This window comes from Ahaetulla prasina, chromosome 2 (assembly GCF_028640845.1).
Source record: "Ahaetulla prasina isolate Xishuangbanna chromosome 2, ASM2864084v1, whole genome shotgun sequence".
Classification (NCBI taxonomy): Eukaryota; Metazoa; Chordata; class Lepidosauria; order Squamata; family Colubridae; genus Ahaetulla; species Ahaetulla prasina.
The window spans coordinates 219,052,589-219,177,871 of NC_080540.1; the positions used below are offsets into that span (position 1 = coordinate 219,052,589).

Below are 125,283 nucleotides of genomic sequence, written 5' to 3' on the forward strand. Positions count from 1 at the left end.
CTAATTTACTCTTTCTCTCTGGTTCAGTCTCCCACCCTCATTTGCTCACATTGTCCTGCCATGCAATTTGCAAAAAAAAACACCCTACATTTCAGTGGACAAAAGAGATGACTTCAAACAACGTGAGGACAATTAGCCAGTGGAACAGCTTGCCTTCAGAAGTTGTGGGTACTTCATCCCTGCGGGTTTTTAAGAACAGACTGGAAAGCCACTTGTCTGAAATGGTATAGGATCTCCTGCTTGAGCAGGGGGCTGGACTAGAAGACCTCCAAGGTCCCTTCCAACTCTATTCTGATTCCATTGGAACACGGCACTTAGGGAAATAGTTTCAACTGGTACTTAAATTATTAAGTAGTTTCTCTAGCTTTTGCTTTGACCAAAGCCTACATAGATTGTGTTAAAATCTCATGTTTGGCATTCTGTATGGGACAGGTGTACATTTGAATTCTGAACAGTTTCAGTTCTGTCCGATTTTGTTGGGAGCAATGGCTGAAATGAAGTAAAACTCAACTATTTGCAAGCATCACATTGGAAAACTGTACTGCTGGCATCCACACATTTTTTTTCTCCTGTATTCTTGCTTGTGGAACTGAAGGAAGAAAATTCCCCATCATCCACTTTAGAATGGAGACCACACATAAACTTGCTTGAGCCAAATTTATCTGAACAGCAACAGGGACAGATTACAGGATTCAATCCACTGAAGGAGATTACAAGCAACCTTTATATACAGGTAGTCCTCGACTTATGACCATAATTGAGCCCAGAAATTATGATCATAAGTCATGATGGTTGTAAAACAAGTCAACAGATAGCCAGGCCTCATTTTACAACCTCTCTTGTCATGGTTCTTAAGCAAATGCCATGGTCATAAAGCCAAGCTTGTGGTCTGTTAACAGTATGGATATTAAGCGAAACTCTTGTTTACTATGGGACATTTTTTTCCAGAAACAGAAAGTAAACTTTGGTTTCTGGGGTGGGAAGGGGAGGTAAGTCACATAGAGTTGCTGGATATGAGATGGGAGGCAAATAAATTTTATAAATAAATAAATAATCATGGTCGTGTGATCGGGAGGCACTGTAGGACAGCTGTAAATGCGGGCCAGTTGCCAAGCACCCAAAATGTGGTCATGTAACTACAAGGAGGGGCAGACTTCAGAACTGGGTAGTAAGTAGCTTTTGGGAGTGGGTCTGTCATAACTTCAATGGTCACTAAGTAACCAGTTATAAATCAAGGACTACCTATAGTTGTATAATAAATGTTGTCTAGCAATGATGTTGAATGTCAATCATAACATGGGTTAGATTTTCTGCTTACACCTCGTAGTGCTTATAAAACAGAATATTAACTGGAAGTCAGCACTAGTTGGCTTTTGCAATTAGTTACTTCCTAGTGCCTGCTTTAAAATGCTAGTACTGATTTAAGGTAATTTGTGAGCCAGAATCTTCAAAAAGCTAAGCGATCTTGATAGTTTGGAAGTTTTGGTTTGGGCACTTCTTCACTTCTATCTAGCTTTTAGTAAGATTTTTCACCAGGTTGGCTTTTGTTTAATGATAGCTCCTGCAGTACTGCTCTTTAAATCAAGGTAAAAAAGAAATAGTAATGGGTATAAGGATACATGCTTGCCCAAATGTAGAAAATAACACGTACAGTCTTGCATTCTCCACTTTTCGAAATCCCAACCAGTCTTTAAATCTTCAGGAAATGTATTAATTTCCTTCTCCCTGTGCTATATTGATTACCATTCTAATCAGCCAGGGACAATGGCCTATCACTTCTCCTCTGAAATTGCTGGTTTTTCTCACTACAGCTGTTCTCCAGTGCAGAGACTGGAAGCGGCTAAAATGACACAAGAGTGAATCCATCACTCCAGAGCGTTCCCATCCCCCTCTTTTTAACTGCTGCCCTCCCACGATACCTGGAAAGTCCCCAATTATAGGTGCAGCGACTGTAACTGCTCATTTTGCAAAGTCAAGAGCGCATTTTCAGTGGACGCCTATCAGCCGACTAACAATACTCATATTCAGAGAAGTGTATCATTAGATATCACTCTATAATACCGTGTCTACTCCTGGAGTCAGATTGGAAAGATCAGACCAGACAGAGGTTGAGAGAGTCTGGGCTGATACAAACTCTCCCGGATTCATCTTCTGTAAAAGCAAAAGAAACAAAAGCTGTTTTTTTCAGGTTGTATCTCAAATCTCTGTTCTCCTTTCAAAACGTAAACATGTCTTTCCTTCTCTCCAGGGGATATGGGATAGTGAAGAGACAACATTGATTTTTTTCCCTCTCTCTCTCACTCTCTCTTTCTGGAGAAAAAAGCTCAGGTAATTTATTGCTTTCATTTTGGGAATCGTGACAATTGGAATTATGTCTGAGTTTCAGGTAGTCTGCACCATGCCTGACCCTCCGTGCAATATGAAGATAGTTTTATTATTGAATTGAGTATCCAACTGATTTCAGTGAAATAGGTTTTCATAGCATGTGCAGTTCTGTTTTGTGGCTTTTTTGTAAAAAAAAAATTTTTTCTAACCACAGATTGCTTTTTAAATTATAGATATATTTTTTTTGCTACCATTTTGAACGGCTCAGCAGTCATTCATATATTCAGGCACCTTATTTCAGTTATTAGTTGTGCCGTTTCCATGAACATTTTGCATATATTATTGAATATAAGAAGTACCGAGTGCCAATTTTATAGTTCACATCCAGCTTCAGGTGATGTGAAGGCTGCATGATTGCCACCCTGATAGAATAATCAAAAGGCCTTATCTGTCTTTTGATCTGCTATACGTAAATACTGCAATCCTGCTGCAATTTATGACATTTCAGTGAGAAAATACAAATTATGGTTAAGCTAATTAAAAAATGGCTTAACTCCAAACATTTTCAAATTGCTTTGTATTCATAAAGAAATTACTTTCTTTCTTTGAAATTTACTCACTATTTGTCCCAAAGAATCATTCAAGAATAAATTTAAAGGTATAACTTTGTGATTGGGATCCAAAAGATCTATTACAGGATTTGCCAACCTGGGCAACTTTAAGATGTGTGGATTTCAACTCCCAGAATTCCTCCAGCTAAAACGGCTGGCTGGGGAATTCGGGGAGTTGAAGTCTATGTGTCTTAAAGTTGCCAAGTTTGGGATACCCTAGTCTATGAGATATGGTAGAGGTTTTACTAGGCTGATGCAATCTGAGCTAAAACAATGCTTGGAATTGCTGGCACAATACTCTCTTGGGTAGACCTGCTAGTGTGGGAGAACCCAACTAGAGTAAAAGTGGTCAAAATTGGCAACGCTATATCTAATCCTGTTCCTGTCAAAAGTGGCGTTCCCCAAGGTATGTTCTAGGACCAACACTCTTCATACTATACATAAATGATCTCTGTGACCTCATCTCAAGTTATTGTGTTCTCTTTGCTGATGATGTCAAACTATTTAATACCACTAATAATACTTCTACCCTTCAAGAAGACCTCGACTTAATTTCCGATTGGTCTAAAACTTGGCAACTCCAAATCTCAACCAGCAAATGTTCAGTCTTACATATTGGAAAAAAGAACCCTAACATCAAGTACAAACTTGATGGACATTACCTAACTGATGACCCCCACCCTGTCAAAGATCTTGGAGTTCTCATATCAAATGTTGGGCACAGAAGAGGGTATACCCCTGGTTGAACTGTGCCCTCCGGGTTTCCGTGCATTCCATCAGCCGAGGGCCCAAGGTAGGGGTGGGGGGGTGGCGGTTGTGATCAAAGAAAGTCTGGAGCCGAGGGAGTCCACTGTTCCTCAGATAGCTGGCTATGAATCCCTCCTTGTGAAGTGGGGCCATCGGAATCAGATGGGGCTGTTGATCACGTACCTGGCTCCTTGCTGCGTGACTACAGCCCTACCTGAGCTAGTAGAGGTGCTTGCTGGCGTGGCGGTTGAGATTCCCAGACTTTTGGTCTTGGGGGATTTCAACTTGCCATCGGCTGGCTTGTCATCAACGGTGGTTCAGGAGTTCCAGGCCTCCATGACGGCCTTGGACCTGATTCAAGTAACTGATGGCCCTACACACATTGGGGGAGGCGCGCTAGACTTGATTTTTATCTCTGGTCAGTGGGTTAATGATCTGGATTTAGGAGATATAGTGAAAGAACCGGTGTCATGGTCAGATCATTTCCTTCTTCGCCTAGACTTTCGGACCGCCGCCCACCACCGCAGGGAGACGGAGCCAATGCGTTGGTTCCGTCCCAGGCGCCTGATGGACCCGGAGAGGTTCCTGATGGAGCTTGGACCGTTCCCTGAGGATCTTACCCACGGCACGACTGAAGAACTGGTTGCGGCTTGGGAACGGGCCGCGGCTGGGGCTTTGGACCGTGTCGTGCCTTTGCGGCCTCTGACCCGGCGTAGATCTCAATTGGCTCCCTGGTTCTCCGAGGAGCTGAGAGAGATGAAACGCCGGAGAAGACGCCTAGAGAGTATCTGGAGGTCCAGCCGTTCCGAGGCTGATCGGACACTAGTGAGGTCTTTTACTAAGACCTACCTAGTGGCAATGAGGGAGGCGAAACGTTCCTACGTTTCCACGCTCATTGCATCGGCAGATAACCGCCCGGCCGCCCTGTTTTGGGTGACCCGTTCCCTCCTTCAACAGGAGGGACGGGATGACCCCCTACGGGGACGAGCTGAGGAGTTTAACGGTTATCTATACGATAAAATCGTTCAGCTTCGTGATAGCTTGGACCAAGATTGCGATGATCCAACCGAGATGGTGGAGACACGTCTTGTCGAGGTTATTTGGGATGAGTTTGATTCTGTGGCTCTCGAGGACATGGACAGGTTGCTGGGGAGGTTGCATGCAACTACATGTTTACTGGACCCGTGTCCTTCCTGGCTAGTGCTGGCTGCTCAGGAAGTGACACGAGGCTGGCTCCAGGGGATTATAAATGCTTCTTTGGTTGAAGGGGTTTTCCCCGCCGCCTTGAAAGAGGCGGTGGTGAGACCTCTCCTGAAGAAGCCTTCCCTGGACCCAGCTATTTTGGGAAACTACCGTCCAGTCTCCAACCTTCGCTTTGTGGTTGTAGACAGTGTGGTTGTGTGGCAGCTCCCCTGGCACCTGGAGGAAGCTGTCTATCTAGACCCGTTCCAGTCCGGCTTCCGACCCGGTTACAGCACGGAGACGGCTTTGGTCGCGTTGGTGGATGACCTCTGGAGGGCCAGGGACAGGGGTTGTTCCTCTGCCTTGGTCCTATTAGATCTCTCAGCGGCTTTTGATACCATCGACCATGGTATCCTGCTGCGCCGGTTGGAGGGATTGGGAGTGGGAGGCACCGTTTATCGGTGGTTCTCCTCCTATCTCTCCGACCGGTCGCAGACGGTGTTGACAGGGGGGCAGAGGCCGTCCGCGAGGCGCCTCACTTGTGGGGTACCTCAGGGGTCAATTCTCTCACCTACCCTGTTCAACATCTATATGAAGCCGCTGGGTAAGGTCATCAGTGGTTTCGGGGTGAGTTATCATCTGTACGCTGATGATACTCAGCTGTACTTTTCCACCCCGGACCACCCCAGCAAAGCGGTCGAAGTGCTGTCCCGGTGCCTGGAAGCTGTACGGGTCTGGATGGGGAGAAACAGACTCAAGCTCAATCCCTCCAAGACGGAGTGGCTGTGGATGCCGGCACCCCGGTACAGTCAGCTGCACCTGCAGCTGACTGTTGGGGGCGAGTTAGTGGCCCCAAAGGAGGTGGTTCGCAACTTGGGCGTCCTCCTGGATGGACGGCTGTCCTTTGATGAACATCTGGCGGCCGTCTCCAGGAGGGTCTTTTACCAAGTTCGCTTGGTTCGCCAGTTGCGTCCCTTCCTTGACCGGGATGCCTTATGCACAGTCACTAACGCTCTGGTTACGTCTCGGTTGGATTACTGCAATGGGGCTGCCCTTGAGGTGCACCCGGAGGCTGCAGTTAGTCCAGAATGCGGCTGCGCAAGTAGTAATGGGAGCCGCGCTTGGCTCCCACGTAACACCACTGCTCCGTAGTCTGCACTGGCTTCCTGTGGTCTTTCGGGTGTGCTTCAAGATTTTGGTTACCACCTTTAAAGCGCTCCATGGCTTAGGACCCGGGTACTTATGAGACCGCCTGCTGTTACCCTATGCCTCCCACCGACCCGTACGCTCTCATAGAGAGGGTCTCCTCAGGGTGCCGTCCGCCAAACAATGTCGGCTGGCGGCCCCCAGGAGTAGGGCCTTCTCTGTGGGAGCATCGACGCTCTGGAATGAACTCCCCCCTGGCCTACGTCAAGTGCCTGATCTTCGGACCTTCCGTCGTGAGCTAAAAACATACTTATTTATTCAAGCGGGACTGGCATAATAGTTTGATTTTAAACTGGGGTTTTATTAATATTTTAAATATTTTAAATTTTAATTTTAATTATCAGCCGTTTTCGTAATTTTGCCACGTTTTAATTCGTTTTTAACTGTACATATCTTGTATTTTATTTCCAGCTGTACACCGCCCTGAGTCCTTCGGGAGAAGGGCGGTATAAAATTTAATAAATAATAATAATAATAAATAATAATAATAATAATAAAATGACCTTAATGCCAAAGCCCACTGCAACTACATAGCAAAAAAGGCCCTAAGAGTTGTAAACCTAATTTTACGCAGCTTCTTTTCTAAAAACTCTACACTGCTAACTAGAGCATACAAAACATTTGCCAGACCTATTCTTGAATACAGCTCATCCGTCTGGAACCCATACCACATCTCTGACATAAATACAATAGAAAGAGTCCAGAAATATTTTACTAGAAGAGTTCTTCACTCCTCCGAAAACAACAAATTACCTTACACCAACAGACTTGAAATCCTGGGATTAGAAAACTTACAACTCTGTCGACTTCGACATGACCTGTGTTTAACACACAAAATCATCTATTGCAATATCCTTCCTATAAAAGACTACTTCAGCTTCAATCGCAATATTACAAGAGCAAAAAATAGATTCAAGCTAAATGTCAACCGCTTCAAACTTGATTGCAGAAAATACGACTTCTGTAACAGAGTTGTTAATGCTTGGAACTCATTACCTGACTCCATAGTCTCTACTCAAAATCCCAAAATCTTCAACCAAAAACTGTCTACTATTGACCTCACCCCATTCCTAAGAGGGCTATAAGGGGCGTGCATAAGAGCACAATAGTGCCTACCGTTCCTGTCCTATTGTTCCCTTCATTATATCAGATTGATATAGTTGATGCATATTTTTTACATATATATATATATTTTCTCCAAGATATGTTGTTTTATCTATGACAATTGTTTGTGTATACTGTTGTGACAAAAAGAAATTAAAAAAAAACATAACCCATTGAGTGAGACATTCTTCATATTATCTTGTTGGAACTAGTTTTTCACTAGTGTCAAATTAAGAATTAAAATGAGGAGCCCACATATGATTACGTACTATCACAGATAATGCTATAAAACACGGCTGTCGAACTTGCCACATGACGTTGCCATCATGTGACGTATCACGATGGTTTTTTTCCTTCACGGAGCTGGGGTGGGCATGGGCTGCCCGTGACGCATCCAGCCCATGAGTTGCCAGTTTGACACCCCTGCAAAGGATAAGCTATACTTCACTGCCCATCATCTTCTGTTTCCAATGCAATGTTTACCATATTGACAGTTAATTTCTATTTCATTATTCACACCAGATCCAACTGGCATCTTGAATTACTGTTTCCCAAGCAAGCAATTCTCCTTCCTGTAACTGTTGGAAATCTCTTCGCCCTGTGCATTAAATTAGCAGTCTGTTCCTCTTTGTATTCATAAGCCTAGGACAGATTTTCTGAATGTTTCTCTAATGCCTTAGCTGACTACACCACTAATTGGACACTGTCTAATGAAGGTTTGGTAAATCACAATGGCTTTTTCTGCATTCTACCTGGTCTTAATCTATGTATCTGTTTGAAAACACCCAACCAAACAGGGAAGAGGCATCAAGCATGGAATTAGACTCGAGTTCTTGCGCAGTTGCAAGAGGTCCAGAATTGACCCCCCATTAAGCTCTACACCAGGGGTAGTCAACCTTTTTATACCTACCGCCCACTTTTGTATCTCTGTTAGTAGTAAAATTTTCTAACTGCCCACCGGTTCCACAGTAATGTGCCGTGTATCGTTGTCTGCGCATGCCTCTCGCACATCGTGGATTGGGTTTGGGGGGGGCGCCGGCTACCAGCTCTGCTTGTCTGTTACAGCTGGGTGGTGCGGGGGGAGATGCGCAAGCTATTCTGGGACGAGGCTCTTTTGTTTGCGGTCGCACTATAGCGCCATTTAGTTTCACTTATGTAATGTGAACTAAACTTATGCGTGGGTGATACAAATAGTATATTTTCAGAAATTTAAATTGTCACGGGGAATTTTATGAAAACCTAATGAAAATGTTTTTAAATAATGCTATGACATTTTTTAAAAAAGTCAATTAAATTAAAAAAAAGGAAAGTGCTTCAATATCGGGCAAAACCCCTACCACCCACGATGAAAGCTGAAACACCCACTAGTGGGCGGTAGGGACCAGGTTGACTACCACTGCTCTACACAACCTACTGGATTCCTAGGCTAAAGCTGACAGTCTGGGGAGATCCGACTGTAAGACGCAAAATATAATACAGATAGTCCTCGACTTATAAAAGTTCATTTAGTGACCGTTCAAAGTTACAGCAACTCTGAAAAAAGTGACTTATGACCATTTTTCACAGTTACGATCTTTACAGCATCCCCATGGTCACATGATCAAAATTCAGATGCTTGGCGACTTGTTCATATTTATGACTGTTGCAGTATTCCCATGATCATGTGATCCCGGTGGCGCAGTGGTTAGAATGCAGTACTGCAGGCTACTTCTGCTGATCACTGGCTGCCAGCAGTTTGGCAGTTTGGGTCTCACCAGCTCAAGGTTGACTCAGCCTTCCATCCTTCCAAGGTTGGTAAAATGAGGACCCAGATTGTTGGGGGCAATATACTGACTCTGTAAACCGCTTAGGGAGGGCTGTAAAGCACTGTGAAGCGGTATATAAATCTAAGTGCTATTTCTATTGGTGTCCTCTTTTACAACCTTCTGAGAAGCAAAGTCAATGGGGAATTCACTTAACAACTGGGTTACTAACTTATCAACCACAATGATTCACTTAACAACTGAGGCAAGAGAGGTTGTAAAACGGGGCAAAACTCACTTAACAACATAAATCTTGGGCTTAATTGTGGTCGTAAGTCAAGGACCAACTGTACATACATCTTTGAGGTGAAAAAAACCAGCAAGTTCATAATAAATAGAGCTTTGAGGGGATTTTCAAAATTCTGGTCTGACTTTCAACACAAGAGCATAACTTGGGGATTGTTTTAAATTTTGGCAAGCACATTGCAATACTAAAAATGTAGACTGCTGGGGTTTTTCCCCCTCTTAGCCTCCCTTCTTTGTAGCCATGCCATTGAATGCTGGGCACAGTCTCCACCATTCTATCTTTTTGCCATTCAATTGACCAATATCTTCCCCTCTTTTCAAAGTTACTGTTTCCATCCTTGTACTAAAAAATATTTTAATTTCTCCTTGGTAATCAGCTTCAATTACTCCTCCCAATTCTTGACTTCCCTTCATTCATTTTCTCTGTCAACCACAGGCATTATCCCCAATACTCTATGGTAGTCCTTGACTTATGACCAAAATCGAGCCCAAAATGTATGTTGCTTAGTGAGACATTTGTTAAATGAATTTTGCCCCATTTTACGACCTTTCTAGCCACAGTGGTTAAGTGAATCACTGCAGTTTTAAGTTAGCACCATGGTTGTTAAATGAATCTGGCTTCCCCATTGACTTTGCTTGTCAGAAGGTTGCAAAAGGTGATCACATGACCCTGGGACACTGCAACCTTCATAAATATGAACCAGTTGCCAATCATCCAAAGTCTGATCACGTGGCCATGGGGATGCTGCAACGGGTTAAGTGTGGAAAATATTCATAAATCCCATTTTTCAGTGCCGTTGTAACTTTGAACAGTCACTAAACTAACTGTTGTAAGTTGAGGACTACCTGTATTATTCCTAGAACCCAGAACCATTTCTATTCTATTCTAATGCGTAGGTAAAGATTTTATCCAGCATTATCAGTTGAGGCTCTAGTAAGTAAGTTTCCCATTGACTGCAATCTTTCCCTATTGAGCCAACGGTGGTGAACCTTTGAGCATTTGATGAAATGCCATGCTGGCCCCTACTGGTCAGTGATTCAAAGTCATGAAAACATTTTACAGAGCTTTCCTCTCTTTCCTTGGAGAGAGTTCCCCTTTGGCTTTTTAATTAGTTTTTTTTCCCCCCAGCAATCCATTACAGCTTTCCATAAATCAGTGGCTTGAGAATAATTAGCCATGTGAAAAGTCCACAACTGAGTTGTTTGAGACTGCTAATTGTATGTTCAGCATCTCCCTTGCACGGTAGGTCTGAATTAGGAACAGGTATCCACATCACTCAGCATGTAACATCTTCTGTTTTCTTAACAGAATAACAGAGTTTGGAGTTTGGGACCTTGGAGGCTTTCTAGCCCAATCCTCTGCTCAAGCAGGAGATCCTATACCATTTCATGGTATAGGATCTCCTGCTTGATTGTCCATTGTTTCAAATGATTGTCCAATCTCTTCTTAAAAACCTCCAGTATTGAAGCACTGATAATTCTGGAGGCAAGCAGTTCCATTGATTACTTATTCTAACTCTTCAGAAAATTTCTCCTTAGTTCTAGGTTGGTGCTCTCCTTGATCAGCTCCATCCATTGCTTCTTGTCCTCCCTTCCGGTTCTCTGGAAAATAGTTTGACTCCCTCTTCTTTGTGGCAGCCCCTGAGATATTGGAACACTGCTATCATGTCACCTCAGTCCATCTTTTCATTAAACTAGACATACCTAGTTCCTGCAACTATTCTTCATGTATTTTAGCCTCCAGTCCTCTAATCATCTTTGTTGCTCTTCTCTGCCCTCTTTCCAGAGTATCAACATCTTTTTTATACCATGTTGACCCTAACTCAAGGGTGAAATCCAGCAGGTACTGACAGGTTCTGGAAATCCGGTAGTGGATATTTTGAGCAGTTTGGAGAACCGGTAGTGGAAATTTTGAGTAGTTTGGAGAACTGACAAATACCACCTCTGGCTGGCCCCAGAGTGGGATGGGAATGGAGATTTGCAGTATCCTTCCCCTATCATGCCTACCAAGCCACACCACGCCCACCAAGCCAACGCCCACAGAACCGGTAGTAAAAAAATTTGCTTTCACCACTGCCCAAACTGGATGCAATATTCCACGTATAGTCTTAACAAAGGATTAGAAAGCAATACTAACATTTCACATGATCTTGATTCTATCCTGAATTTAGCCTAAGATTGTGTTGGTTTTTTGGGCAGCTGCAGCACATTGCTGGCTCATATTTAAATGATGAATCCACTAGGATTCCAAGATCCCTCTCACTATTGAGTCATAATTACTTGAGAATAAACCCACATCATTTACATGCCATACTTGCCCAGCAGATCTCCTCTGCTGATATGTCCCAAAGGGTGTTTTTTGCCAATGGAATTTCACATATATTTTTGAACCATTTCACAATTTTAAAGGTGGTACATGGTAGTTCCCTCTGCCAAATTGTCCAATCTAATGGAGATTTTCTTCTATATGCAAATGCCCACTCAGTTCATGGCCCCCTCAACTGCTGTGCTTCTAAAATATTTAATGATATCCAAAGATCTGCATCTGCATCATTTTGCTATTGTCCAGTGTTGTGCTATTCCTCTGTTCACAAAGGCTTGAAAACATATGCATCCATGCACCCCATATATTTTGGTCATGGTTATTTATTTTTATTTATTTATTATTCAAATTTCTATACCGCCCTATCTCCCGAAGGACTCAGGGCGGTTTACAGCCTTATAAAACATAAAATATAACATAAATACATGTTAAAACAACATTTAAAAAACTTATTCCATTAGGCCAAATTTAAAACTATAATTAAAAATACAAAACCCCATTAAAAATTAATTTTAAAAATTAAACCCTAGGCCAGCCCTGCACAGATAAATAGATGTGTCTTAAGCTCGCGGCGGAAGGTTTGGAGGTTTGGAGGTCAGGAAGTTGACATAATCCTGGGGGGAGCTCGTTCCAGAGGGTGGGAGCCCCCACACAGAAGGTCCTGCCTGGCGGACGGCACCCTAAGGAGTCCCTCCCTGTGAGAGCGTACGGGTCGGTGGGAGGTAGTCAGTGGCAGCAGGCGGTCCTAATAACCCGGCCCTATGCCATGGAGCACTTTGAAGATGGTAACCAAAACCTTAAAGCGCACCCGAAAGGCCACAGGTAGCCAGTGCAGTCTGCGCAGGAGAGGTGTCACATGGGAGCCACGAGGGGCTCCCTCTATTACCCGCGCAGCTGCGTTCTGAACCAACTGAAGCCTCCGGATGCTCTTCAAGGGGAGCCCCATGTAGAGAGCATTGCAGTAATCCAAGCGAGATGTGACGAGTGACCGTGATAGGGCACCCCGGTCTCGAAAGGGGCGCAACTGGCGAACCAGGCGAACCTGGTAAAAAGCTCTCCTGGAGACGGCTGTCAAATGATCTTCAAAAGACAGCCGTCCATCCAGGAGGACGCCCAAGTTGCAGACCCCTTCCATCGGGGCTGATAACTTGCCCCCAACAGTCAGCTGCGACTGCAGCTGACTGTACCGAGGTGCCGGCATCCACAGCCACTCCGTCTTGGAGGGATTGAGTTTGAGCCTGTTTCTCCCCATCCAGACCCGTACGGCTTCCAGGCACCGGGACAGCACTTCGATAGCTTCATTGGGGTGGCCCGGGGTGGAAAAGTACAGCTGAGTATCATCAGCGTACAGATGGTATCTCACCACGAAGCCACTGATGATCTCACCCAGTGGCTTCATATAGATGTTGAACAGAAGGGGCGAGAGAATCGACCCCTGCAGCACCCCACAAGTGAGGTACCTTGGGGGCGACCTCTGCCCCCCTGTCAACACCGTCTGCGACCGGTCGGAGAGATAGGAGGAGAACCACCGATAAACAGTGCCTCCCACTCCCAATCCCTCCAACCGGTGCAGCAGGATACCATGGTCGATGGTATCAAAAGCCGCTGAGAGATCTAATAGGACCAGAGCAGAGGAAAAACCCCTATCCCTGGCCCTCCAGAGATCATCAACCAACGCGACCAAAGCCGTCTCCGTGCTATAACCGGGCCGAAAGCCGGACTGGAACGGGTCCAGATAGACAGATTCATCCAGGTACCGGGGTAATTGACATGCCACCACACTCTCTACAACCTACGCCATAAAGCGAAGGTTGGAGACTGGACGATAATTACCTAAAACAGCCGGATCCAGGGAAGGCTTCTTGAGGAGGGGTCTCACCACCGCCTCTTTCAAGGCGGCGGGGACAACCCCCTCCAACAAGGAAGCATTTATAATCCCCCGGAGCCAGCCTCGTGTCACCTCCTGTGTGGCCAGCACCAACCAGGAGGGGCACGGGTCCAGTAAACATGTGGTGGCATTCAACCTCCCCAGCAACCTGTCCATGTCCTCGGGAGCCACAGGATCAAATCCATCCCAAACAGTCTCGACAAGATGGGTCTCTGACATCTCACCTGGATCCACCCAATTTTGATCCAAGCCATCCCGAAGCTGAGCGATTTTATCGTATAGATAACTGTTAAACTCCTCGGCACGCCCTTGTAACGGGTCATCCCGCACCCCCTGTTGAAGGAGGGAGCGGGTCACCCGAAACAGGGCGGCCGGGCGGTTATCTGCCGACGCAATGAGGGAGGAGATGAAAGAACGTCTCGCTTCCCTCAGTGCCACCAGGTAGGTCCTACTAAAAGACCTAACTAGTGTCTGATCAGCTTCCGAACGGCTGGATCTCCAGACACTCTCTAGGTGTCTTCTCCGGCGTTTCATCTCCCTCAGCTCCTCAGAGAACCAAGGAGCTGGTTGAGACCTACGCCGGGTCAGAGGCCGCAAAGGCACGACACAGTCTAAAGCCCCGGCCGCGGCTCGTTCCCAAGCCGCGACTAGTTCTTCAGCCGTGCCATGGGCAAGATCCTCAGGGAATGGCCCAAGCTCCGTCAGGAACCTCTCCGGGTCCATCAGGCGCCTGGGACGGAACCACCGTATTGGTGGTTATCACTAAGGCAGCTGTTTTTAATTCTGTATATCAGTTAGAAGAGCTTTGCTCCTTCTGAGACAAAAGCTTCCCTTGCAGAGGGATAAATGCTTCTACTTTTTTTGCTGCTCCTTATTTAGTTCATGATAAGCAGAGCAGCCTGTGAACCAAAATATTCTTTCTCCTCCTCAGATGCCAAGGTTCCTTTAAGTGGACTTGCTTTGAAGGCTGCCAAAGGGAGAGGGACTTTCCATCTGCAAAAGTAATTCCCTGTACTGTTATCTGGTTAAATCACAGATGATGCAGCCAGTACTTTTTTCCTAGAAATAAACTTTCCACTTAAACAAAGTTTTTTGGCTTGATGCAACACTTCAAGGTCCCATCATCTCACTCTGCCTGCAATTGGCAAATAGTCCCAAAGGTGCTTTTTCAAGAGGCAACTAGACTTTCTGGTTTTTATTTGAAGACGTTTCACTTCTCATCCAAGAAGCTTCTTCAGCTCTGAAAGTCCAGTTGCCTCTTGAAAATGCACTTTTGGGACAACCACGACCTGGATGAGAGAGAATCTCCATAGACAATTGGCAAATAGGGTTTTTTTCCCAAGTTAACCTCTGTTCCCAGCTGTGGTTAAATAAACTGGGATTTCTCTTTTTCTGCAACTTTGACCAGGGTTTTTCATTCATTTGTTTATTAAATTTCATTAATTCTTTAATTCATTCATTTAATAAATTTCTGCACTGTCCATCTCACCTGCATGATTCTGGGCAGTTTATTTATTTATTTTATTTATTTTATTTATTTTATTTTATTTTTCAAATTTATATACCGCCCTATCTCCCTAAGGACTCAGGGCGGTTCACAGGCAGTTAAAATACATATAAATACAGATTAAAAAACAATTAAAAAACTTATTCTATTGCCCCAAATTTAAAATAGTATAAATAATAAAAAACCCTTAAAACCCATAACTTTAAAATCTAATCCAGTCCCGCGCAGATAAATAAGTGTGTTTTAAGCTCGCGACGAAAGGTTCGGAGGTCCGGAAGTTGGCGAAGTCCTGGAGGGAGTTCGTTCCAGAGGGTGGGAGCCCCCACAGAGAAGGCCCTTCCCCTGGGTGTTGCCAGACGGCACTGCCTAGCTGACGGCACCCTGAGGAGTCCCTCTCTGTGAGAGCGCACGGGTCGGTGAGAGGTATTTGGTAGCAGTAGGCGGTCCCGTAAATAGCCCGGCCCTATGCCATGGAGCGCTTTAAAGATTGTCACCAGCACCTTGAAGCGCACCCGGAAGGCCACAGGTAGCCAGTGCAGTCTGCGCAGGAGAGGTGTAACACGGGAGCCACGAGGGGCTCCCTCTATCACCCGCGGAGCTGCATTCTGAACTAACTGGAGCCTCCGGATGCCCCTCAAGGGGAGCCCCATGTAGAGAGCATTGCAATAATCCAGGCGAGACATCACGAGGGCGTGAGTGACCGTGCATAAGGCATCCCGGTCTAGAAAGGGGCGCAACTGGCGCACCAGGCGAACCTGGTGGAAAGCTCTCCTGGAGACGGCTGTCAAATGATCTTCAAAAGACAGCCGTTCATCCAGGAGAACGCCCAGATTGCGCACCCTCTCCATCTATAAAATCATAGAGTCATATAAAAGATAGGGTTTTAAAAACAGAATTCAAAAAGGAATTACAGTAGACCTCAACTTACGACAATTATAGTCCAAAATTTCTGTTGCTAAATGAAACATTTGTTAAATGAATTTTGCCTCATTTTACGACCTTTCTTGCCACAGTTGTTAAGTGAATCACTGCAGTTGTTAAGTTAGTAACATGCTTCATTGTTAAATGAATCTGACTTCCCCACTGACTTTGCTTGTCAGAAGGTCGCAAAAGGTGATCACAAGACTCCGGGACATTGCAACCATCATAAATATGAGTCAGTTTCCAAGCATCTGAATTTTGATCACATGATCCTGGGTTGCTACAATGGTTGTAAGTTTGAAAAACAGTCATAGCAGTGGTGGGTCGAGCAAATCGAGGGCACACGCATGATCCCGTTGCGAACCGGTAGTAAATGTAAGTAGAAACCACCCCTGTGTCAAAGGTCAATTTTTAGTACCACTGTAACTTTGAACAGTCACTAACTGAACTGTTGTAAGTTGAGGATCCTCTGTATTTACCTTCTGCTACCCACTCCAGGAGGCCAAACAGTTGCATCTAGTTCAAAAGGCTTTCTGAATGTTAATAGTCCCAACCGCATTATTAATGACAGATTAACAGAGTTGGAAGGGACCGTATAGGTCATCTAGTCCTTCTTTAGAACTTCCCAAAGGGCCTATTTACTAGTAATGTTTTTAGAAGTTTTCTTCTTTCTTTCTCTTAATTCCTAACCCTTCAGTAGCTGATTTACCTTGAAATAATAAAATAATAGAAATATTGGCATTCAGCTCAGAGATTTAAAAAAAAAAGTTTTAAAAGAAACATAGTACAATCCTAGGCAGATTTATTCTGAAGTCACTTCCCTTACATTCTTCTAGAATTATTCTTTGGAAGTGCTGTAGAATTGCAGACTTCTTTTCTAATTTAAGGTTTTCTTTGCAGTAAAGTCGAATGCAAGACTGAACTTACTTTGATGATAGGATTCTTTCACCACTAGGTGGTGATAAAAGACTATCTCACCCACCTGAAACCTTTAACAAAGAAGTGTAACAGAGACTATTTCTTTATAGCAGATAATGCACATATAAATACACAGCACAGCATTTGTTCCTTAATTGTTTTTTCTTTTGCGGAAAAGAAAAATTAAAATCATGGTTGAAACCATAGGAAGAATGCCAAGAGCTTTGTAAAATTCTAAATTGAGGCTGGGCATAATAAAATCTTCAACTAGAATCATCCTGTCTAAATGCACTGAATGACTGAGATATGATTGCTGCAAGAAATATTACAATATATTTCTTGAAAGCAACCACAGGCTTTGATTTTATATGGGGTGTTTTTAGTGCCCTGCAGATGAAATGGTTATCTGTTCCTTGCCAAACTTCCAAATGGACTCCCACAGATATTCCTGGAAATGGGATCAGAATTATTTTTAGCCTTGAATAAATTACCCAAAGGCACACGAACACTTCAAGCAATTCGCAGACGTTGCAGAAATGGGACAGGATAGGAAGGAAATCAACAATCCAAACAAATGACAAGCAAAAGGCTAGACTAACTGTTAACAGCTGCTTCGGGTATGGGGTTGTCATGTGACTCAGAGGTCATATCAGTCCAGTGATTAGATGTGCTTAATGACACAATTAGAGCTTCAGCTTTGGGCCCTTGATCTGCTGTCCTTTTTTCTCTCAGTAGACTCTGCATGCAATGTTATACACAAAATGTTTATACAACATGCTTGTTCCAAGACTGATTGCCTAAAACCCTATTGGCTGGATGAACGTCCTCATTAAATCATAATTCATGTCTGCATCCACATACAGAACCCTAACCAAAAAGATGACAACAAAATAATGCTTTGTGCATGATGTCGGAGCCCAATCTGATTGCAGGATCCAATTTGGGTTGGTCACCGGGATCAGAGGTTTTGTCTTGCAAACTTTCGGACTCGTGTTGGAACCCACTTTTAGGGAACTTCTCTCTCACCAGAATGTATCCTGAGACACGTATATTTGCCCAGTCTAATTATACAAAGTGTAGTTGAACTAATTGAGTCATCTGAATGAGAAATAGTTCAAATTTTGATTAAAGAGAACCACCTTACACACATAGTTGTGGTAGCTGGTGATAGGTAAGCTTCTTTTGACAAAGATTCAGTATGTCATCCAAGCCCAGGGTAATAAATAGTAATGTTAAGGTTCTCAGAAAAATGAGCTAGTGGGGAGGAAGTAGATACAAAGTGGACTTACAGTTTCCCACCTTAGACCAATGACTGTCTTAAGTAATCATTAAGTCTTGTAAGGAGGAATTATAGATTTAGTTCAGGGGTGAAATGCTACCGGTTTGCACTAGTTCAGGCGAACTGGTAGCAGCGGGATGGTGATAGTTCGGAGAACCGGTAGCAGCGGCAGCATGAGGCTCTGCCCACCCGCCTGGACATTGTTACTTCCTGGTTTTAATCAATAAGTAACCTGTTTTTTACCCTCTGCACATGCGCAGAAGGCTTTGCGCATGCACAGAGGGTCCAAAATTGTATGTGACGTGTGCATGCGAGCAGGGCACATGCACTTCCAAACCGGTAGGGAAGGTAAGTAGATTTCACCCCTGGTTTTGTTTATATCACAGCAATTTATCAGATTATTTCATTATAGAGAAGTTTTGCTGCTACAATATACAAGCAACTGTTATCTACAGAGTTCTTTTTTCTAGATTATTTATTAATTTAGTTACATTTCAATTTACAGTAGCATTGTATAATTTTAAAAACTTAGATGAAACAGAGATCTAGGGAAAGTTTAGTGAGATCTGGCTCAGTCTAGATCACGGGTCTCCAACCTCGGCAACTTTAAAACTTGTGGATTTCAGCTCACAGAATTTGGAGTTGTCTGGCTGGGGGATTCTGGGAGTTGAAGTCCACAAGTCTTAAAGTTGCCAAGGTTGGACACTCGTGATCTAAATGGTTTGAGAGAGAGAAAGAGAGAGAGAGGGAGGGAGGGAGAGAGGGATAGACAGACAGACAGACAGACTGACTGACTGACTGACTCATGGGGGTAGATTCTGTCTTAGCTGCAACAGTATTTTTTCCATTTCATTAAGAAGAAGCTTTGATCCTCTCTGAATTTTTTTGTACTTCCTCCATTCGATTGGAATCATGGAGCCATCCAGAGCTCAGATTGATAATGCTAACTATCCCTTACCTTATATAGGGTAATTATTCTTTTGTGATGGGCAGTTTGCAGACTCCTGGGAATTAATGAATTTCAGGCTCTGCTGTTTCTTTTATGCTGCATTTATTTTGTACCTTACTGACATTCTCCTAAATGAGCATTGATTAGCTCGTGACCTACTCTTAATAGAGGAAAATGGGGCCAGAGCTTGCCACAGTAATTTCATTACTAATCTTTTTGCATTGGTTATAAGCACTTTGATATTTTTTCTTTTCAAGTTTTTTTTTTTTAAATGTGTCTTGAATTTAATATGGCTAATATGACAAAGCATCTGGCTGTGAAAAACACCATGATTGACTTTCTGTTAAGGGCTGCTGGGACTTTTCTGATATATGGGGATACTGTTTCTAGGAAGGAATATATGTGGGAAACCTTGCTCCTAAATGGAAATCTACATTATTCCAACGAGTTAATAATTGCAATAGCAGATCTTTGGTAAGGAAAGGAACTTGGGGCAGCTTTGTAAAACTATCTTATAAAAAATGGCAGCTACAAATAATTCCAGCTTCCATGTTTTTCAAAACTACAGAAGGACACATTCCTTCCATGGAGTCATTTTATAGTGTCCAAATAGTGTCAGGCTCTGTAATAAGCTAGCTGAAAAACTAAGCACCTTGTTGTGTATGGAGTCATCCAGGTTCATGGTTGTCCCAAAGGTGCTTTTCCAAGAAGCAACTGGGTTTCTTGTTTTTTTCTTTGAAGATGCTTTGCTTCTCATCCAAGAAGCTTCTTCAGCTCTTATCTTTCCATTCCCCAGCATCCAGTCAGAGCTGAAGAAGCTTCTTGGATCAGAAGTGAAATGTCTTCAAAGAAAAAACAAGAAATCCAGTTGCCTCTTGAAAAAGCACTTTTTGGGATAAGCAGCTTGTTGCATTGTAAACTGTGGGAATGCACAGGACTCCAGAACAAATGAATGCTGTAGCTAAGTAAAACTAATGCTAAGAACAACAGCTAGATGGATGGACCACTCAGTGACCTAGGTGGAACTGCATCAGAAGAAGAGCCAGCAACCTTACTGTTCTAACGTGGTGTTTCTCTGCCCTGCTAGATGGGGAATCTGGGAGCTGAAGTCCACACATCTTAAAGTTGTCAAGGTTCAGAAACACTGTTCTAAGGTCCAGGTGTTTTGCCTTGCTTGTCTGAGTGATACCGAGTGACAAAGGATATTAGACTGAGCTGGCAGGGTTCTTGTTATAGTCACATGGAGACTTCACTTTTGCTACAATCACAACACAAGAAACAAAAGCATATACAGTACATGTCGTGTCCCACTCCTCCTCTGATGGCCGGGTCGGGGAAGTCCGTATCAAGTGTGCCTCTGCAGCTTTGCCAAAGTTCTGTCAGAGTTCTCAGGGCAGGCAGGAGACCAGGATGTGACTTCAGCAATCCAAATTAGACTTTGCCTGACTCAAAGAATGCCAGAAAGCAGATCCTTTATATAGGCCATGGGGTGTGGCTCCATGACTCAGCACTTATCCAGGCCTGCCCCTCCCTTCCTTTTGCTGACATTGCCTCTCCATTCTCCGGAAGCCTGGATCTATCCACTGCATCGTTTCGTCCCCAGCTGCCAGCAATTCCAGCTCGTGGCTGGCTTCAGGTGCACATGCTATCGGGGGGAGGTTTGTTTGCTCGGTTTGCCAGGGATGGGGGCTGGAGGCATGCCAGGACATTCTTCTGCACTATCAGTCTCTGGTTGAGATAGCAGGAGATGAGAGGGACCCAGCTGCAGAGAGGGGGGCGAGCGAGGCACAACAGTACAATAGCTCAGGCAGATAGATGCAACACACCGATCATTCTTACCAGATCATTAAAGACAGTCTATTCATTTTTCAGCCTGGAAACATTTCGTCTGAGAGGCAATGCTCAAAGAAAATGCAGGAATTTATGGAATATAAATCAAAATATTCTTTTTTTAAAAAATTGTCTCTTGACTTTGTGACAAAGAACTGTTGCATTATATGCCAATAATAATGATTAAACTCGCATGTCATCCAACTCTCAACACCTCTGGGCTGCTCACAACAATCAAATTACGATCAAATCAAGATAGCATAAGAAGTAAAGATGGCAAGCATCATGAAGTGGGGGATTTCACTGTCCTGAGTGAAGATCCAAGTTGCGGAAGTGAATCCTGTTAATTAATCCCCTGGCTTCATGCAGAGGTTACTTTTATCCCCAAACATCTCAGGGAATTCATGTCACACTGTTCCTACAAGCAGACTAATTACCGTATAGTAATTGCCCTTTCCTGCCTCTGAGATCTAGACTATGTTCTACACAGATCCTATTGAAATGAGCTTCTCTAAAAATTCCATGTTGTTGTTTTATTCCTCTCCTTTGGCTGAATAAAAAGGGGATGGATAAGGAAGCCATCCAAATGAATGTTGGTACCAATTATGATAATCAGACACTACAGTATGCCTTTCCTGTTTAATTAAAAAAGGACTGTAAATTAAGGACTGTAAAAAACAGGCTCTGATTTTTCCCCTCTTTGCAATAGGTAGAAGGATTGAACAAATGATTGATGTCCAAATAATCCAATCAACTTGGATGGAGGTGGGGGGGATCATTGTCAGTCATCTTGTGTCAAAACTTCCACTGTCGTGGATGGCAAATTTCTCTCCGTGCATTGCACAGAATGAAGTGTTGTCTCGTAAAACAAGATGTACAAAATATCAGCCAGTGCAACAAGCTGCAGAATTAAGTTCTGGGGTCCTTTGCTCAAAGACTTACAATGGTCATCTATCAGAGGTGATAATCCTGGATCCTGTACTGAGCAGCAGAACTATATGACTTCTAAGATCCCTTGCAAACTTATGATGCTGTGCTGTAGCCAGTTTTCTGCTCTTGTTCTCTTCATTGCCTCAATGAAGTTTGTTTTGCAACAAGAAATAAGAAAGCCCAACTACTGTTCCAAGGAGCTGCCCTTTGGTTCAATCAGGAAGAATAGGGCATAGCACCATGGCATCTTGTTGTTAGGAGATAGAAGGTAAATCTTGACAGGCTGTACAGAGCAAGAATCCCCTTTGCTAGGAAACTGGAGCAATAAGGCAGACAAGAATATTTTCACAAATTCCCTCTAGAGCAGAGTTCCCCAACATTTCTGGCTTTGCACACCTGCCTCTCACGCAAATGGAGCACACGGGCATGCACTCACCCGCTGCTTGTGCAATTGTGGATGTGCGCGCACACATGTTCATCGGCCATTTCTGTGGCCTGGTTGCAATCCCCTCATGGCCCACTAGTGGGCCTTTGCCCACAGGTTTGGGACCCCTGCTCTAGAGCTATGTGGGAAGCCCCACGCCGAATTTGCTTTCTTAATTAAAAGAATTACAAACGAAGAATGAGAAATGATTGCATGCATGAAAAAGCTTCCATTGTGCTTCACAGGTAACATTTGATGAAGAATTATCAGAACATCCAGGAAAAGAGACAAGGCTATATATGAAAATGTAGAGAAAAATAGAAGGTCAAATGTAAGCATTTGAACTGATTACTGAGGGATAGTTGTTAGTCTTCCGCAGCAAAAATAGCAAAGTTGTATGATTTGAGCATCAAAAATTGATGGAAGCAAACATTTATTTTTAATCTAGGCACTACAACACACAACAAACAAAAGATTTCTGGTTTCCCTGGACTTTATAGGAGTTTGCATCCTATTTTTTTTTAAACACTGGGGAATTTAAAAATACTTCTTTTTGCTTGAATGATGCTGTTAGTAATTGAGGAACCATAGAGAAGTGCAAATAGAGGCAAGGGAAATCTGTAGCAGCTCTAATTTTTGGACTACTGTATTTTCCAGAGTTATTGTACTTGGGCTACAAATATGGCCACTTTCACATATGACATAAAACAGTGCTCCTCTGACAATTATATGGTGCCTGCCTAAAATAATAAAATGTACTAGTGGATGCACCTTCCCCAAAGGCCTTAATTTGATTGTTTGTGCATTTGTTTTTGTTTCTTTTAATCATAAAACCAAGATACAGGTAGTCCTCAATTTACAATTCATTTAATGTCTGTTCAAAGTTCCAATGGCACTTAAAAAAAGTGACTTAGGACCATTTTCACACTTACAACCATTGCAGCATTCCCTGTGGTCACATGATCAAAATTCAGATGCTTGGCAACAGACTCATATTTATGAGGGTTGCATATCCTGGGATCACGTGATCCCCTTTTGGGATCTTCTGAAAGCAAAGTCAATGGGGAAACCAGATTCAGTTAACAACCATGTAATTAAGTTAACTGCAGTGATTTGCTTAACAACTGTGGCAATTAAAGTCACAAAAAATGGGGCAAAATTCACTTAACAACTATCTCACTTACCGACATTAATTTTGGGCTCAATTGTGGTCATAAGTTGAGGACTACCTGTATTTCAAAGACTGAGTCCGTTGAAGCATTAAGTCTTACCATTCTGATTTCTCTCTCTCTCTCTCTCTCTCTCTCTGTATGTGTGTGTATAGGGCAGTTTTAGATTTTCTGTGTTTAATGCTAGGATATTGATACATCCACACAATCAAAGTGATGTGATAGGAATACTAGCCGAGCTTATCTTTGCTGAGTTGGCCAAAGTAGAGTGATTATTAATTGCATCAGCATAAATGTATTTGTTACCTGTATCTTGCATTTTGTTCAAAAATCAATGCAGCATCATTGAAGCTTCCTCCTTCCAATGTTTTTCACATGAACCTTGTGATGTAAGTTGAACGAAAAGAATATAAATGGCCCTAAATTCCCTAGTGAGCTTCTATGACTGAAATGGGACTTAAACCTGGGTCAACTTATATTGTTGATCGCATGGTTACAATTATGGAACAGGGCTGCAAAATCCAGGCAATCACTAGATGGTACCAAAGTCATAAAGATGAACCCTTTGCTGTCATCTAATGGTTGTCCAAATATTTGCAATCTGGAGCTCATAGTCCTTAGCATAGTCATCATTCTGTTGAATTATACATTCAGTTTTGTGAATATAGACTATATGCTCACGATACACATTTACATGTCTTTGAGAATAGAGGCCAACTCAAAATTGACCTGTGACTTCAGCGTACATTTGATTATTTGCAAGACTACAGTGAATGTTATCCAAAGAATTCAGCCCCTCCATTAAAAGCCTGGTTTTGAATATTGTTGAATTCCACTGTATAATTCTTTCTGCATCAGCATAAAGCAAATTACTTCTATAAGGTTATTTTCTCTATGAAATTAGTGGAGTTAGTAGTATGTAAAATATAGAAGCTTATCCACATTGTTCTCTAACTGTGCATACTGTGTGTGCAAAAAGTATCTTTTTTTCCTTTTCATTAATTCAAAACCCTTCAGGATTAAACTTTTTTGTTTGTTCACTTGTTTTGTTTAGGTGTGAAGCTGACTTGACAAGAAAATACCTTCTGTAATTTATCTCTGTTTACCAGGCAAATCTTAAATGGCACACTGTGCATCTTTTGGGTATTACACTGGCAATGTGACCTAGTAAATATTGGCATGTGAGGCATAGGATTTGGGGAAGCAGCTGCAGATGGGAATTAACTGGCTTTACACCTACATTATTTGTTAGAGAATATATGCAGTGCAAGATACTCAGCATATTTTCCGTAGACAAAAATATCCTATCCTGGTTTTAACCACAATCATTATTATTTTCTAAGCTTATCAACCTGAAATGTGCCTTTTTAAAGACAGTTATACACGAATGCATTCTTTCCTATATGTACTTTTGATTCTTGATACTTTTGACCTTCCTTATAGCATGTACCTTTGTATTTTACTTCACTGATTTACTGAAGGGTGCTTTGCCTTCTCCATTCTGACCTGCAAAATTATTATTCATACCTCTTTCTATTCATGTCATATAATTTGCATTTTGTTTCCTCTAGCTCTGTTCTTTAAAGAGGGCATGGGTAGTTAGGAAGTAATAGGAACATGATTGCAGTTTCGATCCTCTTCTATTTCCCAATTGCAATTAGCATTTAAAAGCCTAACCCCAATTTGTATTTAAAAATGCCATTTTTGTAGTCATGGTAATCTCGCTCATCAGCATTTTCAAGTTTAGTATTTACTGCTTTTAGCTACTATTTAGATGTTCTCCTTTGGTCCTCTTTCCCCCCCCAATCTTTCCCATGAAGAGATGTTTATACAACTCAAAAGTATAATTTAGGTCAGCAGGCTCCAACCTTTCTGGCGGGGGTGGGGAGAAAGGGATGGTTCTGTGTGAGCAGCAGGCACATGCTCCCCCACCCCTTGGAGTGTGCATGTGTGTGCATGCGCACCCGTCTACTATCCACCCAAGTGGAGCTGCATGCGTGTTTGCCCACAGTTTTCTGCAGCCTGGTTCTGAACAGGCCACGGTCCAGGGGTTGGGGACCCTCGATTTAGGTAATGTTCATTTAAATCTAAATATAGAAAAAATACGATCAATACTGATTTTCTCCACTCTTACCAACCACATAGTTGGATGTTTTCCACAATGATCTATCCCAGTGGTGGGTTTAATTTTTTTTACCACCGGTTCTGTGGGTGTGGCTTGGTGGGCGTGGCATGGCTTGGTGGGCGTGGCAAAGGAAGGAAACTGTAAAATCTCCATTCCCACCCAATCCAGGGGCAGGTTACTGCAAAATCCCCATTTCTTCCCAATCAGCTGGGACTTGGGAGGCAGAGAATATATGCAGGCGGGGCCATTCAGAATTTTTACTACCGGTTCTCCGAACTACTCAAAATTTCCACTACCGGTTCTCCAGAACTGGTCAGAATCTGCTGAAACCCACCTCTGATCTATCCCTAACCTGATCTTTCAGGTCTTTTAATGTTGTTGTTTTTTTATTGAAAAAGTTTTACAAGATTTTTCCCCCCATACATCCCCCCACCCCCCAACCCTAACCCTTGCCCTCCCTCCTCCCTCCTTCCTCCATCCCCTCCCCCCCGGACTTCCCAGAGCAAATACAGGGTATCGTATCTAACAATCATAAACTAAAATATGCTAGTAACATAAACTCCCATCCTTCTTCTTGAACCTCAACTCCCCTTTTCCATAAAAAAAGAAGAAAAAGGAAAATATTAATACTAATACAATTATCTTCTATTCATTTAAAAGCTATTTAGTATTTTGTTATTTCAATCTCTATTATATATATCTTTCAAAAATAATCTTTCAAAAATGCTGATAATTCTACCTTCTCATCTAAGTTCATTAAGTTTAAAGTCCAGGTCTTTTAATGTTGTGTGCCCATCACACTGTAATTGAATCCATCCACCTTGCTGCTGGTCTTCCTCTTTTTCTTTTTCTTTTCCCTTTCTCAGCTTTAGAACTTTCTCCAGAGAACAAATGTGTCCAAAGAGAGCCTTATCATCTCTGCCTTGAGTAAGAACTCTGGGTTGATTTGCTCAATGATCCGTTTGGTTTATTTTCTTGGCTGTCCACAATATTCTCGAAAGTCTTCCCTAAAACTAAGGTTCAAAAGCGTCAATACATTTTCTATCCTGCTTCTTCAAAGTCCAACTTTCACTTCCATAGAATGTCACAGGGAATACCGTGGCTTGTTTGATTGTAGCTATGGTATATCAGAGCATTTGGATATCTTTCTAAAGATCTTTATGACTGCTCTGTCAATTGCTAGTCTGCAATATATTTTTTAACACTAGTGAGAGCTTTTGGGAGAAAAGAATTGGTGAATAATTATGCTTCAGCAAGACACTTACCCAATTCAAGTGGCTTTCAGTGGTGTGGACTTCAACTTATAGAATCATAGGGCTGGGAGATACCTTGAAGGACTTCTAATCCAACCCTCTGCCCAAGGCAGGAGTCCTTATACCATATCAGACAAATAACTGTCCTATTTTTTTTCTTGAAAACTTCCAGCAATGGACCACTCACAATTCTAGGAGGCAATCTGTTCCATTGATTAATTGTACTTACTATCAGGAAATTTGTTCTTTTTCTAAGTTGGATCTTTCTCTGACCAGCTTCCACCCACTGCTTCTTGTTCTGCTTTCAAGTGCTATGGAGATACTCTCTGCTCTGTGACAGCCCTTCAAGTATTGGATGATGGCTACCATGTCTCCTTTAAGCTTTCATTTCATTAGGCTAAACATACTTAATTCCCTTAGCCATATATCCTATGGCTTATTGCTCTTCTCTGCATTCATGATCACTTTCCCCCAAATTCTTACAACTTCCATTCCTTCAACTGTTTCATTCTTATTGGTAAGAATAAAATCTAGTATAGCTAACCCTCTGGTTCCCTCTTCCATCTTTTGGATGACGACGTTGGTCATCTGGGCATGTGAGGAACCTGTTCGATCTTCCACTCGCTTAAGTTTATGTCAGGGTAAAGTCCCCAATTCGTGCAATAGTGTGTTTCCTATATACCCCACTAACGGATTTACAAACATTCATCCATTTCCTTGGCTTGGTTGGTTGGCCTGCAATACACACATAGAGCAATGTTATTTCCTTCTCTTGTAATATTCACCCAAATACTTTCAAGAATGCTTTCATCCTTGGTATTGTGTGTTTTTGTAGAGGTGTAGTACTTCTTTACTTATAGTGGAACTCTTTTGTTGGGTCTGTTATATCCTTCTAGCAGTATGTTCCAATCATAGGTTTCATCCCACCAAGACTCAATAACAGCAACAATATCATACCTGCCTTCATGCACTAGGATTTCAAGTTGTCCCTGTTTATTCCGCATACTTAAAGTATTAGTGTATAGACATCTGAGCCCTTTATGGCTGACTGTGCATTTGCTTCCTCTGTTGTTTTGAGCGTTCTTCCTTCTCACCAGGACATAGAGAGAAAGGGAGGGAGGGAGGGAGAGAGGGAAGAAGGGAAGGAAGGAGATTTATTATTGATTACTGAATTGATTATTGATTATTGAAATGAGGGATTCTGTGTGTACACAGGACAGCTTCTAATATTTCAGCACTGAAAATAGTTTTGGACTCAATTTAAGGGTTATATATTGTTATTTGTTCTAGTGCAGGGCTTCATGCTCTTTTACAGTCGCAAGAATGGCGGAAAAACACCCAGTGAAGCTTTTTCCCATCAATGCATTACAATACTTAGGAAAAGAGAACATTTTAAAAGTCTGCCATTCAAGAAACTGACAAAGAAAAAAACATGTAAAATCCCAAACAGTCAGGATTTGTTCACCACTACTGTTTTTAAAAGCTGTGTGGCAGGCAAGCCATCTATTAAGTCACCCTGTTACACAGTCTATTCATTTTGTCGTCAAGAATAGTCCTGGCAAAATTTTAGCAAAATTTTAGCAAATAGCATTGGAATAATTCTGAACACACTCAAAACCGTAGAAATGGTGGTAGACTTTAGGAGAAACCCTTCCATACTTCCACCTCTCACAATACTAGACAACACAGTATCAACAGTAGAAACCTTTAAATTTCTAGGTTCTATCATATTGCAAGATCTAAAATGGACAGCTAACATCAAAAACATCATTAAAAAAGGACAACAAAGAATGTTCTTTCTGCACCAACTCAGTAAGCTCAAACTGCCCAAGGAGCTGCTGATTCAGTTCTACAGAGGAATTATTGAGTCTGTCATTTGCACCTCTATAACTGTCTGGTTCGGTTCTGCAACCCAACAAGAAAAACACAGACTTCAGAGGATAATTAGAACTGCAGAAAAAATAATTGCTACCAACCTGCCTTCCATTGAGGACCTGTATACTGCACAAATCAAGAAGAGGGCCATGAAAATATTTACAGACCCCTCGCATCCTGGATATAAACTGTTTCAACTCGTACCCTCAAAACGACGCTATAGAGCACTGCACACTAGAACAACTAGACACAAGAACATTTTTTTCCGAAGGCCATCACTCTGCTAAACAAATAATTCCCTCAACACTGTCAAACTATTTACTGAATCTGCACTACTATTAATCTTCTCATAGTTCCCATCACCAATCTCTTTCCACTTATGACTGTATGACTGTAACTTGTTGCTGGCAATCCTTATGAATTATATTGATATACTGACCAGCAATTGTGTTGTAAATGTTGTACCTTGATGAACCTATCTTTTCTTTTATGTACACTGAGAGCATATGCACCGAGACAAATTCCTTGTGTGTCCAACACACTTGGCCAATAAAAAATTCTATTCTATTCTATTCTATTCTATTCTATTCTATTCTATTCTATTCTATTCTATTCTATTCTGTTCTAAATGGACATACCCAATTCCTGAAACTGTTCTTCAAATATTTTAGCCTCCAGTCCCTTAACCATCTTTGTTGCTCTTCTCTGCACTTTTTCTAAAGTATCAACATCTTTTTTATATCTTAGCGACCAAAACTGGATGCAGTATTCCAAGTCTGGCCTTACCAAGGCATTATAAAGTGGTATCAATACTTCACGTGATCTTGATTCTATTCCTCTGTTAATGCACCCTAGAACTGCGTTGCCAATGTATAGGCAAGGGGAGCAGAAATCTTTGGAAATGGCCTGTAGCACATAACAACCCTCATAAAAAGATTCTTTAATCTTGGCGTGCTTATGTTTAAATTACCAAACAGTTTAGAGTACAGGTAGTCCTTGACTAACAGCAGTTCATTTAGTGACTTTCATAAATACAAAGGCACTGAAAAAAGTGACTTATGACCATTATTCACACTTGTGACCTCTGCAGCATCCCCGTGATCACATGATCAAAATTCAGATGCTTGGTATCTGGTTTGTATTTAGTGTCCTGGACTCATGCGATGCTCTTTGCCAACCAAGCAAATTCAACGGGGGAAACAGATTCACTTAGTAACCATGTTAATAACTTAACCATTGCAATGTTTCACTTAACAACAGAAAAGTCATCAAAGGGGCAAAACTCTCTTAGCAAATGCTTCACTTAGCAAGATGTATTTTGGGGTCAAATTGCGAAATCGTCGGTGCAAGGACCTCCTGCATCCCTTCCTCACAACGACGACAACAACAACCCTGTGAGGGATTTTACTGAGATCCAACTCCCGCAGGAAGCTCCTTCGCGGCTAAGCAAGAGAGGACGGTACACCCTCAAAAGCTCGCGCAAACGCCCCTCTCCACCCCCTCACCCCCCTCCTTCTCCTCAACGGTCAGCAAGTCGGGGTCCCGGGACACGCGCGCGCACGCGGGTTGGGAGAGGGTTTGGCCGGCGCGTGCCGCTTTGCCTCGGGGCTGGGGGGCGGGCGCGAGTGGGCGTGGCTCCCGTGATTGAAGCCGGACGGCGAGAAGAACCGCCGGCAGAGGCTGATGTGTGTGTGTGTCTGCTCATCTTCGCGGGAGCGCGGCTCTGCTTCAGCCGGCGCTCGTCTTCTCACGTGGCCCGGTAAGACGCGGTTGCAGCGATCGGGCGACCGGCGACTCGTCCGTTCTCCTGACCTTCCCCACGTTTGCCCGTGGCTTCTGGGCGGGGGAGGTATAGGGCAGGGTCAGGCGAGGGAGTCCAGCGGGCATTTCTTTCGGCGAGGGAGGGACGGAGGGAGGGAGAGAGTCTCTCGGCAGTGGGAGGGCTGCAGCGTTTGCGGCATCGTCCCCGAGGAGGCTGGAGAAAGTCCGAGGAAGGGAGCCGAAGAGAAAGGCGAGCCCACGCTTCCCCTCCACCTGATCCACCTGCCCGTCGGGGCTCTTGCTTTCTTGAACCCGGGGCATCTTCGGCAGGACCAGGTGATTGCCCGCGTCGCCTTTCTTTCGGGGCGAAGGCGGCCGCCCTTGCTTGCGTGAAGTTTCCACGCGAAGGGTGGGGATGAAGAACTTCCTCCCGCGAAGTTCTCGCCGTGCCCGCAAAATTAGGCTCCGCGATTACGGATCCTGGTAAAAAGGAGGCATGCCGTTTGGGGGGGTGGTCCATGGGTTTTGTTTTGTTTTGTCTTTTTAAAAGCGCGCCAATCTGCATCTACTCGGGAGTAAGAAGTGAGAGCCTAGGGGGATGATTACTTCGTAGAGCAGTGCGGGCCCTGCACCAAGCATAATTACGTAATTTTAATTACTTCTTTTTTTAGTAGTGGATCTGCAGGGTGGCTATGGACTCTGGCTTTTAATCCTAAGAGGGTGAGAGATAATGTGGTTCTTCTTTATGGATGGGTTCCCAGAGCTGAATTGGAAATTTTGGTTGGGAGTTGGAGGTTTTGAGGATTTCAATGACATCGTTTTTTGGGGGAATAGTTCCTTAGAAGCAACTGTAAGGCAGTAGTACAAGGAGTCCTGTTTCTGCACTTCACTGTAATGATTATGTTACCAAAAGTGCACAGGAATAAGAGTTGAAAGAGAACAAACAAACAAACAAAAAAAGAGATAATTAACTTCTTAACTCTAGATGTGTTTAAAGGAATAGTATTTTCTGGAAAAGAGAAGATTTAATTTAATTGCATATTTACCAACAGACCTGTGATGGATAGTTAGAGAAAGATACAAGGAAATGTGGAAGGTGTTTACATTTTCTGCTTTATTTGAAAGCATAACAAATGTCATATTCTAACTGGGTATGTTAATTTGAAGAGTGATTCACTACTTAGATACTTCTAAAGTACCAAAGTCCCAGTTTATTTAGACTTCAGTTAGACCCATCTAACCAAAAACTAAAATAGCCTCTTGTTTTTAGGTGAATATAGAAATGAGGCAGAACATCCATTTTGTTTCCCTGACAATATTTAAAGTTCATTCTCAGGGTCTTAATATAATAATGAATTTATGCTGGTTAATTAATGCACATAAAATCAGCTTCAATAAATTTGACAAACATGCCAAGAAAAGGAATAAGTAGAAAGAAGCTATTATGAAATTATTGCTCTGGAATCATGAAAGGAAAAGAATCCGATTCTTTTACAGGACTTAAAGAAATAGAATCGAAAGGTGTAATGAATTTGCAAATGAAAGATTAGATTTTGAGATAATTCCAAGTTTCCCAGCATGCATAATATTAAGAAATACTTGGAAAATTTATTTTTATTGTAAACTTATTGCATGCTATCTAGCACATTAAAACCCTAAGACATGTGTGTACAGGACAATGCTTTTAGGTGCATCTGATGTCAAACTCCTCTAAACTGATGAAAATATTTATCTTTTTAATCACAGCAACGGGATGAGCTTCATAAATCCTTGGTTCAGAGAAAACATCAAAGTACCATTTAACTGAAGAATAAAGAAAGTATGAAAGAAAAATCTATCGGACTCTGAATTCTTGAGCCACAAACAAACTTACTTCAAAAATGGTTCAGTACAAAAATATTGCTGTTCATTTTCTTGAAGAATGGTGTCCGCAGGAGCCATTGCTTGGCTTTAAGAAACATCAACATATAAGGAAAAAACAGAGACTGATTCGGATAACAGGACTTTTCCTGGGTATTATGGCCATGAGCACACTCTCACTTTCAATCAGTGCCTTTTTCCAGTTGGAACCTTATAGCACAGAGACAATCAGCAGTCTGGACAGTGAAAAGTCCAAGTCAGTGCATCAAAGAACTTTATTGGACTATCAAGAACAGAATCAAAATGATACTCCGGATTCACCTATTTCTTCAAAACTAACAGATGATAACCACACAGAACATTCTCAGGGGGACTACCCAACAGATCTTTTTTCTCTGGAGGAAAGACGACGGGGTGCTGTGATCCTTCATATCATTGGAATGGTTTACATGTTTGTAGCCTTAGCTATTGTCTGTGATGAGTTCTTTGTTCCTTCACTGACAGTCATCACAGAAAAACTGGGAATTTCTGATGATGTTGCTGGGGCAACGTTTATGGCCGCCGGTGGCTCAGCCCCAGAACTCTTCACTTCTTTAATAGGAATCTTTATATCTCACAGCAATGTTGGCATTGGAACCATAGTTGGATCTGCAGTATTCAACATCCTATTTGTGATTGGGATGTGTGCTTTATTTTCTAAACAGATTTTGCACCTTACTTGGTGGCCACTCTTTCGGGATGTATCCTTTTACATCCTAGACTTGATACTGCTAATCATCTTCTTTTTGGATAATTTCATTAGGTGGTGGGAAAGTTTAATATTGCTGACTGCATATATAAGCTATGTGACTTTCATGAAATTCAATGGGCAAGTAGAAGAATGGGTGAAAAATAAACTTAGCAGCAATAAAGTGGATAAAGTATCACCAGAACCTGATGGAAAGGTTAGTTATTGCAAAGAAAAATTATTGTAGTTATTAATGAAATCTTTCTATAGCCACACTTACATACCAAAAACATATCATTGTTATATTGTCCTGATTTTTGAATGCCAGGAGCAGACTATTTTATTGTTTTTATCTAAATAACCTTTCATCTGAGTTCGTGTCTACAAATGTGAATCAATATGTGGTTAACATTCACTAAGTGTTTAATACTGGTGTAAAAAAGATTAAAATCATCTGAATCTCTAAGATAAAGCATGTGTAACTAAGAAATAATAGATAAAGGCACAAGGAACATTCAATGTGTATCAAAAACACATTGAAGTAATAATAGGACAGTTTCTAAAGGAAGCAAAGTATCAGACAAGCCCATATAACATTATCTGAATGCAATTGCTGTTTGCTTCACCTTAGAAAATAATGAGGGTAGGATTTATGTTGAAGAAGAAAAGGCAGTATAATTAGCTATCCTGCTTCCAGATCAATGCATAATGTGCTGTGGATGTGTTATGCTGTTCGGTTTATAGATTATGCCAATCTGATAAGCAGTCTTTACAGTTTGCAGTTCTGTTTTTGATTACTTCTGTGGCACAAAATGTACTACTCACAAATATTGTATGGAGGAAAAAGTTTACTACTCACAAGATGTGGCCTAGTAGTTCCCCTATTATGTCAGAGATACTTGCTGCAAATTTGAGGATTTCATGACAAAAAAATATTTGGCTGTTCTGGGAGTTTTCACATCTAGTTACTTTATGTGTGTGATTCATGCCTCAATTTTTTAACATTGGCTTAATTCAATTATTTGTTAGATAATTTTGGAAGTGCAACTGATTATTGTAACAGAATGGATCTGCCCATTCCACAATTTTATATCTGAGTTTTTGTGTTCCATAGAAAGTCTGCATTCCTTTAGGCTTAACATGACAACTCACGGTCATTTCAAAGGGATTAGAAGTTATTTCTATTGTTATGGCTTAGTTTGATTGCAGATGTGTTTGTGACAAAAGATAGATTTCCCACTGGAGATGATGTAATTTGACATTTCTTCAGGTTTAAGTAATTCAAGATAGATACCTTTTAATCATGTTTAAGAGCAGTTCAGTAACTCCAACCCTAGTTTACTGTTTAATTATTGTGATCAAAGATAGAAAAGATAGGAAACATACATGCCACTTGGAAGAGGGCTTGCTTGGATGAATATTTCTTCAATCAGTTCTTACCCTGGTAAAGGAACTAAATTTGGAATTTTCTACAATGTGGGAAATTCTGATATGGGGAAATTATAATGAATATAGAATGAAGAACTGAGAATTATTCTGGATAAGAGGGTTTGCTATACTAGAACATATAACTCAATCCCACTAAGTAAATCAGGGTTTCAAAAGATGTTTATTGCTAGACGAATACTCTTGCACTGAAACTCTTCAGAATAAACACATAGTTGCAAGGTTGTTAAAATAATGTGGAGAAAGATTTTGATTGATAAGGATTTACATAAGATAAAAATATTTTATATTCATGATTTTTATGTGGTTACTTAGCAAGCCCAAAAATAAACCTTGCACAATGACAGGTTTTCAACTTTATCAAGTACTGAATATTATGGTTTTGAATACCTGGATAATGGAAAATACAGTTTTCCTTATATGAGGTTACATTTACACCATGAGCCTAATCTATGACAGTACTTGGGGTTGATAAAATATTTTACTCTTTGTTAAATTTGTGTTCTGCTTTTCATTCAGGAGATTATTAGTCAAACTGACTACTGATATGGAGACTTGGTAGGAGTGTGAGGATGTCATTCACTCCATTTAAGTAATGCTGAGTAGTACAGGGACTTTTTTTTAGCTTTAGGTGGTGATTTGACTTGTGGTGGCGCAGTGGTTAGAATGCAGTACTGCAGGCTACTTCTGCTGACTGTCGATTGCCAGCAGTTCGGCAGTTCGAATCTCACCAGGCTCAAGGTTGACTCAGCCTTTCATTCTTCTGAGGTTGGTAAAATGAGGACCCAGATTGTTGAAGGCAATATGCTGACTCTGTAAACTGCTTAGAGAGGGCTGTAAAAGCACTGTGAAGTGGTATATAAGTCTGCTATTGCTATTGAGTGATTGAATTCACCAAGATGTATATCGTGATGCTTCATTAGCTTCCTATAATGGCCTACAAAGTTATGCTTTATCATTTATTGTGGTTGATGAAGTAATATTTTGCCTAGAAAGAGCTTTGCAATGGACATCGTTAATTCATTTTTAAATTTATACGTGTGGTGTTGTATTGATTGTTCACAATACAACAATAAACATTATGAAGGAACAACATGTTACATCAGTTCAAACAGCATTGATAAACAATGAATTCTAGTTAAATTATTAACAGAATACAATAAAAATACATACTATCCATATCTGACATAGCATCAAGTTATAAATGTGCAATATTAGGACATAAATGCTTATTTATAGAGGAAAATATTTAAGTTTCTATTAAAATCAACCAATGATTTAATCTACCCTCAGGCCTTGGATCTACCCTTTTTCTAATGTAGGTCTCCTTTCTTGATGACACTCATAATATCCCAAGTAGGATGCTTGGAAAGCCTACTCATAATTCCATGGAGAAATTATTATTTCATGTAGGCAAGGCCCATGCCATAGAGGGCTTTATATGTTAAACACCTCAAATTGAACTCAAAAAGCAAGAGAAAGCCAGTGTAATTAAGCCAAAACAGATGACATGTTCCAAAAGGGAAAAACCAGACAGAAGTTTCTGCATTCTGGGTTTATTATATTTTCCCAGTTTTCTTCAAATGCATTCCCACGTAACTGCATTGCAGTAATCTATTCAGGGGTAAATCACAAAACTCCGGTCAGGTCTACTCCGGATAGAGTGAAGTTGGTAATAGCTAAAAGAAAAGTATCCTTCACCCCTATTTCTAGCCATGTACTCGTGACAGTATGAGATCAAGTAGTACCCTAAAGTTACACCCTTCTTTGAGTGGAAATGCAATCCTTGCCAGTGCAAGGAAAATGCCCCTTGTACTAGAGTTATGACCAACAACCAAACCCACTAGATCCAAGTTTATGGTTCATCAGTACCACAGTCTGTTTCCAAGGAGGAGCTGATTACAGGGACTAATGCACCAGGTGAAAATAGAAAGAAGAAAACAGAAAGCTGTCTAAATCCAGCTTTATTCCTCTTGACAATCATACCCAGAGGTTTCATATAAATATTGAAAAACATAGGAGATGGAACAGAACCCTGCAGTTCCCTAGCAACTCTAATCCCCTGGCACTGGACTCCAGAAGCTGCCATTGAGATAGGAACAGCACCATGATAGTCTCTGATCTCCAACTCTCAAGTGCTCCAGAAAGGCTTAGTGATCAGTAGTATGAAAAGCTGCTGACAGATCCAAGAGTACTGGCAGAGAGACACTTTCCCCGTTACAGTCTTCAGTAGTTCATCCATCAGAACAATCAAAGTTGTTTTCTTGCTCTCTCCTGAAACCAGACTTAAGACGGCTTCAGATAACCAGCAGTGTTTGGAATTGGTCAGCCACCTTGTTTAAGAAACCAGCTTACAGTTGGTTGGAAGAACTGAAGTTGCTTGTTTCAATTGAGAGTGCTCCGCTGTATAGGTTTACTCAAAAATAAGCTCTGTGAGATTTAATGGAATTATTCCCAGAGAAGTGTTTGAGTGCCTTAGGTTCTGGAAAGTAGTTTGGAAATTTGGTCTTAATATATAATGCAGGTGGAATTTGTAAAGCTTGTAACGTGATATTTCTGTCTTCTCAAGCAAGCATTACATCAGAACTTGGACACTGGCTTCTAAAGCAATTATTGAAGTGGTAGTCTTTGCAAGGCAGATAATGTGCCTTGTAATGACATCTGTTACTGACTGCAGATTTTATCCTGTATTGCAAGGACATTATAGTAGTCAAGGACAACTGTAAAGCAATATTGTGATGAAGAATCAAGAAGAATTGATTTTGATTGCTAAGTATTTTTGTATTTTACAGAGTCTTTAATTTTTAAAAAGCAGCAGCAACCCATCATAAAAAATAAAAATACACTTATCTGGCAGTACTTCTAGTTATTTACAGTATGGAGAACTGACTAGAGTTCTTTAAATGCCCTGTAGTCTTTGCAAATCTGGAAAGGTGTTAACCAAACAAAATTGTTGACCCTGTTATTTATCTTTTAAGACTATACAGTAACCTAAGAGAAGGTCAAGAGAGTTCTAAGATACCTAATTAAAGAACCAAAAGGCTAGAGGGTAATCCTAGCAACAAATCTGCAGCCCTAACAAAATGTACACAGTCCCAATTTTTTTAAAAAAAGAAATAAGCTAAAGTTCTGTGCAAAACTACTGGTGCAAGAGGCACTCTAAGAAAAGATCTAAAAACAAAAGTTGAGAAATAATTTAAACATTATTAGTATGCTAGATAGGTTTACATTTAATTTTAACATTTGGTGAAATTTAGGCCTGCATGAAATCATAGCACTTCAGACCTATGTATTACCTAGAATTATATCATTTAGAGTTCATTTTTACAAATCCTCATAAATTTGTATGAGATAAAAGCTTAAATTAATCATGTATTTTTTTTCAACAGCTCTAAAATATTTTGTACTAATCAGTTTTTAAATAACGGAAAAGCTAGTTTCTTACAATAAATGTAAGAATATAATTCTTGTTTATCGTGGGTGTGAAAAAGTTGCCTTCATTTTGTTTACAAAGCTTTGGTAAATAGAGGATATTAGCGTGCTGTATAAACTGACCAGAAGTGTAGTAAGTTGAAGAGTTACAGGTTAAACTCCGTGGCGGGAAAGGAAGCAGCTTTAATATACAGTTTAAAGAAATTCTACAAGGGGTGGAATCAGGATGTTTGGAATGTGGCTGTTGTATAAGACTTGATAAAGATACAAAATGGGAGGCTAGATAGTTACAAAAGGATAATTGTTATTGCATGGGGCACCGATTATTTGCAAAACTGCTTCTCATTCAGTATAATCAAACTATAAAAGTACATGGAGAAAATTGGAAAATTACGTTTCATAGGGACTGAAATAAAAAATTCACAAGGGAAACAGATGGGAGAAAAGGCTATCCATATCACTTTTTCTTTAGCCTTGATAAAGATACTTCTTTGCCAATAATCATCAAAGAAATAGCACAATATAAAGTTCTCCCTTGGAGTTAGCATTAGCATTTCTTATACTGCTCTTTCTCTTTAAATTACATTTAAATTCTCTTTAAATTTCTCTTACATTAAATAACTTTAAATGTAAGTCATCCCCAATAATGTTTTAAATATGTCTCTTCATAGAACCTTTGTTACAAAATTGAGTGTTCCCACGAAATCCGAGAAAACAGTGATAGGTTCAACAGGTTCTATAGGTTTGATTGTTTACAAAAATACACATTTTTGACAAAATTTGCCCAAGCTATCCCCAAAAAGTAATTCTGAAAGATTTTCTCATTATTTCACTTTTTTTTGTTTAGCATCATCTCCTGACTACTTTTGAATAGATAGGTTTTAAAAACCACTTTTAGTTTGCTGCGTTGTTTTCAGAAACATGCATCTGCAAGAATTACAGAATGAAAATATTCTGCTTGCCCACAAAAATGCTTTTAATTATATAAATAATTACATATATACATAAATATCTAAAGCGGTAACTTTGGGAAAGTTTTTAAAGTAAAGGAAATGTAAAACAGAAACAGTTTATTGTATTAGGATATGTGATTTTTTTTCAGCTAGCGACTCTTAATTTTCACCAGAAACATTAAACTTGCTAGATATAATGAAACATTTAAATTTAAATATTGGCGTTTTTATAATAAGTAAGAGTTGACATCGACTTTTATATGAGCAGACTTTTACTTGCATAACAAGACTTGCCCTTGCTCCCCTCCTCCCTTCTCATAATCCTCTCAAGTAGATTTGGTGTGGGGGAATCCAGTCTGCTGGCAGATGCATTTCCATCAGCAGGTAGAGATTATTGAATAAAATTAGTAGTGTTTCATTTTGGTATCTGATGAAATTAAATATTATTATTCGTTGCTCAAAGGAGGGAGGAAATCCAAAATGTAGGTTGACTTTATCAGGACCAACCAAATTATATAAAAGCATATGCACTTCTCAAGTGTTCTAGAATTCTTCCATAGACAAAATGTTACCAGTCCCCTCCCATACGAATATAATAATGTATACATTTCTCTAAGAAAAAATTGGGACTTAGTTCCAGTTACTTGTATAAAGGAATGAACTATAAGTTAAACAAATCAGTTTACCCCGCAGTCCTATGCTGGCCTACCCCTAAGTATTAAGTTCAGTGGAACTGACTTTTAAGGTAAATAATCATAATTCCTCATTTCTAATATTTGACATATTAGATAAATCGTGACATGTTGCTCTCTACTGCAAGTTACTGTTAAAACCCCAGTGAGTATTCCTGAAAATTATTACACTTTTGATGGTCTTTGATCCTAGCATGTTGTTAAAGTCAATGTTACATTGATTCCAGAGCAGTTTAAAATTATCATTCAGGTCTAGATCGATGGCAGTTGCAACTGGAATTGTATTTTTGACCCTTTTATTGAGATCTTCAAAGGATAGCAAATTGAGAAATTTCTCATTTTTCATAAATTAAGATATCTAAAGAGACTTCAATGGCATAGTGTCTGGCCTTAATAGCTCTATAGAAGGCCACCCCTATAGAAAAGAATAGTGGAAGAGAGAGAGAAATTCTCAGATAGATTTTTTTTTTACTAAACAAATATTTTTACAAATATTGAGAATTTTCTTTGGCAATATGCAATTAGGAAAGAAAGCCATATATATGTTTGAAATATACTGTAAATATATTTCTGGGAAAAAATTGAAACTACAGTAATAGATGGTCACAAATTATACTCACAAAATAATATTACAGTAATGCTTATTACTATTGAAATAAATAAAAATAAATGGCATTATGAATAAATATCACATTCACTTTTTTAAACTTGATGGGTTATATTTTGGTATTCCTAAATAAGTCATGAAATATTCTAAAATTTATACATTTGATTTAGCTTTTCAGGTTTCTTTAATCAAGAGCTAGTAGAAGTTATGGCAAAGTTGTACTGAAAACTTCAGACTTCAGTGGTTTTTGTAAAAACTGATTTTAGTAAAGTTTGATGTGGTTCAATGAATCATTTCTTACATTAGCCAAAAATGCCCCGGGATCATTTAGCAAATAGTAGTTCTTGTTGAAAGACCCTGAATTTATAATCTGATATAAGTTTAAAACTAGGGATTGCCCTAAAAATAATATTGATAAGGAAGATCTAGAGACAATTTGTTCCTGATATTTTATGGCTTGGCTGAGTCAAAGAATGACCTAGCAGATCAATTTCATAGTTCTTGAGTTTACATCAAAGGAATTAAGAGCATGAAAATGGAAGTATATGGACCATTAAATGTATCTTACTTCTTCATATTATAAAGCTAATTATTTTCTTTCACTAAGCAAAACCACTCTTTTTATTTTTTAAATCTTAACTATTTAAATTTATGTAAATACTGTAGTTGTATTAAATTTAATTTTAAATTTTATACATTAGGAAATAACTTGAAGGAATGAACTATTGACACTGTGCCAGCCTAAAAGGTTATAAACTTTTTAGAAAGCTTGAATTTTGCTACTTTACATTTACTTAACCTTCCACTGTAATCTCTATAGGTGAAGTCAGTTGTGTTCTCAGCGTTTGTCATATCCAAATCTACTAATAATTCTTGAACGTAATAGTTAAACATCAAGAAAGCATTAAGTTGATGGATACAATTCTAGAAGTATACATGATATTTATATTAAAATAAAATCATGCTGAAAAATTGCAATACATTTTTTTGCATTTTGAATTGTGGAAGAAAAAGGAACATGAAAAGAAAGCAAACTTGCTTGGATTTTAATTTTTGCTGGAAAGCCAATTCAATGTAGTGTAAGAAATGGCCAGTTTTTGAGTGTTGAATGTACATGTGAAATATTTTACCTTCATTTAATCCAATTGTACAGTCAGAAAGGCATATTCTATAGAGTTCACTGAAGCAATGGCTTAAAAGCTATGGATTTAATAATTAATGAAGGCAAGTGAATCAATAGATTCAGCATCTCAGCATCTTAATACTGCTTAGTTTTTGTATTTGGATTACATGGCATTTTCTGGTAAGGCATTAGTTGCAGAAGCACAGAGCAAGGGTATCAGAAGCACTTTGTGCATTTTCTTCAGACCACATTGCAAAAAGTAGCTACTTCATGTTGGATAGAAGAGGCTTTTTTCCCCAGGTATTCTTATAGTCACTCTATATGGTTACAGATATTGCTGCAAGATAAAATAAGGAACAATTTCAACAAAAAAGAAAAAAAGAAAAAAACATGTTTACAAAGGCAAACTTTGTACGTCGACAAATTGGCAGCGAGATTTGTCAAGTTGTAAGACACCAATCAAATAATATTATTTAATATTAAATAAATAATATTGCATGAAATAACATTATCCTTAGGTATCATGGATTATCTTCAACAATTTTTTTTAAATATATTAGAAAAAAAAATAAAATCTCCATCTCAGGTTCATAAGAAAAATACATATTCATTTTTTTATTTTGATGAATATAATCTTGACTCATTGATTTTGTCAAAGTCTTAATGTTCTGTATAACTATTATGGAAAAATGAGTTTTGTTCTTGAAATAGTTACCTGTGAACTGAGGAGAGTGGATGCTTTATATCCACTGGGAACAGGTGCTGTTGAAAAGGAAAGAACAAATGGCAGACATATCTATGGTGGATGCCTTTGAAGATATATTACATCTAGCCAGACAATTTGGGGAGTGGGAGGGAGATTTATTTGGTTAAATTGATCATTTTTTGTAATATCTAAATAGGACTAATTTCTCTTTTTCATTATTATCCAATCTTTTCCCAGCTGACCAATCTTCAATATTTATGGAATTATTTTTCCTCCATGTTTGTTAGTAAATGTTAGAATGATTGATATATAGCACGAGTGTCAAACTGGCGGCGCATGGGCCAAATGTGTCATGAGCAGGCCACGCCCACCCCAGCTCTGCAAAGGGAAAAAAGTCATGAAACGTCACGTGATGACAACGTGATGCCATAAGTTTGACATATATAATTATTGAATGCTATTAGTACAATTGTTTATTCAATAGCTAGATAATGTAGTCATACAATTAATATTTATTTATTTTTTCTAACCCTTGCTTTGTTGGATTGTGGACTCTGGCAGATACATACTATATACGAGAATATCATACATAACATTTATTATGGAGAAGAATATCTAGAACTGGTTTCAGATAGACTTGTCAAGCGTGGGTTAACAGAGTAGAGAAATGGGGCATTGAACAGCTTTTTTGTCTATGTTCAGGATTTGGATTTTGTGGGGAGGGCTGCTCTTTTGTGGAAATCATCCTAAATTCAGAGTTGACTTCCTTTTCAGTTGAATATTGTATAAGGATTAATTATCAGATGTTAAAAGCAACATAGCCAAACCAAAGAAACGTGTTGGATATAACCAGAAGTGGTATTCAGCAGGTTCTGACCAGTTCTGGAGAACCGGTAGCAGAAATTTTGAGTAGTTCGGAGAATCAGTAAATATACCTCTGATTGGCCCCTCCCCCATCTACTCTCTATTCTCTCCGAGTGCCAGCTGATTGGGAAGAAATGGGGATTTTGCAGTAATCTTCTCCTGGAGTGGGGAGGGAATGGAGATTTTACAGTACCCTTCCCCTGCCACGCCAACCAAGCCATGCCCACAGAACCGATAGTAAAAAATTCTGAATCCCACCACTGGATATAACCAATATTAGCTTCATGGAATGAAATAGTAGAAAACCAACATAACATTTTGGCATCGGTTTGGCTCAAAAACCATGTTTTTTCATTTTTTTTGGTGGGTTCCATAGTTCTCTACAAGAGGATATCGGTTACCAATTTTCTGACGATGTAGAAAACTCAGAATTGGTGTAACAAATTGGTACAGAGCAGATAGCCAATCCTGGCAAAAATTTCCAACAAATATATTAACTCTTGTGTTGGAATTTCTACGTAGTTCTTACTTCATATTTTTTTAATTTCTCTGGAAAGAAATTGAACCCTCAGAGACTTAAATAGCACTCAAGATTATGGTCTTTACCTTATCTTTTGATAAACTTTTTCTTTTGTCTATTATCCCTGTAATATATTAAATTCACTTTATATAAAATGCTAATAAAGGTTGATTTTTTCTTTTCTTTTTTGGCTTCATATATGCCAAAACTTACATAATTTTATCTTTTTTGCTTAATACATTATTTTTTTCTACTTTTAAATCTTGGTTTAGAATCAGACTTATTAATTATAGGAAGGACTTGTCTTTTACCAGATTTATCATCTGACTAAAGAGTGAAGAGTTTATTAGTAGGTTGATTACTAGTGAAATCTTAAAAAGGAGTGAATAATATCATGTATAGAAAAAATGTGGATCATTTTATTTTTCTTTCTGTTTCTTATCTTTATAACAATTGAAAGTTCAATTTTAACAATAAGTGTAATTTTATTCAATAATAGTATATTGATGTTTTAAGCATCTGATACCTTAAATTGTGTCTATATCTCATCATTAAGTGAAAAGCAAGAGACTTGGCAACAAACAAAAGCAAAGTTTATGAAAATTGCCTTTTTATGCAATAGAAGTAAATGTTACTAGTTTTTGAAAGCTATGTAGGCACTTAGTATTTAAACATTTGTGCCTTGATTACACTAGATGTGTTTTCAAGCACCACCAGAAAGTAGTATATTGCAAGCTAAATCTAGATACCAGTTTGAATGTATTTATTTGAGAAAACCCAGCTGAATTTTCATACTCCATTCTCCATTCATGTTGGTTTAAGTTGGTTTTTAACTTATCTGGTGTATTTCCAGTAGCAGATATATTTAAAATCATTATTTGTGAAACTGATACATAAAATCTCAGTAATTGTGGAAGATTTTCAAGTAAAAATTATTAATAAAAGAATCTTTTAATGAATGAAAAAAATAATTCAAAGACTAGCAATTACCTTGTTAGTATGATTCAGATAATAAAAATACTAAACAGTGCAACTGATATTAGTAGCCTAATTGTTTTTCATGATTTATTGATGGACATTTCATATAAAAACAATACAGTCTTTAAAAAAAACAATATGTATGGTAGAAATAGAGCAGAAAATAAGCAATAAGTTATGAGCTAATATCATTGTCAAGACATACAGTGATACTTAGAACTCTCTGAGGTAATTATAGATTAAAACCTAATTACATTTGGAATCCAGTGGCTGAACTATGATTTTGTCATAGCTTAAGTAACTGCCATATTAGCAGGCATGGAATGGTTTCATTTGATAGCAGTTCTGCCAGTTTTATTTTATTTAGTGATCACAGAAATGGACATCAACAAAGAAAAGATTGGAAAGTGCAGATTATAATTCCAATTTTATAATGTCATCATTGTGTTCAAATGAAGCAACCATAACAGCAGCAAAAGCCTGACTACTTCCTTGTCATTCAGATTATATAGAAAAAGTCAACTTGTCCTAGTAGAAGCCTTTTCATTATTCCCAGTATTATTAGTTATTAAAAAAATCAATTAAGAAACTATGAAAGGTACAATTTTATTGAAAATACTAGCAATTGCATGCTGCATTTGCTCTGTAAACTGCTTTGAGATTAAAAGAGGATAGATATAAATACTAACTGGAGATAGAACAACAGTGACGAGAACAATGAATGTTATGGAGAAACTTTTAAAAAGTTAAACATATTTATTTGAAGTCAATATGGTCAGAAGCATTAGAGATATTATTTACAGTTTTGTGTAGATTAATGACAAAAATTTTCCACAGCATTCTACATTTTGCTTTTAGTTTCTGTCTCAATCCAAACTGAACCTATCGGAATTCAGCCATTACTATAAAATCACTACAGAAGTAAATTATTAATTAGAACCTATCTGTTTATCACTAAGCAAAAATTGAATTTAAATAACATGGTACAAAGCTATGGTACAAATGCATTTTATTATATTATTCATTTGAGAAATGGAAAACATCGAGTGAATTGTATCTGACAAAATCAGTGGAACATGCCAAAAGATTCTAAAAAAGCGGGGGGGACATAATTTAACAATCTGTTTTTAAGGAAGCTATATTGGCTGATTCCACCACTCTAACCCCCAACCTTTGTAATATCACTCTCCATATACATTATATTATACAAATCATATTATACAAATCATACTCTAAACAAGATAAGATTACAGGAAGTTGCTAAGCGAAGTCATTTTTACAACCTTTTTTTTAACCATGGGTGTTAAGCAATTCACTGCAGTTATTAAGTGAATCATGTAGTCGTTAAGCAAATCCAGCTTCTTCCATTGACTTTGCTTGTCAGAAAGTGGCTGGGAAGATTGCAGTTGATAATTACATGATTCTCATATAAATATATGCCAATTGCCAAGCACCCAAATTTTGACAACGTAACTGTGGGAATAATGCAACAGACATGAGTAAAGAACCAATAGTAACTCACTTTTTTCAGGGCTGTAACCAGTTGCTAAGCAAATGGTTGTAAATTGAAGATTATCAGCACTGTATTACTGTTTTAGTACTCTCCAGTAAATGGTTCTTTTTATTTCAATTATATTTGCAGCTCATAAGATTCTTAAAATTTGTTCAAAGCTATAAAATTTTATGATTGAGTGGAGATTTAAAACCACTTCAGTTGGGTAAAACTTCAATAAACCTATTAAAAGTAACAACCTATTAAAGAGGATAAGGAAGTTATATACTTGTTAACAATGTTAACCTCTTTTTTAGTTTTAAAGAAAGAGATCCCAAAGAGGGTGGCAATTAAAAGTTGATTACTATAAATTGAATAGGGACGCGGTGGCTCAGGGGCTAGGACATTGAGCTTGTCGATCGAAAGGTCGGCAGCTCAGCGGTTCGAATCCCTAGTGCTGCCGTGTAACGGGGTGAGCTCCCGTTACTTGTCCCAGCTTCTGCCAACCTAGCAGTTTCAAAAGCACGTAAAAATGCAAGTAGAAAAAATAGGGATCACCTTTGGTGGGAAGGTAACAGCGTTCCGTGCGCCTTTGGCGTTGAGTCATGCCGGCCACATGACCACGGAGACGTCTTCGGACAGCGTTGGCTCTTCGGCTTTGAAACAGAGATGAGCACCGCCCCCTAGAGTCGGCAACGACTAGCACGTATGTGCGAAGGGAACCTTTACCTTTACCTTATAAATTGAAACAATTAGAACATGAATGACTCAGTAAAAATGTATTAAAATAATGTTTGGAAAACTTGATAGAAGATACCAGCTGAATCAATATTTTAACTAAATACCTGCTTAAATATAATCCAGATGTATCCAGGCAATTCCTACAGATAGTCCTTGACTATCCCAGCCACAGTTGGGACCAGAATTTTAGTTGCTAAGCAAGGCAGTCATAATAAGAGATGACAGGTGACTGCCTCTCTTACCAGCCACAATCCTGGCTATTCCCATTGCCATTGTTAAGCAAATTTTACCAATCATTAGCTGATGAGCCACCTCAATCCAAGTCATCCCTGAGCCTCAGTAAGGTAAAGGTTAAACTGCAACTCCCCCACCTGTTTATCTCCCCCCCCAATATCTATGCAGCTCTGTGGATGTTTGCCAGACCCCAGGAAGCCTCAGATGTTTCAAGTCCACTCATAGTGTCTTCACCACCATGATAGATGGATGGATGGATGGATGGATGGATGGATAGATGTTAGATAGATATGGATGGATGGATGGAGATAGATAGATAGATAGATAGATAGATAGATAGATAGATAGATAGATAGATAGAGGAGGGAGGGATGGAGGGATAGATGGAAGAGAGGGAGGGAGGGGAGAGAGAGAGAAACCATCATGATATATCACTGTTGATCCAATAACACTCTTGAATGTCCTACCACTGAAGAATTCCCAGGCAGTGAAATAGATTGGGAGGCTGCGAAAGTACATGTAGCAGAAATTTCATCAAGAAACTAAATGAAAATTGGTCTGATGGGTCTCTCCCATGGAAATATCTCATATTATTCAGAGGCTTTCAACTATGCTCCATAAATTAAATATTGGTGCTCCTTTTGTAAGGCACTTTGTGGATAAAAATCACTTGCCTCAGTGGATGCCATAGTTGAGGCTAGTTCAAATTAGAGATCCATTGCCCCATCTGGTCTGGATTTGTAGAATCATTTTCAGCATGTGATAATACTTAAAGCTACATATTCAGCCGTGTGCACTTATGACCCAGTCTGTCATGACTGATTTGATCCAGCCAGGGAGATTAATCGGACAGATCCAAAGTGTAATAAATACAACTTTGAGGAAGAGATGGGTGTCAGATACCTTAAAAGTATCTGCATTGTGCCTGTTTTTCGAGAAATCCATAATGGGTCTCTTTCATTTTCAAAACTATAATCCAACTGCTAGTATGTCCTAAAGTTCCCTTTGGGGGAACATCTTCATGAAGGTGGTGCTATACAGTTGTAGGCTAAACCTCTAAACTGCATGCTTTGTAGCTCAATCTCATCAACAAATTAGAGGAAAAAAGACTGAATTTGCACAATATATTTAGGTGAACCATAAAGTAACTGAACATGTTAAGGCACACAAACAGAAAAAAAAACCCCTAACCAAAGTTAAAACAAAGTTGTGCAAATGAAGCCATATGATCTTTAACTGACCTGATTAAACATGCTGTATGAAACCAACCACATGGAATTAAGTATTGCAGATGACACCAAGCTGGCAGGAATAGCCAACACTTCAGAAGATAGGCTCAAGATACAGAAAGATCTTGACAGACTAGAACATTGGGCGCTAGCTAACAAAATGAAATTCAACAGTGAAAAAAGTAAGGTTCTACTTTTAGGCAAAAAAACCCAAAATGCACAGGTACCGTATATGTGGTACTTTGCTCAATAGTAGTAACTGTGAGAGGGATCTTGGAGTGTACTAGTGGACAACCATTTAGATATGAGCCAGCAGTGTGCAGCAGCTGCCAAAAAAGCCAACACAGTTCTGGGCTGCATAAACAGAAGGATAGAATCAAGATAACGCGAAGTGTTAATACCACTTTATAATGCCTTGGTAAGGCCACACTTGGAATATTGCATTCAGTTCTGGTCGCCACGATGTAAAAAAGATGTAAAAAAGAGTGCAGAGAAGAGCAACAAAAATGATTAGGGGACGAGGTTAAAACATATGAAGAACGGTTGCAGGAACTGGGTATGCCTAGTTTAATGAAAAGAAGGATTGGGGAGACATGATAGCAGTGTTCTAATAGCTCAGGGGCTGCCACAAAGAAGAGGGAGTCAAACTATTCTCCAAAGCACCTGAGGGTAGAACAAGAAGCAATGGGTGGAAACTAATCAAGGAGAGAAGCAACTTAGAAGCAACTAAGGAGAAATTTCCTGACAGTTAGAACAATTAATCAGTGGAACGACTTGCCTGCAGAAGTTGTAAATGCTCCAACACTGGAAATTTTTAAGAAAATGTTGGATAACCATTTGTCTGAAATGGTATAGGGTTTCCTGCCTGGGCAGGGGGTTGGACTAGAAGACCTCCATGGTCCCTTCCAACTCTGTTATTATTATTATTATTATTAAGTAGAGTTGGGAAGCTGTTCACATTTGGTGTTATCATTGATGAAAAGAATTGGAAGTAAAACTCTTGGTAAGAGAACATTTGCATTTCCTCTTGACCCAGTCACACAATTTCAAAATTCATGCTAAATGTTGATTAAACGTTAGAAAAAGCATTTTAAAACAAATTTCTAATTGAAAGTTAAAAGCAATTACTTCAGGACCATGGAGAGCTGCTACCAAAAATAAATACAGTATATGGGGCAAAGAACTCTTGGACCTTAAAATATCGTATCATGCCTTTATATAAAAAAAATAATGTTGGATTCATATTGGTTTTCTCATTATGCCAGGCATATTTTAGTCTGTTTTATAGTTATGTTAATTAAACTCTAATGGGAAGAAATCAGTCAAATACTCCTTTTATAAAAATAAAACTAGAGATCAGGTCAGCACAGGAACTGCTCACAGTTGGTCACCTCTGAATTTGCTTAGGGGAAGATATGTTCCAGATGTGCTGCAGATTAAGATAGAGATGTGTGAGATTAGTTTGATCTCATGCCAAATGCCTACTTATCTTTTTCATTTTCAGTGGGAGAAACAATTGATTTAGCTGGCTCTGAAGCCCCTTAACAAGTGTGATTTAAACAACCTAATTAAAATTTTACATATATATGAAATTTACTGATGGCTCCATGCAAAATTTCTCTTCCGCAAAACTTATTTATTTACATAGAGGGATGTGATGGGATAATATTAAAAGATGTATGTGTTTTGTAAGAATGTGCAAATTGTTCAGTTTCTCACACTATCCAGGCGTTTACTGGCTATCTTTCTCCCAGTTTCATGCATGTCTATATTTATATTTAATATCAAAAAACAATTGATATTTCTCAACCTCAGACCCTTAGACCAGCATAAGGAAGGCTATTGTGAGGGATTATAAGGGCTAATTATAGATAGATAAACAAGTAATAACATTAGAAATATTTATGTTCTGTAGCTATTATTTCCATAATTTGGTAAAATTTTGTTCTCTAGTATTTTAGACAGAAATTTTTAGATGTGAAATTTTGAATTGTTCTTCAGTAGTTTGCTCAGATATTTTTTTAAAAATCAATATGTAACATGACTTATTTTAGAGATGTATTCTGTTTGTGTAATAGCCTGACTAAATCCAATGAAAATAAAGAGGGAAAAATAAGTCTCTAAATTTGGCATAATCAAGCTAAACATCATCAATATTGAAAGTGGATGAAACTGCCTGCACACATGCAGTAGAGCACAGGATAATGAATAAAATAACAGTAACATTTTCATTCTTACGAGTCCTAATTTTAGAAGTGGTCTTGAACAAATTATTTTTAAAAAATGAAGAATATATATTTCTTTCCCAGATGGAAATGAAATAATTAAAGCAGCTGTACTTTTTTAATGTGCATGCACAGCCAGTTTATTTTGTTGTGGAAAAAATAGCCCTATATGTAGTTACATACAGAGCAGTTTATGAAATAGTGTGGAAAGCCTGAAAGAAGAGGCACACTGCTTTAATTATTCAAAGACGAGTTGTTTGCACATATTCTTACACATTGGAAAGTCTCTCTTTCATTTATTAGGGATTTACTCATTCCTAATAAATATAGAATATGCTTTATTTTACTCCTGCAAAAGTCTTATCAGTAACATACCAATGCATGTATTTTTGAGTAACAGTTTTATCTGTAGTGAACCAATACATGTACTTTTGTGTAAAAGACTCAGAAATCAGCATGGTCCAATTGTTTTAATATCAAAGAAAAGGGTATAAAGAGACTATTTTTGCTTTCTGTTTGGAAGAACAGTCTAATAGATGAAAGTGCCAGAAATAACTAGATGAGACACTACTGCATTCCCCAGTAGGGGTGAAACATTTTATCTATAATGAAGAACTTGCTGTTCAGACTTTGTGTTGCTTTGTTCTGATTAACAAGCAAACAAACTGTGCATTCCCGTGGTAATGGCAGTGTGAAGGAAAGTTGCCTGTTTGAATGGCTGTCACAAGGAGACATTAATCAGTGCCAAATATTGCATTCAGCAAGTTAGTTTGTAGCCTTTCCAGTATAATTTATAATTGCCTTACACACTGTAAACCGCCGTATAATTGCCTTACACACTGTAAGCCGCCCTGAGTCTCCGGAGAAGGGCGGGATATAAATGTAAATTTTTTTTAAAAAAGTCTTGTTTCTTGATTTGCTTTCAGGCCTTTAATTTTTTTGTCATGCATCTTCATTATTAATTTGTATTGTGTTTATTATTTACTTTCAATGAGATTACTTCCGAGTGAGGATACTTAGAATCTCAACCTTGCGTTTAGTTATAACACTTACCTTGGTTATTTTTTCAAATTAGAGTTGATGCTTGGTGTTGAATTCGTTTTCTGAAGATAAACCCCCTTACTTCTGATTCATGTTGAAACCTAGGTAGTTGAATCTTATCTACCCTGCTTATACTGCTAGCAGATGGTTGTCTATCTCTACTTGATCTTCCTATGAGACCCTTACAGTTCTGGGTAATTATTGTTCCCATGTCAACTTACCCTTACTATTAGGAAGGGGTTATTTTTCTATAACATTCAGTAGGATTTATCTTCTTGAAACTTAAACTCATTATGCCTCATTCTACACTCTGTCATGATAGCAAAAGGTCTTGATTTTTTTCTTCTGTAAGATTCCTTACAGATATTTTAAGGATCTTAATTTGATCTCCTCTCTTCTCCACCTTTTGACTCTTCTGCTCTTGATTTTTTCTTCTATTTTCTCTCTGTCCTCTTATTGCCCTTTTATCCTTCTGCTGTTGACCTTCTCTCCTACTCTATCTTATCTGTGCTTTGATTCTTCTGCTCTTGATCTTCTCTTCTCTGCTCTTATCTCGATCCCTTCTTCTTCTACCTTTGACTCAGTTTTTTCTTTTCAAGAATAATCATTTCTAGTATCTCTAATCTTTCTTCATAGAACAAGAATAAAGAAGTCAAATGAAGCAAGGAGACTTACAGATGGATATGTGCATATATGTCATCTAGTCAGTTTGATCTGATTCATGGAAATTGATTGTTAATTTTAAGTTTATGTTTATCTTATATTTTATCAATTAATTTTTCCCAGAAACAATGAGAAGCAAATAATTCACAAACCCATACTAATGGGCAAAGCGAAAGAGCAAATCCTTAGCTGGATATAGGGCTTGAGATAAACTCAATTTGCTAAAAACATGATGTTTTGAACCATTGAAAACTGGAAAGAAAAGCCTGTGCCAACTCAGAAGTCATGAGTATCTAATATGTCAATATAATGGTAATTTTAAACCCTGATCCACTTTTCTAAACTATGTATTGAAAGAGGGAACAGGAAAAGGATTTTGAGGCTCGTTGGTTCCCATTATGTTGAGGGGAGCTACGTTATCTAACTAGTACACATTTTGCAATTATTTTATTTCTTGTTGATGTGATCACTAAAGCTTATCTTGAATAAGTCCATTAAGCGTGAATATTCCCAGTAAGCATATGTTAGATGGAAGACTCTGCATTTGTCTGCGAGACCATCTTCCTCAAATGTCAGTTTTTGAAGAGGGGAGTAGAACTTCTGGAAGTAAGCTTAGATCTGGGTATGAAATTGTATATTATGACAAATTATCATTGAAAACATTTGTTGCCTAATTTAAATAACACCTATTAAAACCAAGAGTGTAGGGTATTTATTTATTTATTTATTTATTTATTTACATTTATATCCCGCCCTTCTCCGAAGACTCAGGGCGGCTTACAGTGTGTAAGGCAATAGTCTCATTCTATTTGTATATTTACAAAGTCAACTTATTGCCCCCCCAACAATCTGGGTCCTCATTTTACCTACCTTATAAAGGATGGAAGGCTGAGTCAACGTTGGGCCTGGTGGGACTCGAGCCTGCAGTAATTGCAAGCAGCTGTGTTTTAATAACAGGCTATCTTACAGCCTGAGCCACCACGGCTCACCACGGGTAAGAGTGATCTGCAAAATTTTGGAAGTTCAGAATATCTGAACATTTTTTCTATAAAATAGATAACTAAGTTTTCTATTCATTGAAGTATTATTATCAAGAGAATGAAGAAAACTTTGCCCTAGCAAAGTAAGATATAAATTGAATGCTAAAAGTGAAATATTCAGTTGTCAAGAATTCTATAACCTAGTTGCTTTCCTTTTTAATAAATCTGGCTGGAGAAGCCAATATGAACATCTTATTTTTGAATGTTTCCAAATCCAATGCCTTCAGATGCTCCAAGACTACTATTATTTAAGCAACCTTGCAAAACACTGTTAATGCTCCAAACATGGTTTTGGAAAAGATTTTGAAAGTCAAAAATAATCACCCATCATTTGTTAACTTTTTAGAATGCCCGGGATTGAACAGTGGGACTTGAATTTTGGAGTTTTAGTACCTGATTATGGAAACATGTGTTCTTCCACAAAACTGTAGGACCTTTAATAATTTATTTAGTTTACTTTCCTACAATTTTAAAATATATTGAAATCCATAAATTTAACATCCAAAGATGTTTTATCATTTTAATGCTGGACTTTTCTTCTGTTTGTTGTTTGCTTTGTTACTGCTTCATTGTATAGTCTCTTGAGGATTTTTGTGATATCTGTTTTTAAAGTTTATTGTAATGGTTTTGATTTTGAGAATATTTTTTAATGTTTTGCTTCACTAAACCATATAGGTAAGTTTGTTATTTAGGTTATTTTAGATAAATCCTTGTGCTGTATCACTAACCACTGAAAAAGCTGTAATTCTAAGAATGGAAGTGAGAATATATTTTTTGCAAACGTGCACTCAGTTCTTTAAATGAGGTTACAAATAGTTTTCTACAAATAATACTATCTGTATTAGGTGTTGTCTCTCCCCAAATGTGCATGCACACACACACATTATTGTGTGTGCATGTATCTATAAACTGAAGACACTGTAGGGCTAATTAATATTCTCTGGATTGCTTTCTAGGGTTAGATCTTTTTAAAACAATTTTTTGTTAAGTTTCATAGCCCAATGGTTTGCACTCCACAACCCTGTCTTATAATTTTAAAAAATAGAGGTTTCAGAGACAAGAGTATCAATTCTTAAAGCAAACTTGTAGCTCCAATAAATCTGGAATTCAATTAACTTGCAACTTCAGTTCAACTGGTAAACAGGCACATAATCTTTCTGACATACTGTGATTCTTTGCAGTAGACTTGTTACAGGATAATACATTAAGCTCCTGCTTTGTTAATATGAAAGAAAATTTGGCATGATTTGTTGGGACCTTAATGCTCTTAAATGTTTGTCCTATCCTTAGTCCTGATTATCATAGTTATTAATTAGATAATGGTTTCCAGATATTTAATTTATGTTAAAACGGACAGGTATTTAATTTATCCAAAATACACTCTTTTACATTGAACTGCTATTTTACTAAAGTGCTATTTGGTGATATATGTGAGAAATGGAATAATTATTTTTGCATCTGTGTTAAAACACACACGCCTGCATTTGTGCAAGTGCTGCTTTCAAGGGAGATGTGTTTATATTGTATTATTTTAATGACCATTATGTTCGTTACTTACTTGCTCCTTCAGTAGGAATAATAGGTATAGTAAATTATTTACTTCATTGTAATTAAACTCAATTTATTTTATTTTTTAGGGTTTCTTGTTATTACTAAAGATTAGAGGGAGGACATAGACTCCAAAGTCGAACTGTCTTCATCTAAAAACTTGCAGGCTAGATAATATATTTGGGCAAGCTTTTGCAGTAAAGGTTCCCTCTCCTGCCATCTTCTGTTGAATTACGATTTGTTTTGTAATTGCTTTCCCATTCTAAACTGAAGGAAAATCCCCTTTTTCTGTACCTTGTCCTATTTTTTCTCTTTACAGAGAAACAAGTTGTACCCTATAGAAGAGAATATATATTATGTAGCTCAGGGTTGAACTGTGGACTTCTTGGTGATCAAGCTTGGTTGTTTGCTTGCAGACTTTTCATTATCTGACTAGATAACACCATAGTGTTGATGGGGTGTGGCTTTTTCCCTTGGCAGTTCTCGACTTTTGACTTTCGATTATATGTGTGTGATTGCTATAGTGTCTAGATCTGTAATGGCGAACCTATGGCACATGTGCCAGAGGTGGCACGCAGTGTCCTGTCTGTGGGCACACGAGCCATTGCCCCAGCTCAGCTCAGCGCCGCCGCGCATGCGGCAGGGGGTGGCCATGTGCGCATGGATCGGGGGTGGGGAGCATGTGGGGGGCCGCATGCGCAGGAGTGAGGAGCATGCATGAGGGATGCATGCACATTGCATTTGGGGGGTTCGGATGCACTTTGGGCACTCGGTCTGGAAAAAATTAGCCATCACTGGTCTAGATGTTGCGTTACAGTCTTTACTATGAATCCTGAGAGTGGTGATTCCATGAGAAAAAACAGGAGTCATCTATAACATGCAGTGTAAGGAATGTAGCCACTATTTAGGACAGACAGATGGGCATCCATGAACACCAACTAGCAGTCATAAGACACAATGAAAACTCTTTAATCTCACAACTCATGGACAGACTCAACTATATTGTCAGCTGTGAGCACCCTGGACCAAGCTAAAAAAAAAAAAAGCTACAGAATTTCTTGAAACTTGAATCATCTCCAGCAGCCAACACCAGATAAGCAGAGATTAACACCGGACAAACATTCAAGCAGAAATTAATATCATAATCAATTACCAAGGAGGAAGTTAATCCCTCTGGCTAAAACATGAAGAATGGTTGTAGGAATTGGGTGTGTAGTTTAAGGATTAGGAGTGACATGATAGTAGTGTTCCAATATTTGAGGGGCTGCCACAAAGAAAAAGGAGTCACCTATTTTCCAAAACACCAGCGGGCAGGACAAGAAACAATGGATGGAAGCTAATCAAGGAAAGAAGCAACCTGAAATTAAGGAGAAACTTCCTAACAGTGAGAACAATTAACCAGTGGAACAGCTTGCCTTCAGAAGTTGTGGGTGCTCCATTACTGGAGGGTTTTAAGAGGAGACTGGACAGCCACTTGTCTTCGCTTTCTGGCGAAGGTTGTTGAGAGTGTGGTGGCTTGGCAGCTCCCCCGGTACCTGGAGGAAACTGTTTATCTAGACCCGTGCCAGTCCGGCTTCAGGCCTGGGTACAGCACAGAGACGGCTTTGGTCACGTTGGTTGATGATCTCTGGAGGGCATGGGACAGAGGTTGCTCCTCTGTTCTTGTCCTGTTAGATTTGTCAGCGGCGTTCGATACCATCGACCATGGTATCTTGCTGCAGCGGTTTGGGGGTTTGGGAGTGGGAGGCAGCGTTTTACGGTGGTTCTCCTCCTATCTCTCCGACCGTTTGCAGACGGTGTTGACAGGAGGGCAGAGATCAACCGCTAGGCAACTCACTTGTGGGGTGCCGCAGGGGTCGATTCCCTCACCCCTCCTGTTCAACATTTATATGAAGCCGCTGGGAGAGGTCATTCGTGGTTTTGGGGTGAGCTGTCAGCTGTATGCCGACGACACTCAGCTGTACATCTCCACCCCGAACCACCCCAACAAAGCCATCAATGTGATGACTCGGTGTCTTGAAGCCGTTCGGGTCTGGATGGGGACGAACAGGCTCCGACTCAACCCATCCAAGACGGAGTGGCTGTGGATGCCGGCAGCCCGGCACAGTCAGCTTACTCCTTTGCTGACTGTGGGGGGCGAATCGTTGGCCCCCAGGGAATCGGTGCACTATTTAGGCGTTCTCCTGGACGTACGGCTGTCTTTAGAAAATCATTTGACGGCCGTCGCCAGGGGAGCTTTTCTTCAGGTTTGCCTGATTCACCAATTATGCCCTTTCCTGGACCGGGACTCGTTATGCACAGTCACTCATGCCCTCGTCACTTCCCGCCTGGATTACTGCAATGCTCTCTACATGGGGCTCCCCTTGAAAAGCATCCGGAGGTTCCAACTGGTACAGAATGCGGCCACGCGGGGGATTGAGGGAGCTCCTCGTAGCTCCCATGTAACACCTCTCCTGCGTGGGCTGCATTGGTTGCCGGTGGTCTTCCGGGTGCGCTTCAAGGTGTTGGTTATCACCTTTAAAGCGCTCCATGGCATTGTACCGGGATATTTACGGGACCGCCTGCTGCCGCCAGTTCCCTCCCATTGTCCGGTGTGTCCAGTGCGCTCTCACAGGGAGGGCCTCCTTAGGGTGCCGTCAGCCAACCAATGTCGGCTGGCGGCCCCCAGGGGAAGAGCGTTCTCTGTGGGGGGCCCGGCTTTGTGGAATGAGCTGCCGGTGGGACTCTGTCTTCTCCCTGATCTTCGGACCTTTAAACGCGAGCTCAAGACTTTCTTTTTTCACCAAGCGGGGCTGGCCTGATTGATTGATTTTAATAATTAGGGATTTTAGCGGGTTTTTAACAGAGGTTTTATCTTTGTGTTTTTATTCTAATAGTTTTAAGTATACAGCAGTTTAGTAAGTTTTTTAATTTGGTTATGGTATTTTAAATGGTTTTTTGTATTATTGTTGTTTTATTTGCTGTACACCGCCCTGAGTCTTCGGAGAAGGGCGGTATAAAAATGTGAATGAATGACTGAATGAATGAATGAATGAATGAATGAATGAATGAATGAATGAATGATACAGGATCTCCAGCTTGAGCAGGGGGTTGGACTAGAGAACCTCCAAGGTCCCTTCCAACTTTGTTTTTAACAATAGCAATTCTCCTACCACCACCCCAATTGTGCTGCATTGCAGGCCATTACTCTGGCAGAACTTACTTGCATTGATGATGTTACTTGGTTGGGTAATGAAATATCTGCAAGCAAATGAACAAGCTCAGAGCGCACTAAAGACCCCACAAAACTATTCTATACTAAGATGATTACTAGTCCTCATAGAGCTCAGCCTCTTGAAAAATCCTGTGCTCAAGGTAGAACTTTTTACATATAATTGTCAGCAACCATCTCAGCTCCTGAAGAAATGCTCTTATTTGGGAACACTGAAATGAAAGAACATTTGTCCTCTTAAGTATCGCAGATCAGTTGCTGATGAGAAATAAATCTTGCTATTTCAAGCAGAAAATTATCTCTCATCTCCTTTAGAGGTCAGTTGTGTGAACTTCTTGACCTTTTTAATAAAGTAATATAATATTGATGAAACACTTTTCACATATTCATATTATCTGTTATTACAGTATTCCCTTCTATTAAGATCAATATTGCTTTCTTTTCTTTTTCTTTTTACAACTTGTATACCAAACACTTTTCCAATTCATTTGGAAATTCAAAATTTCTTTGTTTTGCATTGTTCTTCTTTGTTTCCAACTCTCTTAGATAGATAAATTGCCACTTTAAAAGCTTAATTTGATGAATTATCATCTGAAGATGAGCTGAAGATCAGCATTATAACAAATGATAAATATTATTTTTCAGAATGAAAAGATACCTGATAGTTAAAAGAGGCTAATACCCAAAGAGGGACAAGATTTGATTTAAATAAGAAACTACCAATGTATTGAATAATGATTACAAACTGTTTACTATGATTTTGGACAAAAGTTTGAAAATAATTTTACAGGATTTTATTCAAGAAGTTCAAAGCAAGTTTTTATTTTTTAAAAAAATTCTGGGATAATAAAAGGAATGTTTTGAATATTTTGGAATACTTGGAGCAACATAATGAAAAACAAGCTGAATTTATATTCTTGGATGTGGAAAAAGGCTTTGAGAATTTGAATTGGTTTTTTTTTGTTTTTATTTAGAGTTCTGGAACACAGAACTCTAAATAAAATTATTTATTGGAGATAATTTTATTAAATGGGTAAGGTTGATTTATGCTTGAGAAAGCACAAATAATTGTTTAATGGAGACTAAGAAAACGTTATGAGGTTAAAAAGGGACAAAACAAGGATATCCACTATCTTTACTTTTGTTAGTTTTGGTTCTTGAGGTATTGAATAGAGACATAAGACAAGATTAGAGAATTATGGCTGTTAAGGTTAAAAACAAACTAATTACAGCATTTGTGGATGATATGATTAGTCAAAGCATTAATGGAAAAATTAAAGAACTTGGTACATTAGCAGATTTCAAGATTTATCAGAGAACAAAGATATTAACAAAAATTATAAAATTAAAGATCAAATAAGTAAAAGAATGAATGTTGCTCAGAAAAAAGACTTTTATATTTAAAAAGTAATAACTGAGATTTGGATGGCATGGATATTTATGGTAAAATAAAGTTAAAATTAATGTGAATTTAAAAATCATTTTATTAGACATGCCGTATTGATCATATGGAATATGAAATAGATACAGTATAAGACCATATTGTGCCCAAAAACACCTCTTTGGATCTCAGCTCAAGAAGTATATTACGAAAGAGAAGTGGCAGATCAGATAAATGGTACTGGGATTTATTAGAAAATTATCAAGGAAATTTAAAAACAAATCAAGGCAATAATTAATAACAGAAGAATATACGTAGCAGTGGTTTTACTATTTACAATTACCTAATAAATGGATACAAAGGCTTATGGTATAGATTAGAGCAAAGTAAGTCATCATTATTTGTATAATGGTGATGAATATATAATTCTAAAATGTACAAACTTTTGTTGATGGAAAAAAAAAGCTAGAACAGAATGTATGGTAAATCCTATTTGGTGACATAAACTGATTGGGTGTCCCAAGGAAATAACTATTGTTTTAAGACTTGACTTTTCATTTTTTGTTTTGATGATAAGACAGGATAGATAATAGAAAGAAGGGAGTTATTTTTAACCATAGAGCAAGTAGTAAATGTATACCTATATTTATAGCTGCTGTACAGAAGATGGGAAGCTTCTTTGTTGTATCTTTTTTCTTTCTTTTCTTTTGCAATTTTAGCTTCTTGATTTCCTTTTGTCTTTTTATTTCTCTTATTGTATATTGGTTCCTGTTGGTTTTTAATCTCTCTTAAAATTTGTAATAAAATTTTGTGTGTGTGTGTGTGTAAATTGTTTCAGTGTACTAGCAAGTAGTCGTAGCTGATTTGAAGAAAGCAGTTTTGTCTAGTTTCTCTTAATCCTTTATGGACCTCAAATATATCAATAATTGTCTAATTATTGCCTCTTTTTGAGGCAATACATTGAATCAGAATATTATTTATTCAATAAAATTGATTCTTCACACCAGATTTAATATGATTTCTATCCCTGTTTTGTCACGGAAACCGTTTGATTCATTTATTTACAAGAGATTCCCCCTCCTTCCTAAAAACAAACAATCTCAGCTCTTTGCTCCCATCTTGTGGTCATTTGGAAGTTTGCAGATCAAATCTGGTAGCCTCATGATCTTGGAAACCTTAAAAAACATGTAGAAAACCTCCTTTTAAAGTTCTGGGCTGCCACGAGGCAAGCCTCATGGGATCATCAGAGGAGCCTTTTAAAAACTTTTTTCCTCTGGCAATCCCAGAGGAGTTTCCTGATCCTCACAGGCTTTTAGAATCATTTGTAACAACCTCTTACAACAACCCATGCCCACCCAATTGCCCCTTCCCCACTTACCTTATTCCTGCTCCTTTCAGGCTGGCAAAGCATCAGCAAAACAGGCAATTTCAGTTGCTAGCAGATTCAGGCAGATGAATATGCCTGTGTAAAATCCATCTGCCTGAATCTGCTAGCAACTGAAACTGCCTGTTTTGCTGGCTGAGGAACTCTGGGAATTGAAGTCCACAAACCTTAAAGTTACTAAGGTTGGAGACCCCTGATCTAAAATATATAAATGAAATAAAGTAAAATAAAATAAAAAAATAAAAAAAATTGTGCAGCTTTCTGAGATTTGGTGTGTTTCTGTAGTGTTTCACTCTAACTACACAAACACACAAAATCTCACAAAGCTGTATTTTGTGACATTTTGTGTGTGTGTGTGAGTCAGTTGTGTTGTGTGTGTGTAAAGTGTGAAAGTTGATTTTTGAGCTTTTTGTGACTGTGTGAGGTTCCTGCTTGTTGCAGGGGCTATTTTGGGTGAAGTGCAGCTGCTTTTACATTGTGTGTGAGTCAGTTGTGTTGTTTTGTGTTGTGTGTGTGTAAAGTGTGAAAGTTGGTTTTTGAGCTTTTTGTGGCTGTGAAGTGTGAAGTGCAGCTGCTTTTACATTGTGTGTGAGTCAGTTGTGTTGTGTTGTGTGTGTGTAAAGTGGGAAAGATGGTTTTTGGTACCTCTTACTGTTTTTTATACTTTGTTTATTATTTTTATTATTTATTATTATTGGCCACGCCCACCCAGTCATCTGACCACCAAGCCACACCCACCAATTAAGCCACGGCCACAGAACCGGTAGCGAAAATTTTTAGATTTCACCCCTGCTATAGACCCCATAGGAATCTGACCACAGCTAATAGAATATTAAGGGACATGTTCTTGCATAGGAACAGGAAGCTCAAATACAAAGCCCAAAGAAGGTATAAAACTCACCCACTCCATTTTGTCAACTGCCCAGAATCACATGTGGTTGGTGGGTCTGCTTCATCAATAAAAGGAACCTTTCTTTCCAATCAGCCTCCAGCCTCCATTTTATTTCCAGTGCCTTTCTCCCGGTTTGGACCTGGACCTGGATATTTCTTCCAACACTATTATATATTTTTCTTCCTTTTCCCTTTTTTATAATTTTCTCTTCTGTCTCCTTTTTGTCTCTTTCACATTTCCCTGTTTTAAAACATGAAATTATAAAAATAATTTATATTAATTACAAACATATAATAAGTATTACAGAAGTGGGAATTGGACATAGATATGGCAGAAAAGTAGAAAATCTGAATTCAAAATATGTTGAGGGGAAAAAACCCGATCAGAAATATTTGGTGGCAGGATTTTCAATATTTTCAACGTTTTCATTTTCACAGAAGATAAACTTTTCATTATTCATCAGTCTTCAGTTCTGAGGCAAAACCAGTAAACTTCCCACCAACTTTAGTTGGCTGAAGAAATGACTCTTTGGCTGCTATTCTGCTGATTTGTATTTTTTTTAAAGTGAATTGTGGCTTTAATAGTTATGCTATTTAATCCTGGCTCCTTAAAGTCTGGAACTCAGGAAACCTAATTTGCTTCATATTCTTTTACATAAGATGCAGATAATGTTTTGAAAGCAAAACAACCAAGGGAGACAACTCTGACGTCCAGATAACCTTGGCCCATAGAAAATGAGATGGGAATAGATATTTTAAATTGGCAAGATCAGGGGAAAAAACTAAAGACCTTGGGCTAATACACTCATTTTCTGCTGCATCAGGCTAGAACAGGACTATCAAACTCGTGGCCCGGATGCATCACGTGGTGGCCATGCCCATTCCCACTTTAGTGAAGGGAGGGAAGTCACAGTACGTCACGTGATGCCGCCATGACGACGCGAGTTTGATACCTCTGGGATAGAAACTGGGTGACTGTGAGTTCTAGTCTTGCCTTAGCCACAAAGCCGGATGACCTTGGGCTAGTCATTTTCCCTCAGCCCTAGGAAGCCTCATAGCCCAGGCTTAGAACTCAGATTCTGACCCTGAGGAAGTTGCTCCAGCTGAGCCTGTGGAATGTCAGCTTTAGGAGACACAAGGCCAGGAATCACCTGAGGCTGATCAAACACAGACGCCACCTGAGCAGCTGGAGAAGTCAAATGAAGATGACATATGGCCTCCTTGTACCCACGTTCAATGATGAATAGACAAGCGCAGAGCCAAGAAGGTCTATTAGGTTCCTCACCAAGCAAGGGTGTATTTATTAGAGGTAACTGGCTACGGCCTTATTTAATAAGTTCTGACCATGCTCTTTTTGTTGGAAACAATGGCTGACCTCTGGCATTTGATGTTTGTGAGAAAAAGCTTGAACCTCCAGACTGATGGACTACCCTGATCTGATTTTTGGGACTCTGGATGTTTTTTCTGCTCATTCCTATTTCAAAGCAAACTCCGTAGGCAAGCCCTTGCTTTCTTTACATTCCTTCAGTATTGTTAAACTTCCTTCAGCCTTGAAGTAAAATGGAAATCTTTAGAGCGGCCGTGTTTGTGTGTGTGATGAACGCCTGAGGCAGGGAAGAAGGAGGCAATGGCAAACTACTTCTGAAAAACTATAAGAAAGAAAATTGTAGGGACTTGCCCAAGCAGTCTTTGAAAAATGGTTTGAGTAAGTGAATGGGGAAAAAAAACCAGAATGTATTTTAATTTCTAGAGACACAATTATAGAAATATAATTACGATATAGACATCTATTGCATTTATATTGCCTCTGTGGATATTATATCAATGATGAAGTACATCACAGCCTTTAACTAGCATTCCTCACAGCATTCATTAGATGAGATGAAGCCATTTTAGTACAATGATATTGTTGTTCATTACCTGTCCAAGTTTTTAATTGACTTCATGAAAAGGAAATCCTATTTTTCCAATTAACGTTGCAAATGAGGTATAGAAACAGATTCTACTGCAGTATAAGTTGGAAAGAAATGTCCAACTTATGGACAAAATGTCTTTTGTCTCTTTCTTTCTGTCATTTAAAACATTTTATTTAGGAGCATTTTTGCCATATTCTATGCTGAGAAATCTTTCCCCCCCTCTTTCTTTAGATTAAACCATGCCTCCAGAGAGGTGGAAGTTCTGCATCTCTGCACAATAGTCTAATGAGGAACAGCATTTTCCAACTTATGATTCACACACTTGATCCACTGGCTGAAGGTATGGCTGAAGGTATTACTTTATTATTACTGATTTTATGTTGTTCACTCACTCTGAAGTTAATGTTTACTAAAACAATCTTCATAAGCACATATTTCTCTATTGTCTATGGGCATACCTCTTAAATATGTCTGTCTGATTATCTCAGTAAAAGTTGTATAAAATGTAAAATCCTATTATGACTGAATATTTCTAAATCCCTGCTTTAAGATAGAAGACTTACTGAGATTATTTCTCTACCTACTCTACCTTACCTTTAATTAAATAAATAACATGGTCATAGTTTGGTGCATATATTTGCATAGATGTGCATGTTCTATTATGATTTTTATTTTCAGCATTTCAATTTGTTTTCTGAAAGTATGCTTGTATTTGCAAGGCCTGAATATCTCTCTTTTAAGACTCTATCAAATGGAGACCCTTCAATTTCATTTTACATAATTCACATTAATACAACATAAAAAGGTGCTAATTTTCCATTCTGCAGTTATCAGTTTGCAAGGAGTTTTTAAAATGGTTGGGGTGTACTTTATAACCATTATACTTATTTCATTATTCTAAAATGAACTTTGACGAAAATTGGCTTTCCCCGTGCTAATATTAGTCTCTCTTGAATCTGAATTTTGGCTTTTAAAAAAATTTAAAGTGAAAATAGGAATGGTTGGATCATATTTACCATCTTTAAAAAACCCTACAAGGTTTATAATTGACACTGGTATGTTCTTTTTTCCTTTTTGAAGCATACTAGTGCATCTGATCTACTGTATTTATAGTACACCACACACAAAGATCAGTATGCATGCATTTTTTAAAAATGGGGCAACCTTGAAGGAAATATTATTTATTTATTTAGCGTATGGCATGTCATGCATGTACTAGCAATATAAAGTAACATTTCAACTAGATTGATTAGTAGAAGCCGATAAAATATAAATGTTAAAAAGATCTATGTTCAAATATCAATGTCTAGGGCCATCTAACCCCTGAAGCACAGCATCATTTATATTAAAAAAAAGAAAAGAAACTGGACTGGTATATGCCCTCAGCTTACAGCCAGTCAGTGTGATCTACAGTTTGATGTGGGATCCTGCAATCACACTTAGGGGATGATACTATGCCCTATTTATACAGACAGTCCCAGCAGACGCCATGTGAGGTGCAAATCCTATTCAGGATTGAAGGAAACATACTTCAGTTCCTATGCTATAACCAGTGATGGGATTCTGCCGGTTCTAGGCGGTTCGGCCGAACCGTTTATTAAATTGCTGGTTCGCCCCGCCCCTTGCCCCTCCCCTCCCCACCATTACTTACCTGTGTCGGGTGGGCAGGGAGGTGCATGGATCCGGGGGCAGCGGCCACAAGCTGCTGCCCACCCGATCCATGCACCTTGCTGCCCACCCGATCCAAGCGCCACATGGCCGCCAACAGAAGCCTGCCTGCATCCAAGCGTCTCTCTAGCCAGCGATTAAAGCGCCTCGCTGGCCACGTGGCCCTTGCTTTGATCCTCCTCCTCTTCTGCACCGATCGCGAGCAGAATTTCCGGGCTCACGTGATCCTTACTCGACTGAGGGGGGTGGGGTAGGTGGGGGGAGGCGTCTCTCCGTGCGCCATGGTAGCCTCAGCCTCCCTCCCTCCCTCCCTGTCACGTGGTTTTTTGCAGCGTTACCGATTTCCGGAAACATGTCACGGGGCGCGGGCCTGGCTCCTCCTGCGTCTTGCCTCTTCGGAACTTTGTTTCGAAACCAAAGCCAACCAAACCAACCGCGTGGGGGGGGGAGTCGCCGGGGGCCTGCAGGGGCAGGGGGCCGGTGAGTGATTTCCCCCCCACCAGGACTGTTGGGGAGGGGAGGGGGGGATTTGGGAATGAGAGGTGGAGGGCGGGGCCTGGAAGTCCGCGGAGAGGGGCCTTTAAACCGGGAGGTGTTTCTATGGGGACGAGGGGTGCTGGCTGTGGGGCTTCTGTGAGGGGGGAAGAAGCCCTTCCCCCGCGTTTGCTTTGCCGGTTATCACTTCAAAGGCGCTCAGCCTCCCTCGTGCGGCTGGTGGCCTGCTAATCCTCCTTCCCCGGTCCGCCTGCATCCAAGCGTCTCTCTAGCCAGCGATTAAAGCGCAGCCAGCGAGGAGCTTGGATCGGGTGGGCAGCGAAGCATGTGTCAATTGCCTCGGCCTGCTGCCCACCCAGAAGGACTGTCCTGCGGCCGCCTCCCACCCACGCAGCGCCAGCCTACCCTACCCCATCTGGAGAGTGATGGAGAGAAAGAGGGGGGCAGAAAATGATGGAGAGAAAGAGAGATGAAGGATAGAAGGGGGAGAAAGATGAAGAAGAGAAAAGGGGGGAGAAAGATAGGGAGAAAGAGAGATTAAGGAGAGAAAGATTGAGAGAAAGAGGGGGGAGAAAGATGAAGGAGAGAAAGAGAGGGAGGGAGAAAGAGATTAAGGAGAGAAAGAGAGAAAGGGGAAGAAAGAGATGGAGAGAAAGAGGGAGGGAGAATGGATTTGTTCTAGTAATTGGTTTAACAAGCATGGCACTGAAAAAGTGACTTATGGCCGTTTTTTCACACTTAAGAACATTGCAGCAAACAGTCATTAGGGCAAAGAAGCTATGTCACATGACCACCTGGACATGCCCACCTGATCACATGAAGCACCGCAGTTGTGACATGAGTGACATGGTTATTAAAAATGCTGCAACAGGCATAAATGATGACCGGTCATAAGTGTGAGGACTGGTCAAAAGTGCGAGAACCTGTCAGAAATCACTTTTTTCAGGCCTCTATGTGCATAGGGACTACCCAGACGGCTGAAAAAAGTGATTTCTGACAGGTTCTCGCACTTTTGACCAGTCCTCACACTTATGACTGGTCATCATTTATGCCTGTTGCAGCATTTTGTGCATAGGGACTACTCAGAGGGCTGAAAAAGTTATTTTTGACCTGTCCTCACACTTTTGACCGGTCTTCACACCTACAACTGTCCTCACATTTTACATTTTGCGCCCTATCTTGTAACCGTGGTGAAGAGAAGCAGTTGTGAAATGACTGACATGGTTGTTAAAAATGCTGCAATGGGCATAAATGTGAGGATGGTCATAAGTGCGAGGACCGGTCAGAAATAACTTTTTTTAGCCCTCTGAGTAGTTTCTATGCCCATAGCCATGGCCACCCGATCACATGAGCAGCTAGGCTCGCCCATTCAGTCACATGAGCAGCTATGCTCGCCCACTCAGTCACATGAACAGCTAGCCACGCCTACCCAGTCACATGACCACCAAGCCACACCCCAAAATAAGCCACGCCCACAGAACCGGTTGTTAAAAAATTTGAATCCCACCATTGGCTATAACAATATGTTTAGATGGAACTCCCATAAACCTATTGTCAAGTCTAATGCTAGTTTTATTTGAGAGGTCTTAATCAATAGCTAGTTACGTAATCTTAGTTTGGTGTTCCTCCAAAAGCACCTTTTAAATGCTTTTTTTGAAAGGAAGAAAAAAGCCTGCATAGAAAGGAAAAGAAAACAAAAAGTAAGAGACCGCAACACAGAATAAGTTAAATTAAATAAAACTAAATATGCATATGTTCCCTATTTTTTTATATAAAATCTGTTCTTGAAATACCTGGACCAGCAAATCTTCTAGATTTAGCTTTAGTTTTTGCCACTTGCCCATAAAAAATTAAATCAAGACTGGAAAATGCACATATTACCAAACACTGTTAAATTTGCTTTTTGCAATATATATTTGGGAGATGACATTCTAAGGTGATGGATTCAGGGGTGAAATCCTCCCGATTCAGACCAGATCGCTTGATCCGGTAGCGATGCGGCGGGTGGTTCAGAGAACCAGTAACAAAAATTCCTGCCCACCCCCCCATGCCCAGCTGAGCCGCGCAATCATCAGAGGGTTTTTTTTACTTTTAAAAGCATTTTTTCTACAACCTCTTCGGCCGAAGAGGTTGTAAAAAATGCTTTTAAACGGCTCCTCTGGCAATTCCAGCTGAGTTGATAATCAGAGGCTTTTAAAAGCATTTTTTTTTGCAATCTCTTCGGCTGAAGAGTTTGTAGAAAAAATGCTTTTAAAAGTAAAAAAAAAAGTTGGCCACGGCCACCCAGTCACATTACCACCCCCACCAAGCCATGCCCACAGGACCGGTAGTAACAAATTTTACATTTCACCCCTGGATGGATTGATAATATCATGAGCCGTAGTAAATTTTTCTTCTTTCTTAAACCCACCCTCCTCCCAAAATCATTTACTGACATTGATTGTATTATTTTCAAGTTGGCCCTATTGAGCATAATCTTTCTATATACACTACGCATAGTCTCTGCATAAATTCCATGCACCGAGAGAGCTTGGTAAGGCTGTGTTATCAGTTTGAAGAAACAGGTGATAAAATTCCCATGGAATAAAAATACCATGTTTTGAAAGGAGCTTTCCGGATTATGTTTAAGTCAATCTTCCAGTCTCACTTCTACCTATGTAGTAGTTACATTAAATAGAGTAATGTCTATTTACTCTATTTACACCCAAGTCCAATGAACAGTTTGTTACATATATATATATGTAACAAATATATATATATATATATATATATATGTAACAAACTGTTCATATATAGGGATGAAGCGCCAGAGAAGACGCCTAGAGAGTTCCTGGAGGTCTAGCCGTTCGGAGGCTGATCGGACACTAGTGAAGTCCTATACTAGGACTTACCTAGTGGCATTGAGGGAAGCGAGGCGTAGCTACGCCTCCTCCCTCATTGCATCGGCAGATAACCGCCCAGCCGCCCTGTTTCGGGTGACTCGCTCCCTTTTACATCAGGGGGAGCGGGATGACCCGTTGCAGGGGCGGGGTGAGGAGTTTAACGGGTATCTATCGATAAAATCGTTCAACCGGGATGGTTTGGACCAGAATTGTAGTGACGCTGGTGAGACGGCTGAGGCGGTCTTGGTGACATTTTATGGGATGAGTTTGACCCTGTGGCTCCGAGGACATGGACAGGTTGTTGGGTAGGTTGAATGCCACCACGTGTTTACTGGACCCGTGCCCTCCTGGTTGGTGCTGGCCACTCAGGAGGTGACACGAGGCTGGCTCAGGCAATTACAAGTGCTTCTTTGGTGGAGGAGTCTTCCGGCCGCCTTGAAAGAGGCGGTGGTGAGACCCCTCCTCAAAAGCCTTCCTGGACCCGGCTGTTTTAGGTAATTATCGTCCGGTCTCCAACCTTCGCAGCGGCGAAGGTTGTAGAAATATGGTGGCATATCAGTTTCCCCTACACCTGGATGAAACTGTCTATCTAGACCCGTTCAGTCCGGCTTCCGGCCCGGTTACAGCACTGAGGCGGCTTTGGTCGCGTTGGTGGATGATCTCTGGAGGGCCAGGGATGAGGATGTTCCTCTGCCCTGGTCCTGTTAGACCTCTCAGCGGCTTTTGATACCATCGACCATGGTCTCCTGCTGCGCCGATTGATTGGATTGGCAGTGGGAGACACCGTTTATCGGTGGTCCTCCTCCTATCTCTCCGATCGGTCGCAGACGGTGTTGACGGGGGGGCAGAGGTCGGCTCCGCGGCGCCTCACTTGTGGGGTGCCGCAGGGGTCGATCCTCTCGCCCCTTTTGTTCAACATCTATATGAAGCCGCTGGGTGAGATCATCAGTGGCTTCGGTGTGAGGTACCAGCTGTACGCTGATGGCACCCAGCTGTACTTTTCACACGGGCCACCCCAGCGAAGCTATCGAAGTGTTCTCCCGGTGCTTCGAGGGCGTAGGGGTGTGGATGGGGAGAAACAGGCTCAAGCTCAATCCCTCCAAGACAGAGTGGCTGTGGATGCGGCATCCCGGTACAGTCAGCTGAGTCCTCGGCTGACTGTTGAAGCAGTCATTGGCCCCGATGGAGGGGGTGCGCAACTTGGGCGTCCTCCTGGATGAACGGCTGTCTTTGGAAGATCATTTGACAGCCGTCTCCAGGAGAGCTTTTTACCAGGTTCGCCTGGTGCGCCAGTTGCGCCCCTTTCTAGACCGGGATGCCCTATGCACGGTCACTCACGCCCTCGTGACGTCTCGCCTGGATTACTGCAATGCTCTCTACATGGGGCTCCCCTTGAAGGGCATCCGGAGGCTGCAGTTAGTTCAGAATGCGGCTGCGCGGGTTATAGAGGGAGCCCCTCGTGGCTCCCGTATGACACCTATCCTCGCAGACTGCACTGGCTACCTGTGGCCTTCGGGTGCGCTTCAAGGTGTTGGTAACCACCTTTAAAGCGCTCCATGGCATAGGGCCGGGTTATCTCTGGGACCGCCTACTGCTACCGAATACCTCTCACCGACCTGTGCGCTCTCACAGAGGGACTCCTCAGGGTGCCGTCAGCTAGACAGTGTCGTCTGGCGGCGCCCAGGAAGGGCCTTCTCTGTGGGGCTCCCACCCTCTGGAACGAACTCCCCCCAGGACTCCGTCAACTTCCGGACCTCCGAACCTTCCGTCGCGAGCTTAAGACGCATTTATTCATCTGCGCAGGACTGGCTTAGATTTTAGTTTTTAAATTTAGATTTTAAATTTATAGATTTTTAAATTTACAGGGGTTTAAATTTGGTTTTAAGATTTATATTTATATTTTTAATATTTGGCAATAGAATAAGTTTTTTAATAGTTATTTTAATTGTATATAAATGTTTTATGTGCCTGTGAACCGCCCTGAGTCCTTCGGGAGATAGGGCGGTATACAAATTTGAATAAATAAATAAATAAATATATATATATATTTGTTTTCTGAGGTTTTCGTAGGTGTTTGTATATAGGTCTTTGGTTATTCGGGTTTTCTCCCGCGTAAAATTGGAAGTGTCTTGGCGACGTTTCAACGAAGTCTCATTCGTCATCTTCAGGCTTCAGCTTCGTGCTTCTGGGAGCAATGTGTGATTGCAGCTGTTTCACACATTGTGAACAGCTGCAATCACACATTGCTCCCAGAAGCATGAAGCTGAAGCCTGAAGATGACGAATGGGACTTCGTGAACACACACACACACACACACACACACACACACACACACACACACACACACACACACACACACACACACACACACACACACACACATATATATATATATATATATATTGGGGTGTGTGTGTGTGTGTGTGTGTTCTTTTTTTATAGTGGAACTATAACGTCATCTCCCATTATGCCATATAAAAGAAGGATCTTGTTTAGAGGAGGACAAAAGGAGAACAAGTTCTCATTTTGTCTGACATACTTCTTTTGCCAAGTCATGTCAGCTGCAGAGTTCTAATTCTTTGATTAATTAGAGAGAAAGGAGGAAGTAAATCTGTGCTCATTTATCCTCATGGGAGATTATTCTGTGCCGGCTGCATTCATTTTGGTTTGGATTAAATTCATTGTTTTTACACAATATTAGTGCACATTTTCATTTGTACAGCAATGTATTGTCATATTTTATTACAAGATCCTATAACATATTAATAAATTATATTTTGACCAACACCTCATTCTGTGTGCATTCTATTCTATAAGTTGAATCCTTGCTCACATCTTTCTACGCTAAGAAAGTAATTCTAGGAAAGTAACATCTTTTTACATTTCATAATGGGAACCATTTTTGTTTTTCTGAGTAGTCTATTTCTTGTCCTCTCTCATTTAATCTACGGTAGTTGTTAATTAATTTTCATTGTATGAAGAACTAATACTGAATGCCATGAATGTGGAATGATATTTAGTAAAAACCGCGACTTTAAGGAAAGGTATATTGAACATCCTGAGACTTTAAAAAACAACAACCCCATGAAGTTGCTTTTAATGATTCATAAATTTCAACAGAGCACATCAAAAATAAGTATCTACTTTAAGTTGCAACTCCAAAGTTTCTGTTAATTACCATGTACTTACCATTACTATTATAAAATAATTTGAATGAAACTTTATTGTTGGGCACAAGTAAGCAGAGGAGTTGAATTCATGTTCATTACATATTACCTATACACAAGAATAAGGCAAATTGGCACTAGATAAGAGTCAATGGAATTCACAGGGGCCTTGACTTTGGTCCTCTTGTGGCTGCATAAGTATTCCAAACTGATGACATGTATGACTCCACCTTTGGGCTCCACCTGGTCATCTTCAACATTTATTTTTGAAATTTATATTATACTCCACTGAGCAAAAAGTTGAATTTGTTTTATTTGTGCATTACAAATATTGATCAATAATTGTAATGCACAAATAAGATACAAATCTGCTTGCTCCATTCTGCTTACATAGAATTTAATTACAGTGGGATGAATTATGGACTTAATGGTGTTTGATAGAGCGATGTGACATTTTTACCAATTTCTTCCTTCATGCACTAGCCATGAAAGATGCTGTAAAGGGAGAGTTGATGTTGGGTACCAGGAGGGAAAGAAGGAATTGGTAGTAACATCATCCTAATCACACTGTCTTAACGAATTGTCTCTCTAGAAATTCTGGCGTTTTCTATTCACAGGGCAGCTAGCAGATTTGAATCCAATCCAGTAATTGCTTTTGCTTAGTTTGAGAGGTGGATATTTATCTGTCGTATCAGAATTTTAAATGAAATATATAAACTACTTCATGATAGTATACTGATTTTAGTCTTAAATTAATATCATTAGACTCATTAGCAGTACTGATAATGGACTGAAAAAGCAATGTTCATATTGCTTTAATGTTTAATTCTCCATTCTTTTTTATTTGTTAATATGAATTCTATTTTAGAATTTTATTTGTGTCCCTACTATTAATGGAATAAAATGTTTACAAAATAATGCTGGTTATCTAACATACTTTCCTTAAATGTTTTGGGCATATAATCCTTTTTCTTTTTAGAATCATCTTGGATTTCAATTATTGTACTTTATATACTTTTGGTTTATTATATGTATTTTAGACTTTCTGGGTAGCTTTTATCTTCCTGTAAATGTTTACTTTATAGTAGTTCTTTTAATAATTGCAACATTCTGTTTCACAGACATTTATTTTTAGCCATCCTAGATTTGATATTTTCCTCATTTACCAGGGTTTTTTTTTAAAACATCCTGGATAAGAATTTAAACCAAGCTATCTTTCTAAAATTAAGATTGCATCTTTATCTCAGGTTGCTGTCATTTCAACTGAGCAAGAAATGAAAACAGATATTTTAATGCATTTTGCAGATGTTCTGGATTCCATCTCTGTTTTAGATACTGTGCTGATGTCATTAACAAATATGTTACTACATAATAATAAGTAATGTACCCCAACATAATATTTTTGAGTTGTGTCATAGATTCTAATAAAAACCTGACCAATAATTCAAATCTATTCATTTATTTGCATTCATGCATTATTTTAACTGCACCCCTTTTGGCTAACTTCTAGTTAATACTAAGATAAGTTAACCCACAAAGTAAAATCCTGTCCTAACTTAGGACAGGATTTTACTTTGTGGGTTAACTGATTCAGTCATTTTAGTGAGAAAAGGAAACATGTCATTTGAAGCGATACATAAAATGAAGAAGAAAGAGTGAGCCTGCTCAAATGTAAGACATCTTTTAGCTTAAGAGCTGTGGTGGTGCAGTGGTTAGAATGCAGTACTGCAGGCTATTTCTGCCGCCTGCCGGCTGCCTGCAGTTTGACACTTCAAATCTCACCAACTCAAGGCTGACTCCATTTTTCCGAGGTTGGTAGAATGAGAACCCAGATTGGGCAATATGCTGACTCTGTAAACCACTTAGAGAGGGTATTTGCCTCGGAGTCTTTTCTGCAAGGAGGGTTTTCTGGAATGCTGACAGAGGATTGTAAAGCACTGTGAAGCGGTATATAAGTTCTATTGCTATTAAGATAGGGAGGGACAGCTTTCCAATGGAGCCAATCTACCCCTTTAATAAGTTCATCTAAAGTCCCTTGTCACCAGGCAAGCAGAAGCATAAATGAAACTTCATTTTTCAAGTAGTTGTTGGCCTGTCAAAAGCAGATCAGAACACATTGTCTGACAGCCACTCTTATTCCCTCTTCCCATCTAAAGGCTGTAGTGCAGGGGATGAAAAAGACACAAGGAATAAAATACTGTATGTAGAAAGAGATAAGAGGAAAAGACTTCCTTCAAGGATTCTCGATATTGAACACATAAAGTAAGGAAGAAGTCCAGTGATGGGTTTAGAATAGAATAGAATAGAATAGAATAGAATAGAATAGAATAGAATTGAATTTTTATTGGCCAAGTGTGATTGGACACACAAGGAATTTGTCTTGGTGCATATGCTCTCAGTGTACACAAAAGAAAAGATACCTTCATCAAGGTACAACATTTACCACACAAATGATGGTCATAGGGTACAAATTTAACACTTAATGATACAACACTTAATGATAATCATAGGGTATAAATAAGCAATCAGGAACAATCAATATCAATATAAATCATCAGGATTACCAGCAGCAAAGTTACAGTCACAGTCATAAGTGGAAAGAGATTACTGATGGGAACGATGAGAAGATTAATAGTGGTGCAGATTTAGTAAATAGTTCGACAGTGTTGAGGGAATTATTTGTTTAGCAGTGTGATGGCCTTCGAGAAAACATTGTTCTTGTGTCTAGTTGTTCTGGTGTGCAGTGCTTTATTGCTTTACCAGATGTTTCTGTAATTCTGTCTAATTGTTCAGTCTGAAACCCTGGAATTTGCAGGCTGCTATCATCAATTGATTCATTTAACCAGGTTTCAGAGAAGCATAGGACTGCTGAATTGTGAAAATCAGAATTGTATTTGTTTAAGAGGAGTATTTCATCCATCTTATTTGCAAGTGAACGTACATTTGTTAGGAAAATTGAAGGCAGAGGAGTTTTATTGCTACTCATTCTTAATCTGTTTAAGATCCCAGCCCATTTACCTCTCTTTTGCCGCTTTTGTCGTTTGTTTTTTTTTGGTAATCCATGGCTCCGGGGGAATTGCCTCTTCCTGTGTTAGAATCTCCTCCACGTTTGTAAAGACGGGGGGGGGGTTTGAGATCACAGAAATCAAAATTTACTACTGGTTCTATGGGTGTGGCTTGCTTGGTGGGCATGGCTTGGTCATGTGACTGAGTAGGCATGGCCAACTTGACATCACTCACGACCACAACCAGTCACATGACCACCCCACCTAGCCATGCCCACAGAAAAAGGTAGGAAAATTTTTTGAATTTTTAAAAAGAAAAACCCTCCCAGCCTGCCGAAAACTATTAGAAGTCACTGAAAAAGCCACTGCCATCACCATCCTGTTCTTTGTGCAGGCCGCGCACGCGCATCCCATTACCTGCTGCGTTACGCTCGGACTGACGCAGCAGGCAATGGGATGCGTCAGTCTAAGCGCAACGCAGCAGGCAATGAGATGTGACGGCAGCAACTTTTTCGGCGACCTGCAGTGGCTTTTTCTTTTTCGATGCGACTGTGAGAAGCCTCCCAGCCACCAGCTCTTTGCCAGCCACTTCCCGGCAGTTGGGTGGGCAGGCAGGGCAAGTGAGAGGTGATCAGGCTATCAGTTCAGGGGTATGGCCAGCAACCAGTCAGTACCGGTTCAGCGACCCAGGCAAAATTACCGCTAACGGTTCTCCCAAACCAGTGCATACCGGTAGAAACCCACCATTGAAGAAATCTTTTCATAGCCATAGTGAGCCAGGAGGAGACAGCCAAAAAGTAAAGCAAGAAAGCAGAAAGATTGCTCAGTTTGAATTGCAAGCTAGTTAGGAAAAAAAGGAAAGTGTATTTCCTTCAGGTGCTCCTAGAATATACAGTACATATTCAGAAATGGGCATATTTACTACTGAGAAATAGTTACAAGCACTGAATATAGTTTAATAATACATGGATCAAATGGAATAACTGCTGAATTATAAAACTAGCATTCAATTTTTTTATTTTTTTATTTTTGAATTTATATCCCGCCCTTCTCCAAAGACTCAGGGCGGCTTACATTGTGTTAAGCAATAGTTTCATCCATTTGTATATTATATACAAAGTCAACTTTTATTGCCCCCAACAATCTGGGTCCTCATTTTACCTACCTTATAAAGGATGGAAGGCTGAGTCAACCTTGGGCCTGGTGGGACTTGAACTTGCAGTAATTGCAGGCAGCTCTGTTAATAACAGACTGCATTAGTCTGTAGAGCCACCAGAGGCCCAATTGTATACACTTTATGAATATGTAATTCATAAAGAAATCAAGCTAATTCTTTAAAATGTAATTTTGATTATGAAATTCTGCCTAAGGTTACTATGGTCTTTTTAAAATAATCAGAGGAAACAGAAGTAAATAGAATTATTGAGAGTGAGGATGAATATGTAAATGAATCAGCTATTGATACCAAATTATTTTTGCAGAAAATCACAGGTGATTAGGAAAGGAAATTTCTCCATAGAATTCTTTAATATTGGGAATCAGATGTACAGTCTTTCATTGAAGCACAAGTTATTTATTATGGTACTGAAGGCAGCGGTGGCCAACCAAAAGAGGGGCAGGGTTATAACCCTGTTATATAGACTTCTGAAAATTACAATATACACTGATCAATTCAGTAGAATAATTTATTGAATATTTAATCTTAAATGAATTGAACATGTATGATGATGCATGATGAGGATAATGAGGGTAGCAATATATAGACAATAGCTCATTGAGTTGGAGAAAGGCTATGGCCCTAAATTAAGTTACTACTGATGTATTATTTTTTTCCTAGGTCCTATCTTCCAGAGGCCTTACTTTATTTTTATGTATTTAACTTTTTATGAATATGTTTCATATAGCCACACATCTCACACAAGTAACTCTGTATGTCTTACAAGGATGACTAGCACAGAAACCCGCAACATATATTCCCCCAAGATCCAAGGATAAGCAATTTACATTGCTCAGAGGGGGAAAAACATTTCTAAAACAGGAGAACTCATTTTTCCATTTGATTCCAGTGCCTGGGGAAAACAACCAGGACTTCACTGTCTTAAAAAGGCTAACAGGTTTACGGCCATCCATATTTTTGAGGGAATACTGTTCCATAGGGCAGGCACTGGCACTGAGAAGACCAGTATGGTTCAACAGGCTGGCATTATTTAATAGAAGGGACCCAGAACATGCCTTCTCTATGAGATCTGGTGAGGGGAACACACAATGGGAATCTAATCAACATTTCTTTCTTTTATATTTGAGCTGACAGTTCATTTGGGAAAAGTGAATTTTGGGAAGAGGTCATTTACTCTTCTGATGCCATTGTTCTATTAGATCTTAACAAAACAGGAAGAAGATGAGGCTGAGGGAAGTTAAATAGTACAATCCTACATTAGCTTATGAACAGAATCCTTCTCTCTATGAACATCTGAATTATGATATTGAAACATGTTTTATTATTGTCCAGCTATTTAGACAGTCTTTATAAGAATTCTATTATGTAATAAGATGTAATATATGAGTTAATGATATTAATTATATTAATTAAATGTTCTTTATGTATATCCTTTCTTATTTTATTTACCTTATTCTTTTTATTCCTTTTTTTCTGGTTATTTAATGTCTTAATTGATCTTCAATCATTCTGTCATAAATCATTACAGTTTAAAAAACCATTAAAGCTAATTGTTTACTCTTATAAAAAAAAATCATATAGTTTGGTTAAAGAAAAAAATGTTGTTCTGATATTGCAAAAAAGTAGTGAATTGTTTACATTTTCATTTCTTAAGTGAAATTCTAATGAGTAAAAGTTTCATAAGCGCACAGTTGAAGATCTTGAGAATTTTACCTACACATTAATTATAGAAATATGCAAAACTCTTTAACAATCCTACAATATATATGAGCCATGGTGGCGCAGTGGTTAGAAGGCAGTACTGCAGGCTACTTCTGCTGACTGCCAGCTACCAGCAATTCAATTCTCACTGGCTCAAGGTTGACTCAGCCGTCCATCCTTCCGAGGTTGGTAAAATGAGGACCCAGATTGTTTTGGGAGCACAATATGCTGACTCTGTAGACCGCTTAGAGAGGGCAGTAAAGCACTGTGAAGTGGTATATAAGTCTCAGTGCTATTGCTATTTATACATTAATTCAGTAACATGAATGCTATTTCTGTGGTTCCTCATGTCTCTGAAAAGACAGGTTTTTGGTTCAGAAACTTTTAAATAATATTTTTTTAAATAGTTTAATTAATAGTTAATTTCAGTCATCTACATTTACATCTAAATTATCCTAAAGAGACGGGGCCATCTTACAGAGACAAAATCTAACACTTTTTCATTATACTTAACGATATAATAAGAAAATACAAATTGCAGTTTGTAGGACTGAGGAAAAAAATTTGTTCTGCTTGCATGTTCAGTTGTGTTTAAAGCACTTTGCACAACATGCTTATTATGGAATAATATTTAATTATTTTTTTTAAAATTCTGGAAAAACAATTTTGGATTTCAACAACTTGAAATCTACTCTATGGAAAAGTTACTGCTATGGAATTGATTAAGAATGTATGAAAGCATGTCAATTTCCTTCAATGTCTGAGAGTTCCTTATCTCTGTTGTCTTTTACTATAATGTTGTAGAGCTTGGATCATATGGAAAGCTAAAATATTATGACACAATGACTGAAGAAGGTAAGAAATATTTTAGATTTTTTGTGTCAGCCTTTTTATTTATTTTTATATAAAAAAACCTATCATGGTTATTTTTTTCCTTTCAGTTCCTCTCTGCATGACATCAATGTCATAATGTGATGTGTTACCATTTTAACATTTTTAACCTTTAATATTTTTTACTAACTTGCATTTTTAATTTTATTTTCGTGCAGCATATACGATCAACATATTATTAAGAGCACTTATATAATATTGATAAATGTTTGATAGATAAATCCTATACATATTTTAAACCCTGCATTCTTCAAATAAGCGTATTTACTTTTATTAACATTTAGGGAAATTGTTCATTGTGGTTATTGTTTTTTATATTAAAAAGTTAAAAATTGACCTTTTTAGTTCCACAAATAGATATTTGTAAATATTAGTGTTTTTGCCAAATTTCCTATAAAATTTCCGCCTTCTACATATGAGAAAACATTATTAAATTTCATGCATTTAGGAGAACACATGAATGCATGAATAGGTTGCTCTGCTGCATTTTCTATAGTAGGTGCATAAGAATTGAACATCAGAAGAATTAGTGTATAAAGGTCATCACAGACATTTTAGAAAATGAAAAGCACTCAATCTCACTAGTGCTAGGCATTGTAGTCATGTCACTAAAGTGGAAATAGGTTCAAGTCTTACTGTAGAATTGTGTTGCTGTATTTAAACAAGTGAACATCCGTTTAACAGCATATGACTAAGTGACAAAAAGTACACCAGAAATACTCTCTGTTCTTTCTGTACTGAAATTCAAGCTCAATTTGAACTTCAAGAAGAGTATTTTTCCTTTATTTTTATCTTTAATATACATTAGATTGTATAATTATTAAATGCTGAACTGTCGTTTGTTATTCAGAAAATCTTCATTGAACGAAAGGACAACATCTGAGTCGCGTATGATATTTGCCTTAACACATCTGTATTTTAGGACAACAGTTTTGCAAAATCATATGAAATAGAGAGAAATTGAGCAGCATCAAATTGATTTAATTTAGTAATTTGTTTTCCTAAGCCCAGCCCTTTTGTAATTCCACAGGCAGCAGAAGGGGAGATGCAGCTTTTAAAACTCATTTTTAATTCTGCTATATTTCTTTGTTGAAGGGCCATTCGGCTTTTATGGTGTTTATGTTGCATCACTGCTTATCCAGGAGTCTCTGACCTTTTCCGTGTATTTGCAAAACAATATCATATTTCTCTGATATATAAAAGGTATTGAAGAGAGATGAGTGTTGCTGTTCTCCTGTCTATCCCACCTGAATATGTTTTTCTTACAATTTTAAGGAAGTACAATGAAGATGGCAGATATACAAAAGAATCTGAGCAGGAGAGAGAGAAAATTATTTAAACTTTTCCCCACCTTCCAATTTCCCTTTACTGTCCCTATCATTTTGGTCTCAGCTGCTTAAACTTCCCTGACCTTGTTAGAACTCCGATTTCTTTTCAAATCATGTAAATCTTTCCTCTATGAACCAGATAAGTGTGTGTTTAAAAAATGTTTGTTAGTTATGATATTCTAATGTTAACTGGGCTGATAGCTCTTTGAACAACAATAGCTGAACCAGATGAAGGAAGCAAAGATATTCGATTTCCGGACAAATTCCTCAAGGGATAGACATATTCATCTCAGATAAACACCATCTGATTTTGTATTTTCCTAGTTCTAGACTTCTAATATGGACCACTGAAAGGTTAACATGGAATTACATGTGATATCATATCATGTCTCGAAGCATAAGTGTAATGACAGTCTGCCACTATCACTCAGCTCTAATGATGGCAGGAACAGTACCTGCAGTATTGCACCATTATACAGCAAACCACATAATGAGATTGTTCAAGTTCCAGGACAGTAAATTTACATTTTTGCTTTCTGCATTCTTCACTACTGATGCAAATGTATGTTATTTGAGAATTTGATGTTATTATTTTAGGTTTGACTTTTCCATTTATATGTTAAATGAAAGGAATGACCAGACTACCTATTTCTGTCTTCAGCATTTTTCTTTGAAATAACTATTTAAATAGCCTTTCTTTTCTTGAAGGGTAATATTTGTGTACCCTGTGAAATATTGTGTATCTTTTTGTATTACCTTTATTTAAATGCTGATATTTTCAAATTGTGTTAGCTAAACTAAATATGTTGTTTTGTGAAAAACAGTGTAATAATAACTCTGAAATATAACTCTAAAAGATTAATTCTATCATAATAGCAGTTCTTTTGAAAGGATATATATGTGCCAGTGTCCTACCTGAGAAAAACAATTGTATTGGTGACTATTACATTTCTTAAATATTGTTATTTCATAGTGAGGTTGTATCTAAGCTTTCAGATACATGCTTATCATCTCCTATTCAATGCTTTATTGCTTCTGATGTAATAAACCATTAATTTTTCTAGATTAATATGAAAATCAGGGATTTTGATTTATCAGGAAGGAAATAAGTAAGTAATCTGTAACCCAGGCATGTAAAAAAACAGAACCAAAACAATGTTTGTCTTCTGCCTTCCTCTACAAACACTAAGATTAGTAGCTATTCTTCAGTGCTTATTCTCTACAATTATGTTTGAATTACCCATCTAGTTTAGGATAATAGGAAAGCCTAAGTCTATTTCATATTTTGAAACAAAGTACTTATTCTTTCTGCTGGGAAAAGTTTGGAGTAGGGATCAGGCCAAGTTAGCAGAAGCCAGAATGACATGCTATCACTAAATGAATAAAAAGTGAGGCATTAGCTGAGAAATAAGTATGCTTTAACAAAGATGTGTATATTTTGTAGGAAGGTTCAAAGAAAGGGCATCTATTCTTCATAAGATGGCCAAAAAGTCCCCAGAAATAGATGGTGAACAACGGAATGGAAGAACCAAAATTGCTGGTAAGTATAAGTGATCAGCATTGTTTCCTTCAAAATAGATATTTCTTTTATTACCATAGGTTAACATGACTATTCTCCTAAAATGCTTTTCTAATACGTTAATTTATTGGAAAATTCCTCTGGAACCTTTATAATATATTGCAAAGTTGTGTGTGTGTGTGTGTGTGTGTGTGTGTGTGTGTGTGTGTGTGTGTGTGTGTATATATATATATATATATATGTTTTCTGAGGTTTTCGCGGGTGTTTGTATGTAGGTCTTTGGTTATTCGGGTTTTCTCCCGCGTAAAATTGAAAGTATCCTGGCGACGTTTCGACGAAGTCTCATTCGTCATCTTCAGGCTTCAGCCGTGCTTCTGGGAGGAAGCACGGCTGAAGCCTGAAGATGAAGAATGAGACTTCGTCAAACGCCGCCAGGATACTTTCAATTTTACGCGGAGAAAACCCAATAACCAAAGACCTATATATATATATATATATATATATATATATATATATATATATATATATGTTTTCTGAGGTTTTTAGCGGGTGTTTGTATGTAGATCTTTGGTTATTCGGGTTTTCTCCGTAAAATTGAAAGTATCCTGGCGACGTTTGATGAAGTCTCATTCGTCATCTTCAGGCTTCAACCGTGCTTCTGGGAGGAAGCACGGCTGAAGCCTGAAGATGAAGAATGAGACTTCGTCAAACGCCGCCAGGATACTTTCAATTTTACGCGGAGAAAACCCAATAACCAAAGACCTATATATATATATATATATATATATATATATATATATATATATATATATATATGTTTTCTGAGGTTTGGTGTTTGTATGTAGATCTTTGGTTATTGGGTTTTCTCCCGCGTAAAATTGGAAGTGTCTTGGCGGCGTTTGATGAAGTCTCATTCGTCATCTTCAGGCTTCAGCCGTGCTTCTTGCTCCCAGAAGCACGGCTGAAGCCTGAAGATGACGAATGAGACTTCGTCAAACGCCGCCAAGACACTTCCAATTTTACGCGGAGAAAACCCAATAACCAAAGACCTACATACAAACACCAGCAAAACTATATATATATATATATATAATCATTGTGATATACATCTGAATGCAACTAAACTTATGTTAGGTCAATAATAAAACTATTTTATATTATAACACCCTCTATGCTGCCCTTGAAAAATATTCGGAGCTTTAATTATTGCAAAATGCATCTGCCTAGGTGTCAAATACTCAACTCATGTAACACCATTACTACATGAGTTGCAATTGCCTATGTGTTTCCTAGTGCCATTCCAGATGCTAGTGTCACCTTTAAAATCCTTCATGACTTTGGACCAGGTTACCCGTTGTTGTTGTTAGTTGCGAAGTCGTGTCCAACTCATCGCGACCCCATGGACAACATTCCTCCAGGCCTTCCTGTCCTCTACCATCTTCTGGAGTCTATTTAAACGTATGCCTACTGCTTCAGTGACTCCATCCAGCCACCTCGTTTTCTGTCGTCCCGTTCTTCTTTTGCCCTCAATCTTTCCCAGCATTGGGCTCTTCTCCAGTAAGTCCTTCTTTCTCATTAGGTGGCCAAAGTATTTCAGTTTCATCTTCAGGCTTCAACCGTGCTTCTGGGAGGAAGCACGGCTGAAGCCTGAAGATGACGAATGAGACTTCGTCGAAACGTCGCCAAGACACTTCCAATTTTACGCGGGAGAAAACCCGAATAACCAAAGACCTACATACAAACACCCGCGAAAACCTCAGAAAACATATATATATATATAATCATTGTGATATACATCTGAATGCAACTAAACTTATGTTAGGTCAATAATAAAACTATTTTATATTATAACACCCTCTATGCTGCCCTTGAAAAATATTCGGAGCTTTAATTATTGCAAAATGCATCTGCCTAGGTGTCAAATACTCAACTCATGTAACACCATTACTACATGAGTTGCAATTGCCTATGTGTTTCCTAGTGCCATTCCAGATGCTAGTGTCACCTTTAAAATCCTTCATGACTTTGGACCAGGTTACCCGTTGTTGTTGTTAGTTGCGAAGTCGTGTCCAACTCATCGCGACCCCATGGACAACATTCCTCCAGGCCTTCCTGTCCTCTACCATCTTCTGGAGTCTATTTAAACGTATGCCTACTGCTTCAGTGACTCCATCCAGCCACCTCGTTTTCTGTCGTCCCGTTCTTCTTTTGCCCTCAATCTTTCCCAGCATTGGGCTCTTCTCCAGTAAGTCCTTCTTTCTCATTAGGTGGCCAAAGTATTTCAGTTTCATCTTCAGGTTACCTGAGGGACTGTCTTTTCATAGTTGTTTTTACCCATCCAATTTGGTTCCATAGGTTGAGCATGTTAGAGGTCCTATCAACCAAGCAGCAGCTAGCTTCTTTGAAGGCTATGAAGACCTGATTTTCTCAAATGAAAGCAGATCTGAAGAAACAAACAACCTACTCTCTAATAAACAATTTGGTTTCAGAAAAAAATTATCCTGTAATTTACAACTTCTGCACTGCAAAAACATATGGACTACAAATCTTGATCAGGGCAAAGCAATAGATGCAATTTACATAGATTTCTGTAAGCTTTTGACTCTGTGGTACATGACAAACTTCTCCTAAAACTAAAATCCTATGGCATCTCCGGACCCCACCACAATTGGATAACAGCGTTCCTGTCAAATAGACAACAAGTGGTCAAAATAGGTAGTGCCCAGGGGTGAAATCCAAAAATTTTCCCTACTGGTTCTGTGGGCGTGGCTTGGTGGGCGTGCCAGAGGAAGGATATTGCAAAATCTCCATTCCCACCCCACTCCAACAGAAGGACACTGCAAAATTTCCATTCTCTCCTCTCCTGGGGAAAGGATATTGCAAAATCTCCATTCCCACCCCACTCTGGGGTCAGCCAAAGATGGTATTTTTCGGTTCTCCAAACTACTCAAAATTTCTGCTACCGGTTCTCCAGAACCTGTTAGAACCTGCTGGATTTCACCCCTGGTAGTGCCCTATCAAATCCTGTTCCTGTCAATAGCGGCATTCCCCAAGGCAGCGTTCTTGGACCAACATTCTTCATATTATACATTAATCATCTCTGTGACCATATTATAAGTAATTGTGTTCTCTTCGCTGATGATGTTAAACTATTTAACACTACCAACAATACAGCTACCCTTCAAAAAGACCTTGACTTTCTGTCGGAATGGTCAAAAACTTGGCAACTCCAAATCTCAACCAGCACATAAAACTCCAGTCTTACACATTGGAAAAAAGAATCTGAACACTAAATACAAGCTTGATGGACATTACCTTGTAGATGACCCCCACCCCGTTAAAGACCTTGGAGTTTTCATATCAAAAGATCTAAGTGCCAAAGCTCACTGCAACTACATCGCAAAAAAGGCTTTAACAGTTGTAAACTTAATCTTGCGTAGCTTCTTCTCCAGAAACACTACACTACTAACCAGAGCGTATAAAACATTAGCTAGACCAATTCTTGAATACAGCTCGCCTGTCTGAAACCCATACCTCATCTCAGACATTAATACAATTGAGCATGTCCAGAAATATTTTACAAGAAGAGTTCTCCACTCCTCTGATTACAACAAAATACCTTATGCCACCAGACTTGAAATCCTGGGTTTAGAAAATTTAGAACTCTGCCGCCTTCAACATGACCTGAGTTTAACTCATAGAATCATCTGTTACAACATCCTCCCTGTTGAAGACTACTTCAGCTTCAATCACAACAATACACGAGCACACAATAGATGTAAGCTTAATGTGAACCTCTCCAATCTTGATTGCAGAAAATATGACTTCAGTAACAGAATTGTTAATGCCTGGAATGCACTACCAGACTCTGTGATCTCTTCCCAAAATCCCCAAAGCTTTAACCAAAAACTATCTACTATTGACCTTACCTCATTCCTAAAAAGGTCTGTAAGGGGCATGCATAAGAGCACCAACGTGCCTACCGTTCCTGTCTTAATGTTCCCTTTGATTGTATCCAATTTCATATAGTTATTACATACTTATGATTATATTTATACTTATGTATTGTATAGTTATTTCATGCTTATGCTTATATATACTGTTGTGACAAATAAATAAATAAATAAAATAAACTTCATAATTTAGCAGAATCTTTTTCATTTTTAATGATCTTTAAATTTAGACTACTCCATTTTGTCACATGTAGGATGGCCAAGTAGATTGTTTCACTTGCATTTCACCAACTTGTTTATCCAATTTAATTTGTACTCAATTAAAACACGATTGTTGTTATAACTGATTCCTGAGGAAAAAGGCTTGAGTGATCTTTTTTCCCCCAATACTAATTGGAATACTGAATAGATAAGACATATGTTAAACCTACATTTCCCAGCAGGAAATTACTCTGAAAAACAAGTTTTTCAGTAATGACACTTAGTATAGGACATCTATTTCAACCCATGACAACATTTCAGTTTGTCTGTCATATATGGAGTATTGAGTTCTCTGCATTTTGTCTGGAACTTACTTTAAAAAATAAGATACTTGCATTCAGTTGTTCAGTCAAACTAACGCATGAGCGTAGTCCAAATTAGCCCATTGTCAAAATGGAGTTGGGTGATTTTAAATTGAATAAAAGACTGATTGGTTTTCAGTTTTAAATTTCTTTCTTCTGTTTATACTTCAGAAAAAATTGAAGTTGAAGTGACACCACCCAGTGATGGACCAGTGCAAAATGGAAGTGCTGTTGGTGCAGAAGAGGTATCATTTTTTTTCATTCTTGCTTTTCTCCCTGTTAAATGCGCTTTGTGCTTAATTCTGTGTTATCCTAGAATTATCACGATCTGAAAAATGAAACCTATTTGTATTGTGAACCATAGAAAGATTCCTTTATTTTTGGAATTTGAGGTCAGTTTTTGGCATTACAGTTACAAACAGTGCAAAGTTACCTTGTGGAATCGAGTGCCCTTGGTTCTCACATATTATTCTCTTCAGCTACATCATTCACAAATAGCATGGGCAATGATCAGGGATAAAGGGCATTGTAATCCAACAATATTTGCAACTTGGGGATTGAAAACCTGTGCTTTACATGCAAGTTTAATGGAAATATATCCTTGAGAGCTACATGGAGATAATGCACAGTATCTTTACAAACCAAGTTTATTGGAAGCTATAAACTTAACCATTAGTAGAAACAGGATTATGAGGCTTAGTAAAGCTAGGATTTAATAATACAGGGCTTTCTGTGAGCTACTTTCAAAGTTATTGGGAAGATGCTCTTATTATCAAAAGAAGGAAAATATACGCTTATGCCTACATGGCTTGGAGATTAATTGTAGCTTCATAGAAGTTTATATTAACTGCAATATATAAACTTTTTAAAAAATCTGTTGAATTATCGCTTTGCTCATGCATGGCAAGCGATGTGTGCTTGTACTGCATAAAATGTTTTCTCCTAAGCCTGTCATTTGATTCACTCTACCACTGCAAAGTAATGAGAAATTTGAAAACTAGGAAGGAATGTGAATCAATACATTATTAATCTTTTTCCTTTTCATTCCTGATGACATCAATTTAATGATCATCATATTATTTGGAAAACAATTCTTAACTGATAATCCTGTAACCTGAAAGATTTAGTTCTAAACCTGTAGTTTAGAAAAGGTAGGAAAAATATCTATAAAATTATATTTTAAATAGAACATAAACTATGGATTATTTTTTGTTACTCTTCCTAGATAACTGTTTGCAGAATGAAATTAATGTCTAAATAATATTAAAATGGTATAAATGAGATATTGGATGTGTAGGCTAATTCTAATCACCGAGAATGTGATATGGTAAATTCAAGTCAATTTAATATTTATTTTTAATTAGGTAATAGGAGATGGCAGAAGATAATAACTAACATGACACTCACAACTAAATCACAACATCTTGTAAGATTGCAAAATATATAACTTAATATTTCAGTTTTTGGAGCCCAAAATTAAAGTAACTCATACGAAAACAGTGAAATATTGTGGGATTATGCTTGAGATCACTAAAATTGTGGAACATTCTTGATCCTGGGATTTGCAATAGATATACTATAAAAATATTGGATTTTATCAGGAGTGAAATCTAAAAATTTTCCCTACCGGTTCTGTGGGTGTGGCTTAATTGGTGGGTGTGGCTTGGTAGTCAGGTGATCAGGTGGGCATGGCCAATAACAATAAATAATAAAAATAATAAACAAAGTACACAAAACAATAAGAGGTACCAAAAACCAACTTTCACACTTTACACACAACACAACACAATACAACTGACTCATATACAATGTAAAAGCAGCTGCACTTCACCCAAAATGGCCCCTGCAACAAGCAGGAACCTCACACAACCACAAAAAGCTCAAAAACCAACTTTCACACTTTACACACACACAATACAACACAATACAACTGACTCTCTCTCTCTCTCTCTCTCTCTCTCACACACACACACACACACACAAAATACCACATACAGCTTTGTGAGATTTTGTGTGTTTGTGTAGTTAGAGTGAAACACTACAGAAACACACCAAATCTCAGAAAGCTGCACAAATATTTTATTTTATTTATATTTTTAGATAAAAGCAGCTAAATTTAAAACTTCCTTAACTTTAAATTGCTGTCTTAAAAAAAAACTCCTTTAAAAAAACCCCAATTTACTATTTTTTAAAGCTTCCCCCCCCCCCCCAGTTACTTACCCAATTGGAGGCAGGCAGATTGAGTTGCTCACCGATGAGATGGATTGCAGGCAGGTAGATTCAGTTGCTAGCTGATGCAATTGATTGCAGCAGCCGAAGCAAGGCTTAACGAGCCCAAAAGAATCAGCAATTAGGCAAGGGCAATTGGGTGGGCATTGACCGGGCGATTGGGTGGGCATTGGCGGAGGCTGTTGTAAGAGGTTGTTAAAAAATGATTTTAAACCCCTGTGATGATCAGGAAACTCAGCTGGGGTCGCCAGAGGAAAAGAAGCTTTTAAAAGGCTCCTCTGAAGATCCCAGGTGAAGTTGCCTGATCGCCAGAACCTTTTAAAAGGATTGTTTTAACAACCTCTTTGGCCAAAGAGCTAGTAGAAAACATGCTTTTAAAGGGTTCTGATGATCAGGCAACTCAGCTGGGATCGCCAGAGGAGTCTTTTAAAAGCTTTTTTTTACAACCTCTTCAGTCGAAGAGGTTGCAGAAAAAAAACTTTTAAAGGGTTCTGACGATCCCAGCTGAGCCGTGCGATCATCAAAGGCTTTTTTTACTTTTAAAAGCATTTTTTCGGTGGAAGAAAAAATGCTTTTAAAAGGAAAAAAAACCCTCTGATGATCGCACGGCTCAGCTGGGGCAGGGGGCAGGGCCAGGGATTTTTGCTACCGGTTCTCCAAACCACCTGCCGCCATTGCTACCAGTTCAAGTGATCCAGTCCGAACCGGGAGCATTTCACCCCTGGATTTTATTTGTGGAGACAATGTATGTTGGTGTTCATGAAAATTATGTTGCTTGCGACTGAAATAAGCATTCAAACTGATTTGCCTTAATGAAGATGACTTTCAATTATAAAGATTTCTAAAAAAGAGTAAATTCTATCTAACTTTTAAAATAATTGATAGTGACAGTTAAGGTAACAAAATTAATATAATTTCCTAAAAAACTATTAAAGCATATTGAGAACTATTAAAGCATATTTTTATACATTTTTACATACTTAAATGTTAACCATTGTTTTTAATTAGTTTAGTTTAGTTTAGTTTATTCGTATTTGTATACCGCCCTATCTCCCGAAGGACTCAGGGCGGTTCACTGGCAGATAAAAACATTTATGTACAAATTAAAATAACCATTAAAAAACTTATTCTAAAAGCCAAATTCTTAAAAAAATAATATAAATATTAAAACCAATTTAAAACCCCTATAAATTTAAAATCTAGTCCAGTCCTGCACAGATAAAAAGATGTGTTTTAAGCTCGCGACGGAAGGTTCGGAGGTCCGGAAGTTGACGGAGTCCTGGGGGGAGTTCGTTCCAGAGGGTGGGAGCCCCCACAGAGAAGGCCCTTCCCCTGGGCGTGCCAGGCAACACTGCCTGGCTGACGGCACCCTGAGGAGTCCCTCTCTGTGAGAGCGCACGGGTCGGTGAGAGGCATTCGGTAGCAGTAGGCGGTCCCGTAAGTAACCCGGCCCTATGCCATGGAGCGCTTTAAAGGTGGTTACCAAAATCTTGAAGCGCACCCGGAAGGCCACAGGTAGCCAGTGCAGCCTGCGCAGGATAGGTGTCATACGGGAGCCACGAGGGGCTCCCTCTATAACCCGCGCAGCCGCATTCTGAACTAACTGCAGTCTCCAGATGCCCTTCAAGGGAAGCCCCATGTAGAGAGCATTGCAGTAATCCAGGCGAGACGTCACGAGGGCGTGAGTGACCGTGCATAGGGCATCCCGGTCTAGAAAGGGGCGCAACTGGCGCACCAGGCGAACCTGGTAAAAAGCTCTCCTGGAGACGGCCGTCAAATGATCTTCAAAGGACAGCCGTTCATCCAGGAGGACGCCCAAGTTGCGTACCCTCTCCATCGGGGCCAGTGACTCGCCCCCAACAGTCAGCCGTGGACTCAGCTGACTGTACCGGGATGCCGGCATCCACAGCCACTCTGTCTTGGAGGGATTGAGCTTGAGCCTGTTTCTCCCCATCCAGACCCGTACGGCTTCCAAGCACCGGGACAGCACTTCGATAGCTTCGTTGGGATGGCCCGGTGTGGAAAAGTACAGCTGGGTGTCATCAGCGTACAGCTGGTACCTCACACCGAAGCCACTGATGATCTCACCCAGCGGCTTCATATAGATGTTGAACAGAAGGGGCGAGAGAATCGACCCCTGCGGCACCCCACAAGTGAGGCGCCTCGGAGCCGACCTCTGCCCCCCTGTCAACACCGTCTGCGGCCGATCGGAGAGATAGGAGGAGAACCACCGATAAACGGTGCCTCCCACTCCCAATCCCCCCAACCGGCGCAGCAGGATACCATGGTCGATGGTATCGAAAGCCGCTGAGAGGTCTAATAGGACCAAGGCAGAGGAATAACCCCTATCCCTGGCCCTCCAGAGATCATCCACCAACGCGACCAAAGCCGTCTCAGTGCTGTAACCGGGCCGGAAACCGGACTGGAACGGGTCTAGATAGACAGTTTCATCCAGGTGTAAGGGAAACTGATATGCCACCATACTCTCTACAACCTTCGCCGCGAAGCGAAGGTTGGAGACCGGACGATAATTACCTAAAACAGCCGGGTCCAGGGAAGGCTTCTTGAGGAGGGGTCTCACCACCGCCTCTTTCAAGGCGGCCGGGAAGACTCCCTCCACCAAGGAAGCACTCGTAATTGCCTGGAGCCAGCCTCGTGTCACCTCCTGAGTGGCCAGCACCAACCAGGAGGGGCACGGGTCAAGTAAACACGTGGTGGCATTCAGCCTACCCAACAACCTGTCCATGTCCTCGGGAGCCACAGGGTCAAACTCATCCCATAAAATGTCACCAAGACCACCCTCAGCCGTCTCACCTGAGTCACCGCAATTTTGGTCCAAACCATCCCGAAGCTGAACGATTTTATCGTATAGATAACCGTTAAACTCCTCAGCACGTCCCTGCAGCGGGTCATCCCGCTCCCCCTGGTGAAGGAGGGAACGAGTCACCCAAAACAGGGCGGCTGGGCGGTTATCTGCCGATGCAATGAGGGAGGAGGCGTAGCTACGCCTCGCTTCCCTCAATGCCACTAGGTAAGCCCTATTATAGGACTTCACTAGTGTCCGATCAGCTTCCGAACGGCTAGACCTCCAGGAACTCTCTAGGCGTCTTCTCCGGCGCTTCATCCCTCTCAGCTCCTCGGAGAACCAAGGAGCCGGTTGGGACCTGCGCCGGGTCAGAGGCCGCAAAGGCACAACCCGGTCTAAGGCCCCCGCCGCGGCCCGTTCCCAGGCCGCAGCAAGTTCCTCAACCGAGCCGTGAGCCAGGCCCTCAGGAAGTGGCCCAAGCTCCGTCCGGAACCTCTCCGGGTCCATCAGGCGCCTGGGACGGTACCAATGTATCGGCTCCGTCTCCCTGCGGTGTTGAATGGCGGTCAGAAAGTCCAGGCGAAGGAGAGAGTGATCTGACCATGACAAAGGTTCAATGACTATTTCCTTCAAGTCCAGATCTCTCGACCACTGACCAGAGACAAAAATCAGGTCCAGAGTGCCACCCCCAATGTGAGTAGGGCCATCGACTACTTGGGTCAGGTCCAAGGCCGTCATGGAAGCCGTGAACTCCCGAGCTGCTGTCGATGACGAGCCGGAAGATGGCAAGTTAAAGTCCCCCATGACTAAAAGTCTGGGGGTCTCAACTGCCACCCCCGCAAGCACCTCCAGGAGCTCGGGCAGGGCAGCTGTCACGCAGCAAGGAGCCAGGTACGCGACCAGCAAGCCCATCTGACACCTATGACCCTATCTCACAAAGAGGGATTCGCACCCGGCAATCTGAGGTACGGTGGTCTCCCTCGGCTCTAGGCTCTCTCTAATCACAACCGCCACCCCCCCACCCCTACCCTGAGCCCTCGGCTGATGGAATGCACGGAAACCCGGCGGGCACATCTCAACAAGGGGCACGCCCCCTTCCGTGCCCAACCAGGTTTCCGTAACGCCTATAAGGTCCGCAGCGCCCCCCTGAATAAGATCGTGTATTAGGGGGGCCTTATTGACTACGGACCGTGCGTTGCATAGCATGAGCCGAAGGCCCAGGTTCTGAGGGTCTTGACCATCCGGGGAACGGGAAAGGGACGGGGAATCGGGGCACGCGATCGCCTGCAAACATCGAATGCGCGCCCCCTCAGAACGATATGATCCCCCCTTCCGCCATATCTGCCCCTCCCACTTACCGTGCAAATAAAACCACCCTCACCAACAGGAACGCAATCTCCCCCCCTAACCTCCGAACCCATTAAAGGACCGTCACGAGCGCGCGCAAGGACTGGCTCCCCACCCAACGGGCTACCCCCAACGCCCGCCCTAACCCTCCTACCCCTTAAAAAAGCCCTATCTAAAAAACCCCAAAGGCTCTTTTTCTTCGCATGCCACCTCTGTGGATCCCAAGACCCGTCATTGAGGCCGGCCCTTGATAATGAGGCGGGCCATTCCTGCGAGGCGGGGGCACCCCGCAGGCGCAAGAGTTCTAAAGCAGAGTATCGCATGTAAATAAATTAAAAGCATAAACAGGAGAACGGGAACGACGAGAGGTAGTAATGTCTGGGATGGCAAGATGTAATGCCAAGTCCAAATGGATACCCATCATCCGATATGTCTTAAGATGGTGGCTGGCTTAAAGCTGGTACAAGATGATATGATAGGCAGACGTAGTCTGATGGTAAAGTTATTGCTATTCTGCACAAAGCTCAGTCCTAAAATCCATAACCTAGAAGAGGTGGTACTTCTCTCCCCCGTCAGCGGCGTCCCAGATATTTCCAAAATAGATGTTTCCAAAGTAGATGTTTCAAAATAGGGCCCCAATACACCAGTCGGTCTCCAATCATCTTTCCGGAAAATTCCAAAAATGGCCATGGCCCAAAAGTCTCAAGCCAGCCATATAAAGTGCAAGATGACAAGTGCAGATGACCCATGTTACAGATGACAATGTAACTTCCTGGCCCCGGGAAGAAGCAGGCCCAGCTAGGCCAGACCAGGCCGAACTAGGCCGGGACACCTCCAGCAGGGGCCGCAAGGGGGATCCTTCACAGCCCTTCCCCTCAGGCCCATCCACCGAATCCAGAGGATGACCTGGGAAAACCAGGAAGAGCCGGAACAGACCCGAAATAATCCGGGAACGCCAGATGTCCAAAACGGGATGAGAAACCCAGCCGCGGCTTCCCCACAGCCAAATACAAGCCGCGGCCTCGTCCGTAGCCCGATGGCCGCCATCCGCAGCTCGCCCATCCCCGGTCTCGTTCCCGGCAGCCGAGAGTCCGAAGAGGCCCGCAGACCTCTCCCCCGGTTGCCCGAGAGATGATATACCTGACCGGGGGGCGAAGACCGCTTGGCAAGCCACCTGGGTATCGCCGTCCTCTAATGAGAAAACAGTGTACGTGCGTGCGCGTGTAGAAATACAATGTGCAGTTAGGTTCCTCCCCCTTTCTAATCAGCTTGAGTGATTTTTTTAAGGTGGTATATTCAGTTGACTTACAATATTGAGGATAGCTCACTCATTTTTAGGGGCCATAGGAGTATACAAAATGAAACGTAGCATGGATGTTTAAAATTACTGTATCACTGGAAAAACTCAATTATCTTGAATTCTTGATATTCCTAGATGGAACAGATTATTTGAGAGATTACTTTCTTTTAACATCCAGAAAGAGATGCAAGCATGCATACATGCCCACATACATATATACTTAACAATTTTGTATCCTTTCTGGATAAGTATCCTTATGCAGTATTGAGTGATAAGGAATAAGCAAAATAAATTAAAGATAGGAAACTATAGAAAAGTAAAAACTAATTAAATTCAATTTCCACCTACACTAAAAAATACAACTTCCATACCTTTCCATTCTTGCAAACCAACTTAATAAGCCATTCATCTTTGACCCTATCTTTTTACTATGCACACTTATGTATTTATTAAGAACATTTACATGGTAACCCACCCCACTCTCGGTGACTCCAGGCAGTTTACAAGGATAAAATGCAATCAAACCCCTACAAATAATTAGCAGAACAAGTTCCCTGTTCTGAAGTGCACTAGACATGTTAATCCATAATCTATCAAAATGAGCAACAGACTTTATGTTAAAGTTCCAGAGCTACATTAGCACCTCTTTCCTGTATTCTTATCATCACTGTCAAATTTCAGTACCATTTGCTCTGTGAGCAAGATAATATGTCAGTTATCCCATTATCTGTGGAATGCTAGGAGCAAGATGTTCTCCTTGAGACATTTCACTACAAATGTCCTTACACTCTAGACAAATAGAAAGTTTTTTATTGATGACTTGCCCTGTTGCTGGGTTACCAGTCCTCAACATGACAAAGCAAAGACTGCTGCCTATAATTGCACACAGCTAAAATTAGAACTAATCTGAGATGTAAGATTCATTTCAACTATGACCTACAAATATTCTCCTTTGTAAATTTATCTGTATTTAGTAACAGCAGAAACGTCAGATACATTATTCTAATGTAAACAAGAAATGTCACACTACATACATACATACATATATGTGCGCACATACACACACCACACACAAACACAGACAAAATTTTCCTACAGCACGACATGGGAATCAATACATCCATCCCGGCCTTTTCCTCTAGAATTTTTGTCATAGGTCATTGAGGTAATAAATTGAACCACCATATGACAAAATCCAATTTTATAACCATATATATTACAGCTGTAAGTCAAGTCACCATGGTCATAAATTGAGTCACGTGGTTGTAAAGTAATCACAAGGTTATAAGTGTAAATCCAACTTAACAAATGGTGGTTTTTTTCTAAAAACACTGGACAATAAAGATTTTACTTCCTGAACACTTTGGATGTTTCTTACAAATTTTTGGCTGTTAATCATTAAAATAACCTATAATTTAATCAATCACATATCATTTTATAGAAGTTGTTTTTACACAATGGCAGTGTATTTATTGGCTTTGATGCACACATGAAAGAAACATACAAAAATATGGAACTGTTGTTGAAGCACATCCAGTACAGCAAGTACAATTGCAATATCTATGGAGATCTAAGAACAGTGACTGCTGGTTGGAATGCAGCTTTGCAGTATTGTTGTTACATATGTGAATGGGACAGCTGTGCAAGAGAGCCAGATTATATTAAAACTTGGAAAGAATTTGGTTCCAGGACAGAAAAATGTGGCACATGAACCATTTGTTGACCCAACATAGATATTTTTGCCTTCACTTCACATAAAACGCAGACTGATGAAAATTTTTGTGAAAGCAATGGACAAGGATGGTGAAGATTTTCATTATTTGAGACAGATGTTTCCTAGAATAACTGAGGCCAAGATTAAAGAAGACATTTTTGTTGGTCTACAAATCAGATATGTCATCTGTAACGAGTAGTTTGAAGATCTGTTAGTGGAGCCAGAGAAAATCACCCGGAAAGCAAGGATATTATTGAGAATTTTCTTGGCAACTATACAGCATCAAACTAAATAGAGCTGATTGACAATCTTCTTATAGCATACAAGACCATGAAGCGTAACGTGTCACTCAAAATTCATTGTCCACATTCACACTTGGATGATTCACACAAGCATCCAAATTGCAATCATATAATTACATGGGCAGGGTGACAGTTATAAGTTTGAATTTAGGTTGTAACTGACTTTTTTGGAGGCTGTTGTTAATTTGAGTTATCATTAAGCAAACAGTTGTAATTCAAGGAATTACTTGTAGCATTCTCCAGACTGATGCCTCTTGTCTATTTAATTTTACTTAGCTTTGGCTTCTGGATACATTTCCTTTCCATAAAAAATTTCCACTGAAATTTTTATGAATGTCCAACTACAAAAGAATTTGTGTATCCCTCTGACCAACAACCTGATTATCTATCACCACTGATGTTAATTTTACCAAACTGTCACAAAAAATCGTTGCCTGGGATGATCATCATATGAATAAACAGTGACAAGCCAATTTCTCTTGCAGATGTTGGATAATTATTCAGGCCCCACAGATTCCTGCCAATTTATTTTAGCATTGAGAGTTTGTCCCAAATAACTAACTTGTATCATGGTTTTCACTAATCTCCCTAATAGTATCAACTTTCAATTTTCTTGCAACTCAAGGCATTAGTAGGAACCTAGCCTATTTCTGAAAATTGAAGCAGTGTTTCAGAACATTCTTAAATTCCATCATGGTCAGCAATAGAAAAGGTCATTTAGATTGTTATGCAGTAACTACACATAAGACTTCACATCCTAAAGGCAATGCATTAAGCATAGGCACAGTTAAGAATCAAAACTGTAACTGGACAGCAAGTGAAAAAATGATTTGATATCACTACTTGCCGTTGTGGAATTCTGCCCAAATGTATGCTAACAGGAATTTGCTCCAACTGCCAAAATGTAGACTTTTTAGGCTACATCAACAAAGCTATAGCATCAAAATCTTAGGACGTATTAGTTCGGCTCTACACTGCACTGCTCAGACCATTCCTGATATACTGTGTCGAATTCTGGTCGCCACAGTACAGGAAGAATGCTGAAGAACTGGAAAATATGAAGATAAGAGTAACAAAGAGGGTAAATATCTTGGAGACTACATCCTATGAATAACAGTTAAATGAACTGGATATATTTATCATTGAGAGCCAATTTGTCTAGTGGTTAAGGCATCAGATTAGGAACTAGGAGTTGGAGTTCTAGCCCTGCCTTAGGCACAAAATCAGCTGGGTGACCTTGGGTCAGTCACTCTGTGCCATTCTGCTTCTTTGCCATGTCAATAACCATGTGGGACTAAGAAACAGAGTGAACAAAATGAAGAATCGCATATCATTTCTGGTGTTCAAGTAGTGCTCCAGATATTTTGGGATTGCACTTATGGTGTCTATCACTATTGGTTATTGTTTGGAATAAACAGAAAAAGGGGATTTCATGACAAATTGAAGATGTCCCAAAAGAAATGGGCACAGCATTATGGCTATGGCTAAATGCAGGATCTGAACTGGTGAAATCTCTCCAGAGAAAGTAGAGATCATGAGATTGTCCACATATTCTCCAGGCAGCTGCTCCTTATGAGTAGACAACAGGGGACTCCATATAAACACATAGTCGTAATATGACTCCTATGGACTCAAGATTCAGGCAATCTTCATTTCTTAATCACTTTAGAATTAATTATTTATTTTTTAAATATTAAGACCCTCTAGAACAACATGCTTTGTGGTATTCACTGGATGAGTTTCCCTCAATCCTTTATAAAATAAATTTTAAGTATGAGCTTAAGGATTTCTATTTTCCCCCCCAGAATTGAATAGAAAAAGAGGAGTTAGAGAGTTGATTTTAAAATGTTATAAACAGACAAAGACTCTAGATGGACTTTATAAAATAAAAAAATTCAATATAAGAATCTTTCTTGTGGAAACTTTTCACATTTTTGCATTTGGAAGGAAAATAACACGATAAGGTGGGACTTTGAAGATTGGATATTAGAGGACACCAGGAAATTAAACAATGGATGAATTGAGAGATAACGGACTCAGGCGTTAATTTTCAGAATTTCTGCCATTTTTGATAGATCGAATAATGTTATGGAAGAGGAACAGCTTGTAACAGGTTGTAACAGACTGAAATTAACTCAGTCATGGACCTAAAAATGACAAGCTACATGAAAAATAAGGGAAAAGATGAAATTCTGAATACACACATGAAATTGGCTGAAGTTCTAATAGTTAAAAAAGATGTATAAATAATAATCCAGAAAAAGAAAGGAACTTGTCAATTTATTGTTTTTTGTAAACCGCCCAGAATCATTGTGGGTAAATGGGCAGCCATATACGTTTTCTAAATTTTTATTTTATAAATAAATAAATGTGTAACTTTATGACAAAAGACAAAATGAAAATGAAAATAAACCAAGTATTAGGTCATTATTTGATAGGACTAAAGACCAAGATCTTTGAGAGTAAGGAGAAAAAATATAAGGTTGCATTTATTTTAACATAGATTAAATAGACAAGTTGACATCCTGGCTATTAATATTAAAACTAATAATATTTTTTTAACTATGCAACAATGTTTTAAGGACTTGTTTATAGATAAGAGTTATAAGAGCTGTGATGGTGCAGAGGTTAGAATGCATTATTGCAGATTAATTCTGCCAACTGCCAGGAGTTTGATCCTAAGGGGCTCTAAGTTTGACTCAGTCTTCAATCCTTCCGAGGTTGGTAAAATGAGGAGCCAAATTGTTAGGAGCGATATGCCGACTCTGTAAATAGCTTAGAGACGGCTGTAAAACACTGAAGAGATATATAAATCTAAGTGCTATTGCTATATGGGAAAGAGGTTTGTTGCATTTTAAGTTTATCTGATTGGTTAAAACAGTTACATTGTTACCTGTGACATATTTATTGGATTTTTACTAATTAGATTTAAATAGTGAGGTTTGGGGGATTTGTTTAAAAATAAAAAAAATGAGATATAGATATAAAAGAGAAGATTTCAAGTGTTTGGGTTTTCTTTAAGATCATGTTTATAATAGATATGTGGTTATTTCTGGTAACTCTTAATAGACGTTTCTGATTAAGATGGATGCTAAGGCTTTAAAGATTTGTTTATAGAGAATGAGATGAGATATGGGATTGTTGTATTTTAAGAGTGGTGATAAGAGATGTTAAACAACGTTTAAGAGATATTAAAGTTATTTATGTTTTCTGGGATAAAGAGGGAAGGGTTTTTTTTTTAAATAAAAAGGTTTTTTTTCACAACAAAAAAAAAGACACTCTCATCAAACGATTACAGTGTGCTGAAGGGGTGTTTACATATCTTCTTGTGCGATCTCAAAATAATCATCTCTTTCATACATATACCTTATATTATCTTTTCTAACATATCTTTCCTTCTAACCAGTAGTAAAATAAGTCCCATATTTTATAATATTGCTTATCTTCTTGATCTCTAATTTCAAATGTCAGTTTACTCATCTCTGCACATTCCATCATCTTCCTAATTATTCATCTTGCAAAGGTAGTTTCTCATTTTTCCAATTTTTAGCAAACACAATCCTGGCTGCTGTAATAATATTCACAATCAAATATTTTACATCTCGAGTGTATCTCAGGAGTAATTCCCACCAGAAAGACTTCTGGCTTAAAATCTATGTGTTTTTTAATCATTTTCTCCAACCACGTGTGTATTTTAGTCCAATATCTTTTCGCTTCAGTGCATGTCCACCACATATGGTAATATGATCCAGGTATCTGATGGCACTTCCAGCATTTTTCGGATTTGTCCTTGAACATTCTAGCAATTCTTGTCGGGGGTAGATGCCACCTGTAAAACATCTTATACAAACTGTCCTATTGTTCCCTTCATTATATCAAATTAATATTATTGATGCATATTTTTACTTATATATTTTCTTCAATACATGTTGTTTTATCTATGACAATTGTTTGTGTATACTGTTGTGACAAAATAAAATTAAATTAAAAATTTAAAAAAAATCTCTTTATATGCTGTAGACATTGTCATTTTATAATTATACATCCATAGTTTCTGCCAGGCTTCTAGGTCTATCCCATGGCCAAAATTCTTCCCCTAAGCAATCATTGTCTCTTTTACTTGTTCTTCTCCCAATTTTTCCTCTAATAAATATCCATACAATTTCTTAATCATGTTGTCATCAGAACCTGTCAAGATCTTATCAAAAGTAATTATATTACTATAAAAGCCTTCTGTTTTAACATCTTTATCATATCTGGATTGTATTTGGAAATAAGAAAACCAGTTCATTGTTATACCATCTGCCTCTAATTCTGATTTGGATTTTAACTCACCCTTTTCATTTAACAATTCATTGTACCTAACAATATGTTCCTTTTTAAATGTTATTGGATATGAGAATGCCTCGATCAATGATACCTAAGTTGGAATTTTCAGAAAATGACTTTTCTTCATCTTCTCCCAGTTTAACAACAACGCTTCTCTAATTAAATGTCTTCTAAAATATCCCTGTATTTTAGCTTGTCCATACCATAAAAAAGCATGCCATCCCAACAATAAATTATGTCCTTCCAAAGTCAATATTCTATTATTTCTCAAAGTTATCCATTCTTTAATCCACATCAAATTTGCTGCCTGAAAATACAATTCCCAATTAGGTAGCCCAAAACCACCTCTCATTCTCTTATCTTGTAGGTAGCCCAAAACCACCTCTCATTCTCTTATCTTGTAATAGTTTTATTTTATCCTTGCCTTTCTCCCTTGCCAAATATATTTCAACATTATTTTATTCAGTTCCAGAAAATATGGAATAGTTTGAAACAAATATAAAATTCTGGGTAATATATTCATCTTAATTGTAGGGAAGGTTTTTTTTTTGTTTTAACTCATTTATCTTTCAAAGTTGGTATTAGTTTTACATCTACCATGGAATCTCTAATTTTTTTAAAAGGAGTAAACAAAAAAAACATTGATTTTGTAAAGTTACAAATGGTCAAGGTCCAGAAATAAGATTTTAGAATTAATTATAAGAATACTTCTTATAATAATTTTCCATGGGAAAATGCTGTTAGTTCTTTAAAAAAAAAGATGATAGGATATAAATTTGAAGGTTGGACATTGAACCTTTGAAGGTTCTAGAGGGAACTAGAAGGTACTAAATGTACCTTCTAAAGGAGATGAACACTTAACTTTGACTTACTTATACAGAATGGAGCAAAATATTTTAACGTTGATGGGACATAATGAGAATATATTTGAACAATGGAGCCAGAAGTTAATTTTAGGATTGTTGGTCTCTATAGATAGACTGTGTTTAAATGATTTTATACAAGAGGAACAAGTTTTACCGGAGAAGACTGAGGCTGATCTGAAAGTGGATTTAAAAATGAGAGGTTACATATGGAGAAAGATGCTATACTGGACCTACAAAAATGATGTTTTAATTAAAAAGGACATACAAACCAACCAAGAGAACGACCTGGATAAGTTTCCAGATTGGATTTACAAAAGAGACTTGTTAGAGTTTTGAAGAATTTTGTGAGAAGGGACAAAGAAAACATGACAAAAAATCAAGTTCTAGGATATTATTTGAAGGGAATAAACAAGATGGTTAGAGGTAAAATGAAAGAATATAAGAACGGTTTATTTCATCTGTTTATAGTAAATATGTAATCTCTGGTAACCCTTAATGGAGGAGTTTTGTTGATCAGGACTGAAATGACGGGGTTTTAGAGATTTGTTTATAAATAAGAGATGAAATATCTTTGTTGACTTTAAGAGAAGATGAGATTCAAAGTTAGCTGAATTATTTTCGCTTCTGACTTTCCTAAAAATAATCAACTTCATATTCTCATCTCCTCATACTCAGGCATGTTCCTTTTTTATCAGTTTCTATGGAAACTAGCAAGGAAAGAAAAATATGTGTGCCTCACATCACAAAGATAATGTTAAGTAAAAGAAACAGGCAGCCTAGTTCTAAGAAGGAAGCAAGGTTTTCATGAAGTGCTTTCTGATCATTAAGTACTTATTGAACCACTGTTATGCAGTAGGTTCCTGGCACAACAGAGTGCTGATTAGTTTATATCAGCAAAAGTTCCTGTAGGAAGTGTCTCTACATTCATATATGACCTCTTTTACCAAAGTAACTTAAATTTTATCAAATTCTGTCTAGGCGGTTGTGTTTGGGTGATTCTGTCTATAGTGAGGGAATCCATTTAAAAAACAGTTTTTGAGGGGGTATTGGAATTAAAAATATACATTTAAATGGGTGAAGTTCAGCGATCATTAGCCTTAGCTGGATATTATGATTCTTCTTATAAGGCCTGTCACACTGGTATTAAATTTCTTTTAGCAGCATAATAGCCATTTTTTGGTTTAAAAGGACAAACGGAAGAGCAAACTGTGCTTATGTAATTTATTTCAATCTGTACTTAACGCCACACTATAATTAGTTACAATGAAGAGGAAATCAGTTTTCCATCTTAGTTTTTAATGGAGTTAATAGGTTGGATTCTGTCCTTCTTTTCCATTGTGTGCACAGTGAATCTGTCATTCAAAACTGAAATGACTGCAATTAAAGAGTTATGTGTATTATCTCAGCCAATTGATATCTCACAGGTGTTCCAAAAAATAAGTCAGTTTTCTCCTTCAGGAGAGAAAAAAAGAATACATTGCAATACCGCCATGGCTTATCTACATTGAAGAAAGGAGTAACTACGGTTTTATTTTGTGGAAAAGACCAGTGAATTAAAGTTTGATTTCTCCCTGCATTCAAGCTCTGACCACCAGCTTTGTTTTATTTAGGAAGAAATATTATTATTTATTTATTTGTTTGTTCACACTTTTATACCGCCCTATCTCCCCAGGGACTCAGGGCGGTTTACTGTTGGAGCAGCGACGCTCTGGAATGAACTTCCCCCTGGCCTACGCCAAGTGCCTGATCTTCCGACCTTTCGCCGTGAGCTAAAAACATACTTATTTATTCAAGCTGGACTGGCATAATGGTTTTTTAACATTTTAAATTGGGTTTATTGTTGTGGGGTTTTAAATTTTTTAAATTTTTAAATCTCAATTTTTATACATTGGCCTTTTTGTAATATGCTTTATTTTAAATTTTGATTTTAATTGTATATATATTGTGTTTTATTTAGGCTGTACACCGCCCTGAGTCCTTCGGGAGAAGGGCGGTATAAAAATTTGATAAATAAATAAATAAAATAAATATAAAACACACATATATATACAGAATAAAACACCAATTTAAAAAACTTATTACATAAGGCCGAATATTTAAAATAAAAATATAAATAATAAAACCCCATTAAAATCCAATTTAAAAATTTAAAAAATTTAAAAATTCTAGTCCAGTCCTGCGCAAATAAATAGATGTGTCTTAAGCTCGCGGCGGAAGGTTCGAAGGTCAGGAAGTTGGCGAAGTCCTGGGGGAAGCTCGTTCCAGAGGGTGGGGGCCCCCACAGAAAAGGCCCTTCCCCTGGGTGTCGCCAGTCGGCACTGCCTGGCCGACGGCACCCTGAGGAGTCCCTCTCTGTGAGAGCGCACGGGTCGGAGAGAGGCAATCGGTGGCAGCAGACGGTCCCGTAAGTAGCCCGGCCCTATGCCATGGAGTCATATATTAAGTCATATATTGGGTGGAGAGAGTCTATTTTTCTGAATCTACTTCTGATCTAGGAACACACTGGATCAAAATATACCTCAGAAGATCTCAGAGTAAATAAGATTATTTCTGGAGTTACAAATCTGAACATCAAGCCACCTCTATAATGTTTATACATCTCTAGCACATTATCCATGTAAATAATACATCATCATGTGTACTCTGTAGTCCAGGAAGTTAGATTTATCTGTTCTAATAAGTTGGTATGAAAGCTATGACTGCATAGCGACTCTTGTTGAATCACTTGAAGCCCAACTAAAAAATATAATCTGAAAAATATATATATATATATATTGCTTTCATCTGATTTTTATCAAAGTAAATTGCTTTCAAATATTATTCCCCATGGTGAATTTAGCATACTAAGTACATGTATGTAAGTGTGACTTTTAGAAAAGCATATAGTGGGCAGAAAGAAAAAGGAATACAACATTTTTCTCTCCATTAAAAATGTTGCAAATATATTTAAATTGAGTAGGATGTATAATTTTCATAGCTGAAAGGATAAATTTAGTAGTACAGCGATATAATTTTGAAGAGTTGATTTATATGTTCCATTACTGTTCCTATATCATGAGAAAGTCTGAGTAGAAAAATAATTGTTAAATCTAATGTACAGTATAAAGTACAATTTGAGTAGGTTTCCAAGTGTACAAATGGATTCTGTGTTTGGAACAAGTACATAATCAATGATAGAAGCTCATCTTTATTTATGCAAAATAAATATTTTAGAGAATATTGAACATAAAAATGTAAAATGTACCATAACCTTAGATGAATACCTTTTTATTCCATCATTTCCATAACAGTAAAAAATGCTTTGGAAAGCCAACAATAGGACAAGAGCATCTGGTTTACATAGAATCCTAGAACAAGTTTGAAAGGATTTCAGTAATCATTTAGTCCAATTTACGGAGATGGCCTTGAAGAAGGAATTCAACAACCATTATGTAAAAAAAAATCAGCTTAGTCAGGATATACAGGAGGGGGTGGAGGAAAAAATGAAGATTGCCAAGTCTTGATCCAAGATTCTGTTATAACACCCTATAACAATAAAGTTCCAGTATTTTATGTGGTGTTTATTTCCAGATTTGGTCTATGTTGCAGGGCAGATATTTCCCTCCCCGCTTACATTGATGAACACAGATACAATATACACAAATACCTCCATAAGCAAAATTCTCTTTCAAAATCTGGTACACATTTTATGGCATTGCTGGATATATTTTTCTTCAGTTTATTTTTCCCCCCCAAATAGCAGTTGAAGATAACTTGTTGTAGACTTCCTTTAAATTAAAAAAAAAATACATTTTCCATTTTTTCATTTAAATTAATAGTGTCTTTTTTTTTTCACAACAGGAAGATGATGACGATACTCAGCCCCTCAGCCTGGCCTGGCCTGATACGCCTCGGAAACTGCTTACTTATCTGATTATTTTGCCTATCGTTTTTCCATTATGGGCGACTCTACCTGATGTTAGAAATCCAGTGAGAATGACTGTTTTAACTTTTATGCATGAATTGATATGTAAAATATGTTTGTAAAGGACAGATTTAGCCTTGATACTATTATTGGGCATACATAAATAAGTTTATTTTCAGCTTCCGTTAGATTGCTTGGGAGAGAAAATACTTGATAAAAAATATCATGATAAATGACATTTAGCTTGAGCTTTTGGAAACCTTGCCTGGCAGACAATAACAGTGAATACATTGCCATTTACCTGTATAAATATTTAATGGCAACCTATAAAATATTGTATTAATAGTTCTTTTATGTTTGTCTGCATGCCTGCTCCTTTAGATGTCTATTACAGTTTATATGCAGAAAATATTTTCCCCATTGACTATGCAGACATCCAGCATTTTTTCCATCATTAGCAACTTTAAAGCTTCTGCTATAATTTAATATTACTTTAAATCCCAACAAGATCCATCCATCGTTAAGCTCTTTTCAGATTCATTGATTTCAAAAGGCAAGTTTGGAATAAATGATCTTCCGGTGTGGGCAAAAAAACCTCTCTCTTGAACTCAGAATTCCCTTCTTCAACTTCCCTCTCAGATCAGCCTGAACAAGACTGGGTTTTATTTTATTCATCAAACTTGTATAGCCGTCCATCTCACAAAAAGGCAACTCTGGGCAGCATACAGCAAGCAATAAAAAAACCAATGTGAAGACAGCGTATAAAGACATAAACATCCACAATGAAATATAAATATTATAAAAACAGATGTACAAGCTCTATGCAAAGAGAGGATAAAAATGGTCACCTTAGCAATGGAGCTATTGAAGCAGGTCTTTGGTTCCCTGGGAACTTCAAGTCTGATAACGCAACCAGGTTTTGAGGGACCTTCCGAAATAGCAAAAGGGATGAAGCTAATCTAATTTGGGGGGAGGGGGCTGTGCCATAAGGTGAGCACCATGGCAGAGAAGGTGTGTCCCCTGGAACACACCAAACATTACATCCCTTAACTGATGGTACCCACAGCCAGATTTAATGATCTGCCAGGTCTAATGGGGCAGGCTGATGTAAGCAGGTAGAGGCAGCCCCTCAGATAGCCCAATCACAAGCCATGAAGGATTTGCTAGCCTCTTTATTCTTCAGACTGTCACAACTTTCTTAGCTTCCAACCCTGACAGAGCAAGAAAGGCAGTCCATGCTTGTCAATTTAACAACCCTCCATATTCATTTGCAAAGAAATGCTAAAAAGCCCTTCTAAAAATCAAAGAAAAGGAAAGCTACAAGAGTGGAGTAGAATACATGAATTGCATCAATTTCCTGATTCTGGCACTTAATTGACAGTTTTGGTCCAATCTGGAAATTTATTTATGTATATACATATATTAAATTTGGAAACCACCACCTACTGAAATCTGCTGGAGGATTGCTTAGAACTGTCCACAAATCTTCCCTCCACAGAAACATCTCCATTTTTAAGGCTCCGTGAGAGATAATTCGTCTCATTCAGATGAGCCAAAAGAAATCCACCTCCCATTCTTGTAACAGAGAGCACCGTGCTGTCTACACAGGCCAAACGTCCTCAACTTTTCTTGGGTTCACGAAAAATCTTTCACCTCAGAGAAATTTACTATGGGTGCTTCAGGGTGCTTCTGGGTCCATAACCTGTCAGGGAATTGCTCAGCAAGCATCAAAATGAAATCAGAGACACATACACAAATTTGTAGTTTTATATAAATAAATATATTTAACATTTATATTTACAACAGACAAGATAGTCAGGAACATCAAACAGCATAGAGAACACACCAAAAAAGCGGGGGAAAGGTAAACCCTCCCTCCACACCCACAGCAACCAATCATACCGTAAATTGTCTCATGTAGGAGCCAGCCCTCTCCAATCAATCAACTACAACTTTGTGTTCTGGCCCATTGTATTGTTTACTGTTCCAGCTATTAAATTTAATATCCTAACATATATTTATATATTAATATTTATAATATTTATATATTAAATTTGGAGACAAGCATCTCACTCACAGAGCGACTTCAAATACTCACAAAATCTTGAGAAAAAAACTTCCAAAATATTTTTACCATAGAATCATTGGACAATCCAGCTGTGACTTACTCTTTCCCTGTGACTTACTCTTTCTCCTCCTGTGTCCACATTTCAAGTCAAATACCTTTATTTCACGACCCAAACCTGAAAATGACATAGGAGGAAAATCCCCCAGAATTATTAAACAAGAACTAGGGATGGTGGACATCAGTCCTGGCTACCCATATTAACTCTCAGCGTATTTTCTTTTTGTTTAGAGCTACTCCATTGTTACCCTGTTTTATAAGAACAAAAGAAATAGATTAGCCCCTACCAATGGTAGATTTATCAACTTGCTTAATAGAACCAACCAGTAATACCTTTATTTAAAACTATTGAGCTGAATTAAAATGGAAACATCTTAGTTGAGGAACAGGCAGTTTTCAGAAGTGACTAGTCAACTCTTGGTCACTGTCTGGTTCTCTGCCATTTGGCAGAGGAAAATTCTTCCCAATTCAGAGGCTCTTCAAAGCCCTAGTCAATTTTAAATTAATCTTTGATTTAATTCTGGAGGGAGAAGCTGTGGGAAAAACTAAGTGTATCTTTAGTAGATAAAGGTTATCTCTTCTCATATAGCTTTTCCACTCCAACAAGAGTTTGATATGTATCACTTACCCAGGGGGAGCCTCTCTGCAGTTGTCAGTATTAAAAAGAGATGAGGCAGAAACTGTATTCTAGCCTCTCTGATTTTTAACTTATGTATTAATTCAATAATATCTGTACTTAAGCAGTCTATTTGGGACATTGCTCTTCAAATCACTGAGACCAAATCAAATTTGGTCCCAGTCTCAGCAATATGTAGCATCATTTCACATGTGTACATGCCAGTCTCCTCTTCCTTCCCCCAGTTCTGAAATTGTGCTAGGGCTTCATTTTGGTCAGCTGCATCGCTTTTTATTGGGGCATTTCAAAAGTTCTTGAGCTACACGTTCTTTTATTGTACTTTCTGCAGACTTTTATCCATTCTGCTTAGAAATAATTACCTAACAGAGAGTATTACTTATATTTGTCATTCTCCTGTGTAAGCATTGTTCAGATATATCTTCCTGGGTTGCCCAATTTTGTGCCTCTATAGGCACCATTCATCTTTCCTCCAGTATGAAAAAATTATTTTAATTGTTCTTATTTTAAGCTTCCATTTTTCCTTTCAGTTTGTATCTCCCTAATTGTCGGCTTTGTGATTATATGGTAATAAAGATTTCAGTTGAACATGAATTTGATTTCAATAGGTAAAAAAAAGAAAGAAGGAAATCAAGTTTGGCACAAGTAGTCACAAAACTTGGCAAATCTCCCTGATTATTTGTAAGTGATTTGGAAATAGAGGAAACAAGGGGTATATAATCACATAAAATTATTTTTGACAGCAACAGGGAAAAATGTGAATTCCATATTGTGAATCATTACGAACGGGATCAAAACTAAAATTGCCTAATTTTTATCAACAGTGGAAGAGTTCCAGTTGCCAGAACTGTGTTTTAATGAGAAACCAGTGTTTTAGAACCAAAAATGCTAATAAGATATATAAATATAAATACTAGCGTATGTCCTTCCTTTGAAGTTATTATATGATTTCTCATTTTCTGACAAAATATTTCAAAACTGAATGAAAAGAATCTTGTTAATGCTTATAGTTACTGAATGCAATCATAGCATACCAGTTGTAACTAGTTACTAAGTCGAGAGAGAAACTTACTTCTCCTAAGTATCTATCATAGCAGAGGTGGTTTTCAGCAGGTTCTGACCAGTTCTGGAGAACCGGTAGTGGAAATTTTGAGTAGTTCAGAGAAACAGTAGTAAAAATTCTGACTGGCCCTGCTCCCATCTATTCTCTACCTCCTGAGTCCCAGCTGATCGGGAGAAAATGGAGATTTTGTAGTAATCTTCTCCTGGAGTGGGGAGGGAATGGAGATTTTACAGTATTTTTCCATGCCATGCCCACCAAGCCACATCCATAGAACCGGCAGTAAAAAAAATTAAAACCCACCACTGTATCATAGCGACATAAATAACTGAATTTTATCTAATGCATGCACTCCCAAGTAATATAGTACTTTTTATGGATAGGATCGATGTTAAGTCAATGAAAATTGGTTTTAAACTGATAAACCAGCCACACTGTACTGTATATGCTATGTTCAAGTGGAAAGGCTTAGGATATTACAGAATGAGTACACTTAACATTATTATTATTATTCTCTTTCAGCCATCCAAAAAGTTTTTCCCTTTCACATTTTTTGGAGCCATCACTTGGATAGCTGTATTTTCTTATCTAATGGTCTGGTGGGCACATCAGGTGAGCTATTTAATGGATTTGTTCTTACGTTTTGGCTCATATTTAATTAATTGCATTGATTGATTCAATAATTAATTGAACGTTATTTTTTAATGTAAGTTGCCCAGAGTTGTTTGGAGTTGGGTAGGCCTCTGAATTTCATAAATGAATAAAAATTGCAGTTTAAATATTTAAGCAGATCTCACTCTAATGCATTTTCACCACTGACATTTTAAAAGACAGGCTTTTTACTGATTTTAGTTTTCCACCTTGATAACTGGATGTGCTATATATACAGAAGGATTGGGGATGTCAGGACTGAGAGTTGAAGCGGTTTCAGCTTCAGAGTTGACAACTATATTTTGCATTCCAAAATAAATTTCTAGAGTCTCCTATAGCTGTGAGGGCAAACCTATGGAACACGTGCCACAGCTGGCACACAAAGCCCTCTCTGTGGGCATGTGAGCCGTTGCCCAGCTCAGCTCCACTGTGCATGTGTGCACCTCCTGCCAGCTGATTTTCTGGATGTGCGGGGGCAGGGTGTATGCAGGAGGCATGCGCAGTGGGGGCGGGGGGGGTCTCATGCACATGCGTGGAGGGTGGGAGCGGAGCATGGGGAGTGTGACCCGTCCCCCCCAGCCCATTTTTGGGCCCAGGAGGCTACTAGGCCAAAAATGGGGGTGGAGGGGTGTGACCCGCCCCCCATGGCTGTTTTTTTGGCCCAGGAGGCTGCAGGGAAGCCTGCTAGGCCAAAAACAGTCACATGCACATGCACGGGGGATGGGGGGAACATGTGGGAGTCATGTGCACATGCACGGGGGGAGTTGTGTGCTCATGCGCAGGGGGGTGCGCATTGCAATATGGATGCTGGCAAACATGTGTTGTTGCCCACATGCACATGCACTTGCGGCACACAACGAGAAAGAGGTTAGCCATCACTGTCCTATAGTATGGGAAAGAATGAAATTCAGCTGTCTTAAATAAATTATAAACATTAAAAAGAATGAAATTCAGCTGTCTTAAATAAATTATAAACATTAAAAAGGTCAGAAATCTCATTATCAAAATAAAATTAAAAGATCATAATTTTTGTACAATTAGAAGAAGTGCTGAGGAAGGCTGAAAACAAATCAAATCTTTGTTATAGTCATAGGCCAGGATAAGAAGAAGATACCAGGCTAAAACCAAATGTGCTGAGCACTTCAGAGACAGAACACGAGAATCAGAAATATTTCCCTCTTATTGACCTTCTTTATCTTTAAAGAGTTGGGACTGTCTCTAAAGTTGGGACAGTCAGAAAAGGGCTCCCAAGATGAACTTGAAACAGCCCCTTTGGAGAGAAAGAAGCCCTTCAGACAACCAAGTCCTGACATACTCAGGACCATCAGCTTTTCAAAATAAATAAAATTAGTGTAGAAAAGCACTTCAGAAGGGAATGATACAGTCTTAGAAACAAGTTTCTCTTTACAGAAGCCTTTACAGAATTGCCCAATGTTGTCTTGTTTTGACTCACCTATTACATGAGCAAGGCATTCAGCTGATGCTCCCAGGGATGGAAATGTTTCAGTTTATGAGGGATTTTTTTCTGGATCAAGACTTTAATGCTCTTCATAATGCTTTGTCCCTTTATACAATCATTTGGTACACGTGATGCAATCTGAGTTAATATATCCCTATTATCTTTATTTTCAAGATATGTACCAGTCACATTCTATTTTTATATTAACATTTATGTTGATTTTCTGCACCGAAGCCGTTAGAAGTAGCCTAGATTAAAATAGGTTTATTTTAATAAACTAACATTAAAGCAACGCTTTTTTAAAAAAAAATCCTATAATTTGGAAAGCACAAAAGAAATATCAGCAACAAAGTGTAGGCAGGCTCAGTAAAACAACCCAACTAATTGTCAGCCACTACTAGAGACTGAAACAAAGTGACTAAAATGAGTAGATTATGAAACAGCAAATATAGCAGTATTATGTACTTTTACACAGTGGAGACCTAGTCAGTCCCTTTCTTTCTATACAGATATTTCTTGACTTACAACAGTTCAAAGTGACAACAGCACTGAAAAAAGTGATTTATGATTATTTTTTCACATTTACACATGTTGCAGCATCCCCTATGGTCACCTGATCAAAATTCAGATGCTTGGCAACTGACTCTTATTTATGACGATTGCAGGGTCACGTGATCACCTTTTGCAACCTTCTCACAAGCAAAGTCAACGGGGGAGCCAGATTCACCTAACAATCGTGTTACTAACTTAACAGCGGGTGTGATTAACTTAAGAAATGTGGCAAGAAAGGTCATAAAATGGGGCAAAATTCACTTAACAAATGTCTCACTGAGCAACAGAAATTTTGGGCTCAGTTGAGGTCGTAAGTGGAGGAATACCTGTATTTTGCAAATGATTTCAGTGATTCTTTCTCTATTTAGGTTGGAGAGACCATCGGGATCAGTGAAGAAATAATGGGCTTGACCATCTTGGCTGCTGGTACCTCCATCCCTGACCTAATCACCAGTGTCATTGTGGCACGAAAAGGACTAGGGGACATGGCAGTCTCCAGTTCTGTAGGAAGTAACATCTTTGACATCACCGTGGGGTAAGTACTATTACAATGTCATCTCCTTATATACTTCGTTCCTTTACTTTTACTTTCAGGTACCCAAGATTATAGATCAGGGAGGCTATGGCTTCGTGGCACATTGCTTTGATCAACAGGAAGGCATTAAAATAAGGAAACACACAAGGAAATGCACAACATACTGAGAATCTCTGCTAACCTACATGAACTTTAGTAGTTACAGCTGCTTGAGCTTTACACACTGAGAAATATAAACTCGTTCTCTTGTGCTCTTGCTCAGCTACAAAAGTGTTAATGCACAGAGTTGGGAAAGACGCGAGCACTCAGCAGATGTTGATGGAAGCATGCCAACTGGAGATCTGACAGATTACTATAGAGAAGGGGTGAAATCAAGCAAGTTCTGACAGGTTCTGGAGAACCGGTACCAGGAATTTTCAGTAGTTTGGAGAACCGGCAAATACCACATCTGGCTGGCCCCAGAGTGGGGTGGGAATGGAGATTTTGCAATATCCTTCCCCCAGGAGTGTGGAGGGAATGGGGATTTTGCAGAACCCTTCCCCTGGAGTGGAGTGGGAATGGAGATTTTGCAATATACTTCCCCAAGGAGTGGGGAGGGAATGGGGATTTTGCATTACCCTTCCCCTGGAGTGGGGTGGGAATGGAGATTTTGCAATATCCTTCCCCTGCCATGCCCACCAAGCCACGCCCACAGAACCGGTAGTGGGAAAAAATTAGATTTTACCCCTGCTATAGAGCCTTGCCTTTTATTCTCTGTTAGTTGCATTCCATCTTGCATTACCTCAACTGTTCTTCTGTTGAAGGTTAGGTTGCTAAATCAAACATGGCTTGTTATACAGCAGTTACCTTTCTTACCTCTGGTTGCTATCCTCCAATCCTTATTGGATTTCAAAGCTGACTTCCATATCTCTTCAGGCTACTGCCTCCTATAAGTATTCCTCTCCGTGGTCGAATTTTGGTCATTGCCTTCTGTTTGCTTCTCCCAGCAAATGGCTATCATTGGAAGAAAACAGCACAATTTACACACAAAACAATCCAATTTCAATAGTGGGAAGACACGGCCTCCTATTTCAGTAGTCGAGTAAAGAGTAAGGTCTTCAAGACTCTTTTGAACATGGTCAGGATCAGGTCTTTGCAGACCTTGGGAGAGTGTCATTCAAGTTCAGCAACAGAGAAGGCCTATTTCCTGGACTGAGCAAATTGGCACTGTTTAATAGATGGGATCCAAAGCATACCAGCCCTATCAGTTCTTACTAAATAAAAGAATCAATTGGAAAAAAGCAGTCCCACTAATATCCAAGCAGTTAAAGATGATAAGCAGCACAATAGATGTGTTATATGAGTGAGGTATCCCTAGGAGTTCATTCAGGACCTGCAGTAACACCCCCCCAAAGTGGCTATTAAAGAAAGAGCCATAACAAACTAGGTCTATTTCATTCGTTTCTTATAAATTTATTTAAATATTAATCAAGTCATGGTAAAATGTTAATGCCTCATCTCTGCTTCAAAAGAATGGTTTTCTCCAATTCTGAAAGAGCTATCCCATATTTTAGTCTTTCTTCGTGTTATGGAGAGGGAGGGAAGGAGGGAGAAGGAGGGGGGGTAGTTAATGAATTACACAGACCCCCGCCCCCACCTTCTCTGTTTGTACATTTTGTTCCTTTCCTTTCCATTATGGTTTCCGTTATGGTTCCATTATCAAATTTTATCTGAATTTTTAAATGTATAGTTCTTTATTTATTGCTTTAATGTTTTATGTGGTATTTTATATGGTTGATATGGTACACACACACACACACACACACACACATATAGTAAACCATAAAATTGCTGGGAATTATAGTTTGCTTTATCTGAACGGCTGCATATTTTCTATCCTTGCTTCAGACAAGGATAACTTTATTGTATTGCCTAACCACCATAATAGAAATTGCATTGAAATATGCTTCTACCTCCCAGTACTTAACAGCTATTTAACGTCAAGGATAATCCTTAGGATTAAAAAAGTTGATCATTTCAATGCTTTTCTAGAGGTACTGTAGAAATATCATTTTAACCCATCTGCTGCAAACCTATTGAAATTATCCTTCTAGTTATACTGGCTTTTTTCTTCTCTCTCTCTCTTCAACAGCCTTCCTCTGCCATGGTTCATCTATGCTGTAATTAACAGCTTCTCCCCGGTGGAAGTGAGCAGCAATGGGTTATTCTGTGCTATTGTTCTTCTCTTCATCATGCTTCTCTTTGTCATCCTCTCTATTGCATTATGCAAATGGAAGATGAACAAATTCCTAGGTTTCACCATGTTTGGGCTTTATTTTATATTCCTGATTGTCAGTGTCCTTCTGGAAGACAGGATTATTGTGTGCCCCGTGTCCGTCTAATAAGAAGGAAATACTCCATTGGGAACAACAGTTAAACGGACAACAACTGAAGGGGGAAAAAATAAAAACAAACTATATCTTTAGAACTGTCCAATTTAAAACAATAGAAAAAAAAGAGGAACTGAAATTACACATGGACAATGCAACTGATGCAGTAGCTGCCACCGAAGAAAAATGATGCGCAGAGTGAAAACTTGCAGCTTTAAATATTCTCCAAGAAGCTTTCATTGCTTATTTGTTGGAGGTATGGTACATCTGTTGTTTATGAGTATATTTAGCTTCTTGCATGGGCTCTGTTTAGGATCTAGTTCGATGCACCTCTTTCAATCTATCTGTTTTATATATATATATATATATATATATGTGTGTGTGTGTGTGTGTGTGTGTGTGTGTGTGTGTGTGTGTGTGTGTGTAGGTCTTTGGTTATTCGGGTTTTCTCCTGCGTAAAATTGGAAGTGTCTTGGCGACGTTTCAACGAAGTCTCATTCGTCATCTTCAGGCTTCAACTTCGTGCTTCTGGGAGCAATTTGTGATTGCAGCTGTTTCTTCCTTTTTAACTGCTAGTGGGGGTTTGAACTGATTGGGTGGGAGCTTGGCTGTGCTCTGATTGGATGGGGGTTTTTTTGTGCTCTGATTGGCTGGGGGTGTGTCCTGTTTGGGTGGGGGCTTGGTTGTGCTCAGATTAATCTGAGTTGCAGGGGGATTTGAGCTGGTGAGTTGCATTGCTGTATATATATATTTGTTTTCTGAGGTTTTCGTGGGTGTTTGTATGTAGGTCTTTGGTTATTCGGGTTTTCTCCCGCGTAAAATTGGAAGTGTCTTGGCAGCGTTTCGACGAAGTCTCATTCGTCATCTTCAGGCTTCAGCTTTGTGCTTCTGGGAGCAATGTGTGATTTTCAATGTGTGATTTTCAATGTGTGATTGCTCCCAGAAGCAATGTGTGCTTCTGGGAGCAATCACACATTGCTCCCAGAAGCACGAAGCTGAAGCCTGAAGATGATGAATGAGACTTCGTCGAAACGTTGCCAAGACACTGTATGTATGTATGTATGTATGTATGTATAACAGATATATGTATATCAAAAAGGGAGAGCTGCATCTATAAATAGAAAGAATATTATCTATCTTTGGAAACAGCAATTCCAATTTAAGACTGTACATATTCATTTTAAGCTGCTAGAAGAGTTATTCAGCACAGGCAGCAGAAGCAATATGACAAACAAGAGAAGGTTGTGGAAAGATGCCGTTTGTACGTCACACATTTGAAGAATTTTAGAACTGAGTTAATGCAAGCTGAGTTGGCTTTCCAGCATCTGAGAAATGGTAACGAACAAGGTTATCGTGGTGGCTCCGGTAACATTGCTCACAAGGATGAGATTTATTTATTATCTATCATCTAAATCTACATATCTTCTATCTATCTATCACCTATCCTCAGCAGTTCGCAAAGATAAAAGACATGTTTACAATTAAAGCATCCCCCGTGAATTAAAATTCAAATATGTTCATGTATTTTCAGATGACATTGTATTGCTGTAACATATGACTATGTCTAGAAGAAAAAGGAACTTTCCCACAACAGATGAGAGAGGTTTTGTACTCCCATATGTACAATCCTGCAGTTTGTAAAATAAGTTGCACATCATGAGATATCAGAAAATCAAGCAATGTTCCTGCCTGCCTTCATCTGTAAGCTTCAGCCTTACAGATATTTGCTGACTGGTTAGGGCTTGCTGGAAAGACCTCTGTTGTTCTACGGTTGGTTCTCTCTCTATATAGACGGATCGTATCAGAAGGACATCTGAGATGCTTACTGAGAAAACCTTCATTTAAGGATTTTGATGTCTCATCTACAGCTACTAAGTGCAGCAATACTGTAATAATACTAAATCATTTTAAATACTGTTTGCTTTGTCATCCCTAAGAGGCTATGTAGCTTTGAAAATAGAATTTTAAAACTGCTGGGTGAACGGGTGCCAGAGGCAAAACTGAATGTATTCTGTGGGTTTATTTTCTTTTGTTACTTGCAAAAGCTTTGCGGTTCCATTTTTATTGTCTCTAAAGCTTTGAACTGCTGAACTGAAATTAGAATTTTCCAAGGCTGCTGGAAAGTGTTGAATGCAGCTCTGAACGTTAGATCAACAAATACAATTCTGTTCTGCTCATCTAGAAACGTCAGGAAGAGGAGCACTTCCAGCATCATAGAAGACCAAATAAGGTTTGGTGTTTCCATGACCTTGCATTAACTAGAATGGCTGAAACAGCAACTGTCTGCAAACAATGTGCAACAGTTGCCTGTGCTATATTCTTGATCTTGTTAAAATGTAGTACAATTCCTATGAGTCACCCACCCACCACCAGTGTTCATCATGTATAAGGTCCACCCAGGCATTATAGAAATTTGGCACCTCACATCTTTGGAAAATTGCTTCAATGTTTTTGCTATTTTGTTTGTCTTGTACTTGCACTTTCGTTCTCTACAGCACTTTTTAAAAACCTTCCATTGTATTCCATGTATAAATATGTGGATAGCAACTTCTAGGTGGTACTTAGAAAATCAAGTGTTTGTGAAAGAAGTATGTCTATTTTTTTAAAAAAAAAATTGTGGATGTTGAAATAATTAAGAAAGTTACCACAACAATTATTGTAACAATCAGCTGTCTCTTCCTTGGGTGGGTGTAATGGTTGAACTGACTGACTGACTGATTTATTGATCGATTGACTGATGAATGGAATAAGATAACTCCATCTGAATCTTGTGCATCTTATTACATGAAACTATTAAAATAAATGTCCAGAAAAAGAACTTCAGCACCATCTGAATGTACGTGCATCAAAGGACTCCACAGTCACTCCAGTCCAAGCCCTGGGGAACAGGCCAAGGTTTAAATTCTTCTTTCAGTCGGGTCCGAATGAGGCCATAAAAATTTCTAGGGGAACCTTGTTCCACAGGGTAGACACTATGTGTCTTTTCAGAAGTTGCTATCTAATTGGTGGCACCTAAGGCATGCTGTCTGATTGTAGAAGACAGGTGGACAATACAAAAGAAGGATGGCCTTTCAAATGAATCAACCCTTACGCCATAAAGGGATGGGTGAAAATCAGCACCTATAGTTATCTGGAGATTTGAGATGTACAACTGAATCACCAGCGCTGTGAAGACGCCTGATGACAACCCAATGAATAAGCTCTCCAGCAGCCTCATGTAGATATTCAACAGAGCTATCGGGAAATCTTACGTCTTAGATATTCTTGTAATGCCTGGTAGAGATGACTTAAGGTGAGTTTTATCTGGTTTTGGCTTTCCATGAGGTGTGAAATCAGCCGTGGTTTATAGCTTATTGTGTTTGTGCAAATCCAGCCTAAGCCATGTTTAGGCTTAAGTGAAGCCTAAGGCAGCTGTGATTAATAAAAGAAAAGGATTCTCTATTTGTTCATCATAAGCCCCAGAATTGTAACCTGAAACTGTATGCCTTCTTCTTACTGGCAGTGTATTTTAAATGCAGCCTCATCTCTCCCCCCCCATCCCCGATATTTAAGATTTACCTAGGTCCTTTTCTCTCTCAACATCCATCTGAATGCACAAAAGAAGTATCGTTATGTTGTATCATTATATAAATATTTAGGCTAGAATTTAAAGAACTAATGGAACCAGCATCTGATGAGGCTTCTCATACTACAGCCACAAATGCCAGATGAAAACTCTTTTGGACATCTTTAAACAACTTCTTGAATCCTGGCATGACTTGGTCAACCCCATTTAGATTCTCAAGACTTTCAAATAACTTTTTCTCATGCAGAATTCTTATTTAAGGCACTGAATCAGTAAGAAAACCTTAGAATTTTGCTCACCGATTTTTCTCTGTGAGGTAATGCTGGCCTAATCATGCTGACCTGGGAGCAAGCCCCATCAAATATATGAATCTCACTTCTGATTTACTCTCTAGTTAAGGCACTGGTAAAAAAAGAAGAAGAAGAAGAAGAAAGAAAGAAAGAAATCCAGTTTTTAGCTAGACAGGGCTAATGGAGCAAAATAGCTTTCCAGGAGCCCCCTTTGCTGACAAAAGAACCACATTTACTAATGAATATAATGTTGCTGTTGTTATTAGGCATATAGATATTCCCTCCTCACACCTATACACATATATTGTTTTTTATTCCATAGCTGTGGTGAATTTTGCTGCACGTTTATGCCTACCATGAAAAAAATGTGCAAAATATAAGTAGCTCCCGTGGCTAGAAGCCAAAAGGCTTTAATTTCTTATGGGTGAAAATTCACACACAACCAGGAGAAACTTCAGAAGCAAGAAGATGGTGATGACTAAGAATGTGGGCTGTATGTCATAGAAAGGAAGGCTGGAGAAACACGGCACATTGGCAAATCAGTGAGCTTTGCAAAAACACCATTTGTGGAGACAACTGTGCAGGAAGCCATGGGGTGGGTGGTTCTACCGAAAGGAACACTGGCATTTGGAAGAGGCAGAAAACCTTTACAGGAACAAACAGCTCCAACACATTGCTAGAGTCTCCATGTAGGAGAGCTGTCCTTCATTAACTACTGTTCCTTCCATTGCTTAGTTTTTTTCTGGCTTTGATATTCCTAGCTGTTTCGGGGATACTTTCCTGAAGAACTGAAAGTCCTGAAACCAAACAGTTGAGTGGGGACTTAAAACTGGCACGTCTGTTGCCCAGATACACAACTGTCACAGCGATAATAGAGGCATGCAAATTCTCGCTCCAGATTTATTTACTTCCTGCTGCGTATTTATCTGATTAAACATTTGCCACCTCCTCCTTGGTTTTAATCCTGAATTGGTGACCATCCTCGGCTGCCTTTGGCTGATCTGAGAAGCTAAGCAGGTATGGGTTAGCCAGTGCTTTGATGAGAGATCAGCTTTGGTGAAAGAGCCACTTGCCTAACTTGGTGCTCCCCCAACATTGAGAGAGGGGCCACCTTGTTATCCAGCAATGGCAATATCATGAATTTATTGTGTTTTACCTAGGCCTTTTTTTTTAATCAAAAGGAAATTACGCATTCATTTAGTGAAATTCTGGGAAAAGAGTTCTCAGTGTCCAACGGTAACAAAGAAACACGGTGAATGCAACCTGCCTTTAGCAATTCCCCCACCCCCTGGAAATTAGCTTGAGTTATTCAGTTAAATTCTTCAGGGTATGTAAATTCTCCCACTCCTTGTGCCTAGAATCCTTTACTCTTCCTCAAGCTATTAAGAAACATTAATGAAAAAAGATTGTATTGTAGTTCAATATTATTCCCACCAACAATGTACGTGAGAGATACTGAGGAAGGATCTTCGTGATATGTCCTGTAAAGATGACCTTGGAAGGTGAGGGAAAGAGATGCTGCCTAGGAAACTATCAGAGAAGAGAGGCAGGAGCCCCCCAGTGTCTTAACGGTCAGAGAAAGAAACTTAGAAGGACCCACCACCCTAACGGATCAAGTCGTTAAATGTGGCGGCAGGATGCTTGTATTCTCTGGCTTGCAAGATTTTTTTATTTATTTTATTTATTTATTTTGTCACAACAATATATGTAGGTATCATACAAAAGATTATATAGTATATAAACACATATATGAGTAAATATAAGGAGGTATAAGCATATATATAGGAAGAAGAAAAGAAAAACAATAGGACAGGAACGGTAGGCACGTTTGTGCTCTTATGCACGCCCCTTATGGTCCTCTTAGGAATGGGGTGAGGTCAATAGTAGAAAGTTTTTGGATAAAACTTTTAGGATTATGGGAAGAGACCACAGAGTCAGGTAAAGTATTCCAAGCACTGATGATTCTGTTACAGAAGTCATATTTTCTGCAATCTAGATTAAAGCGGTTGACATTAAGTTTAAATCTATTAGTTGCTCTAGTATTATTGCAATTAAAGCTGAAGTAGTCTTTAACAGGAAGGACATTACAATAGATGATTCTGTGAGTTAAGCTTAGGTCATGTCGAAGGCGACGGAGTTCCAAGTTTTCTAAGCCTAGGATTTCAAGTCTGGTGGGATAAGGTATTTTATTGTTTTCAGAGGAATGGAGAACTCTTCTTGTAAAATATTTCTGGACACGTTCAATTGTATTGATGTCAGAGATGTGGTGAGGATTCCAAACAGGCGAGCTGTATTCTAGAATTGGTCTAGCAAATGTTTTATATGCTCTGGTTAGTAGTGTGGTGTTTTAGGAAAAGAAGCTACGCAAAATTAGGTTTACAACTCTTAGAGCTTTTTTTGCTATGTAGTTGCAGTGGGCTTTGGCACTTAGATCATTTGACATGAAAACTCCAAGGTCTTTAACGGGATGGGGGTCGTCTGTAAGGTAATGTCCATCTAGCTTTGCTGGCTGGGGGGTTCTGGGAGTTGAAGTCCACCAGGCTTAAAGTTGCCAAGGTTGGAGACCCCTACTTTAAATAGCATGATGGAAACCGAACATGAGATATTCTGCACCTGGAAAGTATGTAGCATTTGTTAATGAGACTCTTTGAAATACTATAATGAGTTTGAACGGTTCCCACTGCTTTAACGTTCCAGAATACATGGATTATTATTGGTGATTAACTCAGTGTTAGATCATAATCCTGTGCATCATTACATTAAAGTAATAAAATAAAAAGTAAAGTAAAGTACTTTGCATCAATTCAGTGTTGGACATCCAAAGTCTAGGATTAATTTTAACTAATTTAAGGAGTCAGACTAAGAAGTTGTTTGGTTACTCTTCAATGCCAAGACAATCTATATAGACAGTTGTTGTTTTTTATCTGCCATGCTAAATCAAAAACTTCTAGTTTTTAAAGAGTTTTTCTGAAAAGCTTCCATGGGCAATCCCCAAATTCCACTGTTTTTTTAGTTTGAATAAAACTGCTTGCATCCTAGTTAAAATCATACTTGCATCCATACACACACACATATACACACATACAGAATTATATTATTCCGGAATTTGGGCTGGAATAATAATTTGTGTTGTCAGAGAAAAATATCATTGCCATTGGATCTCTGCATGTACAATCAATTTCTCGTTGTTATATTTTGAATATAGAGAAGCAACATAATTTGAACTATTTTACTTTTGAATTCAGACTAGTGCTTCAAATAAATGAGTTGGGGTTTTTTTTGAAACTGACTTCAGAACCAGCAGGGGTCATCTTTAATTACTGTGGAAATAATTTAAGGCATTGCATCTCTGCTCTTAAAATTAGTAGACGTCTCCCAAACAAATACTCTGTAGATTTCATTGGAAGGACCACTTCACGGGGTCAATAAAGAGGTGTATGATGAAACATTGCAAATGACAAACTTAAAGCCCAAAGGAATTTAATTTGAGGGAAAATATTTATTTGAAGCTGTGGATGGTTGGTTAATATCTTAAGATAACAAAATGTATGCTATCCTCTGATGCTGACTTTATTATGTGTGTTTATTGCTATTGTATGAAAATAGTACGATTGAATTACTATTTTTTACCATGAAACAGGGTTGTATACTGTAAAAAAAAAGCTTGATATATAAATATATCACCATCTTCTTGAATGTATGGCTTTAAATGCTGGATTTTAATCATTGTAGTTTGCTTACAGTTCTTCCACACTCCTGCGCTCTATTCCTGGCAATTGTGTCTCATCAGGCGCTCTGTATAACTTTAAACCTTTTAAGTACCATAAATAAATGAATACTTTCTTTTTTTAAAGGGAATGATTTAAACAAGGCTTTGGTGGTGGTGCTGTTTTTTTTTCCTTTTCCTTGTCTCAGTTCAAAGGGAATGGTAACGGAAGGGAGAGAGGAAGATGTGAGGTGGCTGGCTCTTGCAGGAGAGACCTACAATTTTTGTAGCATGCAATTCTGCCCTCTGCTTTTAGGTCATGATGGAGAATGTAGAGAAGATTGAAATCTGCAGAGGACCAATTACCAGTAGCCGAGTTGGCCCTTGGTATTTTTAGATAAAAGCCTCTTAGCAGCCAGAATGGAACTGTGCTGCCTAAATCAAGACAGTCCAGAAACATCCCTTGAGTTGATGTTCAGGAGAGAGAGGAGGGGGAGGAAAGGAGGGAGGGAAAGGGAGGGGGAAAGAAGAGGGAGGGAGGGGGGAGAGAGAGGAGAGAAAGAAGGAGGGAGATTTAGGCTCATGGGGAATATTACGTCATTTTCACAGATCTGCAGTTCCAGGTAAACAACTGGTTAAGTTGGACTTTATGCCTCCCTCCAGTGAGCCAGTCATTGTCCTTGCGACCCAGCAAAAATAGCTCATTAGCATAAGACCGCAAACAAAAATAGCGCAATTAGCATAAGATGGCCTTAACATCGGCTGACATTAGGCTTATTTCATGTTAGGCACCTTACCCAACGCCTTCCAAGTGGGTGGAGGGCGGCCACAGAATCTCCTCAGCTCAAACACGTTATTGAACGGAACCAGGTAGCAAGGAACTGTTGTGTTCTACAAGCAGCTGTAGACATGGAAGTGATTCTTGGAGGACCAAGTGAGTACAGGGAGGACCTAGAATGACATTTTCTGCAGCTTGCTGAAAGTTGTACAGTTTAGCAAAGTCCTGCTTTTGCAGTTTTGGACCGCCTTCAATCTCTTCCCAAAGCCTGCCCTGTGCTTCACTATGTTAGGTAATACAAGATAATCCTCAACCTGTAACCACAATGAAGTCCAAAATTTCTATTGCTAAGTGAGACAGTCATTAAATGAGGATTGCCCCATTTTATGATCTTTCTTATCACACTTGTTGCAGTGATTCACTGCACTGTTGTGTTAGTAACATGCAGGGGTGAAATGTAAAATTTGTTACTACCGGTTCTGTGGGCATGGATTGGTGGGGGGGGTGTAATGTGACTGAGTGGGCGTGGCCAACTTTTTTTTTTTTTTAAGCAGCCGAAGAGGTTGTAAAAAAATGCTTTTAAAAGCCTGTGATGATCAGGAAACTCAGCTGGGATCGACAGAGGAAAAAAAGCTTTTAAAGTGTTCTGATGATCCCGGCTGAGTTGCCTGATCCCCAGAAACTTTTAAAAGCACTTTTTTACAACCTCTTCGGCTGAAGAAAAAATGCTTTTAAAAGTAAAAAAAAAAACCCTCTGTGTTCTGTTTCCCTTCCCCCAATACTCCCAGCAAAGAGTCCGTCAGAGGCCTTCCTTTTTTCCTTTTATTTACATAGATACATGTCCTGGCCACGTCTACCCACGGGCCTGCCAAGTTTCTGGAGATAACGAGGAAATTATAGATAAGGCCAGAATTACTCACGAATATATTCTTCCCTCCATTGAAACAGTTAGCTCGCGCCAATTCATTAGCTCGCGCCAATTCATTACTTTGTCCAAGACAAAAAACCAGGAAGTCCCGCCTCCTATTTATAGTCTCTGCAGATGTCACTGCATGACAATTATGACTTGGCTTTGTCCCAACTCTTCCGCTGCTGCGCACGGCGATCACGTCTACGTAACCTTGCATCACTCCAAAACTGTTCTTGGGGCGTTGCCAAATCAGAAGGAGGCTCCATGGAATCAGGCTGTGCCGGCCCCTCCTCCTCCCTTTGAGTGGGTGCCAGGGAGGGAAAGGGCTCAAGAGAAGCAGGGCTGGCCAGGTCTTCTCCCTCACTTTCTGAATCATCCGAGTCCAGGAGTCCGGGTCCAGGAACCTGGGTCACAACACTCTGATGATTGTGCGGCTCAGGTGAGGTGGGGGGCAGGGATTTTTGCTACTGGTTCTCCGAACCACCCGCTGCCATCACTACCCAATCGGGCAATCCGGTCCGAACTGGGAGCATTTCACCCCTGGTAACATGGTTGTAAAGTGAACCTCCCCTTTGACTTCGCTGGTCAGAAGGTTGCAAAAGGTGATCACGTGACCCTGGCTATTGTTGCAACTTCAAAAGGCTCACTGAACAAAGGGTTGTAAATTGAGGACTACCTGTATGCCAAAGGCTCCAAGTTATTTGGAGCATACATTTTATTACATTGCAGAAGCTAATAATATTTGCAGTTGTGAAATTTAATTTGGAAGTGTCAGCTGCCTTGCAAGCTCTGTCGTCCTTTAACTTTTTAAGCAGTTATTTTTATATTTGTTTTTCTTTTTTTAAGAAAAAAAAAATGCTGTAACAAGCAGTACATGCTACAGTAATCCAAGGGCAAAATTTTAAATATTCCCATTGCTTAAAGTTTAGGTTACTAGCATCAGTTTAAGTCACTAGTGAAAAATCTGCTTAACTTTTTCTATTGCAAACCCCAAATAGACAATAACTACATTTCTTACCATATCCTAAAACAGAGCCCCCCCACAACCTTTTGGGCACCAGCGTACACTTCCATGGAAAGAGGTTTATCCGCGGACCAGAGGAGGTGTGGTTTCACGTGCTGCCTGCAATCCCATGGATGGGGCTTCGCTTGTTTGAACGGCCCGGTTTCTGGCATGCCGCAGACTGGTGCCAATCTATGGACCAGGGATTGGGGCAGGGGTGAAATCTACATTTTTTTGCTACCAGTTCTATGGGCATGGTTTGGTGGGCATGGCTTGGTGGGGTCATTTGACTGTGTGGACGTGCGTGGTTATGTAACCATGTAACTGGGGGATCAAAAGAAAGAAACTCACTAACAATGTCCTGCTGGAGCAGGGTTGGACTAGATGATCTCCAGGTCCCTTCCAGCCCTGGATTATCCTCTGAAGCTGTGTCTAGTGCTAGGTTTGTACTCCCTCCCTTCCTTCCTTCCTTCCTTCCTTCCTTCCTTTCTTCCTTCCTTCCTTGTCTCCCTCCCTCCCTCCTCTCTCTCTCTCTCTCTCTCAGAAACAAACCCCCCAAATCCCGTTTTTCCTCCCAGCAGGCTTCCCTGAATTTCCCCCCACCCTGTTTTTTGGTTTGGCTATCAGGCTCCAGGGAAGCCTGTTAGAAGAAAAAATGGACTCCCCCCACGCCCGTTTTTTGGCTAGCACCCAGCTGAGCCGCATGATCATCAAAGGCTTTTTTTTTTACTTTTAAAAGCATTTTTTCAGCCAAAGAAAAAATGCTTTTAAAAGAAAAAAAAACCTCTGATGATCACGCGGCTCAGCTGGGCATGTGGAGGAGCAGGGATTTTTGCTACCGGTTCTCCGAACCACCTGCCGCCATTGCTACCAGATCAGGCAATCTGGTCCGAACCGGGAGTATTTCACCCCTAGATTGGGGATCCCTGCCCTAGAAGACTTGATTACCTATGTATTTAAAAGTAGCCCTTATAACCCGGATTTCTGACTTCCAGACCTGAATCTTACCATTTCAAATATCGGGAAACAAGGATATATAATATCTATGGAGGTTCTCAGTCATCCAAGTCATAGTTGTCCCAAAGGTGCTTTTTTCAAGAGGCAACTGGACTTTCTGGTTTTTTCTTTGAAGACATTTCGCTTCTCATCCAAGAAGCTTCTTCAGAGCTGAAGAAGCTTCTTGGATGAGAAGCGTCTTCAGAAAGTCCAGTTGCCTCTTGA

At 39.3% G+C, this 125,283-nt stretch overlaps 1 protein-coding gene across 2 annotated transcripts; it reads left to right on the forward strand.

Moving 5' to 3' along the window:
• Window positions 1-32,255: 32,255 nt before the first annotated feature.
• On the forward strand, window positions 32,256-113,822 carry SLC24A2 (solute carrier family 24 member 2). 2 transcript variants are annotated; one of them, XM_058169865.1, is made up of 10 exons: window positions 32,256-33,205; window positions 33,514-33,517; window positions 63,511-63,619; window positions 78,179-78,229; window positions 81,038-81,133; window positions 85,800-85,873; window positions 104,362-104,490; window positions 108,767-108,856; window positions 111,275-111,441; window positions 113,573-113,822. In XM_058169865.1, exons 1-10 carry the CDS (start codon window positions 32,256-32,258, stop codon window positions 113,820-113,822), a joined length of 1,920 nt encoding a protein of 639 aa, XP_058025848.1. The 2 variants fall into 2 exon arrangements, with proteins under 2 accessions (XP_058025848.1, XP_058025849.1); XM_058169866.1 differs by lacking the exon at window positions 33,514-33,517 and having other exon boundaries at window positions 32,256-33,179.
• The last annotated feature ends 11,461 nt before the right edge of the window (window positions 113,823-125,283 follow it).

Excerpts from the sequence above, each read along its gene's own strand:
- SLC24A2 (XM_058169865.1), top strand. The coding sequence starts at position 32,256 with ATGGTTCAGTACAAAAATATTGCTGTTCATTTTCTTGAAGAATGGTGT. Across the intron at positions 78,230-81,037 it reads TGACACAATGACTGAAGAAG|GAAGGTTCAAAGAAAGGGCA; the intron begins GTAAGAAATATT and ends TATATTTTGTAG. Across the intron at positions 111,442-113,572 it reads ATCTTTGACATCACCGTGGG|CCTTCCTCTGCCATGGTTCA; the intron begins GTAAGTACTATT and ends TCTCTTCAACAG.